The 105,400-nt window shown below is 40.7% G+C and overlaps 2 protein-coding genes across 2 annotated transcripts in view; both read right to left on the bottom strand.

The window, feature by feature from the left end:
- Positions 1-2,254: 2,254 nt before the first annotated feature.
- On the bottom strand, positions 2,255-75,721 carry MAP7D2 (MAP7 domain containing 2; the record flags this gene model as incomplete). Its single annotated transcript, XM_084302306.1, has 17 exons — positions 2,255-2,504; positions 4,116-4,302; positions 5,045-5,123; positions 5,773-5,826; positions 7,084-7,188; positions 7,315-7,519; positions 8,808-8,934; positions 9,320-9,552; positions 17,213-17,340; positions 18,400-18,548; positions 21,325-21,447; positions 22,780-22,890; positions 24,615-24,713; positions 25,617-25,731; positions 33,426-33,589; positions 36,763-36,840; positions 75,679-75,721. The coding sequence occupies 17 exons, from the start codon at positions 75,719-75,721 to the stop codon at positions 2,255-2,257; spliced, it is 2,250 nt and encodes a 749-aa protein (XP_084158432.1).
- Positions 75,722-96,014: 20,293 nt separating this feature from the next.
- The window catches only part of EIF1AX (eukaryotic translation initiation factor 1A X-linked), a 10,517-nt gene continuing 1,131 nt past the window's right edge, over positions 96,015-105,400 (bottom strand). The window contains exons 3-7 of the mRNA XM_084302167.1: positions 103,603-103,706; positions 102,043-102,093; positions 101,023-101,104; positions 100,824-100,915; positions 96,015-98,626 (exon numbers count right to left, since the gene is read on the bottom strand). Of these exons, the coding sequence (XP_084158293.1) occupies positions 98,621-98,626; positions 100,824-100,915; positions 101,023-101,104; positions 102,043-102,093; positions 103,603-103,706 (335 nt within the window). The 3' untranslated portion in view covers positions 96,015-98,620. The remainder of the gene's footprint in view (positions 98,627-100,823; positions 100,916-101,022; positions 101,105-102,042; positions 102,094-103,602; positions 103,707-105,400) is intronic.

Here is a 105,400-nt window from a genome sequence, read left to right on the forward strand (position 1 = left end):
AAATTCAGAAATGAAAATGTATTTCACCTTTATACATGCTATACATGTCATGCAAATAAAGAAATCTACAGGTTATACAATGACACCATAAAATATCATGTGACATTTGTCAAATACAATGTATCACAGCAAACCAATTGGTTTTGTTTGTTTATCGTTTAAGAAATAAATGTAGGACTAATTTGGAAGACACAGTACCATGCTACAGCTTACTGCACAGTCAAAAGAAATTATTTTTCTGAAGTACACCAACATAAATAACTGGATTGCTGTAGGTATGCTTCCTGTATACATCGCACATAATTTCATTGGTTACATCCCCACTGCTGGCTTTAAAGAGCGCAAGAATGGGTCTACAATTGAGCTCAAGCTACATTTTGAACTCCCTTGCACAAGAAAAAACAAAACAAAACAAAACAAAAAAAACAAGTTTTCACTTCTTTTCATGTTAGTTTCCAAAGAGAGATGTATTTATAATTTATTTTTATAAGGAACTGGACAAAAGCGTCCTCAAAGCAGCACAGAGTCTAGCATAAAGTTATCATAGTTTACCAACAGAAATAAAGTTAACGCTGTATGGCACGTAATGTCTACACATTATACATCTTGATGTGAATTCTTCCATACAGATGCTTACAGGATATTAAGTAGGCTAGCAGTCTTCACCGTGTGTCTCCCAGCCTTTGTATTTCTGCTGCAATGTTTGAATATTATTTTGCTGCTGACTGTACCTTGTTTTGTTGAGCCTCTAAGGAAGACAAAATGCTTCTCCACATGACAGCAAGCCTGCTGGTATTTATCAAATGTCCACATCCTCAAAGGTTAACATGTTATCTGCCCCCCGACATACTCATTTGCATCTACTACAGTTATACTATATGTATTAAAGGATTATACTAGGCATTTTGCCTATGTCGTTCACAGGTGTTACACAAGAATGTTTTTAAACACATAACTGATAGTCGCTCCAGGACTATACGTTTTGACCAACAAGTGCCACTAGTGACTAAAACTGCCAACATAACCGCAACGTGATAACTTCCACACTCCACAGTCAGTAAGAAGGCTCTTTCAATTCCAGTAATTCTGTATTTTTCAAGCCTTTTCACTTATAGATTTGAATTATACACCTGCATAAATGTTGCCAATAATTCCTTATTAAAAAGGAAACAAAAAAAGATAGGCACAAAACTAAAGTACAGTAGATTATTTCATTTCAATGCACCGTGGGCAAATTTCTTCACTATTTACAAGAAAAAGACATCTAAATATACGTATGATAAAATTAAGGAAGAATGATTTTAAAATAAAATGCACAAGTAAAAATCACAGTGAAGTGTTCAGATGGATTTTAAATTAAAAGAAATTTTAAGTGCTTTACTAGCAGCTAAAGCTCAGATTCTAATGCATAGTCTTCCCTGAAACCATCGAGGTTCTAGATCACTGTGTGCCACCAAAAGCAGACAGTTACTCAACATATTCCCTGGGAAGACGAAGTTCTATTCAGCTCCGATTATTTGAGATCCAGTGTTCAAGGACTGCAGAAGCTTTTCCAAGTGACAAGCTCATATTTTACCCTCAGTAGCATCACAGGGATATATATCCTCCACAGATCACTACCTCTGTCAATTAAGAAACAAAAGAAGAAAACCAAGTCAGCTATGCAAGTTATATGACCTCAGTTCTGTAATTTAGAACATACACTTAATAAAATTAGCTGTGGAAACGTACTTTGAAATTGCCATTAAAGCCTGCCATTTTTTTTCCCCATGTAGTTTGTCAGCTTTCCAGGATAAGTGACTCTACACCATGCTGCAAGTCTTTACAGCAGCAGAAAAAAGCAAGCAGCTACAATAACTACTATTTTCTAGGTTGGCCCCACTTTTAACTGTTTTCTTTTTGCTAATGTGCTCCGAAGACTTACAGGAAAGGTATTTTATTAATGTTGAAAACGAGCAGCTCTTTTCACACTACATTCTGAATGGAAAAAGGGAAATGTTTCAATTTACCAGATACTTTCAGTTGCTATGATACATGCAGTTTACATATGATGCCCATTTAAAAAGAGCTGCAAATGTGAAAGATTATGCTACATTTAAGTATCTCAGAGACCATATGTGAAGAGAGGAAGAAAGCTGGTGTTTACAACTGCTCTATCTTCTGGGAAGCTCATAAGTAATCACAGCAATTTATCACATCTAAGTTGTTTATCACAATACTGTACCTTTTTTTGTTCTGCTGAAAAGCGAGGTTGTCAACAGATGGAATTAAGTGTATTTTCCTGTCCTGGGCTGTTAAACCCCTCAATCAAGTTTTTGTTACAGTCATCTAGGCTAATGGTATCACTTGACGTCTTGGAGTAAGTAGCTTGGCCTGTGAAATCCAAGAGATCTTCAAGAGCCTTGGCATTACTTGTCCCGTTTTGGTCCAAAGAAACACCGGGCATGAGTTCATTCATGGGTGAATATTCAGGGATAGAGATAAGTTCTTCTTTTGAAACCGGGCTATAGAAAAGATATATGAAAAGGTGATGCAGAATAACAGCTGTGTAAATTTTCATTAAGCAACAAATTAATCTTCTGACCATCTAAAACCTACTACTAATCTTAGGGCCAGCTGCAGTAAGCCTTTACCTAGAATATGTCCCAATCCAAACAAAAAGAGATCATCCTGTTCAGGAAGAAAGGTCACACTTAATTTACACTCCTTAAAGATTAAGGTTTGTGGTACCTGTGGGACATGAACATTCATCCCTAAAAAACACATCTCTGGTAGTTTACTGAACTGAGTTTACTGACCGCTCATTACAGCACCTGCACCCTTCCATTACCTAAATATTAATCGCATCTTGCAAATTACTGTCCCGCCCCTGCAAGTATTTACCTAAAGCAATTCACAATTTAAATAAAAGGATATTTCTTAATACTTTATGACATAGGTCAGACATAGAAATGACAGAATTTAATTTAAGCAGCATTGCAATCAGCTGATGCTTTACAGAGACTACAACAGCAAATACCTTTCAGTTCAGAGAAGAAAAGGCAGAACTTCTGTGCATCAGGTTCAGTAACACCAAATCTAGGTGGTGCTCAATGATACTGGTAAGAGACTGGGTTTAACACAGCTCAAAGAATATAATTTACCTCAGAGGGACTGAGCTGTAGAATTTGCTGCCAGATGAGGTCATGGAAGCAAATATTATTAGCAGGTTGAAAAAGGAGTTAGATAAACACGAGGAACAGACCGATCTGTTGATATTAAGCATGGCAACACAGACTTCTACCCTCCAGCATCCCTAATATAATACTTCTGTGTGGTATTGGATTGCAGGAAGTGGTTTAGGCTCAGGTGCTCTCCCTAACTAGATTTTCCTATTCATACTTGCTCAGACAGAACAATGGCTTAGGTGGACTTTTGGTCTGACCCAGTAGGGCACTTATGTACTTATGCAGATTTGCTGGAAATATGTAAACTGTATGAGAGGTTAATTTACCTGGTTGGTTAATGAAATGTAGTAAAATTTTAATGTTTAAAATTCAGAGCTAGCTTTCTCATAACAACCTTAAAATTACCAACTTCCTTCTTTCCTGACTCCTTCAACCAAAATCCAACAGAATTTAATACATAGGAACTTACTTACTCATTCTGATAGGTTTGTTCCAATAAAGTACTTAAAACTCTGAATTCATAAGTTTACTTTATTCTGTTTGTATGAACAGAGAAAAGCTTGTACTATTCAGTCTTGATACAAATAAAAGAGTAATGGTGGCATCTGAATATTATTTATAGTATCCACTTTCACAGTAAAACATTCTGGGTTCTGGGATCTATCTGAAAGGTTTGGGAAAATTTGTATGGAATCCATACAACAATAGTAGAAAGGTTTTGAAGCTCCCCTACCCCCAAATATGTGAGAGTGAGATGAGGGTCAGACTCTTCTCTGAAACAACCAATTTGTATCTCGACAGAAGTGGAATATGCCACAGCAGACACCACTATCCTGATGCACTGTGGAGTAGGTGAGAAGTAAAGGAGTAAGTACTAACAAATGAAACAGGAAACTGTTTGTGTCTAATATGAATTTCACAAATTCTATTTGTAGATATGGTCTGTACCTCACGTCCATAGACTGAACCTCATCTGTTGAGTCTTCCATGCTGTTAGACTTCCCATCAACAGCTTCCAGCTGAATAAGTCCTGGAACTGACTTTAGTCCATTAGCAACTACATCTTGGGAAGGGACTACAGAGGCAGCACTTTCTAAGCTTTTATTTTTTAGGCAGGTTGCCAGTCCATTGATCTCTATAAAAGAAAGTTAGAAATTATGACAATAGCAATATATTATTATTATTATTATTATTATTATTATTTAATCAGAAATGCTTTTAAGTTACAGAGTAGAAAGGAGAACTGACAATGAAGGAGGGACTCAAGTTCATCTATGATTCACACTACACTTTCAATCCTCCTTTCCACTCTAAAATTGTGCTTTATGTTACAACTTTTAATGAAACAGGAAGAGGATGCATCATCTTTTATGCCATTTACTAAAAGCCCTTAACATAGGAAAGTAAACAAAACACAGATAAATGCCACAGCTATTTTTTTAAAAATTAATTCTTAAAAATACGTGTTGTTTTCAACAAGTCAAATTAAATCTTACTTTCATCAAGACTCTGAGCAATGCTATAAAAAGCTTGCAAGCCTGGTTGCGTGCTGAAATTTTTTATTTATTTATTTTTTATTTTTACCAACAAAACTCCAACGTAGGTTGCAGCAGCCAAACCAACTAGCAGACTGGAACTTTTCATTTACAGAAATGCTATGTCAGATACTAAATGGAGAAGAAACTTTCTTCTGCTTCTGTTTACGTGGCTAAACAAGGGTGAGTTCCCAGTCTCTAACATTTGTGACTGACATAAACCTAGCTATTCTTTTTGAGATAAAAAGAACGAACCTGTGGTAATACACAGCGTTATGTCTGAGAAAAACTCTGAAAAGAAACAGTTATTAAAAGAGGTCAGAAAAATACAGCAAGCCTCACCTGGCTGGTTGAGAACAAGGACTTTTGGTTGCTTTTCCACATTCAAAGTTGATGGTATCTCCAGTTTTGGTTCTTCCTTCTGTAATCAAGTAACAAATCAACTGTATTAGACAAAGTAGCGTAATCTTCATGGAACTGATTGTGTTCCAAACCTCTGGGAGTACCCCAGGGCCAGGGGGTGGTCAAAGTTCATCAACAGTATTAGAGAAGTTTTTTTTTTTCCTTTTAATATTGGGCTTTTTTTTTAAAAAAAAAAAAAAAAAAAACAAACTTCAAACATTCTCTGAAAGTAACTGAACAAATTATTTTCTTAGTAGAAAGTTTACATTTTAAGTGAAAACTTAACTGTTCATAACTTTCTAGCTGCACACACCTGCCTTGTTCTCAAAAACTACGTTCCTGATAGGCTTAACATGGAGAGCTTAATAACTAATTCACTGGCTGATACAAAGCAGAAGATACAACACATCAGCAAACACTACAGCTCCAGCATTCAGTACTACCTCCAAGGGATGGGTTCTTCCCACCTCACTAGGAGGTACAACACTTGCATAAAGCTGTGTCTCTGTTGCAGTGGCACAACAGTAAGTCATTCTCAATTCTAAAATGCAACTAAAATTTGGGTGTAGGGCATATCTAAGGATACTTAGTATCATAGAACAATGCTAGGGTTTAATTTTCACATGAGTTATAAACCAAAACAAATCCTGAAAAAAATAATTTCATACCTTTATTTCTGGTGTTTCACTCCTCCTTGTTCTCTTCATTATTTCATCTATTCTCTAGAAATCAAAATAAAATGGTGTATGAGAAGGCAGGCAGAATATTTAACACAAGAGACAAAGGAAGAAAAGAAGATAAAAAGTTGTGTCATTTCACGACTTCATCCCTGCCTCTCCTGAAAAAGGGAGGATAAATAAGTAAATAAAAGATAGAAAGCAGCTGGTAGCTGGCTTTCACATTCCAGAGCTCACAAAACAGGACTTTCTCACTAGATGGAATTTATAGGCAGACAGATATTTTAAATACAAGGTGTTCGTAGTTTTGAGTTATGCTCAGCTTTGGACAAAGAGATTTATTTTAAAACAACAGCTATTATTTTAATCTAGTTGCTTTTCCTATTTCCAAATAGTTGCTTTAAAAATAGTTAGGGTTTTTGGAATGGAGTAAAATGAAACATCTGAAGTTATTCTTGCCAGGAATGTGCAAGTAGCTACCCTAAAACCTCTTTTTCTTCTCTTTTCATTAAAAATAATGAAAACCCACACAACAACAACTCCCAGCAAGCCTTGTTTCTTGACACTACTGTGAAAGGAAACTATTTCAGATGTAAAGACATTTTGCTTTGGTATTCTAATCTGCAACTGCAACATGCCTCCAGCTCAGTGGTAAACTGTTAAAAATAACATATTGGAATAACATATATGGAAAGAAGGCCTTCTATAATCAGAAAGAGGCTCAGCAGCTCTGCAGCTGTTGTCTCTTGCCACAGAGCTGTAGGTAAAGCTAAGCTATGCAGTTCCAGCCTTGCTTGTGCAAAAACAGTTGCGGAAGACAGCCCTGCTGCCTCTGCATAATGTAACCAGAGACAAGCCAGGTGGGAAGAAACCTGTTTATCCTATTAGCTTTCTCAATTAAGAACACAGAGCTTTTGTTGAGTAAGTTTTAAAACAAAGTCACTCATGTTCCTCAATAGTCTGTGATGTCCTGAGCTGGGTGGCAATCAACATTTGCCTTGGCATGCCATTCCCTGTTTGTCTCAGGCATTTAATTTTGTGGGTTGAGGCTAATTCTGTGTTTGTTCACTACTTAGAGGAAAGTCATTTCTTCTAAATTGCCTTAGGCAGCTCCACTTTGTTACATATGCTGATGCAGACATTCCCCTAACCTGTAAGAAGAGAATACTAAATTAAGCATAAACACTAATCTGTAATCCCTCCCCCCCCCAGTGTTATTTCTGGATTCTACTGGATACTTCCCAGGTTATATATTTAAACAAGACCTGAAATAAGCATCTTAAACGAGACACAAATACCTACCTTCTTCCGCTCCAGTCTTTCTTGCTCAATTTGCTGCATGATTTGCTCCCTTTCAAGACGAAGCTGTTCAGCTGCCTCACGGGCTTTGATTTCCGCTTCTTCCCTCTAATCAAAATGTGCAAAACATGATAGGTCCACTATTTATTTCAGGATGATTAGTGGATAGTGTAAAATATTTTATTTCTATGTATATATAAATATATGTATACATATCTGTGTTTGAGATTATACCTGTTTCTCAATTTTGGCCTGGAGCTCTTTTTCTTGCTTTTCTTTCAGCATTTGTTCTTCCTCAGCTCTTCTCTTGGCTTCCTCTTCTGCCTTTTTTCTAGCTGCTTCTTCTTCACGTCTTCTCTCCTCCTCTTTCTTACGAGCCTCCTCCTCGAGACGAAGTCTTTCTTCTTCTGCCTTTCTTTTCTGTTCTTCTCTTTCAAGCCTGCAAATATACATGAGTACATTTAAAAGGTTTCATCTTGTTTAGCATGAATCTTGTGGCATGTATGGCGTACAGTCATCATTAGCTGTCTCTGCATTGGTGGACATCTTCTTGAAAAATACCAAGAATACAAGAAAGAGGTTGAGCACGTGCCCAGAATATCAAAGGTTTATTCCAACCTTAAATATAATAAATATATTAAATATAATGTCTCATAGAAATTATATTTCCCTTTAAAAAAAAACAAAAACCAAACAGGTTTGATCAAAGAAAAAACAAATCATTTCCATTCTAGTTTCCAATGGAATATAAAGAAATAATGTTCTGTAAGCTTCAATAATAAAAGACATCCCTCTTCCCCAGTACTTCACTTAGCTCCCAGAACACTGGTATCTATACACAAGCATGTATTTCTGTCCTTCATTTTAGCTAAAGATAAACACATTGGATCAGTAGCAGCAAACAAAATCCGCTGAACAGTGATATGCTCAAAAGAGTGGGTCTAAATATTCCACCTGTGTTGTTCACTGGCCCACTCAAGGACAGCATGTTCCTTCACCATCACAATCAAGAGCTGTTTTAAGAACTGAACAATCTTATCCCTGCATATTGGGGATATGGGAAGTATTTCCGCTGGGCCAAACTGGCAGACACTAGTGATTTTTTTCCCCAAACATTCTCAATAAGAACAGGCACAGTTGCATTTAGACATGTAGAGAGAGTTAGAGATTTAGTATTAGGGAAGGAAGGCATGATTAGTTGACATATGCAAAGAGCGTCCAGTATGGAGAACAACCCAAAAACTTGCTCCAGGAACAGAGCCAGAAATCCACTGTTTAGCCACAACAATGTTCATTGTGCCCACACTCTTAAAGCCCTCAAGTGTACTGGGCAGGGAGATGAACTTCAGGTAATTTTTTTGAATATAAGCCTTGCAGTTTAAGGCATAAACTGTTATCACATGATGATTTCTTCTACATGAACTAGCTCATTTAAAAACTGCCTCAGATGTTTTTACAAGGTACTGCACACTGCAGTGTGGACATACCTGAAGTATTTGGATGAGTGAGTTTCTTCAGGCTTCTTGAAGGGGCAAAATTGCTATTTTCTAACTTCACTAGTCATAAAGACTGCATAAAGACATAATGAATTATGGATCCAAATTTAAATAAATTAATACTTAAATGTAAGCTTCTGCCTTGACTCTAAAAACACCACAGTTTCAAGCACCTTCAGTGATACAAGTCAAATTATTAGCTAATAAATTTTCACAAATCAGCAGTGATACCTTTCCCGTTCTTCTCTTTCCTGTCTCTCCCTTTCTTCTTGTTCTTTTTGCAGTCGGGCCTGTCGTCTTTTTTCAGCTAGAATTTTTGCAGCTTCTTCTGCATCAGTTGTTCCTGCTGTGATCTTCCCTGGAAGAAGACCAAGGGTGGAAATCAAAAAGGGAACTGAGAGAGTGCCCAGTGCTTCCTCACTGGCACAGCAGCTAAAATGGGCCAGGTTCACACTGTTATGCCACCTTTGCTTTTCGAAGCACACATCAGCGTTTTCTGAAGATAGAATATGAGACAGGTAAGGGCATCCCTGTATTGCAACATTTTCACATTCGTGTTAACAGACATTTTTCATACAGGGGTAACCCTGGTGAAAACTATACATTACTGGTTCCAGCACGTACTTTTACACTTATTCATAAACCCATAGCCAAATACCTTCACAAGAACAGTTCTTCACTGCTTGAACGCCTGCCCCGTGGACCCGCAATACCTTGCAATGTGTTCTTGCAGTAAAACTCACCTTCACTGCTTTCAGTCTTCCCTGCAGAAGGCACGTGCTTTTCAGAAGCCACCTGGCCTGCCTCATCGGGGCGTGCTCCTGGGGATTTTTGATGACTGGCATTTTCTTTCTCTTTATCTGCTTTCTTTTTAGGAGTTTCCTGGTTGAGATTAGAAGTGGCACGATGCTTCACAGGAGAAGCTGGATATTGTTTGGCATTTTTAGGAGACTGAGGATAAGTCTTTGCAACTGTCCTGATGAGGAAAGACAAAAATCAAGAACTGTCCACAAATTGTGCAACTTCAAATCAAGTTCCATCTTTACACAGATCATTCTTCCTTCTTCTTGGCTCTGGTTACATAGGAGTATCAGCTGTTTTGCACAATGCTGCATAGAAATTACCTGGATGCAAGCAATCAGAACCTGAAATGCAGGGAATTGGCAAGCAAGTGCAAATGACTACAGACTCCTTTAGTGAGACCAGTAATACTGTCTGAGTTGTAGGAAAGCAACCACAGACTACCTAAAAACAATTATTTTCATAATTCCATAATCATTTTGTCAACACTACTGTATTCAAGAGCCTACCTCAACATCTAAAGTGAAGCTATGACTACTTTCTGTCTGCAGCAATGATGATGAGCCGCAACGTGCTGCTTTCCTCAGAATACAGCCTTCTCAAACACCACCTTTCACTAAGTAGTATCTTTAAAATGCTTTTTTAAATAGCACCAAATATTATTATATACCAAGGTAAAGCCAGGCAGTGCAAGAGAGACAGAACTGACCAAACCATTCCACAGCCCGTTCCACTATTTCAGCTGGTGCTTTCTTCAGCACCAAAAAGCAGGACTCAAGGCTCAAAGCCCAGACCGTGTAACCTGCTAGATGGCCACACTTGTGGAGATGGGATGGCACAGCAGCAGTGCTGCCAATGGATAGCTCATTTGGCTGCTGCATGCCTTGGATTACCTGATAACCCTGAAGTCAATTCCAGGAAAATGAAAGGGCAAGGACACGTGTTTTCAGTAAATAAGAGAAGAAATTACAAGGAAACAAAACTACACAAAAGAATCGTTCATTATTTATCTAACAGCAGTAACTAGCACTAAACACTTCTAACATTCAGAAAAGCCGGGCTGTGTGGCTAAGTGTTATGGAAGTAAGGAGATTCCAATCTTAAAAAATGATTTATGCAAGCCCCATTAGAGGAAGCACTCCTATATTAAAGCAAGCATTACAGAAGCAGTTTTAACCTTCCTTATGGATATATACAATTATGATATAAACACATTATCCCCTATCACTTTTTTTAATCTGCACAGTATACAGTTTCATATAGTACAGCCTATTTTCTGTACTATATACTCATTCTGGCAGACCACAGGCATGAAGAGCATGGGCAATGCCTTAAAATTAATGGACTAGAGTGCAAAGCTTTGTATAAACTTAACTATAGTATTGCGTGGCCAGAGACTATTACAACCGGAACAGGATTTGCATTACAGAGCAGATGATAAAAATTACAAGTCTTTCAACTCCCCCTCAATTTGTGAATTCAGGAAAAGAAATTTATGTTGCACTTGAAAAAGGCTGAGCCACCAGAACACAGGGAGCTCACTTAAAGTTGCCCAGTTTATGAGGGAAACACTGTAGAGCACTGCCTGTACACTCTTGTTCCCATGAAGAGCCACTGCAGACTGCAAAAGCCCTTGGGCTAGCGGAACAGTAGCACCCAACTAAATTTGAAGTTCAGCTCAGGTACCCTCTGCCCTCGGGCCCAGGAACTCCCTGTAAGCTCAGCTCCTTGACCTTGCTCCTCCCGTGAGCTAAGCTGCACAACTGCGCCCAGCCTCCTACCCTGATGATCCTGATGTCCTGGTTTGTCCTTAGACCTGAATAATTATTAAGGTCTTTGCTGTCCGTCACTGGACTCTTAGCTGACTGGTCACCAACACCTGACATGCCCCGGTCACCTTTTTTGGGTGCTGTGGGATGGGGCCCTGTGAGTGAGCTCCCTGACCCTCCCTGCCCTGCTGCCACCCACAGCTCCTGGATCGCTTGCCATGCAATGCAGCCCACTCCTGCTGCTGCTGGACAGAAACAGGCATTGGAAGATGCAGAGAGGCAAGTCAGCGTTTCCATCCCTTGCAATAAAGAGCAATGGAAAAAGGTGATTAACATTGGTTGGTGTTAGTCTAGTCTGTTTTTATCATTGCCTTTAGTTTTCTCTTCATGATACAAATGCAATTCCCAAAGAGATGTCAAAGTCCCTACCTACTTACGAACAGTCTCAAAGAAGTGCCTCACCATTACACCATTTCATTTCATAAAAATATAATGTGTAAGTAGAAAGCAAACAACCTTTATGTTTCTCCAGAGCACAGAGGATGCTTCTTGCCAATCAGACACTGTTTCAAAGCACAGCCCCATCTTGCTGTCTTACATTTGACTTTGCCACGTATTTCCTGCAAGGCTTTCTATTTAACTTGTTTTGACAGGAGCAGCAAAACAGTCATAACTAAGGCTGAGTCATTTTCAGTATTAGCACAGAAATAAGTAATTGTTCTCTAATAAAGACGTGACAATCAAATTAAAGAGGCTGGTAGGAAGGAGTCTACTCATGACAGCTACGTATCTTGGACTGCATAGGAATTAGTGCAAACTGACTGTACAACTTACCTGTTGGACTAGAAATGTGCCCTAAATGTATGAAGTAAAACATCTTGAACTTTAAGACCTACAAGATTTTTCCATATAACTGTTTGGCCAAAAGAACACCTATGGCTTCGCTTGTTTTAAAAGAAACTAAAAGGGAGAAGCATATAAAAGCCAGATTACTGTAAGGACAATAAGAGCGTACTGTGAGGAGTGAAAAGCTGAGAAAGCCCATCAGGAACAAAAAATCTTTTTTTTTTCCCAGAAGCTTAAGATCATTTATTTGATGCCAGAATAAATTATTAAATATAGTTTTTCCCCCTTGTATTTAAACACTGTCAAGTTAGCATTTTTAACATTTCTAAGCACAGGCAGAACTGTTAACGTGTAAAGCTTTCCTACTACTAGTATTTAGATTGATGCCACTCTTTTTTTTTTTTTCCTCCACCAGAAAGGGACAAACTGATTGTGAAGACAGAGAACAGGATCATTAAGACAAACAGATCAATGCTTGCGCTGGGGTCTGCCCGGGTTTAAAAAACGTTCACTTTTTTTTGCATTGGGAGAAAAGGAAGGGAATGGAATGAAATGCTGGTAAGACTGTGGGAGCACAGGAAGCATACCAGGTGAAGATTAATTAATTAAATAGACTCCTGAAAATCCAAGAAGTGGTAACACATCAGTTGTGTAGAAGTTAGCTTATCTAAGCCACAAGATTTTACAGGTGAATGCAAAAGCACAAGAAGCATTTTCCTGCCTCCATGAAGCCTTACCCTTCTCCTCTTGCCCCCATGTTGACGCAGGGGAAGCCATTTGCACCATGACCCCTATGTGCACTGCAAGAATCTCTACTGGGCCTGAGAACCCACTGGTGCTTATGTTACAGGGGCCCTTATTTCAGTTAAAGAGAAGTAGTAGCAGCCCGTAATGCAGAATAATGTCCCATGAACAAGTAAGCCCAGCAGAGGAGTTCTGACCTTATTCTGGCTAAGCACAGAAAACAAAGTACATGTAGCACATGAGTCAGAGGTCAAAACCAATTTTGTCCATAAGAGACATGAGAAAGAACAGCATGCTTTCTTTAAAAGCCAGGTACATGGCAGGTCATCGGTTACGGTAGTTAAGGAGGATATCTAAATCAGAGATCAGCAGAGATCAATGCCAGTGCTGCCTTTTTTTTTTTTTTTTTTTTTTCTCTCCTATCTCCCTATTAACTCAACAAAAGCTCTGCTGGAACCATACCAAGGACTTTCATGTTCTCAAACTTTTCTTCTTAGATTACTCTGATCAAACACTGTTCCTGGGTTCTGACATTTTTGCTCTATCATTTGCAATGCTTTCTCAAAAGTATTTCCTTTTTACTCTTAATTTTGATCTTTTCTAGCCACAGACAGATTTATTTCTCTTAGGTTCCTTAAAAGAGCATGAACTCAGCATAGGTCTATTAAATATTGCTGTTTGATAGCTGCATTATTACCAGTTTTCAAAACCTTCAGCTGGCCCATCCTTTAGGCTAGCTGCCGAAAAAAGAACTCCGAATAATCTCAATCCAACGTTTTAACAATTGTTTTCATCTTTGCAATGCAAACCAAAGATTGATACAAACATAGTAGGTATTAAATAAATTTAGATCTAGATTAGCGGGGTCATAGAAGCTACTTCTGTAAGGAATTCACCACAAAACAAATATCTTGCTAATGGGCCATTTTAAAAACTTTTAAAAGTCTGGGCATTTTTGTACTACCATACATTCATATTTTATCACTTTTCCGTAATTTGATTGCACAGATGTATTTCTTTAGTCACAGTGATGTCCCAGTGGCTGCAATGGGATGTCACTTACCCGAAAGAACCACCAAGTTACAGGTTCAGTTAGTGAAACTCTCAGCAAAGGGTAGTGGTACAAACAGAGCTGGAAACTAACAAGAATGACTAGCAGGGTTGCATTCCTGTTTCCCTTCCCCCTCCCCTTTTTTCTCCTTCTCACATGAGATAATGGTTTGGCATAGTGATCTAATGTAGGGGCCTGTCAGAGCTTTCCATTTTTATTTGCTATGGCTTATCTGAAGGCACTTAAAACTAAAACCTACTTCCTCGATTCAGTCAAGTCCCATTGATTTTGAAGGGACTATTTACCCAAAGACATGCGAAGGACACAAGCATTATTGCTTTGCCAATCTATAAGATGGGACACTTACCAATTCTCTGAGGGACGCTGCAAGAATAAACTGATTAATGTATAGATCTTTGAAGATGAAACAACCCGGGGGAAAAAAACACTCTAAAATCCTGGTATTATTGAACTTGTGAATAGATCTGAAGAATAGAAGCATTTTACACAATTGTGTATTCAATAGCAATTGTAAAAATTAAAGATCATTTATCTATTTTCCTAGCTCTCTAATGCATTAACTGTCATCTTTGTCAGCTGATCTACATTGGATTCAAAGCAATAGTTCTGTGTTTCTTTCTTGTGTGGCGCCTCTTAATATCTTTATTAAAGATAAATTTCTCAAATTTATTTAAAGATAAATTTGTCAAATTTCTTCATCCTTTGAAGTCCTTCCTTGCTTGTAATTATTCTTCACCATATACCTTTTTCTTTCTTTCCTCTTTTTATGTCTGTACTTGTTTACTCATTTTTTCTTGTGTATTATTTTTTGATTTCATTTTTTGCACCTTCACAAACATTTTTATTTATGCAATTACTGCAAATCCATTCTGCCAATCACTCTCTCTGTTCAAGTTACAGTTTTACTGTCTCGTTTGAGCCTATTTCAGTCACTCTACCCTGACAAAGAAAGCTGTTTAATTAATAAATAATGAAACAAGATATCAAGAAGAGAAGACAGGCAGCAACCACTCCCGAACCAAGATAACAACTGTAAAGAGCTAACAACTAGCACAATACCAAGTAAACTGGAACATCAAGTCACATGTTTTTGAGAAGAAAAATGCCTACATCTAATTATCACCTAAATCACTGGCCGTTCTTGATTCTTTACTCAATAACTTTCAAAGTTAAGGTGCTATACAGGATCACTAACTACTAATGCTGTTGAAAACATATTCTTGTTTCTTCCACATGTAGCTTTTGGCCATGTGGTGTGCTGGATGGAAAAAGATTAAATTTGTAAAAGTTTTCAACAAGAATAGTATTTGTCTACATACTTACATTAAAATTATTCTTAAGCTCCACAGTTAGCTTTAAAGGAAAAGCTAACATTATACAATCTAAAAGAAGCTTCCTATGCTTAAATCCGCTGACTAGCCAGATCATCTGGTACTTGAGTTGCATGAAGAACTGCATATCTTTATATAATACTACAATATGCTGAATGGGATACTTTGTTTTGTTTTGTTTTTTAATTTCTGAAGGGACAGTTCAAGAGCACTGAAGCACAACTGTCTTTCTGCAATCAGTAACAAACATAGATTTAAACTCTATTTGCTGCATCTCTCGTAAGGTCAAGAAGGGTGTTCAAACTGGGCCATGCTGAGATTAAACTCTCTGTAATACATCGGTAGCAGTGATCAAAATCAGATTCTCTTGAAGAAGAGAGAGAGAAAAAAAAAAAGAAAGGGTAACTATCTGGGGCTTACAATCACAGAGAAACCCACTAGAAGGCATCTTAATTCCTCCATATGGCACCTGCTTCTTCCTTTAAACAGCAGAGTCTATATTCATTATAGGAAAAAAAAATATTTTCCTATTAAAAAGTTCTCATAATTTGCATTTGCATATCTGAGGAAAAAAAATAAAACACCTTAAATCTTTGCCTAACTTTTTATGGAAGCTAGTTCTACAAATTGAGACTGGATATATTCTTTTCACGGAGAACAAAGCACCTGTTTCACAAAACCTCTTCCCCACCTCCATGTCTCTAGAACGAGCTGTACCAGCCTTTTCAGCGTCTGCCCATCACGACACACTTCACACTCAGCAACCCATTTTGTGCAAATCATTTTAACTACACATGTTTCTTGGTATGTCTTTTATACTGGTTAACCGAACTGAAAAACGCATTCTGAAGAGAAAATATCAGCAACCTCTAGAATAATATATATTTTTAGTGTGACCTTTTCTCTGTCCTTTTTTGAGTGCCAACCGCAGCATGATCTGCTCAAAATTTTATTGAAAAAGCTAATCGCCATTAGCATTTCCTATCATTACATTCTTTTAAAAAATTACGTAGTTCAGAATGTGATGATATTCTAGATACAATATTGAAAGTTTGAGCATTTGTGGCCCATAATATGAACCAAGAATTGTAATTTCACATTGCATGCAAGGGGATATCCGAAACAGAAAGAACGTCCATAGTCTGATGATTTCCTGCATTTTGTTTAACACCAGATGCACACACAAAATCTTTCCTCCATTAAATGACTGTGCACACCAAGATGAAGCAGAGAAGGAATGCTAGCTAGCTCTTGAAGCAGAAGAAATTTGTCAGAAAGATCACCAAGAGTGGTCCAGAACATAGCCAGGTTCAGATAGAAAAAATATTTCTAACCAGACCAAAGGAGATCATTTCCAACACAGGACCCATGAACAGGGTCTAGAACAGAAAAAAACAGACAACTACTGCTGACGGTTAGGCCTTAGAGACAATTTCTGCATTTGAGCCAGACTTAATATCTTGTTCAAAGAAAGCTGAAGAGACATTTGGTAAGACCTGGGAGTTGTGAGCTGTACGCACAGACTACAGTTTTGAGAGTGTGCAAAAAGCGAACTAAGAAAAGCAACTCAGTTGGCAGTAAGGCCACACATGCCATAGGCCTACAGCTCTGCATGGTGCAGGGTGGGGGAAAGAGGTATGTAAGTAAACAAAGATTAAAACTGATGGTTTAGATGACACACAGTTAAGTATATTGATGGATCCAGATGGTAATGCCAGCAATAGGAAGCATTTTAAATGCTGAAATTTCTAGTTAGTAATTGTGCTCTATGCATTTGCTCAAAATCATATAAAACAAAAAGCATTCTTAAAAACAAACGTTTAGTAAAATTTCACAGGAACTATGAATTGGACAAGGATAATTTGAAATGACTGTGAAAAGGCAGAATATCTCCAGTGACCACTAACCCAATTTTACATATATTGTATCTGCTCATCTACTTCTCTCTACATAGCAATATATATGGATAAAATTAACTGGATTATATACAATACTACAAAGGAAGTTCCTCAGGAATCTGTCTTTTTTATAGGTAAAAAGAAACTCAAAGTGTATTAGACCAGAGAGGCATACTTAGGTGTTGCAGGTGACGCAGATCTCCTGGACATGGCAGCGGGAGAATCAGACCTTCTCAGAGGAGATCCCATACCAGATGAAGAACTGGGTGTGGAGGGTCGCTTCTCTTTCTTTATTTTCTCAGTCTAGAAACACCATTCATTTTAGTTTCCATAATTATGAGCAACATTTCAAGAATGTATTTGATAGATATAGTAAAAAGATGGCATAAACAGATCTTTGTAACATACATAAGTTTTTTAAACAGCAACTCACAATTGACGTGATTTTTTTCCCCATATACAGAAAAAATAATCATGTCTTTCATGGACATAGTATTCAAGTTGCAAATACAAAAAACCATATCAGAGCATTGTATCTCCAGGAGTTCCTGAGGGTAGAGGGTCTAAACCAAAATCAGACTGCAAGCTCTCTTAGACATGGTCAGTAGTATGACCACATAAATGGTGCTGGATGTAACACTGTGACTTGCACCTAAGTCAGACTACACAAAACTTCAGCTCCCAGCTCTGGTCCCCTCACTTGCACCCAATTCAGACAGCATAAAACCCCTTCCCATTTGATATTAACTATTCCAAGACACAGGATCTTATAAAACACAAATTTACAACCCTAGCGTAAGTTTTCTAGAACGTGTCTCATGTTGTGTAAACTGAGTGAAGGAGAAGGATTTATTTGCCTTTGGTTTTCTGGAAACAAGAGTGGATCAATAATGCAACTTTTAAGCAAACAGCATCTGAAATGTCTACAAGAGCAACGTGAATAAAAGACAGGCATGGCCAATACTTCTGGCAAGTTACCAAAATATGTGAAGCTTGCTAATTAACCAGCAAGACTGGACTGACTTATAGTCAGTCATATGCAGTAGAGAGATCCTGTTTGTCATCCCCATTTTCAGAGGTTACAGGCAATTCTAGATGTATGCACTTCAGCGCCAGAAATCTCACTCCCCTGAAAATAAAGCTGTTGTTCCAAATACCATTGTTTAACATTGACTCCCAGGAAGAGGAAAACATTAAAATGTAACTAAGCAGGAATGTGAAAACAGCAATGTGAAAACATGCAAGACTTACTTTCTTACAAAAAAGGGCATCACTTTATTTTTATGAACATAAAGTAAAAGCCAACAAGCAGAAGCCACGTCAGTTTACCCAGAAGTGAAATCAAGAACGTTCTAAACCCACCTGAGTAGTTTCAGCTGCAGCCGCCCCTTTCATGGCATCCGAAGTGGATGGCGAAGTTGCCTTCTTTCTGTCTGTGCTTCGGGTGGGGGAAGGCTTGTAGGGAGATTTAAGAGGACTAGCTGGTGCTACACGAGGACAGATATGGAATACTAAAGAGTTATAGTACAATAGCAAGAGTAAAAGGGAGCACAGACAGAGGAGGCAAGGGAGAGGAGAAAACAGCATACTTCTATGTTATAATATTCAAAGGTTGTTTTAAAGTTTTTTAAAAAGCATTTACAAACATCACATTATATAACACATTCAACATAGCCCCGTATTTGCTAAAAATGCCTCAACTAAAAGTAACATTCTGTAAGACTTTTTTTAAAAAAAAAATTCTCTAACATACCACTCTCATATACTTTTTGAATCACTTTACTGTGACTGTAATTCTTTTCTCTTTTGGAAACTCTGGCTTCCTGTCAATATGATAAAAAAGTGTAATAAAGTAATTCTAGCTGGGTTACTTTTGAACAAATACTGTGAAAAAGGAAAGGGGATAGAAGTTTTTTTTTTTGTTTCTTTTTTTTTTTTTTATATTTTTAAAAAGCCTAAACGTGACCAAGGCTCCTAAACACCTCAGTTGCTCTTCAGAATAATACTTAAATTATTTAAATAAATTCTAAATAAATGCTGCTGTAGGCATTTCAGTTATTGTCATTAGTGGCAAATATGAGGTTTGAATAGGACACATGCATTGCAGCTTACAAGGCAACTCTTTCTGGATATTTTTTTTTCACCTGCAATATGAACAGGGTTTTAAAAAAAATAAGATTTTATTCTTTTTTTCATTCATATTGCTTTCTAAGATGAAGCTTTCACAGACATGTAGAACAATCAACAGACTATTAATAGGAAACACGCAAATTGTAACCATGTGACAATGTTTACAGCCTTACTTTATTCCACCGAGGTCAAGAAGGATATTGACTTTGGAAGAATGTTAATTACACACAAATTTTAAGGAGAGCACTTTTTTTTTTTTTTTTTTTTTTTCAAATATCAAGAACATTCCTATATCATCTCTTATGATGCCTTTTTGCATGCTTTCAAGTTTAACAGGGCTGTGTTTTCCTTGACTGACTTTCCAGCAACTGGACAAAACTTTGTTGGATGTTAATAAAAATGTTCAGAAACTTGATTGCTGCTTAAGGTATTCCTACTTCAACCATTAGAAAAACAAATTATTATAATCTTCCAATAAAAACTGTTTGCCTGAATATCTTGAGTTATGTTAATAATGTTTTGCCTTAAAGAAAGAGTCTTAAAAGTGAGAACCCTCATTTCTAAACTTATAGAAAATGCAGGAGCAGAGTAATTTTGACCCAAACATGATCTCAGGAGGCATGGTATCCACTATGAAAAATAAAGACCCTATTCCCTGTTCTGGAAGTTACTTCTGTTGAGAGAAGTACGCCTCAAATAAGAGATCCTCCTTCACCCTTTTTGCTGACAACTACTGTCAAAACCATCAATGGACACTGGGTATCGATGTTCTTTGCAATCTGTGCTACAGGTCGATCGCCTTGCAAAGAAATGACAAGAGGACGCTGGTTCAGAGTTATTCCCAGAATCAGCGTTCTAATTTCAGCTCAGGGAAAAGGCGATCTGCAGGCCAAATTGCATCCTTGTCAGACATGCCAGCGTGCTACTTTAAAAACTCTGTGATGACGAGGGAGATAAGGCTGAGAGTTTACAAACAAAATGACTGGAGAAGGACAAAGAAAGTCCCTATTGATTTCTTCAATATCAAACAACATAGAAAACATCCAAGCAATGGATGGTCCAAGCAATTCACCTGAAAGTTTCCAGCAGGCTATTCTGATCTAGTTTTGAGTAGGCTTTTTTTTTTTTTTTTTTTCTTCAGTCTTGGCAGTAGTTGTTCCCTGAACAGTAAGTAAACTGGGAATTTTCTCATGGGCAAAGTACTGTATGACAACATTTCTGCTCCTAGCAGGTGCTACCTTTAATTTAAAACTGAGGGAAGTAATTTCAGGGTCATTCAAAACCAACATCCTTATGCACTACAACAAGAAGTAACGCACAAAGGAAAGTACAATTACTTTGTAATTAATTTTAAAAATGTTTTGTATTAAAAAAAATCACAGATATAGGACCTGAGCCTACTGCAATTAACAACAAATGAAAATATAGAACATGAAAATGGTAATCTACTGTCTAACCAGTTTTATCCTTAAGTTTCCTTTGGCAGGCAGGTGTTTGGTTTGGTATTTTTTGTTGGTTTTTGGTTGCTTGTCTGCTTTTGAATAAAAGCATGGGAAAAGCTATTAAACCTTTTTCCTTGTTTCTGCAAACACTATGACAGCAGGCATAACTTTTTCACTAGGAATTACTCAAAGTCAGGTCCGTGCCTAAGTATTAGCAGGACTAGAAACATTAATTTTTCACGTTTGCAAAATAAGGATTTTATTAAGACCGCCATTTACACACAGGAACAGTAATTATCTTCCTTAACTTTTAGTTTCTTAAAGAGGAATATTTTCTAGAACTTACACCTTCCAAATCAATGTGTCTACGTTTTTTCCTTTAAGCAAATATAATTTACTATGTGTATTTGTATGTATATACATACAAAAATAATAGACATACACACAGAGTTAAAGACAAAAAGTGATTTAACAGCAAAGAGCTGTAATCCTGATAAAAATATTAAAGGCTCAAATGGTACACTGGGAATTTTGTTCTGCATACTATTTGGATGTAAAAGATGACAACACTACTAACAAGAACAGCTTAGTTAATAGTCTATTTTGTGCTACCATACAAATTGTCATTTGGTTCATAGTACTCCACTTTCTTTAGACAACTACTCAAATGCAACCCAAAACACACCTTAATGGTTTCAAAAATTCACATTTTTACCTGGATTATTGTACTGCTCAGAAAGCACTAATGTACTTCTGCTTCTGGCTAAAGACGACTGTGTGGGAGTCAGCAGCCGAGAAACAATAAAGTTTTCCATTGGACTAAGATGCATGCGGTGAGCTGAAGGATGGGAGCAAATAAAATAAAATTTAAAATGCAACAAAACAAAAACTATGTTAAAGTAACAGAAACAAAACAATGAAATGATCAAATGAAATGAAAGTCTTGAAGTGTTTGAGATTTTACGTATTTAAAGGTAATTCTCATTCCCTCTGAAAAGGGGATTCTTGTTTCTCCACCACTTTAAATTATTTTTCAACCTGTACAATAAATACAGTAAGGTTAAGACTATGTAGCATTTTGTTCTCACACAGAGCAGTGTTCCATTCCACAAAATGGTGGCTTTCGTGACTCAGCATGAGAAACATTTGCTTTCTTCCCCAGTAGAAAGGTGAAATAGTTGGTGTAACAGCGCAGCTACGCTCTAGTGTGCCAACCATACTGGAATGCATTTAAAATTTGCAGTCTCACTGCATTATATAAATCTTACTTATACAATATGCCTGCATTCCCTTCTACCCTCTAAATATAAGCACCAACTATATAAGAACGATATTTATAGATGTTCTTATTGCATGCATATGTAAAGCCACATATCACAATAATCTCAAAGCTATTGATGAGTTTTCACTAAGCAATTCAGAAACGAAAGCAAATTTATTTTCGCTTTTCATTCTAGAAATGAGCCTTTACTGTCTCTTATTTCAGTCAGCATTTTGTTTCTGAATTAAAAAAAGGCCAGAGAAAAGGTGGGAAGAGAAAAAAAAAGACACACAAAACAAAACAGAAAAAATCCAAACAGTTCAGAGGGATAAATCCTTCAGTCCCCTAGTCAGTGTTCAGCAACCACTAATCCTGCAAGGTGATCATCTTTTGCTGAGTGTCTCATGGATCAGGGCTTCAAACCAAATTAAAGGGCTCTGAAACTCTGGTCACCAGGCTGAGGTCTCCCAAGTGACTCATCGTAGGTACTTCTGCCAATAGTATCTATTGTCCAGCTTTGTTTGCTTTGCTTTGTTTTTCATTACTTGGCTAAAAGATTACAAGCTGTAGAGTTATGGGAAATCACTGCAGTCACAGCATGTACAATCTTGTTTGCTACAGTATCAAAAGTTGAAAAAAGAATCTGTAAACAAAAAAAGAACACCAAAAAAAGCCAAGACCACAGCATTTGTCCCTGGCCTAGGATCTCCAGCAAGGTAGCATAGTCTTGGGACAGGCTATCGAACTGTTTTATCGTATTCCATATCAATAGTTAACTTACAGCCCCCCAAGCGTTTAATGGCTTTTGAATCATAGACATAAGAGAGCTGCATAGATATATGGACAGAAAGAATTGCTTTTAAGCAGAAGGAGAGTTTATGCTGGCAGGAGACCAGCATTTTCACTTGCCTCTGTCGGGGGAATGTGTTATTGCCGCTGTGGAAGAGGAGAGGCGCTTACTGATTGGCGATTCCATTTGCTTTGGCAGGTTCATTGTAGAAGCTGAAAGTTTGTCACATGCTGCAGAGAGACGCATTGAAGATATTTGTATTCTTATCACAGCGTTGATAAACTCCCCAAATTAACCTTGCATTTGTACTCATGGCCCTTGCCACTGATCACAGCGCTGGATGACTAAGGCATGAGGTATGCTTCGTCTGACTGCCAAATGACCAGCGTCTTTTAAGACATGCTTTGGGATGCAACTTTTCTGCTTGTGAATTTAACATTTCAGGTACGTAACAGCCTGTGTTTTACAGTGCCACAGGCAAATAGCTATGTATCAGGTCTGAATGAGGGAAGCCATTCTGATACAAGACAATCAGCATCAGCACAAGCAGAAAGTTACCTAAAGAGAGGGGGGGAGAGCTTTTTGGTACTACCCCAAGTGAGTGTTGTTTTTTTTTTTTTCCTGTTATTTCTTCTCACTGCTTGACAAAGCTTGTTTGAGCACATCCCATTTCCTACCTTGCCATTTACTCAACAGAATGACGGGAAAATGCTGTTCAACAAATATTATTACCAGAGTGCACTCCTCTATGATGATCACTGCATGGTGCTCAGAAGCACAGCAAAGCACAAATGCTTTGCCCTTTAAATTTAAATAATTTCTTTCAGAAACAAAAAACTTTCAACTAAAGACATGTATGTGGCCCCAATCTGCAGCACCTAAATTACTGCATTCCCTATAACATCCCCAGAAACCCCCTCACTGGGGTCTGCAAGATTTGCCTCCCCTTATTACAGTAAACTACAATTCTCTACATTTACAAAGCAGACAATGCTTTGTAAAGCAGGCAGCACACACCAGCTGCACATTCAAATCTTTGTGCATGAGCAACAATTAGTACAAAAATTCAAATGTTTGTGCAGAAATAGTTCTGCAAGAGCATGGGCACAGCAATCAATAGGCTGCATTCTGCAGAAGGAATAGTCAAGCCTCGCTCCTCCTCCTGGGGGAGAGAAGGAACAGAGCTCTTAAAGCACTGGCTGCATTACATTTTCAAAATGTCATGCACATTTTAAATCAAAATTAGAAGTCCTATATGTAATTCGTTCTTAATCTTGGAGTGCTGTCCTTTAATGGAGGAATACTTAAAAATACTAAGATAGATAAAATTGAAAGGCACAAAAGAAAACAAAAAGTGATTGCCTAAACACAAAGTCAACTATTGGAGTTTGTTACAAATAGCAGCATGGCCAAAACCTACTTCAAGAGGCTGAAAACATAGCATGGCTGTTTATACCATGTGTGCTTTATACCATGAGTGTGCTCATTCTGAAAATACTGCAGAAAAAGGCCCTTGAGATTTGAAAAGAGGACTGCTCTGACGAAACGCTGACTCCGTAACACGTTTTCTCCTACTGATTTTTTTCAAAACAGCACCTGCACACATACATTTGAACTGTAATATATGCATATTTACATTTTCACACACACAAAAACACAGAGGACCCACAGAATTAACAGAGATGAGAATCTGGGCTGTAGAAGTCTACAGTTAGTGCGAAAATCATGAAATGCCTCTACTGTGTCGGAATGTGAGGCATGCACTGCTCCACATGAGAAAATTAAAAGGAAATTAAAAAAGACACTTGGTCCACATCACGAAGGGTAATGCTGGAGAGTATCAGACTGAAATAATAAGAAAACAGTGGTTAGGGAGGACAAGATCAGTGGATGGGTTACGGTGATTAGAACAGTTATAAACGAGACACGATGGTACTGTGATTCTCTGAAATACCATTGAAGGAATCAGCAGGAGCGGTAGAGGTCACAGGGTCTGGAGGAAGGGTGTTGGCAGCTAAACCTAGAACAGGGGGTGGGGTATTTTCTGATTCACCTACACAGCAGAAAAATCAGAGCAAAAAGAGGTGAAAGAAATTACTGAATAAGTTGGGGGAGGTGGAAGTAAGCATAAACTGCATCACAAAGACAAATCGGATTCTTTCTCAGAGTATGAAAGACTCTTTATTATCATGTATATTTAATTTCCTGGCTTTTTTGATGGCATTCCATGAAAATTAAGACATGAAACAGTTTGCCATTTTAGAGTTAATTATACTTACACACTGTTTTAAAAAAAGGTCATTGCCACGCAAACATGGATATGTTTCCCTATAACTACAATTTACTAAAACCTGGCAAATTAAAATAAATTATGATTTAAAACAGAAAACATGCATATTTTCAAAATATAAAAGCAGTACATGACTGATCATGAAAAAAAAGTATTTTTTCTGAAGTCAAATCAAAAAGAGCGACAGCAGAAGTATGCGGGAGAAAAAAAAATTGAACTGAAGATGCTGCATAGTCATCTAGAAATTCCCGTTAGGTTTTTAGAAGTACCAAACAATGACAGATCGTCTTTTGCAAGGCTTGGACAGCACTTAGTCCTTTAGTGAATATTAAATTTGCTAACTGTATGCGTGGGAAGACAATGCGGGGGAAGAAAACAAGGGAGAAAGAGCACTAATTTTGATTTTAGCATCTGTCATCCTCAAAACAGATTCTGATTACTCTATTAAAAAAGATTTGCATTCCTAAAGTTAGGAGTGACCTTTTTTCCCCAGCAAGTGTTAGAGAGAGGGAACCTGGCGAGCAATTACAAAGCATTTATTCATGCCCTGAGGCAGTAGCCCCTGCAGCACCACACTAACTATAAAACGCACCCTCCTTGCTATCTCCAGCACCTCATGCATTTTGCACTTCAGGATCTGCAATGCAGGCAGCCTGTTTCCCTTACCGTCTCTCCCTCCTGAGCCTGCAGCCAGTGCTCCTCCCCACGACCATCGCTTCTGCTTCTGTTCCAGCTGCTGGCTGCGTTCAAGGGACCGCCGCATCATGGCTTCTAAACGTTCCTGGGTACAATTGCACAAAAACAGAGAAAAACTGAAATCAGTTCTTTCAGGGCTTTTTTTTTTTTTTTTTTTTTTTAGTTCCCGTTCCAAAACCATGCTAAAAATAAGCTGTTCCTCTGATGCTCGATGGAGGATGTTTGCAGGAGCTTGTTTCCAACAGGAGAAAAAGGGCTGAATAAAGCAGGTATCAGCATGCTACCTACCTCCAGATATGTGTATCCTTTGTCTGCAAGCCACTGAGGTCACTACAGAGGCCTAAGTAAATAACACAGGTTGCATCACTGCCTAGCATCTGCTCCTGCTGGTGATGCTGCTGCTGTGCCCTGGACTTAATTTGTATAAGAATAATGCTCGACAAGCATTAACTCCTTCTTGTCTATGCAGAACTCGGGATTTCTCCCACCCCCTTTCTGAGTACAGCTAAATTGCTGCAATGCCAGTGGCTCCTCCTAGCCACGCGGATAAATGATCCCTTCAAACCCAAAGTAGGTTACTTTGCAGGATGGCCAATTTATTTATTTATTTTAGGGAACACTCCCTCTTTTCTTCCACTATCTTCTTTACAGTCTAGCTGCAGGCATTTAAAAGCTGCTTCTTTTTCCTTTTTTCTCCCGTGTATTTTTTTAGTACATGCCCAGATCACCCTGTTCTGAGCTATCTTTTTTCCATGAACCTCCATATTCCTCTCCAAGGCTTGATGAGTTAGGATTTTCAGATGGGAAAGAACAAGAAGTCTCCTTCCCTCTCCAAATCCTGCTCTACCTTTAACCAACAGCTAGGTATGGTTTTGTTTCAACTCCACCACCTCCTAACTCTCATGGACCTCTACTCAGTTTTGTTGCCACCTCCTCTCCCTACTAGATTCTCCATGACTTTTTGGGGCAACTCTCTCTGCACCTGTCTTCCTCCTTTCAAGCCCATAAAACCTGGGTCTTCCCCACCCACCCACCATTCCATCACCTACCACCTTCCTTCCTTCCTCCTCCAGGTACCTTGCTCACTTCTGGCAACCTCTTCTTTCTCCTGGTTCAGGAACACAGTCTTTACTTGTGCCTCCAGCTCCTGCCCCAATCATTTTTAACCCTTTGATGCTATTAGTAGTTCTCATCCTATTGCTTACTTACTACCTTTGCTATGTCCTTCCCATCCTGTATAAAACTCCCATTCTATTTACTTCAAGCTCTCTCTTGCAGGCTTCTCACCCCAGAAACACAGTTTCTGTGGTTACATCACAGCCCCTTCCATTTCTACCAATCCCCTGCGCCACCTCCTGCATCTTTTGATAGCTCAGCTCAACTGCACTGAAAGCCTTTCTGCATCTCTTGGCCAGATTATTTCTTCTCACTGACTCGTGACTTCGGTCTAGGTCTCCTATACCCTTCCCTGCCATATTTTAATCACAAAATCTCAGTCACTGTTCAAGCACATCTCCTTCAGTCTGTACAAAAGCCCTGTATTCTCCAACGGACCAGACATCAACACCAGGCACCTCCAGTAACTAGCGTGTTGGGAACCTTTATGTACACCATCCGTAAACTTTGTTACCTTCCTGCAATCACCTGTAGTCACTGACTTTCAGTAACAGCTGATACCCCAAAGCTGTTGGGAGTGTATCTGCAACAGCCTTTGTCTCTTCCACATGTTTGAGGAATCTCTTCTACCACCACGACTTCCAGTATTTTATTCCTGACCAGGATTTCCCACCTCAGCTAACCCCACTACCAACTACCCACTGATTCCAACAGCCAACCGCTACCTTTTCATCCTCAAGTTCTCTTAATTTTCTCACCTATCACTTACACCATAAATTCCATCACAGATTCCTCCAGACAAGGAATGAAAAGAGGCGCTCAGCTCTCTGTTACCTTTTGGCCAGTTGACCCACCCTGCTTTTACCATTTCTGGTGCCATCTCCAGGAAGACAATCTTTTGGTCCCCTGTTCTGAACTCACTTTTTTACCTTCTTTCCGTGTCTTTAGCTTATGGTGTATCAGGTAGAAAGAAAGCAGCTGCTTCCTCCTTTACACCCCCTTTTTTTCTTTCCTCCTATCCAGTCAGTGGCATCAGTGTTCAGGCAAGCAGGAATGCAAATCATTGTCCTTCCTCCCTCCCTCCCTTTTTTTTTTTTTAAACCCCCTTAAGAGAACATGCACGAAGCATCACAAAGCTCAAGCACAGACCTTTCTATAATAGCATAGTAAAAAGAAGAAGAAAACACGCATGGGTTTGAATGCTCTATCACTTCTTGTCCAGAGTTTGGACACGTAAAGAAAGTAATCTTCCAGTCTTAGAAAACCAAAGTCACTGCCCTGTAGCACAATCTTTCCTTCCTTGCTACTTAATGATTCAATTTTCACATTTAAAATGTGTGCTGGCTCACTATTTCAACTTCATATTTTCCACTTTTAACTACACACCCTTCAACATTAATTTCATTCTATTTCAGGCCCTTTTCTGTACTCTTTTCAAACCTGTTATTTCAGTACCTGTTCTCTGCAATTCACTTTTTTTCATTACTTTTTTTTCTACTATGGCTCTTACCCCAAAATACCTTTCTAGCAACAAAATAAAACAACCCTCCCACTCCTTTCCTATTAAAGCATACAATTCTACAGAATCTTCTTTCTTTCCATATCTAATTAATATCATTGCACATTAATAAAAGAGATGGTGTGAAAGCAGACAAGCTTCAATTATCTGGGTGATCTATGACCTTTTTAAATGCTGCTCGGAGCAAAGCCCAGCACTATGTTCCAGCTTGGAAACCACCGAATACACTTACACCACCTACCATGAGGGCATTGTTCTAAGAATCAAACAATGTATATGATGAAATAATATAAAGAAAATAAATGATTTTTCATTTCATACGTATATGAAAGCTCAAACCACACACATCCTGAGGTTGAAATCTTCAATTACTCAACGTGGAGAAGCCATCATTTATTCTCATTTGCAAAGAGCCTTTCATTAAAGTGCTACAGAACATAATGATTAAGCCACATGAAACCCTGCAGATATATCTTAGATAAAGAACAATATGAAGACCTTCTGCACAAAGAAAGGTCTGTTATTAAAAAGCATTAAGTTAGCACAAGGCTGAATGCTAAAATTAAGAAGCCAAACAAAGCCAAAAAGACAAAGAGAACAACCGAGATGCACAGAAGCATAGCATAAACAGCTCATACATTAATAATCTTTTTGCGACAAAAACTAAACAGCAAGACAAAGTGTTTCTTCATCAGCAAACACTGTGGAAAACCCCTCCTATGTTATAGACATGGTAACTTCTTAATGACATACCCAACTGTCTGACCCTTGTTTGGGAATTCTAATTGCTATAGATTGAGAAAAATCTCTGCACTGGGTATATAGTTAACTTCCACTAAAAAACATGTAATGTACAAGCTTCACACGTGGGTTAACTTAAGAACGAGTAAAAGCATAAAAAGAGAGCCATCTACTGCTGGTAACTAAACAAACATGTTGCTTTCCAAAGCCCATATAGTTATTCATGCGTGTTTTTCTCAGACTAAACAACAGAACAAACATTTGGGCTGCCTGAATTAAAACACAAAACAAAAAAACCTGAACTGTGAATACAAATAATTTGACTGAAGTACTTTCCTTTTACTTATGTAAAACATGACGCAGATGCGAAAACAAAGAAAAAATAATTTTACAAGTATTATGACTCATTTTGTGCAAACAATTCTAAACCAATCTCCCTTAAACCTGCAATAAAACATCTAAAAGACCCAAACGTAAGATTAGAGAGGAAAAACTCTTCCCTTTCTTTTCTGTATTCATCAGTGCCGTACGTAAGTAGCTGTCTCCTGATCTTATCAGTTGGCCTCATCTTCTATTAGAGAGGCTCCTCCACGTAACAACAAAAAAGCTATTGTTTTCTACTTAAAGAAAGGAAATATATTTTAAAAAATCATTTTTTAACTACCCCTTCTGAATATAACTCATTTCTACCCCCAGCAATTTAAAATTATGGGTGTGTATAAAGAGAAGACTTACACAGAAAAAGGGCGTGTGCATCAGAGAATAAAAGGACGGGACAAATGAAGGCTCTGCGTTACTGTACGTACGTGTGGAGCTGGAGCAGCAATAATGGCAGAGGGGGAGCACACAGCAGCAGAGAGGATGCTCATTGTTACACAGAGGACTAAATTCTCCTCATGCCCACTGCAGAGCAATCAAGAGACTGCTTGCATAGCAATCTCAACCAGCTTGCAGCAAAATTTCTGTGTTACTTGTGCAACTGAATTCCACTCGTTATATGAGCTGCTACCAGATGTTTGAAAGGTGTTTATTAATTACATATATTATAATTAGAAAAGTAAGTAATTGTCACTATACCATCCACCTTGGTTTTTCCACCTTGTGTTTAAGCACATACTTTTTTTCAAATGTAACAAGCACTGGACATATGCCAAAATAAACATCTAACTAAAAAAAATCTTCCCGGTGCTGTAGGATGTTCTTTTCCTTTTAACATTGATCTGTTTAAGTTGGCATGCTGGCCTAGATTTGATGCTGTCTAGCTTTTTACTAGTAGCTGTTCATTTAAACATTAGTATATTGGTAGGATCGGTCCAACATGTTATCAGTTCCCTTCTTAACAATATTTGATGGTTTTATTAAAAACTAATTTTGGGTGCTATATGGGTGCTCTCACTCCTATTCACACTACTACCCTTAACAAACATCACTTGTATGGGCCATGTATTGTTTCATGGACTACACGAGCAGAAGAACACTGCTTCTAAAGAGACTTCCCAATATACTACGTGTAGGAAGGCATTTATTTACAGTGTACTTCCAAAGCACATGGAAGCTTCAAGGTGGGAAAAGGGGAAAAATTAACCAAATGAGGACCAGTTTGCTTTTATTCAGCTGGCTGAACTCCAACTGGCTGCTTGCTGTTTGAAGTAAATCATTGATACCTCCAGTTGAACACCACCACTCTTCTTTCCTCAAGGCTCAGGGATTGCTTACACTAAGGAGAAGGCAGCTTTAAAAAGAACGTGGAGGGAGCAGCACTGCTACTGAATACCTCTCCAGATATGAAAGTTGCAGTAAATGTAGAGCAAGGACTTTCAGCAAGGATTTTCAGGCACATTTATTCACTTTCTGCCTGAGGAATTGGAAACACTTCCATCTTACTCTGAGGGAGCTCCAGTTGCCCTGGAGAATAACTCTGCTAGAACACCTCTCTTTCCATTAATACAAAATTGCCACCTCTTATCTGGCAGTGGAGAGGGAAAAAAAGCAAAATAAATCAAGTTTTGGTCACCTCCTCTTTGACAAGGCCTTTGCATACAAAGCAGCTGAGCATAGAAAGCTCTAATGTACAAAATGAACCAGAGCCATTCACTTCTCAAACTCTTACAGACACAACAATATTTTTAGAGTGAGATTTATATAACCTGTTCCTGTCACAGATATGCGCTGCCTTCTGCTGTGCTAAAAAGCCAAAAAAAAAAAAACCAACACCCAAGGAAGATATGAAGGATAACCAATAAGGCAGACAGCAAGGAACAAAATCTCTCTATTGGGCACTTCAGACACCTGATGGGCAGGTAACATCAGTGCTCCAGTCCCCACCCAAGTAAACCAGTCTTAAAAGAAGAAACACCAAGCACATGCTGTAGTGTGTTGGCTCACTGGCCAGGTCACAAACCCACAGGGTGTGGGAAATACAGGCTCCAAGCTCTTCCAGTAAAGACAACCTCAAATGTCCAGAATGATTCAGGTGCAGTGAGTGATTTGCAATGCCCATGGAGCTGTGACTTCATCACCGTCCTTACTCAGACCTCCACTACTACTGCATATATGGGATTAGAGGGGAGAAACCCGTGGCTCATCAGAGCTGGGGGGTGGCTTTGGCAGATCCTTTAGTAAATTTCAAGTGGAGTTTGAGAAATGAAAGAATGACAAGTAGCTGTGAAGCAATACCAGGATGTGGTGGTGTCTCCTCTTCCCGATCCCTTTCTTCCCTCAACCTCCTCTTCTCTACAGATTATTACTCCATGTACCCTTCCCTCCTTCAGAAACTCCTGGATCTTCCCATCCATCAGGGATAACCCAACCCCAAACACGCACCCACCCTCTCCTGTCCTCCTGCCCCCAGTAGCCCTTCCTCAGCTTCCTCAGCCCATGCAAGGAGTTGGACAGTTTAAGCTTGAAGGATGGGCTGAATGAGCAGATCTTTGAGCATTGGTATTCATTCAATGATCACAGACTTGGAGGCAACAACCCTTTCTTCAGTCAATAAAGAAGTCTCCCAGTATGGGAGCTCTCATGTTTCACAACCCACCCTTCCATTTCTCCAGCGTGGGTAAATCATGCAGGCAGGCAAAGCAGGCAAGTTGCTCACTTTGCCCACACCCCTCCCCTTCCCTGCCCCCCCCTCCAGTGCAGTTTTTGAGGACAGGGATTTGGAAGTGTTTGTACTTGCCACTTTCCTCTACATCCCCCATGATGGAGATCGATTTTGCTTAGCTGCAAAAGGTTATCACAGATGGAAGTACTGGGAAAGGAGAACATCAGGTCAATGATGTTACTGTGGAAGGAGATAGATCTCCTAAGCCTTTGTTTCCGTTTTTGTCATCCTTCGTAACAAAGTTTTAAGCTATTCACATGACAAAACATTTTAAAATGAATTCTCAGATAATTATGCAGAAGCCAGAAACAGTATGTTACAGCTGAAAGAGGAATGGCAGGATATAATTTACTGTAACCTGAAAAGAAAATTTAGAGAAGAATCAAACACAGGAGGAAAAAAAAATACACACTCAAAGAAGCCTGTTATTCTGATCCCACGTGGAAGTGTTTCATCTCTTTTGCAAAGACACTTGATCAAAAGGTGTGGGGGGGAAGGCTAATAACTGCAGATTTCTAGGGCATTTTTTCTACAGAAACTAAGGAAATACCTTCTCTTGCTTTTTTTTCTTTTTTTTTTTTTCCCTAAACCACTGTCCCCTTTTCCTAAAATCATTAATTCTTTATCAGTTGCAGTCGCAGTGCTGATGTTTTCTACAGAATGTGGTGAAGGCAGACACACACACACACTGCAACCAGAGATCAGCATCAGAATTTGGACTCACTGGAGCACAAAAAAAAAAAAAAAAAAAAAAAAAAAAGGACCTTAAATGATCTCAGTGGAGAGAACAGAAGAGAGGTATTATGATTATTTCTGTTCTACAAATTTAAGTCAGACTAGATTCTTCACTACTTTAAGAATTTCTCATTATATGTTACCGGGGAAAGAAAAATACTAATTTCTTTACACTGCCCATGCAACTGAAATTGCATTTATGGAAGTGTAAACAAAATCGTGCCAATTTATGGAAACACTCATCTTTAAAAGCTACCTTCCAGGATGTTGCTGCTTTACCACCTGCCAATCAGAATCCCAGATATATTACTGTAAGTAGATGACTGTTTTGTGAGATCAGACAAAAATCAAGGGACAAAAAAAGCTTGGGAAAATGTTTTCGATGTACAAGCAGTAGAAGAGTATTTATGGCTGTGGTGATGCATGGGTGCAGTTCACAAAGTAATGTCCATACGTCTCTGGGACAAGAAAAAAAGAAAGAAACCTGCTGTGCATGTCAATATTCTGCTATCTGTAATGCTAACAGATACAGTTGCTCTGTTGTATGAATCCCAGCGGACCCTACCTCCTCCTCTTTAAGCTTTTGCCTCCTCTTTTCTTCAACAGCTGCTCTCTTCTGCTCCTCTCTCTGCCTCTGTTCCTCCAGTCTTCTCCATCGTTCCTCCACATGCTTTTCATATTGAAGTTTTGCTCTCCTCTCCTTCTCCAGTATCTGCTGCTCCCTAGCAGCTTAGGCAGAAAAAAAACACGTGTTTCACTTAATGCAAATTTTCTCCTGCTTTAAAATTACTTGATAGTGTGACACAATAGAGTAAAATAACAAACACAAGTACACAGGCTCTTTTAGTGCACTAAGATCAAAAGTACAGTGCACAGAAATGCTTGAATGATTAATAAATTCAACTGATATACTATTTAATATGGAAGCCCTTTGTACATAGGTGACAGTTTGTCCCCCCACTTGTGTAAAAACAGCGTGCAGAATAGTTAACGATTCTTTTATCTATATAAATATATATAAATCCTTCTAATCCCTCTGTAGCTTAAAACCATATTTTTTTTCCAGACATAACAAATGCTCCCACTAGATTTTGAGGTGAGTCAATTTCTTATGTTGAAGCAAAAGCCCTTGGAATTTCTTTAAGACTATGTTTCTCTTTACAGGGCTACCTTCAAAATAAATACATAAAAATAGAAGCTAAACTTTCCATGAAGCTTTGAAAATACACCATTCTGCTCATAATTTGATGCTATGCTGTTATAGGCTCCAAGCAGTAAAAGAAAACATTTTTATTATTGAAAGTTTGTTTAGTTGCTTCTTTGAACTGGAGTCATAATCCTCTTGAGACATTACCTTGTTACAGAAATTCAGACTGCAACATTACACACAGGACTGTTGCTTCAGGTTTACACAGGGGGCATAAGTAACAGAAGTTAATGTGACAAATGGTGAAGAAAAACCCAGTTCTCATGCAAGTGCATTCCATAAAAGGCATGAAAGAGGTCAGTAAGCATGCCTTCATACACGCTGACCTGTAACATCATACCAACATACATACAGCCACTGTGTAAGAGAGCACAGCTGCCGGGCTAAGAACTTGAAAGTTATGGAAATCCTGAATTAGCATGATTTATACAAGAGCTGGTCCTTCATTCTGCTCCCCTGTTCAGCCCCAGTCAACTTTTTCAGTCACTGCTTCCCTGTCCAGCAAATTATCACCCTTCAAGCATTCTCACTTTTAGCTTCTTCCCATCAGTCCTAGACTCTTATTGAGCTATCTCAATTCCCTCTTCATAGATCAGCCTTTTCTCCTCAGCTCCTTGCCTCCCAGCTCTTTAACCACAGCTGTGGCCTTCAGTCCCTTCTAGTATCGCTCTGTCACCAAGCCAGAGTCCCACATAACACCAGATGCTTTCCCAACAGATGCATTTCTTCCTCTTGAATACCAGACCCTTATAAGATACTTCCTCCAGGTGTCCAACCTGCTTTACAGAATGCCTCCTGCCTTATTCCTGTTAGTATTATGGTTGGTGCTGTCTTCCCCTTTTGTCTTGGGAGAACTCACTATTTTTCTTCCACTGCAGGGCAGGTCAATGTGAGAGGGGTGTTAGTGCTGTAGGTGAGCCTGGACTCTTAAGAATGAAGGCTTGGATTTTTCAACTAGTAGTTACCTCAGAGACGGTGGAAAACAAGTGACCGGTCACTAATTATTGATGACTACTAGCCACGTTATGTAGAACACGTGAAAAGAGCATGCTGGAGTTGATAGAAAACCAAAAACAGAGTGAGATGTCTGGAGATGGTGCTAAAATTACCTTTTGATTACGTAGCTGAAACCTGGGACAGATTCTGGACAGAGAAGCAAACCATTCTGTCATCATGGACATAAAAACAATTCTTTTTTTTTCTTGATTTAGGGATACTAAGCCACTACTTAATGAATTTTGGCTTTAATGAGAAGGTTATTCTATATTTGTGCAAAGTACCTGCTGGCAGCATAAATACATGTATTTGTCCTTCTGGGGAACTCAATGTGTTTTTTTTCTGAATTTCTGAAATAAACCTGCTGCAAGACAAAGAACTACTGAGGCCAAAATCCAGAGGTCCCTAATCTAGGAATGGTCTCTCTCTCTATATATAGGTTAATATATATATATATATATATATATACACACACACACATACATACACACACACCTTTCCAGAAGGCACGTGCAGATGTACAGTGTCTGGATATAAGAACCACAACCAACACCTTTCAAATGCCCTACACCAGCCACTCCCAGATTCTCCAGTTTTCAGTTTTCCTCCCATCTTCTCTTTTGCTTTTTAATCCAAGTCCTTTCCAATCTACTACTCATATCGCTTACTCAGGAGCCAGCAAAGCAGGGATAATAAAGAAGAAAGAAGAGGTAGTTGGGACTGAATATAGCTATAGGAGATAAAACCTTAGGCTGGTGCATGCCCCATGTGGACAAGACCTCCGGGGAGATTAACTACTAAAACCTAAGTCCTCACTAAGCAGATTTGCACAGGAACTACAAAAAGAAATCTTGCTCACCAAGCTCTCTGAACTAAAAAACATCAAATCTCAGGCCTCAGGTTTTACCAAAAAATTGTCAACAGTTTAGTTACTTACTGCAAAGAAAACAGTACTTTCCTGTGATTCTTTCCACAGGTGCCCACAGTATTTCAGGTACCATTGCCTCGAAATATATAGCAAACCTAAATCTTACAAAATCAAAACACTGGCAATTAATTCCCTTTGAGAGGTAGCATCAGGTAACCTTAAGGAACAGTGCTACTGGCCTTTCTGGTTACTGCACTGAGGAATTTTTTTTTTTTTAAACCTTTATATATGCACGCACACACATTAAAAAAGTTTGAACAGTTCATTTTTCTCTCTTACAAAATTTCCCTGACATTCTCTTGGAGGTGTTAGTACATTAAAAAACACTGATGCTTTAAAACACAATGAATTGATAGATTTTTTCATTCCCTTGAAAGAAGATTAATCCTTTTAAAACTGACAGAACAATACTCAGCTTTATGCCACACTGAACAGCTCCATATCATCTTTTAATATGTCTAAAACTTAATAGACTAAAACTGAGGCTGTTTCAGCAAGTTATCCTACATATTATCATAAATACTACACAAGGATTATTTGTTTTGTTTTGTTTTTTCTTTTACAAATGAGGAATCTAACAGTTAGTATCTTGCACGTTAACCTTAGAATGGAAATCAAAGAAGGCATGGACTAGTTTTGAAGAAGTAATACAAGCAATAAAGACTAGCAATAGGCAGCGTTTAGAATTTAGAACAGGCAAAATGTCACATAAGTAACTTAAGCCTATTAGCACATATACATAAATAATACATGCACCTCCTGCCATCTTACCAAGGTATTTTTCCCTTTCTTCTCTTCTCTCCTTTGCGAGTCTTTGTCTCTCATCAGTTTTTAGAAATCCATCAATGGCTGAAATCAGAAAGAGAAGAAAACCAAAAGTGTTAATCAAATTAAAGCATACAAGAGAACTCAAAAAAAAAACCACCGAATTAAATCTAATGCATTTAACAACCCAAACAAAAACGCGATTTTGCACTTGGCAGGGGGTGAGGGGGGCAACAAACTGGGATTTGGATACATCCAGAGCAGTCTCCTACCTACTGCTGAAGTCCAAGCACGGCTCACCCGTGTAAATACCTGACTCCTCTCCTCAGAGCGGACAAGCATGCTGCTAGTGCTTGTTTAAAAGCTTGTAACTTTCTTGGGAAACACCATAAGGATGCAATTAGTATCTATTCAGCCTTGTTAATAAGCTCATTTTCCAGTTTTCGGCTAAAAGAAGAGGCGGTTCAGGCAAGCAGTAAAAGCGGTACACAGCTCTCTCATAGTTCAATGCTTTGTGGAAGTCCCAGCCTTCGTATTTATGGCTTAACCCAGGCACACAACTTCCCTGCCCACAGGAAACCACGAGCACCAGCTCACTGCAACAACCAGTAATTAGTGCTGGATGAGGCTACGGAGGCAGCTGCCCTCCTACCCCCTTCTCCAGGTAGGAAACACAGTTTCCTCCTGCAGTCGGTACCTAAAAACAGGTTACCTGCTTGGGAGGAGGTCGCCTAAGGATGTTTTGCACTGGGATGCAGACACCGCAGCTCTTTGTGCAGCCTGATCCACTGAACAGCGCGATTTAACCAGGCAGATGGAGCGAGACACACAGGGCACCCGGGAGTTACCTGCCTTCCTCCGTGCCCTGTGATGGGCAGACAGATGAACCCGTGCAGGCTCCTCCACCTGCACAGCAGCCCCTGCTTTCTGGGCAGGCTTCAGCTGCTGACTTGAGAGATGCTAGAGGATGGGAACCTTGTGCAACAGCCTACAGGGTGCAAAAACGGTGCCCTCGTTTCTCCCTCTGCGCTTTCAGGATCTCCTGGGTTCTTCGCAGGGCTGCAGCACAAACAGGCACGGGGTTTCACATCCTTAACAATCATCATTTGGGCTCCTCTGTCTCTTGTGGCCAGGGAAAATGCAGCTCTCAGCTGCTCTGCATTGGAGTAACAGCTTGCTTTTACCCACACAGCACCTTCCAGCTCCATCTCCGAGCCTCCCCTGCCGACACATGCAGACAGAGACTCCCCGATGGCAGCCAGGCCCCTGGAAAATTGCGATGACAGCTGCCGGCTGGTTAATCACACCCAAAAGTTGTGGGTCAGATAAACAGCTATTTATTACCAAAGACTCATCCACTTGTTTGTTCACTCGGTGAACATTTATGGTCAGATCAGGCAAGCAGTGGGAACAGCAAACGGCTCGGTAAAGCAGCCGTGGCAGTGCTGTGCGACTGCTTTGAAAGGTCCTGCAGGAAGGAGCTAGGAAGGAAATTCCTGTTGTCAGCACGGTTAAATTACAGCTCCCATCAATGGCAAGTTTTTCAGAGATCTGAAAGTCAAAACGGCTTGAAAGCTACAATGGGACTCTGTGATTCAGACTCGAGGTAGCAGAGGTTAAATCAAGACTGGAACAAGAGCCTGAGGAAGGAAGAGTGGGCTTGGGAGCACGCAGGGGCTTAAACAACGAAGGAAGCAAGCTGAGGCAGAAACTGAGGGCTTCTGAGGCAAGGATGGAGCTGGGATGGAGAAGTGGCACTTGTGAGATGGAAACCAGGATGGTGGTAAGCTGAAAGGATTGTAAGAGCCCCTCAATCGTGTTCACAAAACCCTGCACTGCCTTTCATCACTCTCTTGCATTTATCTCTGAAACTCACTGTCAAATATATGTCCCGCAATGATCGCCAATAAAATTAGAGTGAATTTATCTCTACCTTGACTGCTTTATGAATGCAGCTGGCAGAAGTGGATCTGCAAGCTCTGGCCTTGCTCACAGCTGCCATAGCTGTCCATAGCTGAGGTACGATGAGATGGGATGAAATTTCTGATGTTTTAGGCTGGCTTTCTCAAGACTTCAGGCGTCTCAATCTCATCCAGGTAATACAAAAAGAATACAAAGATTGTAATGCCAGATACTTCAGAAATGCGGATGTATCAGAATTGAAGCAGTCCGCGTGATCCTTGTTTCTCTTCCATCCACACACATATTAAGCATTCTTTCCTTTTATGTCCCTTATGTAGCACATCGGATGAAGCTCCTCAAGGGGTGAACCAAGTTCACAGCAAAACAACTGTGATTTATGCTTCCTGCTTCGTTTCCTTCTGAAACTGGGAAGTGGTTAGAAAGAGAAAGGTCTGTCATCTGAAGGCTGCCTTGGACAAGAGCGCTCCAGAGGTGGCTACGTCACAGGGGAAACAAGTGCATAGGATGACTGCTTATTACGTGTGCAACATTAAAAAAAAAACCTACGTGGAGGAAAATACCATGCAATCTAATTAAGTACAGACATCATAAATGCATATGCATGCAGCAGGGGTAGCATTAAAGTTGCATAGGCATCCTCAGTACCGGCATTTCTTAACTCAAACACTTGACTTCATGAATCAGCTTGCCTGCAAAAAAACAGAAATTTGCTTGCCTTCTGACAGTAAACATGGCTTTGAAGGATGGAATAACCATTCCTTGGATAACAACTTGTACTCTGTACACTAAGGCCAAAATTAGTGCATTTACTACACATCTTCATGCAGTGCACATTATAAAAGCAATGGGCGCAGCAGTAACCGGTGGTGAAAATTTTGATTAATGATAGGAATTCAAATTCTGTTTCATAAAGCAGACTACAAGCAGCAAGCCAGCACAGGCAACTCTACCATTAAAGTAACGCAACGTCATTTCTATCTCCTACTATGAACTACCGACAGAGGGCAGAACAAGGTTTGAATGAAAAAGAAAACCCCACAGTGAAAAAACAGCTTTCACTGTGACGTGGGAAGTGACCTCAGGTTAATATCTTGTACGCTCAGCTTTATCCTGAGCTTTCCTCGTATTTACAACCACACAAGGCTAAAAAGCTCTGCAGCAGTCAGTGCAACGTTTAAGAGTCAGGACATCAACACAGAGTGGTTGTGCCTTCTGCCAACCAGGGTAATAAATACAAAGAAGCACCGGCAGAGAATTCTCTTACAGTCTTTTATTCCCAGTCTTGGGGAATAAGAAAAATGCCCAATTAACAACAACAAAGATTTTATTGCAAGGAAACCACCCTCCTCGCCCTCCCAACTACTACTTACATTTCATTTCCCTGCCCTCCTCCAAAAAACCTTTTCCAAGGAGTCCCCACTCTCAGAGAAGTGAGTCTGACCGCTGGGCTAATCCCTCGAGATTGTGCCTCATTTTTTGACTGAGCAGGGCCTGCTGCTCCTCTGGGCCTCGGTTACAACAAGCACTTCCACAGAAAAAGAAGGTAACTTAAACAAGTGATAATGTCGGCAGTCCTGCAGCAGTCACCTATCACCTTATGCTGAAGGACTCCTCCGACACCTTGTTACTCTGAAATAAATACATACAGAACTGAAAGCTGGCATGTTAATCGGGGCTTTGACCCTTTTAGATGGGCAACAAAGACCTACTTTTACAGATGAAAGAGGGCCAGACCACGTGCACACGCCCTGCACCATGTACTGTTGCATAAACATCTCGGCTCCTGCTGAAGACGGAAAGGAAGGTCGCTGCGTCCTGATGAGACGCAAGGCCAGCTCTGTCTCGTGAAACCCATACCCTGCTTTGGGTTGAGAAAATGAGCACTCGAGCAGGGCAATCGGGCTACTGGAAGCTGAGAGTATGCTTTGTTAGGATCACACAGCTGCTTGAACACCTCTTCTGAAATTTGCACGTGAGTAGCTGCCAGCAGGTAGCACCTCCATCCATTTTTTTTTTTTTTCCTTATTTTGTTTTTAAACCCATGTACTCTTCTGAGCTCTGTAACATCCTGTGGTGTTTGGTTTCACAGCGTGTTTTTGTGTAGCAGATACCCAACCCTTTGACAGCAGGCATCCCAATGGAGAAGAAGAGTCAGCCGGGGCTCCAAGGCCAGCTCTACAAAACCACGTCCAACACATTCAGACCTTTGGCCAGCCTACACGGCCGCGTTCAATGCCTTCAGACCTTTGCCCACTCTGCACAACCACGGTCAACGTTATTTAGACCTTTGCCACCGTGCGTGTGCCCTAAAGTGACGTTGCTGCATTGGTGAAATTCCTGGTCCAGGTGCAGTTCTGTCAGTGGGAAAGCATTTTTCTTCCATGTTGTTTACAGTGATCAAGGAGACAACACAGCTGAACGCTCATAAAATAGACATTTGCCAGCACGGAGGTGGCGAGAAGGTCTGTAGAGAAGACCAGACAGAGGCATCACTGCACTTACCACCCACCCTTCTGCTGGCAGTCACCCTCGTTTCAAATAATATAATCCCAGTCCATAAAATCAATGTTTTACTCCCTGGAATCTGGTTTCTGTCCTTTGAGGCTGTTCTTGGAAATAATAAAGAACACACTCTTCCACCTGCCGCTGCTTCCCTCTGGGTACTGCTGAATGAAGAAATGTTATATTCTTCAAGTTTTCAGGGACTGACTACACTCTGAAGGGAAAAATGGTTTAAGACTGCATGGGACTGGACCTGGATGACTGTTTACATCAAGAAAAAGTGCTTTTCCTAAACTTTAATTACAGGGTATTGCTGAGAGGCTTTCAGGTAAAGTCAACAAGCAAACAGCAGACAGGCTTTGCAGATATATTCAATAAAATCCAGTGAATCTGCTTCGTCTTTGATAATTGCCTTTTTAGAAGTTTTCTTTAATTTATAAAAGCTTGCAGCTACTTAATTTTATTGTTATGTTTGCCAGGCTGGATGTCAAATATCACTATAAGGAAAAAAAAAAAAGGCACTTTCTATTATGCCTAATTAAGATACCAGGATAGGTATCTGTTGTTATAAAGATGTTAAGCAGATGAAGTCATTAAGGGCGGACTCAGCTGCCAGACACAGGGGCATTTCAGACACCCTGGGCTAATTGTCTAAGACGTGGCCTGGCAGATAGCAGAGAGAGCCTGCCAGGGACCTGCACGCTCCAGTTAAACAGCTGGGACACTGGGACACGCAGTGTCACAAGGTGCCAGCCTTCTGCTCCTGACCCCCACCTGAAACGTTCAAGTTACTCACATAAATCAAGAGCTCCAGCTGCATCCCATATTCACACCAAAGTGTCAGTAGCAAGGTATATCCTACTGGTATGTTTATTTAAGATAAAATGATCCCAAGGTGCTGGCCAAATAGCTTTTAAAAGATACATAAAGTAGGTTCACGTTGTTTGCTGATCATCTTCAATCTTAAAAATATCTTAATTACTGTACTGGAAAGAAAAAAAAATTGCTAGAACAGAAAAGGCAGATCTCTGCAGTTCTGCATGAGCCCACAAACACCTCATCATCACTGACCTGAGCAGCCACAGCTCTACGGCTAGCTCCAAGGCAGAGCTGCAGCTGGAGGCTTGACCATGCACTCATTCCACTTCTGCTCCCCTTGAGAATTTTATCTTTTGCACAATACCAGCAGTAGCAGTATTTTTATCAAGGTATTTCTTACAAAAATGTAAGAGTTGACTAAAAATTCTGAATTTTGCAAAGTTAGATAAAGAAAAGCAGCAAAAAAAAAAAAAAAAAAAGAGGCCTGAAGATTCTTTTTTTTTTTTTTTTTTTATAAATGCTACCAAAATGTTTAATACTTTTATACTTAATTGCAGCTCATTTTAGTTCAACATTAGCAGTAGGTCTAAGCAATTTCTGGAGCTGTTTTTATCAAAAAAGAGGACATTACACAGTATCAAAATTGCAAGCGTGAATGATTTTTAACACATCTTAAAACAACTTAAGCAGTTTGTAATTTTGTTGTTTATTTAAAACAGAACTTGCTTCTTAAAGAAATCTTTTTTTTTTTTTTTCCTTCTACTAAACGTAGAAATTTTCAGTGTAAAAGAGAATCAAACTTGAAGATGCGCTGACTGCGATGTGGGAAAATTGGTCTCTTTAAAATTAATCCAGTCACAACTTTTTCTTATGATTGAGAAGGTACCATAATTAAAATTCTCAAGAATATTAACCAAAAATGATAATGTAGCCCTTTCCCCCCTTCAGTGAGCTAACTATGCAGAAGGTCTAGAGTAAGAAGCAGAACAGAAGATGACTATAATCCCAAAGGAGTTTTTGCATTCCTGACACTACCTTGATAGCAGTTTCATTCCGTGCACACTGTGTCCAAGGAGAAGCCATCCTTCCCAAACCTGCTCCCTGGGCAACTAAATCTTAAAATTCTGTGCACAGTTACGTGCCACTCTTTCAGCACACCTGATGAATGGAAAAAAAAAAGTCCTTCTGGAAAGAAAAATATGCATTCTGGAATGGATTAAAAAGAGGGAGAAAAACATAAATACTACTTCTAATTCACAATTAATATTTTTAACATAAGCAATGGTAGAGTTCACTAAGGAATAATTGTTGGTACCAGCTGGAAATAGGCTAAAACAGCAAACCAACCCCCAAACCCAGATTCATAAATATTAAAACTGTAGCATTTTTCCCCTCTTTTATGAAGGCTTTTTTTTTTTTTCTTCCACTGCATTTCTCTTTAATTAGCAATAATCCTGGCACATATTTAGTAGTCTCAATGCATTTGCTAACTTGCACAGACAAGTTTCACTGAGCCCAGCAGAATGGCTCTGTTAGAACAGGTGGAAATACCTTGTCAGGGAGCACTCACGTACTCCACCCAAGGCTGCAAGAGGCCCCATCACTCATGTGCTGCCACAATTAATAACCTGATGAAAAAAATACAGTTACTGGAAAGAGCTTCTATAAATACCCAAATACCACTTGGCTAGTTGACTTCATCTCCCAACGTTTACAAGAAAAAACATTCTCATAGGACAGTAAGCCTATGAGTCAGAGTCATTTTCTCAAATTATCTAAGAGAAATGCTCTAGCATTATACCCAGCTGTTTATCAATCTCAGTGACTTCAGCCTAAACAGCAGCATTTCAGGAACATGCACATCAATGCAAAAGAAATTCAAGTCTCTTTCCAGAAACTTTTGTCCTTTTTTTTTTTTTTTTTTTTAAGCCAGGTATCACTCATTATTACTCACTGGAATAAAACAGAAACAAAAGCTTTGCATTTGCACTGTAGTTTAATACACTGCTACTCCTCATTAAAAGTTGGTTTCTGGACGTGTGGTACACATTTATATGCCAACACCTGCAGGTGTTATGTACTTATTATTATGCATTAGACTACCTGAGCCGAGCGAAAACCAGCATTGCACCGAGACACGCTGGTATTTTAAGCATCAGCAAAGGAGATGGAAAGGGTACGCATCCATTTCCCCCACCTCCAGTTAGCATCTAATCCCCGAGCGCACATTAAAACCCACTTCCTATTCAAGTTAATTGGCTTTCCTGGTGGGTAGCACTGAGCGGTGATCTCATGCTTTTGCTGTTTTACAGTTTTCATTGCTGTGTTGTGCTCTCAGATGACAGCTGAAGTGCATGAAGACGGCACAAGCGAAGGGAGAGCACAGACCTGCTCTTCTAGGTCCAGATACCAGGAGCTTTAGCGGTGTCCTTGCAGCCAGCGCAGTCTTGCATAGCCCCCACGTGGACAAGGAGCTGATCTGCAGCTGGAGCTCCATCCCTGCTGCTTCAGTGTGTTTTTTTTTTTTTTCCTTTGCTGACGATGACAACACTCACTCAAACCTTCACAGCAACTTCCAACGCTGTAATTTAAAACCAAGGGGTGCAGGGATCTGCAAAGATGGTTATTTGGAGAAAACTGCTAGCTTTTCCCACACGAGCACCTGGAAAAGTTACTGCATCCTGCTTCACAGCAAAGAGAAAAGGTGAGGTGATTTTCCCACCATGGCAATAGCCTGAAGCGTGGGTCAAGATGCAGGGGCAGAGCAGACTCCTGTAGCCCTTTGTAGCACAGCAAATGCTTACAGCTGGTAGGGATTAAAAAAAAAAAAAAAAAAAGTCCTATAATCTAACTCCTGATTAACCTCCATGTCAAGGTACCCACACAAAAGCTTGACACAGCAAAACCAGCTTGCTCCTAAACCAACTAAGCCAGAGGGCATCCTTCTGGAGCCTTGAGTAAAAATGACAACACAGATTTGTTTTCTCATTAGCCATCATTTAAAAAAGATAGTCACTGATGAAATGATAAAATAATGTTTTGATCTATGGACAAAGGAAAGTAGTCGCCCAGGGGAGATAGAGGCTTGGTGAATGAATATATAAGCCATGGTAATTTGTGCAGTGTAACACTGACCTTAAACAATCCACTCCACACGTATGCATTAGGATAACTCTCAAATCCTTAAACTAACATTTATTCATTTCAAGTCTAATTTTCTTGAGACTGCAACTATGGTTTGGGATTTGATGAGTTTTAGAAGAAGTGTATTTACAGAATCAAGAATATATATTTAACTTCCAACAACACTTACAAGAAGGCTGTTATCAGCATGCCTTTCATTCCCAAGATACTTTTTTTTTTTTTTTTTGCTAGACAATACAGTTCACTTCTGAATATTACCTTCATTTTTCATAATACCCTGTCCTTCATCATTAAGTCAGCAATGACTGAAGATTTGGAGAAGACTTCAGAGTCATCCTCTTCTTTTCTTTGTGGTGAGTAAAATGAATATGAAGCATTTCAAAGAAGAATCTGTTTGCCATTTGCCATTTATACATCATCCCATAAAAAAATACACAAAGTGCTGATGACTTACTAACATGGCATGCTCCCATCAATGACTAATCCACACGATTTCCACTTTCCTATGCCCCAGGCTGATGCAATGCTGAAACTTCACGTTATTCCCCACATAAGAAACTGATGTTTCCCAACAGAGAAAATATATTTTCCCCGTGATTTGGCAAAAGCTTCAAAAAAGAAGCAAAGCTGATTAATCCAGAGTGGATATTATCAAGTGAACTTTATCCTCTGGGGACTTGACTACGATTAGGAGCAGGAATTAAAGCGTTGCTTTTACTGGGCTTCACACTAATAATAATTCCCACAGATTTATTTAAGGGAAAGGAAGAGCATCCACTGATATACCACAACCAAAACAATGCATTCTAGGAACAAGCATGGCCAATACTCACAGGGAAGACAAGCTTACATGATTTGACATCTTGCTTTACCCTTTCCTCTTGCATTCTGGTAGGTGTATTTGGCCAATATACTTCACCATGGGAGATGATCAGTCTCACCCATCTTGCCTAAATCCTGCTCCATTTTTATGGAAAGACGTTACCATTTTGCAAAAACAGCCAAAAAGCATTAGATATATTCTATTATTATTTAGAAGAACGTTTTTCAAGGATAAGACACAGTATGTAGACAGCGTCACTAACACAAATAAAGGTGAAAAAAATTACGTGAACCTATTTTCTTAAATATTAATTTCAGTAGAATTTTTGCACTTGAAATAGCGTTAAAAAGATTAAGTCTACCTTGTTACCGCTGCAAAAGATAAATCTTCCTTTAATCTGTAATTTCTCAGAGGATTATTCACTGAGTTTCCGCTGTAAATCTTCTTATCTGTTTACGTAAATTCAGAACACTAGGCACATTATACATGAGCTCTTAACCTGCGGAATAAGTAAGATATTTTACCACCACAAAACTTTTCTACACAGGAGAGAGGGGCGGATTGTGCTTCCACAGAGTTTTCGAGTCTTAAAAAGAGGAAGTTTTATTTCAGGGTAAGAATTTGGAACTTTCAAGGGGATTTAAAAAGCTGTGAAACACTAAAGGATGAAACAGAAATGAAAGCTATCTGCAGAAAGTGACTTAACAAGAAGTGATTAAATTATGTGCAAAGATGAGCACGCATACACTGAATCCAGAATTCATGGCACACATGCGAACAGAAAAAAGCCAATTAAAACACAGTGGGTCCCCAAACTCTGCAGCAAGTAGCACTTAGCACAGTAACAAGGTCCTTTCAAGGTGCATTCAGCACCTTCTGTCAAAGTTCATCTCAGCCTCCAGACACCCAAGGAAAGCAGTGATATGCAGCAAAACTGCTTAGGATGGAGAGAGACCCCATGTTGGCATGTGCATCCCCTACACTCTTTAGTGATGGTTATAGGCTAAAGAGAAAGAAGTTGGGTGAGGTACCCAAATCAGTAATGTGCAATTTTCATGCTCCGCAGGCTACAGGCAGGGCACTTGCTTTTTGACTATTACACAAATTGACTTCAGAGATCTGAGACACTGGCCCAAAACATTATTTTTAAGAAAACACAAACATATCCATGAAATGCCATTCTGTATTATTTGTGTATGAATACAGGACAGAGGGTTGGACAGACAGGTGGGTGACAATTGAAATATTGAAACTGGAGCCAGACACTTAAGACCCAAATTAAAGTCCTTATTCCTTTGCACACCCTGAGAGAGTGAACAAGGACACTACACCACTCAGGGTCTTCTGCCTCCAAGGTCCCAGCTACTCACACAGGATGACCTTGGAAGAAAAGAACACCCATGACGACTTAGGAAAATCTATCATAAGTTACGCAAGTTGCTGAAAACAATAAACACCAAAACCTTTATGTTCTTTTTATATAATAAAGTTTCAGAAGAATATCGATACCTCTTCTGCACATTATTTTCTTAGTAATATATGAAATAACAGCACTGGAAAAAAAAAAAAAACAACAAAAAAACAAACTTCTATTAGCCAAAAAGAGCTGTGAAATTTAAAACAGTTTAAATATTCTAGGAAACAAACGTGTGATATTACACTGTACTGATTTTCAGAGCGTCTATTTCCCTGCCACACTGAAACTGGCAAGTTTAAAGGAAGGCAGGGGGCAACAGATGAAATGAGCACTTTGAAAGAAGTTTAATCCAGCGTCATGACATTAAATTGCCAACATAAATTGACCAACAATAATGGAAGAATAACTTCCAGTGGAAACTTTTTTGCTTATTTATTAAAAGCAGAATGAGAAACTGTTAATGCTTGCACTTTATCAAAACAGCACTGTCTGCTAAAAACTGGATGGTAACAGATGAGCTTAAATGTTTTGTGCCAAGCAAAACAAGCTCTAAATGGAAACAAAGATAATTATTTGCACAAGTAAACGGTGGCACTAACTGGCACTAAGACTGAAAAGTGAATTCACACTCATTTTTTTTTCCTGTGAGAGATGCCACACTAAATACATGGTAATCATGCAGTCATATTTCTTTTATTTTCTTTGTGTAAAGATCAGCCTAGTAGCACATGGTACGCATGTGTTTTGAAATAAAACAAAGCTCTTCAATAAAGATAAATGCATGGTGAATACAAGAAATTAAAGGTCACGCATGCTTGGCACGTGATACCTTGTTCTAATTGATTTTGGAAAAACTTGAATGGCGAGTTAGCAGTTAAAGGACCTACTTACAGCACAATGTAATTGTACATTTTGGAAGACAAACACTAGTGAGCTCAACTTCTTAGATTTTTCTCTGTAAGCCTGTGATGAGCCTCTATGTGGATTAAGAGGTATTTTCTACTTAAAATTTCCTTTGCAATTTTCTCTGGTTCATTGTTCCTCCCTCTCCCTTCTCTTCTGATGTGTCACAATTTTGGCTTTACTAAAACAATTTCTTGGCAGGAAATTCAACCTGGCTGACCCTGCAAATAAAACAAACATAGCTTTATTTGGCCCCACAGTGTAGGTGTTTGAAGTCAAAAGCTCAGGATCCACCTTGCACCAAGAAGATGGCACAATAATCCTGTTTTAAGGATAAAAAACATCTGCTGTGTCATTGTTTCCCCCTCCTCCCCAATCTCAACACTAAGTCTCAAACTAAGTTTATTTCCTACTCAATTACTTGTATGCCACCAAACCAGTAGGACAGAAAAGTCTAGTTTTATGGAGTCCTTCAGTTATGATGACACTTGTACCAATAAAACTTCCTCTCTGGTCATGCTGTAACTTAATATCTGTTTACATTTCCTTCCTTATCTATGTTAATATCTCCCTGAGGTTTCTACTGAGACAACCAGACTGTCCACCTTGCACGGGCTGCCAAGAGCTCACATTACGGCTATCGAGCAGAGACAGATACGCAACTTTTCCTGTTCCAACACTGTCAGCTATGTCGATACACAATTCCTACACTGGATCCTACAAAACTGAACAGGTTTTCACAAAAAAGCATCCTCTCAGCAATACTGCAGGCACAAACTGGCAGTCCAGCAGCCTGACAAGCACAACTGCACAACACAATTATAGAAATACCACAAAATTATCAGTGGATTTTTTCATCTTCCAACAGGCAACCAATTTCAACACATGCATAGATTCAAATCAGGATGTCTTTTCATCACCCTTCTTTTGGTTTGCTATAAAGTTATTGAGGATCAACCATATATACAAAAACACCTCCTACTGCTGGGGGGGCAAAAACTGCTATGATCTATGTCAGAGTGACTGGACTCTAACAGAAGATGGGTTTCATAGGGTTGTTTGAAATAATTTTGCATGAATTATGCAATATCAACCACATTACAAATTATAAAGAATTGCTAGAAATATTGATTGGAACCCTTAATTAAAAATTTGCCCTGTTTACAAACTGCGCAGACACAGAGCAACAGAAAGGGCTAATCCAAAGAAGGCAAAACCTAAAACACTATTTAATGACCTCAGTGTTCTCCACAGCAGCCAAGGTCCAAGCACTCATCTGCGTAGTAAAAGACCTACTGGACAGCATGAGAAGTTTTGGGCAAACAGTGAAACTACCCTGTAACCACCTGCCCTTTCTGTTTCACCAGTGAACTCGTTTATTTCAGAGCGTTTACACAGGAGACTGCCCCCTTAAAAAGACATCTCTGGCACAGCAAAGGGAGTAATGCCATACTGGTAGTTTTTTTATATTTTTTTATTTTTTTTTTGGTTTTTGATTGTTTGGTTTTTGGTAAATTTTAAGTTGAAGTATTGGGTAAGCGTAAGCTGTAACTGCTCAGCAGCCCTCCACAACTCACCGTGTATCCCTCACCATCAGCAAAGCCACCCGGAGCTGCTGGTTGCCCTGAGCAGCCTGGAAGACATTACTAATTTGTTTCACAGGAAGAACCAAAGTGCTCAGCCCTGTGTGGCTGGTTATCTGCAGCCCAGGGGCTGCTGCAGCTGTGTATGGACAGCACTACTCGTGCATTGGAACCACATCATTTACAGGGAGGCTTATAAACTGTTAAGTGCATTCGACAAAAATAAATAAATAAATAAAAATCAAGTGTTCAAAGCTGGCAGTGTTACGCTCTTCTGTTTTAGTCCTAAAAAAACACACATGCCTCACTACCCAGGTATATGATCATGCTAGGCCAAATGCTCTATACATAAAAGATGCTCACAATAAATGATTCATTTAATGTTCAGAAACAACTGCTGGTGCACAGACAACCAGAAGCCACCAAACCACCCATGTGCTGACTGCACAGAGGGCCGTCAGCTGCTCAGAGAGAGGGAGGAAAAGCTGCTCTGGAGACCCTTCCCTGGAGAAGCCAGCAGCCACCTCCTGCCCAATGAGTGACAAGCCAGGAGGAGTTAAGTGAAAGCTTAATTAGAAGTTAAATAAGGCTTTGGGGGAAAGAAAAAGATTAATACCTACACCAAAGCAATATTTGTTCCCCCGACCTCATGTTAATTAACCTTTCTTCTTCCTAAATTGTAGGATGTACTGCTAACGAACCTGTCCTCAGACCAATGGCTACAAGAACAACTAGAGTCACTAGGTATTGAGTGCTGAAATGGAAGCATTTTTGTTTTGAGACCTTAAAAAACAAGTCTTAGAAGGAAGGGCATCTGAAAAGCACACTCACTGAAGAGGAGACTCCTACTGCCTGTAATCCATCAGGGCAGTTCAACAAGGTCAGGACTATTTGCATATTTGCATATCCTGCAACTCAAAAGGACCAAGGTGAATTGTTTACTAAAGCCCCCTTAAAGAAAATTCACATAATTTAAAATAAATAAGGAGATAAGCAAGACCTCATACATACATATAGCACAACTGCAGCAAGTTCTGAAATTGATAAAAGTAGACCCGGGAGGAAAAATCACTAAGTTTCAATTTGAAAAAAGGAAGTTTTCAAGATGAAAACAACTAACTAATTTGCCTGCTGTGCCAACAGCTTTTGATTATTAATACTATCTATATCTAGACAGATAGGAGACAATATCTTGCATGGTGCAGCTGCCATCACCAGCAGTAAAATCATTCTTTTAAACTGCAATACCACAGCTAATTCCAGAAATTATTTTCAGAAAATATTCTGTAGGGTTTCTGTAGTGTTGTTTTTTTTTTTTTTTGAAATAGTGCAAAGTGCTCTATTGAACACTAGAGAAGAGAGAATAACTCCCCCCCCCTTCAGAAATATTAAAAATATAGGTAAATAGGTCATTCAATTTCACTCTCAAAATGACTCTGCCAAAGACATCTACCAGATGATGTAAGAAACTGAGCTTCCTTCCTCTCACTGGAAGAAGATCCAGGCTTTTTCTAAGGACTTTCCATCTTTTAAGGGTATAAAAAAAGTAATAGGTCTACTACTGTAGTTTATGCAAAGCTAACTTCTACAGGAAGATCAGTGCACAGAGCTCTGTTAGTACTGTCTTTTTAACACAAATACACAACACTTTACACAGTGATTACATTGTTATTTCAAGATTACATTTCTTGCTGGCAAAGAGTTCAGTTGGAAGTGTTATTTATTGTATGAACAATCAAAGATTGGATTAGTCTTTACATTTTTGCGTGTGTGTTTTGTTTAGACCATGTTAGACTGATTTGCAGGATTAAAAATGCGCAGTAAGATTTAGGAAAAAAATATATTTCTGTGTATAGATATATGCCCCCTCATAAATATATACGGCAGAATGGGGGAGGGCAGGAAATGAAAACAAGATGTAAAAATGTGTCCCAGTTTTCACAAGCAGAGTGATAAACGGTAGCACCTTTCAAAACAATGCAAGATTGTACTGCAGGCTTTATCTTTTTTGTCCTTAACATCATTCCCAAGCCATGATGCTCACCATTTTACAAGGTTATCTCACAGATCAGCAGGAAAACTGCTGCTACAGCTTCCATATGCAGGGCAGACCAGGAACGATCACATCAAAACCCGTTTCCCTAACACAGCAGTGTCCTGGCAGTTCTCACCTCAGGACCAGGATCTCTGCCCAGAGGCAGAGTTACAGCCAAGCGAACAGCTTTGCGGTGCGAAGGACAATACGCAAGTTATGCTTCACTGGTGACAGATGTTACACAATGTTGATTCTTACACTGTATTTACCAAAGAAAACAAGCTGTATTTATACATACCTGGGTAATAGGGGTGTATAGATAACACTGCCAAGATGACACGTGATGACAGTGTGATTAGGCTAATTACCTGTTTCTACCTTAGCAGACTACTGCTACAGAGAGGATCAGTACCTCAGGCTCCATTTCTCCTGATCTCATGCAGTTTTCCTCACTCAATTTATTTAAAGGAGAACAAATGCTTATGGGAACCTTCCCTGCTTTTTTTCTGGAATAATTCAGCTTACACCTAAAATGAAGCCCTGCTGTTGGGCCCTGCCTGTGCATGCATGCCCTTCTTTGGCCCGCCCTACAGGTCCTCACCTGCCTTCCCACTTCTTGGACTTGATCCACATGAACTCTTTTCCCTCAAAACCTCACAGCTGAAAATAAAACCGTTTTGGTCACATCCCACGTGCCTTGCTGCCACAGCCCCAAGGCTTCCAGTACAAGCACCCTGCGCCCCACCGCTATGCCCACTTCCCCAGTGTGTGTGATCAGCCAGAGGAGGCTCCTGAGTTGCCACAGGGCTCTCCGGCAGGACACACAGACAAGTTTTACTTATGCAACCATGTTACGTCTCAGCCCCAAAAATTTCTCTGGGCTGAACAAACAGATAGACAGCACCACAACAGGCGGGGATGAGCTCAAGTGAGAGGCAAGCCTCGGCTGCCTCACAACATGGCGGCACAGGCCTGCAGCACGCCAGGCACAACCACCCAGAGAGCCACATTACCTGAGGCGAGGCTGCGAATTACAGGGAGCCCAGACTGCTCACATTTTCATTTTTCAGTCATTAAGGTAGGACAGACTTAAAACCACCATAAAGAAGAACATTTGTTGCCTTGCTGTAGCTGACTGGTATTTTTCTTCTCATGAACTATTTAGAAGAGTTGCAAGGTCATAAAGCAGCACTTACTGCAGTACACCTTACAGTAAAAGTTCCTCTCACTTCCAGTAGTAGTAAAAAAGAGAATCAATGCAAATCAAACGGGTTACTAAAATAGAAATATTTCAAAGTTGACATCTTCTTTTATAGAACTTTACCTAGGGGCTCTCTGACAAAAAAAAAAAAAAAAAAAAATGCTTTGTATTCAATTTACTGTTGAAACAGGTCTACTCCATCTCTTTTTTCAAGGAATTTTGTCCAGAAATATCTGAAATATTTGATGAAAAATGACATTGTAGTTCTTAATCAGTATCAATATACTGCCAATATACCACTTTCAGAACAACTTTAATAACACAATAGTAATAGCACAACTTTAATTAGAGATGGAATATGAAACCTCAAGTGATCTGTTCCTCTTACAAGGAGTTTAAAAGTTGTTCAACTTTCCCCTTTCTTTCCTCTGAATTATCTGAATAGTGTTTGGCATATACGAGTATCCTTGCAAGTGACCTGACCCAAACTAAACAAGGTCAGCGGGGTTTTTATCTGAAAGGATTCAAGGATCCAAGTGCGAGATTCAGTGCGTCCACACTGATATGGCTGATACATGCAATGACAGTGCATAGGGCATCTTTGTTGTTATGTCTAAAGTTAGCTTAACTTGTGCTAATACTCTGAAAGCTCAATTTTTGGTGCATTTTCTGTAAGAGGTGGAAAGGTGCAGAGACAGATCTGGTTTAAAAGAAATGTAACATCACTTAGAGTTGGATCCTCCCAAGTTTGCTTGCCCCCACCCATGACAGAAGGATACTCAGCTTATTTTTAGCTACACAATCAGCATTATCAATATCTTTTTATGACACATTTTTCTATTACAAAAAATACACAATCACTGACAAAAATTCCTAGTGTAAACAGTTAAGTATGGCAGATTCAGAAATATTCAAGCAAGGACAAACCATTAAGTCTGTAACAAAGAAACACTGAAAAATCTCATCCTTAGCTAAAATTTTGGCCCAGCAGCCTCAGAACATCCTGTAAGGAACATTTCTTCCATTTCCATCCCCACAAATACCTGTCTACAAAGATGTAGATTTCTGCAGAACTACCATTTCTGAATCCTCAGACAAATCTCTCTGCTTTAAAGACTTATTTGCCACATTTTAAATAACAGCATCTTGTCACACTACTCAGATGAAGCAATCGCAATTTGTTTGATATACCACTTCTCAAAATAAGTCTTTGGGTTCCACAGACACTTCAATGCGACGCTCAGAAACTGAGGGCAAAGGTCTGAGTGCAAAAGCACTGTATAGATGTAAAAAAACTTCAAGTGATGACAAATAGGGAAGGGTGAAGGTGATGGCTCAGTCTTCAAGGGCAGGCTGGGAGCACTATAGGCTTTTCTTGTCAGCTGTGGGAATTCAGTGAGCAGAACAATTTTGGAAGCTTGTTACTGGTTCAGTGAGCAAAGGAAGCTAACAAACACTTAGCACAGCCCCATGTTACCAGCCAATTAAAAGCTTTACGTTATCGCACCACCTCACTGAAAGCAATAGGCAGGAACATCATCAGCTTCACAGATCTGCTCCCTCTTTATAAAAAAGACCAGACAAAGAAAAAAAAAATACACAAGAGTCTATGCAGTCATTCTTCCTGCAGCTATCATTGCAGCACAAACGGAGGCATGTCCCCGAGCAGCTGTACTCAAAACATAGGCTGTTTTTATTTGGTGAATACTGTGATTACCTTAATATAACTAATTTGGGGTGAGCCTGTACACAATTCTTTAAAAAGAAAATTGCCTCTTTGCTAAGTAATGTTTTCATACCACTAAGTAGCCAATTTCCACACAACCTCCGTTTTGCAGAGAGTAGTACTATGCTCTCATCTATTATACATAATTATAGCAGAGAAGATCACTTGGATACTAGCACTTCTATACTATAACAGCTCTGAATTCAGTGACAAAAATAGCTGCCTAAAATACTCAGGGCATTATTTTCCCATGGTAATAATGCAATTAAAGCCAAGCACATTTAAGTATTAATAATCAACACAGCCATATATGCGGTTAGCATCATAGCTGGGTGAGTAGCAGTTGCATCGTGATCATTTCTTGAGAATCCAAGCAGGGGGAGATGAACTGGGCCAGCTTACAACAGCTGAACAAGGTTGTATTTTTGATAACTGCCTTCTGGTGCTGCAGAATCTAATTTCCATACAGGAAAAAAAAAAAAAAGTTTTTTGGCAAATGGAAAATATCTCTAATTTTCTACATACGCCTCAGTCAATGGGCTTGAGGACGTGTGGATCACACCTGTTGTTTCATGAGCTGTGGAGCACTGATTTAGGCATGAGGAGCCTGCCTTGTTCTTCCACCCCCAATCAAACAAACAAAAAACATGAAATCTCCTCCAATTCTTCCATTATTCATTACATCAGAAATAAGCAGCTTGACACAAATTCCCTAACAGCTTGAATGCCTTATTTGTAAATGGCAAACAAATCTCTGTCTCAGTATAACAGCTTTTCCTGGGGAGTCAGTTTATTTTAAAAATAAATTCAGACATTATCATACCAAGACATAATTACGGGATTTCATGTCTGAAGTACCAAAGCTGTGCAATTAGACTTCTGTAGCAAAAAAAAAAAAAAAAAAAAATCAATAAATTAACAGTTACATTGGAGGCCCTATCAGATTTGCTTCTAGGAGTGGAGGAATCCTTATACTGCACTGCTGTACACCTTGATCCTGCTATGGATACGTACACCTACATTCCCCATACCAATAGCTTATACCAGTGGCTGTGTCCACGTGCAGAAATCCATCAGTGGCCACCAGCACAGCTGTGTCTTGGAGAAGACAGGCTTTTTGAGGCAGCACAGCTAGAAGTACCTCTACGTTGCTGCAACGATGCTCCCATTAAGATTGCCCTCGTGAAGGCATCGTTCGATGAATTCACCCATTTGATCTAGGGTTTCAGCATTATGCACACACACTATTGGCACCACAGAAATGAGGAACAGCATGAGGCATCGCAGTCTCCAAGGACAAAGTCCACATATCTAAGACTACCTATGACCGAGTGCTTTGGTGCCAAGGCGATGGATGTTATACAGAGACCTGATGGAGATTACTCACCCAGCAAGTCTCTCACACACTCAAGTGGGGTATTTGAAAACACGATTTTTTGTTTCCTAATTACTTTTTAAGGCTTATCAAGGAAATTTCATCCTACTCACTATACCAAAATAACAAGAAGTAACACCAGAAGATGCCTAACCAAAACATCTCCAACCTCCAGGCAGCAGATTACATTTGGGGATTTCTGTTCCAACGCGCACACGAGCACAGCACATCTCTCACCTTTTCCACCTACCCAGCACATGAGACCATGCACTGGGTTGCAAGGGTGTAGGGGGACCACTCCATGCAGTGGGAAAACAGGGATAGCAGGGGAATGCTTTGAAGGCAGGACACCCAGCTCCACCACAGCTTGGCACCATCACCTCTCCCACGCCACGACTGCTGAATAAAACGTGGGGAGTCTGGCAGAGTGCAGCTTGAGCAGGCAGCTACGTCTGGCAGGTGGGAGGGAGGTGACAGCACAGCTCTTTAAAGCTAGTGGCAGGTGCTGACCTGCCTGAACGAGGGAATTTCATGCTTTATCTGCACAACCTGATGGGTCTGACTTTGGATTTTGACTAGCACTTGAGTTTTTTCCAAAATACAGTACTGTGTCTGAGCATGACAACCAGCTTCTTTCAAAGTATTCTGACTGTAGCTATCTAAATACACACTTGCTTACAAAGGTCATTAGGTGAATCAAAATCAAGGGCTTGCATGACACCACAAGGCAAGAAAGAAGGGATTTCATTTGAGATCCACTTTATTTTACACGCTTATCTTTTTTGTAAAGATAATCCAGGCAATGTTTGAGGACATGGGGGAGCATGATAATACAACATACAGAAGCATCCTCTGACATCTGCGCACACAAAAGCAGACCAAGCTAAATATTTTGACATAGGGAACCCAGGGAAGAAACAGCATCACTTTGATAGTCTCCAGAGGCAAAAAAAGCTTTTAAAAAGGAAAACAGCCGCAAATAGTCTGTGTGGGAAGATTGAGTTAAGGCATTACGAAGGTTTAACTACAGGCTCTTAAAATTTTTGTTTTTATTCTCTGCAATCGCTCAAGCCCTGGTTCAGAATATTTTACCAAGCAAGTCAATCTTTCAGAGCAGTACAGTGAAAATTCCCTTAATGTGCACATCTCAGAGCCCTGAAGGGCTTCAGAGAGCTGTGACCCTGCTTAAGGGTGAAAACTTCACTTCTTTTACATGGCTACACTCTTAAATGTGTTTTTAACAGTGATTCTTTGGTAGCTTAAAAAAAAAAAAAAAGTTCAAGAAATAGTCTGCAGTATCATAAAAGAAGCCTGATTTAGCCAAGGAGAAAGCACACAGCTCCAGACTACTAGGATCAGTCCAAACTCAGGCCAGGGCTGGGCAGGCGGCTTTCTCAGGGCTGCAAAGTGAGACAAATGGGATACCCCACAAGGAGGGTGTGAAAGGTGGCCGTCTGAGACGTGGCAAAGCAGGGAAGGGATCCCCCTTGCTCCTCATCTTGCCTGAGCAGACGTTCCCAAACCAAACAAGGAACACCACCAGGGACCCTTGCACTTCAGGCTATGTTTTCCAGCCCTATCCGACGGACAGACCTGCTAGAAGGTAACTTCTGTACATCACGGGGATATCGGAAGGAAAAACAGGAGCTTGGTCTAATGTATGTAAACATGAGATTTCACTAAGAAATCACCTCGTGAAACAAAGGTCAGAATTTAAAGAGGGCAATACATTTGCAACACAGCGTGCTCCTGGTTTAAACTGGAAACCAACAGAGCCAAGCTTGGACGTTGTAGGTGTACATTGGTCTCCTTTGCAGGCACCAGTTCTGAACAACTAGGTCATATTAAAACAGCATAGAGAGGAGATAAAGATGTGGATATTTTTGAAAAAGATGGAAAACAAGCAACTGCAATAATGCCAATGCATTCCTGAAGGCGTTATCTCATAATCTTAAAGATAAAAAAAAATCATATTAGGACATGATGATCTTGAGGTCTCTTCCAACCTAGAAATTCTGTGATTCTGTGATGTCTGTGAGTTTACATACAGCAAACATGGTAAGATCCGCAATGAAAAACTAGAACGCTTTTGGTGGTGTTACATTTTCAATCGACTTACCCTGGAACTTGGTAAGAAGTGGACCATTTACAATAAAACCCATGATATTTGAACCCCATCAGAAACACTGCTTGCCTTATTTGATTTATAAAGGCAACATAGTAAGAATAAATGGCCTTCCGAGATGAAAGCAGGAGCCAAGAACTCTGAATTTGCTTTGGGAGCTGACTGTTGCTGTGTTCACGCACACAACAAGGCCCACTGCTGAACTAGAGGACAAATGTCATGCTTATCTGCTCAGGAGCATCAGACAACGTTATGTTTCAGAAACAGCATTACCATAGGTGCTTTGAGATAAGACTATTAATAGGAACAACAGCAACATCCTCAAAATCAAACAATTTCCTAGCTTCTGAGTACTTTCTAACTTCATATCCTTATCTTGATTAAACCACTCTAGGATTTTAAAGGACAACCTATGAAGTTCCTTTGATCAAAAGACAACAGTAAGTAATGATTTTGCTGTGGAGGACGACGTGTATCTGATTAAAATGTAAAGCTCAGAGCAAGGAATAAGACAGCAGTCTCTATACAACTAAATTTTCATTCTGAAGATTACTGCTAGTTTTCATGGAGAACTGAAAAATCTCCTCAAGTCTACATTATGGTTATGTACTTATGAAACTGGATGATTAACCTCAAACAGGAAAAAAAGCACAAAAATACACAGCAGTCTTGTAGATTTTACAAAGGCAGTAGAGTTGGCAACGTTTTCCTTGCTGCATATTTTCTGCAGAAAGTTCAGTTTCAAACAGAATTGGGACTTCACAGTGCAAATATCTGATAATGGCATTGAGAAACAGCAGCTCATTCCACATATACCAAATTGTGGACAGCACTGAAGTTTCTTAAAATATTTGAAATTATCATTAATACTTCTAACATGAACTATACTTATTTTCCACATACTACACATAATTTAATAGACAAACCGCAAGTAGCCAGCCTCTGAATGACCATTAAGATGGCCAATCAATTAGAAAAAAAGACTGCAGACAGCAACATGGCCCTCTGAAGGGCACAAGGGGCACGGGGCTGCTTGCTTAGCCCACCCTGGCCAGAGCCAGCAGCTTAGGGGCGTCCTGCACAGACATCCCTAATAAGAAAATACCCCCCCACCCCATTAGACATGCCATACGGGTCCATACTCTACAAACTGTCACTCTTACACTTTCAACATCAACAAGACCACGTGACTGTAAATTCTACAATTTTCCTTATAATGCCTTCTGGAAAGGCATTTTTTTTTTCGTTTTTATATCACGCCTCCTGCCTGATTTTTCTTTCTGTGGCACTTTCCAGTTCTTGTCTAGTAAGACCCACTGAAGAATGGTGCCCCAAACCATTGCCCACATTCATACCCCTGACTTTTAAGTTTGCTCATTAGTCAAGCTGTAAATCAAACCCATTTTATCTGCACCCTGTGGCTTTTTATTTCACCTTTCTGGATGCTGACTAGAAGTGCACATACAATTTCCCAGGTCATGTACAAAGCACATGCTTTGCAACAGAACAATGTCCTTCCCAAATCTTACTTAATGATGCAGCTCACTTCTCTTGACCACTGATGTTTGAGTACACCTTGCAACCCAAAGACTACCTTCCTTTATGCTAACAGCGAACCCCAAACACCTCCCTGCTTACGCTTGCCTCCTGCAGACATCATTCCCCACAGACATTTGCACCTAATGAGGATGTAATTCTGTCTGCCTTTCTATTGCTCAATTACTCAGTATAATTTTTCTAATAAACTTCAGTAAATGACAACTCTGCCTGACTGTTCTTAGCACCTTATCAACACAAACCACCATTGCTGTATTCACACTTTTCCCACGTCATTTATGAATTCAGCAGGTAGTGCAGGGCTTTCTTTATGTTTAGCATCTGACGAAGAATACTGCTACCACCTTTTAGAAAATCCAAGTATACCTCTTCATCTGGACCACTTCATGTATCTGATGACCTCCCATGAAAAGGCCAATTACTATAAGATATGCAGGTAGAATATATATAACTTTTCCATAGACTTTTTCCAGTATATGTTGTCTATTAAGTTTTATGCTTGAAAACTTAGATTTGCCACTCTTCAGTTCTCTGCATCACTTTGAAGTCTTTGTATGGAGGATAATTTCCTCTGGCATCAAAAATAATTTCAGGAATAGATTAAACTATATTCCACCGCAAGAAAAACTTCGATAAGAAACATCCCTTAAGCTCTTCCACAATGAACACTGATTCAAATAACTAAACTTGAATGGTACAGCCTTATGTTTCTCGACTGTTCCCTTCACACATGCACCATTTAGCCACCTGCCACAAAGTCTGGCAGGCTTGGTGTGATGGGGGGGGGGCAGAGAGGGGGCTACGTTCACAGTCCTTTTTATGTCTTTATTGGTTTGCTCCTCAAAAACATCCGTCTTGTAATGCTATCCTTTTAACTTCCCAAAGATCATGCTTTCTTCCATATTCTCATTTGGGTATATTTTCCCTCCTGTACTTTTATTTCCAGCATCTTCCTTCCTTTATTCTGCTGCTTAACCATGCTTTGTGTGTCCATGGAGAAAGAATGAACTATTTTTAGGTGCATAGAGTGGCTGTCCCATGCCTAGACAGGCCATCTCCTGCCACACAGGACAGCCGTCAGCACAGTGAGGAAGATGAGAGCTGAAAGCAAACTGCCACTGCTCTAACAAGTCTTGTTGGCTTCATGAGGGCAGCTACGGTGCCTCTAACTTGCCAGGGAGGTCGAGACCCATCTGAACTTCAGTGGTCCTATTTAGACACCTACCTCTGGGTAGTGGCTCTTGGCTTCTCTCTTACCCACCTTCTGGAGAGAGCAAGGTGCTTTTGGGAGCAGCCACCTCCTCCTGAGGCAGGAAGCATTTAATGGTGACTTCCCAGCTAGGGATCAAAGGCTCCTAACAGAACATGCTGAACTTGGCGTTTCCAAGAGATTAGACGAGAGCTCATATTTTTCAATTTCATTACATAAAACCACATCCTACATCATCAGCCTCTGCAGTCTTGAACCAAGGCTGCATTTCTTCACTGCAAGAGAAACAGACCTTGAGGCAAAGACGGTATCAAAGCTTTGAAAAGAATGGAAGAAAAGCCAGTTAAAGCATCCCAGCTTAAGGAGGAACTAAAATATTAGGCACTTAATTTCATAATTATCTCCTTGGACTGGCAAAGAGATAAAAACATTGCCTCAAAACCAATTTCAGCAAAACTGAAGCATTTAAGAAAGCAGGATGCCCAAAACAGATGAAGAGAACCTAGCTCTTGATGTAATGTTGACAAGTCCACATTTGATGACATTTCCCCCTGGCAAACCTGTGTAAATGCTCATTAGAAGGTATCATTTCCCAGGAAAGTGTCTCTTAACAAGAAATTAGCACAACAGTACCAGCCTTTCACTATATAGTTTCAGGTTCAGGACATGCTCAAGCTGAATGCTCAGAGCAGCATGAAATAGAGAGCACAAGCGCTCTGTTAACTTCAGAGATAAGAAATAAACCCAAGGAGACCTCAGAGTTTTCACAGTTAAATGAAAGCACAGCAAGAATGATTACTGAAAAAGGTCACTGGGAAACAACAGCAGTGCAGTGATGCTAACGTAAAATAAGACCTTTATTTAATCTTAATCCCATTAGCCTTTTTCTCCATCACAGAAATAAATCCCACTCACAGCAAAAGGGATGCATGGCATGCTTTTTTCTTCCTGTGACTGGCTATAAAAGAACTTGAAGGAAAGCACAGGTTGCTTCCAAAGATGACTTACAAAATATGTATGTATCTGATGCACAAAATCTGCAATAATTAAGTCCATTATAAGAGAATGAAAAAGAATAAACAGTAAGAATAAAGCAATAACCTCACTGAACTGCATTTTTCTTTCTATTTATATGCAGGATGACAGATTTTAAAATCAACATATCTAGCAGATGTTCCGGTACACAGCCTCACACATTGATTTCCTTGCAGGGTCATCCATCAGGAGCAAGATGCTCCTTAAAAAAAAGTCTTTAATCAGATCTCTTCTTTTGTGAAAGAAATCAATGCACAAAACCCTTACCTGTTTCCACATTTATAAATGCATGTGTAACAGGACCATGAGGAAAATCAATGTGTTCCTCTCTAATGTAATGATGTTTCTTCACAGAATACAAATATAGGGAGACTATTTATTCTTTAATTAGCTTGTCATTCTTTCTTAAGCCTGTTTTTACTCTGTTTTAGCCAAGTGTCTAGAACGCAATATCCAATTCTGTAAAAGAAAAATATTAACAACAATAGTGTTGATATCTTCTGCTAAGAAACGCATTAGAAAAAGCAGAAAGAGAGGGGAAAAAAAGCAATTTTGTCAGAGGAAGAGAATTCCCACGTTCTGTACTATTCATCAGAGTTATGTATGTCCATGCCCAAGTGCTTCCAAGATGAATTTCTTTGTTCTACGTGGAAGGCTGCATTCTGTCTTCATAATAAACTAAATGGTAGGAAGAACAAACTGTAGAAAACAAAAGAACTTGTAGAAAGAAACATTGTGAGGGCAGATTTCACTGCAGATCTTTTGTCGCTGACCTGAAAAACAGGGAACAGGAACACCTTCTCTCCATCTTCCCTTCGGTCTTCAGCTCACACGTGACATAGATGAAGTGAAACGTATTGATCAAAGTTATCTTCCTCAACATTTTTCCCATGCCAACTACAGCTAAACCTTGAAAGAAATTCAATCCTTCTGACAGCAAAGGAGGCAAACTTCTGAGACCGGAAGAAATTGTATTAGTTTCTCCAAATGAACAACCTACGTGCTTTATATTGTACTCAGTCTTTTAAAAGCACTATAAAATTGATAATTTCAACTTGAGAAACTGGTTTTGCAACAGTTGAGGGAAGAAAGGAGGAAAGATGCAGAAACGGCACAGAGGTGAGATTAACGTTTGAGAAATTCAGGCTTATACTGCCATGTTTCACCCCTGATATCACACTATCTTAACAAGATAGCTATGCGCAGATGTATATTCTTAATTCGGGTGCAAGAAGCATGGCAGATAAGCACTATGAAATGTTAACGCTTTCACTGCTTATGCATTCCTCCACAATTTTGCAGAGCTTGGACATTGAAAATTATGAGCTTCATTCTCACTTTTTAATCAACAACTTAAAAACAGATAAATCCATCTACTCTCCAAATCCTTCCCCCGCTGCTTACTTATGTATTTTAATTCAAGCTATTTGAAAATCTTGTATTTCTGTCCTTCTACGGGAGTCAAGTCATGGTCACTGATTAACAAATACATCTTCTTTGCAAAACGCAAGCCTCACTAAGTAACCTAAGCGGTAACACCAGTACCAGAACATCAGAGCAAATGCTATGAGTCAGTGACTTCCAATAGTAATGAACTTTCACAGTACTCAAGCTGGGTGAAAAAATGTCAGTGTACCGTAGGAAGCTCTAAGGAAAGCAATGCAATTGCTCATTACTGGTAATACAAATGACTAAAGCCATGTCCTAGTAGCATCAGCTAAATAAAAGAAAATACTGATGCAAATAAGCGTTACAGTGTGCGCAGTTTCACACAAAACCCAGCAGCGTGAGCTTCCTACCACCTTCATTCACTGCCACTGCTCCTCAGGGAACATGCAGCTGTACAGAAAAAAAAAATGAATTGCTAAACGATCTACCAGAACTTGTCCATCCATATCTGAAGCACAGACTTCGTTGCTTGTTTTCAGGACCTAAAAGCTCCTACAGAAGAAAGCAGAACAAATGGATTTCTTCCTCACTTCTGAACTTGAAGCTGCCAGTGCTATGCATGTTGCATGTTGGCTCATCCGTGGCATGCATGAAGTTAAAATAGCGTTAACACTGGCATACGGAGAAGTACCACTCACGTGTAATATGAAATAGCTCAAATACAGAGAAAGCTTTTAAAGATACCAGTTTTCCATGAGCTGCCTCCCTGAAGCCAGGCCCACTGCAATATAAGTGGGTGATGCTCTACATCCCAGCCCTGAACTGCGGCTAGTCCACCTCATCACCTCCCTGAAGTCAAGCCTAAAATGTGCCTTTGATACAGCTAAACTGTCTCCATTTATCTCCTTCCATGAGCAATCAGGACTCTGAGGGAGATGTCAACTGCCTTCAGCTTTAGGATCCTTCCAGAGGAAGGGGAAAAAAAAAGTATAGTTTGCTATTACTACCTTTTATACCTATACCTAGCTACTATACCTATTATTTCAACCTCCTCTAAAATAAAGCAGACTGCTTTCACTGTCCTTGTCAATATACACCTCTTTGGTGTAACTTTTGGTCCATCCCTGCCTCTACACACACATACATGGTCACAATTTAAAAGACTTCTGCAGACCTCTCCCCCCTGCCCACTTTTCTCTGCTACCGTTACCAACTTACAAGACATGAAAGCAGTAAGGGAAGTGTCCACCTTTCTCAGCAGCTTACCCTGTCCTCCTGGATCAGCTTCCCACCTCCTCCACGTGTCTGTGCTGCACACAAGCCTTCTCGCTCCTCCTGGCTGCGATTTACTGTTCTGCCAAACATTTTTAAAAAGCACATGCCCTCACGCTGCAAGCATGGTGCTAAGAGAGCTGCTACTTCTCTAGACCTAGCAAGCAATCTGTGTAGGAGATGAAAACACACACCACTTTCAAAGGCAAAAAGCTTTGAAGGATATCCTACACAACATTCATGGCAGGATCTTAACTTTCTATTTTTAATTTTCACTCACCTGAGCTTTTTGTCACTAGGAACAAAGCAAGGCTAAAATGAAGAACAATCTTATAATAACTTGGAAAGCTCTTAAATCCGAAACTAAGCAGTTGTACACGGCCTCATATATTCACTTCTCTTCAAGTGAAGTGGAAAAAAAAATCACCCTCAGGCACCTAAGGTTTTGACAGTGGGTCCCAGTTACAGCTCCTGATGAGAAGCACAGCTCGGCTAAATAAGAGAGAAGGTGGCATTCCAGCTAACTGTGCAGGTCCCTAATATCTTAACAACTGGAGCCCTTAAACACTGAAGGACAGCACATAGGCATGAGGGACAGAGCTGGTGTTTGGCACGAGGGAGAGCCCCGGTGTTTGGTGATGCTGTAGCTGGCAGCAGGATCTCTTCTGCTCTCTCCTAACCCTAACCCCTTCCATAAAAGCCTTATGGAGAACCAGCAAAGCTCCTGCTGAACTCCTTGCTGCTAAATGAGGGTCCAAAGCCTGTGCTGGCTGAACCCCTGGGCACACCTGCAGCACGGGGACTACCACAGCCCTGACAAAAAATACAAAAACAAAAAAAACAACAGCACTATGGATGATGTTTTTGCCAGCCAACACACACCTGACATTTATTCCTTGACAAAGGGAGCTGCCTAAGCAAGGCAAGTGGAGGCTGTGTCATGCTTTCCATGGAAGCTCTCCAGCAGCGTCATTTGTCTCTTCACGCACTGCACAGTGCAAAGAGGTGAAAACCCGAGGTAACAAACTACCTGCAGGACACAAAACATGAGCCCTACCTGCTTAAATACACTTAATGGATTTAGAAATTGGTAAATATTTAGCAGTCAGTGCAAGAGAGGAAATATGCTCGCTGCAGCATTATTTACAACAAGAATCCGAAAAAACGCATGCATGCATGCAGCAATGGTGCAAGTCAGTGCTTCTCTTGTTTCCACTACCCTACCAAAAAAAATAAATCACAAAAATGTGTCCTGGACAAGAAGGGTATGTCAAAAACCTATGTTTACACCAGTTCTACTTTCCTTTGCTAATCTAGAATTGCACCAATTAAAGTGTAGTTAACAAACCTACTAATCAGGGTTGCTACAGCAGGCAGAAGTGAACAAGAGCGGCGGTAGTTTGGGCGTAAGCACAAAAGAAGAAAAACAAAACAAAAAACACAACAACAAACATCTCGGGTAATAGCAGAGCAGCAGCAGCTGCTTATGCCACACTTTGATCTGCACCCCCAGGGGCTTGGCTTGGCTTCCCCTCGCTGCTACCTCGTGAAGCGTAATGGCAACACCCGCCCTGCAAATCCGGAACGCCTTCCAAAATAAATGTCACACCTCAACTCCAACTCCCTCCCCCTCGATTAGCTCTTACCTGCAGCCTGCCCTGAGCTGGGCATGGCCGCCCTGCCGCAGCACAGCCCCGTGCAAAAGCCTGGGGCACGGCATCCCGTGCCTTGGCGGGGAGCCTCGAGGCTCCTGCACCCACCTGCTCTGTGATTTTGGCCTCCGGACGCTCCCATGTGCCACGAACCGGGATGCAGTTGCTCCTTTTCCAGGGGAGGAAGCTGCTTGTTTATGCTACAATTCACGGGTGCAATAAAACGAGAGCGCCTGCCCCACCGGCTGTGCCTCGCTGGAAAGGCAGGCTCAGCAAAGCAGAGGAAGGAGCAGCCTTGGCAGAGGGCAGCTGCCTCGCCAGGAGCAATTAGGCTCAGGTGAGGACATTCAGAGCAAAGTTCAGGACGCACCTGCACACGGAGAGGCTGCCGTGCGCTCGTGCCAACAGGACGGGGCTCTGCCCAACGCAGCACCATGCACTGAGCTCACGGGGGGGACCCGCACGTGCTCCTCCAGCAACGCAGGAGGATGTCCCTTCCGCACGCCCAAACTGGCAGCAGCAAGAGGGACCGGTCTGTCTGGGGCAGCAGGTGAGGCGACAAGAAGGCAGAGGCAGGTAAGACACACAGGCGACCATTTGGACCTCCTCCGCCTCTCTAGGGTTGGTGCCACCAAAGAGTTAGCAGCAAAACTCAGCACCCAAGCTTGTTACACGGGAACGTAACAGCCAGACTCGATGGTCTTTGAGGTCTTTGCCAACCTAAAAACTAAGTGTTTGAAGACTCGGGGCAAACTCCTTCAGCACAACGTGCACGGCCAAACCTGGAACCAGGAGCCCAGTCCCACACCACCCTGTGTACGCTGTGCTGGCTGACACACACCAGGAAAGGTTTTTGCTCTGCAAAGCTGACACGATGAGCCCTTACAAGCTTCCTTAAGCTACGCCAAACCCAGCTCCCAAAGACTGCAGGCTGCATGCTAAATGGCAGCCCTTCAAATCCACCTACATATTCTGCTCTACCCCAACCTCTACCTACACAGAAGAAGGATAAATTGGGTTTATTCTGGCAAGACATAAAATAACGGAGTAGATTATCTAGCTGGAAACAAAAGACTGGAGTTGAGCGCATTCAAATCTAGTTGGAAGTAGAGCTGGCTTTTGGCGGCTGAACAGTGAGCTCTTCCCGATTCCTTCAAAGGTTTTCTTTCTTGGGACCTTTTCAGCTGCCTGATTTTATGAAGGACTGCACAATACAATCTGCCTGAAACGCTGCTGCTTCGAACCAGCTCCAGCAGCTCTCGGCCAGCAGGGCTGGAGGCCAAAATCTACGAATTACGTCTTCCACGAGCTACGCCGCCCGTAGTAGTTTTGACTGGAGCTCCTCGAGAAGCGTGCATCACCAGGAGCTATCTGGATGAATTTCAGTGCCAAATTGCCATTCAAATACCGTGTGGAGGACTCCTCCCTCTCCTCCTCCCAGCCTCTAACTCCAGGAGACACCTCATACCGCAACTTTGGGTAGCTGACAGCTGCTCTGAAGGCTAGGGAAACATTCCTCAGCCTGCATGCTGTTTGTTACCTTTGATTTTCAAAGGGTTCTTTGATATGGTGATTCTCCATTTTTGAGCTGTGATGCCTGGAGCAGGGGGTTAGATAGCAAGGAATGTGATTTCTTTCCCTTTCTGCCCAGCCTCCTCGCCTCCCCTGCAGCTGCCACAAGTCAAAATGAAGAGCGACTTCAGCCCTGTGGGCTCCTGCTGCTGAAAGGCAGGTGGGCTGGCGAGAGGTCAGCTCCTACCAGAGGCCACCCGATGGGCTCAGCCTCCTCCTCGGCCTCACACTTACTGCTCCCAAGGCTGGGTGGCGTGGAGTCAGCTCCACGGTAGCACGAGAATGAATTAATGCGCTGGGTACAGCTATGGAGCCAGAGAGAGGAGCAGGACAGAGGATGGGAATGTATCCAAGTCCTCTGGATACGTCTCCAGCTCCAGGGCTGCAATCTGTGGGACACTAGGAAGCATATTGCTGCGATCTTACCCTCTGCCCTCAGCGTCATCTTCTGGCCACCAGGGAAGAGAGCAGTGAGGGAGACACCTGCTCTAAGCCTGTCCGTCCTTACAACCCTGTAGGCAGGGGTGAATGGATCAGAATGGGGAAGGAAGCAAGGACCATTAAATAGAGAAGAAAAAGAGCCATCCTACAAGAAGCTCAGGAGTTAACCCAGTAGGATGTCAGTTTATCAATAGCATGGGTGCACCAGCACCTACCTTGGCAGCAGAAGATTCGAATGCTGCAGAGGTTTTACCTAAACGGAGAGCTCTTCTGAGTTGCTACAGGGCCTGGGAGCCTGTCAGCATGCTTCAGGGAGCACCCATCTCGAGGGGCGCTGGCTGCACGGAGACTTTCCTTACACTCTTCGGTTTGTCTTCAGTGACAAAAATTGGATTTGAAAGTGGATGTGCTCATACTGCGTAACGTGACTTTCAGCTCCACTCACACATCATTTAGGCAACTTCATCACAGGCTAAATGTATTAGGATTCACAGACAGGCTGCTTATTCTTTCTGAGACACCCTTCAGAAATGTGAGACTTAAAGGGGATAGTCAGCGACTGTGGTGTAAGAAAAAAAAAAAAAAAAAAAAAAAAGAGTACTTTTGGGCGGGGGGGATCATGATACAGGGAAAACATACCACAAGGGGCAATGCAAACCTGCCCTTTGATTCCAAAAGGTACCATGAAAAAACAAACCCTTCCTTTTATTTGTAAATAACTGCAGAGATCACATGAGGCATTTCTGTTTCCCTTTCGTTCAGTTCTATAACTTGTCAGTGTCCTAAAATCTGTCCTCCCTGCAAAATGCCTTCTCTAAACAGCATCTCCCCCGTGCATCGCTCAGGCATTTTCACTCAGTGCCATAACCTGGCCTCTGAGAGCCGCAGCCCTGAGACCCTGCAGCCCGGTGCCCTCTTCCACAACCATCCCCTTCAGTCACGGGAAGGTCACCCCTTTATTCACTGCACCATTAAACCGCTTCCCATGGCTGCTGAAAATTGCCCTGTTTACGTGTAACCACAGCACTTAGTGTTACTAAACCCGGGAAGCATAATGGAAATACTTCCATCTATGAATAGGCCATTAAGGGTAAGGGAAAAGATGCCCGCTGGCTGGAGCACAATACTTAAAGTCAAGGAACTAAGAATAAAAGTCAGGCCCGACTCCCACTCCCCTTTAGGACGGGGAAAGGAGAACCGGTCCATCTACCATTTATTTTGGAAACAGTAATTGGCCTATCTTTTTGATCAAGATCTCAAGAACCCCAGCAACACGTCTCCAGCCCTCTCCCCGAGGTTGCTGCCTGCACGCACGCAGAGGCGAGTGCCAGGCTCCACACAAACAAGGGCGAGAGCAACGCGGGCCTCCAGGAGGGAGGGAGAAGGAGGGGACCGCAGGAAGGGAAATGAAAAGCCCTTGCTCCAAGTAGGTAGAAATCACAGCAGTGATTTATTCCAATTAAATAACTGAGGCAAGCCTACTGACACTGGTGCGTGCTTGGTTATCTGCTGCAGCCACGAGGCAGCGGTGCTCTCCCTGCCTGTGCAGGGGAAGACCACTTGGGCGCTCCCTCTGTAGCCAGCAAACCCAGGCTTGCTGCACAGCCATCAGCAACATTTGTCTCTCTCTTTCACGATCAAAGCCACATGACGAAGTGCAGTCCTCCACCACGCCTGCAACCCAAATTAATTGCAAACCAGAAACATTTCAATGAGCGCTTTGCTGAAATAAAGAATAGCTCTGCGAGCTTCTGCTCGGCATGAGACGAGTAATTTGATAATTCGCAGGGATTGAACCAAGCAAGGCATACTTCCAGGTCCTACCTAATTGAAACATAACCACAACATGCCCTCCAGCATCTGGCAGTACAACAGACAAAACAATCAGGTATGCTAATGTTACTATCATTTTCCTGAAGATTTCTAAGGTGCTTTTGCAGAGGTATCCACAGACTGATACACGCTTCCCAGATATTTTTGTTCAACACTTCCTATCCCATCCCATCAAGGCCTCAGGTATTAATGATTAATAAATAAAATGGGGTTCTAGAGTGTAGGTCGATGTAAGGAAAGAGGAATTTGCAGAAGAAACCTTTCAACAAACAAAGGTAAGCAGATTCATGAAAGTGCCTCAGACTAAGGAGCCCATCATACAAAACCAAGTTAACACGTATTTGCCTCTTGGAAGGCAAATGCAAACACAAGGGATGACTGTACAAAACGCAGAATTATTAGTAAAGGGGCTGACTTCAAAGGTTTGACCGGTTTCATCTATTTCCGTACTCTGTGCACAGAGAAAAGGGCATTTACAGGTTTCCAGCACACTGAAAAAACAAAAAAAGATCTGATTGCCTAGGACAGCTCCAAACATGTGGTTACACTTGTAATAGAAAAAAAAGTTCAAAAAAGGTAAATACTGTGCTGCAGAAGAAACGATCTCTTCTGTTGAATCATTACAAGAAATTTGGCTCGACACTACAGCTTTTAAATGATCCCAACTGGTAGAAGCACGTATGCATAACACTGGAGTACAAAAAGCTGCACTTCCCATATCGTAAAGGAATTAATTTAACCCAAGCAAAGACATCAGTAGGAGATGTTTGCTAGTGGCACCCTATTTACACCAACAAAACAACCTGCAAGCAGTGAAAGGAGAAAATTTGGCACACGGAGAAGCGCTCGCGTTGCTCTCGCCGAGAGAGCGTGACACAGAGGTGAGCCCGCCCCTTGTGCAACCAAAGCTCAAGCAAAGGTCACGGGAAGGCTTTATCGATCGCCACGAAGCCAACGTTTGGCTGCGGCACCGTAACTGCACGAGGCGGATCAGCGTCCTGCTGGGCAGGGAAGAGCCAACACGTACTCACGAGGAAGCCTCCAGGTGCTCGGGGGCAAACCAGAAACCCACGTCCCAGCGTTTGGTCCAAACACTTCCACACGGGTTGATCTCGGCGTTCAGTGAGCACACGTGGCACATGCAAACAGTGCGGTAAGTGAAACCAAGCACCTGCTTCACAAGATTTCGTATCACAGAGGGGATAAATCGTTTGGGAGAAGTGGATCGTTCATTTAAGACAAGAACTGTGTATTATTTGAATGACAGGCACGAAGTCTGTCAGGTGTTACAGTATTTTAACTAGTAAAACAGCAATCCTGATTTTCCTTTTTTTTTTTTTCAGCTTAATGGTAAGATAGATTCCCACTGTGTGAAAACCACTTGCCTCCTGTCTATACACCCCCACACATCAGCATTGCTCATCATCATTAAGGAAATAAAGCACAGCAAAAGGTATTTGCACATCTCCCATCTACAGTCAGTCCCAGGTAATACTGCGTGGTAAAATAAATCTTCCATTAGTCCAGATTTCATGTCACCTTCTCCATCAATTTGATAAGCAGACCACTACACGACCTACGCAGCACTAATTCACCAGCTAAGCTGTCTGAACACCAGTAGGAAATAAAACACACGACATACTCTTACACGCACTGCTTTCAATCAGAGGAAATACAGGGGTAATATAACAAGTTGTGACAGAAATACCAAACAAGCCAATTACAGCAAAATAACGCAGAAACTACCTACACCTCATAAACTATGTAGGTTTAAAAAAAAAAAATAATCCACTGCAGTACTGCAAGGACTTTTTTTTATGACTGCAATAACCTTAACTAGTTACAGCATTATTTAGAAGTGCTACTCATATTTTTCTCCCAGCCACTACGAGAGATTCACAGCAAAACTAAGCTTGGGTGTGCAACACAAACAAGTGTATTTACGAGACTTACTGGCCCACGTCACGGTACCACAGGACACAAGAGATGAATTGCAAAAGGTCCCAGCATTAAACAAGACCTAGAAGATGCATAAACCTCCCAAAACCTGAGGTTACCAGGTGACAACAACTGAGAGAGCCAACTAAAGGAGGAAGATGGTAAAAACAGGGAGGAGGTGACTCGAGTAGGTCATTACTCAATGCAGTTCGCATTCCCACAATTTGCATTAGTTTCCTGATCAGCTGTGTTCCTTTCCCCATGTTGTAACATCCATTTATTTATAGAAGTCCCATGCAAACAACTTTTTTTTTTTATTGTCTGAACCCTATTAGAACAATTCAGAATTAAAAGACTTGCTCTTATTTTTTTGTAGCCTTAAAATGCATGAGGCAATGAATGACAGATAAGAGTAAGATATTAAAAGCATTTCCCCTGCTGGTTTTTCTCCACACACATTAAAAGACTAATAACTAAGAAAGTTATAATTGTATTTTATTTATTCATGAGAGGCAAGAAGGCTTTACTTCATAAATCTTCATACAATACCAACACGCAGGATGTGTAGTTTCATTTACATGAAATATGTATACACTCCCTCAATTAGCATACCTAGAAATGATTACTTCATACAAAAAAAGCATCCCTGATGCATTTCCACCAGCCACCAAAGCACAGGGAGGTATGTGGCACTACACAACAGCATCTTGCAAGCACTCTGAAATTTTTGGGAGTTTCACCTTCCTACCACGCATGTTTCAAGGCATCGATATGCCTTCCCTTTAACTCTCCAGTCTTGTAATTCCAAGGGAAGTTGTTTTTTCTCTTACAATTTAACAAAAATTAGTTGGAGAAGGCTCTGACCTTTTTTTTTTTTTTTGAAACAGAGGCAAAGCCTGCAAGAAAGATGCTGTTTAAAAAATTAAATAATACCTTGAAAGCATGCAGAGTATTCAACTCCTTTGAACTAAAACCAATACTTGCAAATAGTAACATCACACAGAGAGCAGCACAGCAATTAAACCTGAGGGTAAACAACCTTAAACATCCAAACGTGAGAAAAAATGATGTAATACAACAGGAATATACTAATGACTTAGAGAAATCAGTTGGAAAAACACTGCTAAGAAGAAGAAAAACACACAGTATTTTGAAAGAAATACGTTTGTTTTTTGTTTTTGTTTTTGTTTTTTTTTTCCTGATATGCAGTCTAGGTTGATTTAACATGCAATTTTTTCTTAAACCCTCTTGGTCTGAAATCCAGAGTGTTCAATATTTCAGTCTCTCAGAACATACATTAAGCCAATTTAACTAGGTATCAAACAGGAAGATGAGTGATCCAATACTGAGCAGCTTGTCCTTCAAATGCTATTTAGTCATTACTGTTACTACAGATGGTAGCAGCAATAACGCCTACATTTTGGTCACCCAGCGCTTTCCCTTACAAAAAAGATTCCTGCAACATCTCAGGTTGCAGCATCTCTGTTTGTTTGCTGCATGGGCTTAGGTTTTCAGCAAAGAAAAACAGCTGAGCTCCGCAACTATTTATTGCTTGAGCCCCAGGATTTTGCTCCTTTTTGCAGCATTATATACCACTGGTCTCTTCCCTAGCAGCCAAGAGATGCAAACAGCCTCCCGTTCTGCAGGCTTGTTTGTTCAGCTCGATCTTGGCAGAGCCTGAAGTGATGGACGGCTAAATCTGGCGCCTCACTTTCGCTTCCATCCCAGCAGCATCCTCAGCACTGGAGGGGCCTAGGGAGCAAGACTTGGATGCTGCCAGAGCACCTCCCAGTTTGGGAAGGAGGACCAGGCTGCCGCCACCACCTGTGACAGGACAGCACCCCGCTGGGAACAGCTCCCGGGAGCAGCATTTTGCTTTGGGATACAGAGGCAGGACCCTCCCCGTCCCTGTGAACTGGAGGAGGACTCCAGGAGCTGACGTACACACAAACGTGTGAATTAAGAGAGGATGAGCTCTGTGCTCCCTCCCAGCGATTTGTGTGAGTAGCTGTTCCCACTGCCACAGAATTGGTTGAGTCCCAGAGAAGTGTCTTGTTCTCTGCTGCAACAGATGCAAGCCCCATCCACGCTGCTGTCTGTAAAACACATCATGCACACATCCACAACCTCCTCCCAGCACACTGTGTTATTTTCTACCAGTTTACTCAAACAAAACAACGCATTTGGCTGAGAGCACTCCACACTGCGGTGCTCAGGCACTGGTGCTCAAATGCCAGCGCCTGGCCACTCATGGTGACGCCTGCCCGTGCCTGTCCTGCATGTGCCCCATTTAATACTATCTGTAATTACACCACATGCTGCATTTTCTATTGATTCTCAGTCTCACGAAAAATGGTGAAGCTCTTTTGCAACGTTCATCTCTGAAGTTAAAGGGTAGAAAACAGGAAAACGCCAGAAGAAAAAACTCCGTTAACAGGGCACATGAATATCGGGCAGACTTTCTTCGGTTTCAGAGCGGGGGAAGAAATCAGAAATATGAATTCTCAGCATTAGTTGTTTTTCTCCCATGTGAGACATGGGGAATTGGAGACCCAAGAACCAGAAGTGCACGACTGCTCGGCTGCAACATATTACAGCAGGAGCTGTGGCTGCCGAGCACAGGAGAGCGAGGGGCAGAACACAGACGCTCCTGGCTCCGTCCCTGGCTGCTGACACGGTGTGACCCTGGGGTGAATCCAAAGGCTTGGATTCACCTTCCCACTCCCCAAGTTTGGGAGAATAACACATATCCCCCAGAGCAACTGTAAAGCTACTTTCAGAAGTTACAGCAGCCTAGGACAAAAAGGAAATCAGCTCTTCTAATGCCTGGGCTGCGGACGGATTGCTCGCCACAATGCCAAGGCCCCGTATCAGGCGGTGCAGGTAAAAGTACAACGAGGAGCTCGTTCCTCAGTCCCCACTCACCTCAGGCGTCGGACAGGGGAAGAGGTCGGGCGAGGCGCGAGCAGAGCCACGGTGGCCACCAGCCAAGCGCGAAGGCGGTGACCCCACCACCGACACCCCGCGCTGCCGGGGGTCCCTGCCCCACATTTTCGAGGGGAGCGCTGCGGAGGCACCCACCCCACCCCCAGGAAGGCTCGGCACCAGCTCAACCAGTTCGCCTGGCAGCGCAGGCAGGCCCGGGCAGGGCACGGCACAGACCCAGGCTCACCCACAGCCCCGCTCCACCGCAGGGCAGCCCCGAGCTGCCTCCCTGCCTCCCTCCCTCTCTCCCTGCCTGCCGGCACCGCCGCCGGCCGCGGATTTCGCCGCAGCCCCGAGATGGCGGCGGGCACCTGCCGGGCGGGCAGCGACCCTCACCGGGGGGCGAGGCGGGACGGGGACGGGACGGCTGCTGCTGGAGGCTGTGGCACCGCCATCCCGTCTCATTTCATCCCGTCCCGTCCCGTCTCGTTTCATCCCGTCCCGTCCCGTCCCGGCTCCCACCTGCCGCCCTCGGGGAGCCGCGCGCAGCCCCCGGCTCCGCCATCTTCTCGCTCTCGCCGCCGCCGCCGGTTCTCCGCCAGCCCGGCCCTGCCCTACCCGGCCCCGCTCCGCTCCGCTCCCCTCCGCTCCTGGGCGGCCGCACAGGCGCACTGCCCGCCCCGCGGCACCTGACGCCGGGCGGGGAGGAGCGGGGCCGCGGATACCGGCAGCCCCCAGCGGCTCCCGGCCCGCCAGGTGCTGCCGCCCCGCTCCGCCCCGCCCCGCCCCGCCGGCACCGGCTCTGAGGGGCAGCCGGGTGTCCTTTGTTTGGGGCTGGGGGAGACGGGGAAGCGAGGAGACGCCAGCTTGCTGTCCCTTAAATGTCTGCATGCTAAGCACAAAACGGAACAATGCAACTTATGGCACGCGTTTTGGTCCTCCCCATCCCGTTTCGGCAGGGTCTGGGTGGTGTGGGGGTGCCTGTCCGCATGTGGCGATGTGAGGGGCCTCGGGCACGGAGCTCCGCTTGCTCCCACTCCACCGCCCCAAAGCCTCGGTAGAACTGATGCTACAGCCACAGACCGCCTCACCTCCCATCCCACTTCACCAAAACTGGCGTGTAAGACCTATTCAGTCCTCCTAGTTTCCATTCCTGGTCTTTCTGTTCTGTTCTTTTTGCCTGGCAATGTTGTCCACATTACATTCTCTCATTAGCTGAAAATTCAGACCAAAATCAATGCAAGGTGGTGGAGAAATAACCTTCCCTTCCCTTCCCTTCCCTTCCCTTCCCTTCCCTTCCCTTCCCTTCCCTTCCCTTCCCTTCCCTTCCCTTCCCTTCCCTTCCCTTCCCTTCCCTTCCCTTCCCTTCCCTTCCCTTCCCTTCCCTTCCCTTCCCTTCCCTTCCCTTCCCTTCCCTTCCCTTCCCTTCCCTTCCCTTCCCTTCCCTTCCCTTCCCTTCCCTTCCCTTCCCTTCCCTTCCCTTCCCCTCCCCATTGGTTTTCCTTCTGCGTCTCCCAAGCAAATTGAAGTTTCTTACTACTTGCAAATTACACTGTCGGGAGGCTCGCTGGTCAACAATTTGCCTTTCATCTGTACATTCAAATGCTGTCCTCGTGTTTGGGTTTGCACACCGCGATAGAATGTTTAACGAGGCAGATTGAGTTTTTGTTGGTGCATAAAGCACTGACTATTCCTAATGCCGCCTTATCGGTTTCAGACTTTATTGATGTTCATAACTCTGCCAAATTTAAGCAATTTCAACTGACATTTTCACACCAGCTGTTTCTCAGGCTAGACTTTTATCCAGGGGTTTCCCTTACTGTGATTCTACCCATCTAGGGATGACATTGTACTGTTGTGTTCATGTTACAAAACAAATTTCTTACGTGTCTTATTGTAGCAGTGCCTCCTACTTTCCAGGGGCTCCTTTGGCAATGCCACCAGAAGAAAGAAGACTCTCCGGTAATCTCAGTTTGTCTCCACCCTACTGGTGTCTGACAATCACACAGGAGGAAATATCTGGTCTCAGTGTGAGTTACATGGGCTTGAGAGAGAGGAACCAGAGGGTCTGGAACTGGGAGAACAGGGCATGGATAAGGAGGATACAAAGGCACGGGAAAAGATGGGGGAGTGTAGCCAGAAGCTGGAAACAGGGATATGAAGGTGATATGATATTTGGGCAGGAGCTGGGGACTGGGTGGAAAAGGACAGACAGGACCACAGGAGAATGTCTCCTGGGGAGCGTGAGCCAGCTCGTGCTGGATCCCAAGTGGCTGTGAAGTCCTTCAGCATAGTACATCCCATGGAAAAATAACTACTCTCCTACCACTGTAATATCCTGTGAGAGATGGCTCACAACCTGACTAGTATTCAGCCTGGGAGTCATGCGATGAAAATAGTTTTTAAACTAAATGTAAGGAAACTGTACTGAAAACACTAAGGATCCAAAGACAAAAAGCTCCCCTTTGGTACTGTATGTAGCATGTAATATGATTCCATCTTTAAATCACTTTCAGAGTATTTTTTCTGCAAGACTCCTGCCTCATTCAATGCAAAGGATAGTGTTTAATTAATGTATAGTTCTTCAATGTTTGTCTTCATTTTCATCATGTAAAGTGGAACCTTTCATGTCATATTTACCGTACATTCTTCAAACCCTGCCTTGAAGACAGGTTAATTAATTTCCATGATGGCTTTTCCGTGATACTTTCATTGTACCATCTTAACTCCTTCAAACATTAATAAATTTAACTTTATAACATCCTTCTAAGTTGAAGTAGTACTATTATCATATTTTATGCATGTGGAAGAAATTAGAGAAGGTAATGGATCTGGGGTTGCCAGTAGATGCTTGTTAAATCCTTTACGTACTAAAGGCTGACAGGTTGTTTTAAAGCAGGGAATTTAACACAGCAAGCACTTAGCAGCACCTAAAAGACAAGACCATAAACATCCCCACTCAGGTTTTACTTTGAATACTTTACAGATCTTTAAGTACCAAACCTAGGGCAAATTACAACTTACAAGCTTTGGTATGTATTGAACACCCAGGAGCTGGTTTCAGATGCATTTGTGTATCCCTCTTTATGACAGGTAGAGGAACCCTGGGGAATTTTTTGATCTTGAACTTTTAAAAAGGAAATTATGAACTGTTAAATTTTGCCCGTACTTTACAGAACAAGATGATTTTATTCACCGTAGCAGCCAAACTGCTGGCTCCTCCAGCTGTGCCAGGACTACAGTCGGTGCTTGCAAGCACCAAGCTGGGGGTGTCACCTCACTAGAGCACCATGTCCCTCTCAAACTCTTCGTACCCCACCTAGGTCTAGTCTCTCTTCACATCACACTGAAAAAAAAAGCATCCTAGAGGAGGCACGTCACCAGTTGCAATGCAAGGCTCTGCTTCTGTCTGAGAGGAGAAGGACTACATCACTCCACAGCCGCCGGGGAGCTGAGGGATGGGATCAGGAAGCTTCTCCTTGTCCCAAGGGTCAGAAGCTAAGTGACCACAGCACTGCCAGTGAGGGCAGAGAGATGGACAGAGAGGAGCTGTGTGTGTACCAGTCTGCAGCCAGCCTCTTGCTATCAGCTCTCAAGCAGTGCAGGAACTGTCCCTAGCACGGTTTCGTCTACCCCAGGGACACTATGTTGGGCCCTCTGACTGGAAGAGGCTCTTTGCAGGTAGTTTGGGTATTCTGCTTTCGTAGTCTGATGCCCAGTTTGTCTTTCCATGACTGAAATTCTGGTAACACTTGTTCCAGATCATTGTATTTTAAAGCATTTTTTTTTTTTTTTTTTTTAATGTTATATCATGTTCTTTCCATTAAAATCAATAACATGTTGGGTTTCTTTTCTGGAATACATTTTTGCCTCTTACCACAAGTTTTCAGCAGGTGCTGTTAATGGGCTTGTCCGGATATTCATACATGAGCTGCAATGAGTATAGATCAATGTAGGGCTGGGAAAATCTCAGAGGTAAATCTGCAGAGAGGTAGTGGAAAAGTCCTAAAGTCTGCTCAGGATGTAGGCAGGAAGAAGCTGGCAGGACTGCCAATTTTGCCATGTTAACAGACTTTAAAGTAAAAATTGTCAAAAGCATAAACTAGTTTTGAAAAGCTTGGCTTGGCTTTTCAGTGGTTTTTTTTTTTTTTTTTTTTTTTTGGATCCTACGGTTGTATCTATGCAACAAAAGCCATCAATCTATTCCTGGGAGTGCTGCTAAGGGGACACAGAATCACCAGCCCTGAGCAAAACAGCCACATCTATTACACAATGCGTCTCCTGAGTTCCTGCTCTGTTCTGCCATTTTGAATAAAGTGGCCTAGCATCATTCAAACACTGCATGTCAGACACGTAAAATCCATTTTTCTAAAGCAGTCCTTGCCTGCTCTAGCTTCAAAATTATCCTTTCCTTTCTAACACTCCTGGAAGTCCAATGCCTCATTTGTAACGCTTTGTGCCTTATAACTTCTGAATAAAATTGAGTGTTTGCAACAAAGTGTTATTGCAGACAATATAAATTCACTTGAAGACAATCACTTCTCTTCATTGGATAAGTTAGTGTCCTCTGAGAGACAAAACATGACTGGGAAGCTAAAAAGAGTGTTGTAACACTTACATCAAAAACTGAAGAAAGGTGGCAGGTATAGCTAATTATAGTTATCCCTGACTGTTGAATGATTAATTAACTTAGATGCAGTATGATAATAGAGAAAAACTTTTTTTTTTTTTTCAGTTGCTTGAAATCTTTCTATAAAATGTGCTGATTGTGTCAGTCTTGAAGCTACATATCAACAGGAAAATAGCATTCTGTTTCAAAAATGGCTTTGAAATCAAAAGTCATAGTGGTATTTCTAAAGGACCTTTACCTTTTAGTTGTGAATATTAAAAACCAAACCAAAACAAAAACAGTCATATATGCCCTGGTGAAATGGCTTCTAATTATATTTGTCTCTCATTGCCTGAGAAACCAAGGGCAGAATATCTGCAGGAATTAAACTATCTTTTAAGTTCCCTTGGTTGAAGAGCAGGACCAGGGTGTAATTCAGTCTGGTGAAGACTGAACTGCATCTGCCTGCTTTATTTTTAAGTACTTACATAGCTAGGAAGTGCCATTCAATGAATAATATCAGCCTAATGTTAAAATAATTTTTAGGATGAATCATAATAGATTGCTTTTGTATTTGGCATGCAAAAAGTATATTAGTTCTTCTCCACATAAAAATACATATTTGAAAGACTACATTATGCTAATCACGGATCTTCTATCCTAATATCCTATGCCATGTGTGATTTTTCTTTATGCTCCCGGAATGCCTCATCCTAGGGGCAAGTTCTCACACATTTATGGTACCTTTTGAAGTTCAGTTGAAGCTATTTGACTTGGATCAGGCTGACACTACTGGTGTTGTCTTCACAAAAATAAGTGAAAGCACAGAGAAAGAGACAACTTCCCTCATCACCTCGTCCTGCGTTATTTACTGTTGGCACAGGCATTTTAAGTCATGTACAAACACAGAACTGCCTACACACCCTGCTTTCCTGAGCTCAGCAGTGGGAGAAACAGTGGTGGAATGCAGCACAAACCTATTTCACACCTGATTTAAACTGAATATTTTTTCATCAATGTTTCATTAAAAGGGTGATATATGTTATTCCTCCAGTTCTCCCATAAACAAGCCCATCCTTATTTACCACCAAACACGTGTTCTTCTCCTCCAGATTCAAAACCTTGTGAGCCATGAATTACAAGAGCTCTGTTATTTATTGTTTTGCATATTACTGGCCAGAAATCACTTGGGGGAGGAAAGGGGGGTGAACAAGTGAGATTTTGATGAATTTTGGATTACTTTTGATTGTGGGATTAAACTAAAGGTTATTAACTGCACTATTAGGCAAAGAAAAGGCAAAAGCTCTGTTTGCTTTTCATGCTTTAACAGGATGTGACACAGTCATCGCATTTGCTGGGAGAGGCAAGAGTAGATAAGACTTGCCGAGGAAGGAAAGAATGTCTGCCCTGCAGCCATAGAAACGCTTTTTATTTTTTACATTTCTCTTCACCACCTGCCGAAGTGATTGATCTTTGCCTGTAGTTATTTGTAGTATTTTTGTTTAACTGCACCAGTGTACTTTGCCAGGAATAGGAGCACTCTGTCCCCAGCTGTACATCTATTCATTTAGAGGAAGACTGTGCATGGACAAGAACAGATCTTCTCCAGTTTGACATGTTCTCAAGGTTATGGAATACCAAATCCTACGATACTTCAGCTCTGATTGAATGCCCAAAATAGCATTAAACTAATTAAGTTTTGTTATCATTGAATAATAATTATACTGCATTGAATGGCAGTCAGTAGAGAATTCATTTTTGTTTGACTTTTTTGATTAAACTAGCATCCTGTCTAAGAGAAAGTAAATCATCTTGGAGGGAAGTCATGGCTACAGTGGGGACGCAAACCTCTCAGACATAGACCAGGTATGTCCATGAGATAAATTCATGAGCTGTACAGCATGTGCAGGGAGAGCTCTGCCTTGCACCCACAGTGAGACCATCTGCATGCTCCAGGGGAACTTCTCTGCATACAGCAAGTAAGTCTAGTATCTTGTCCTTTCTGAGAAGTGTCAATAAGGTATAGATATAATAAAAAGAGGAGAGAAGTCAGAATAGTTTAGGTACGCTTTCAGAACTATGGAATTTTTACCATACGAGTCTATGACAGAGCCAGATGCATTGAGAGAAAGATCAGTGACTTGCAGATACACATGCACAGCGTAGGGAAACAGAATTTGAATTCTGAGTGCTTTTGCTGGAAGACAGGGAAAGAACATTGCAAAATATGAGGATTTCATTTACTTTCATGATCAATTCTCATTCTTCCTTAACTTCCACAGACCAGGATGTTTATTCATCCACGTGACTTGGTGCACTCAAACATAAAGACCACGACACTGGTCACGGTGCTTCTGCGGTTGCTTCAAAGCACGATAAATCAGGATATGCCTATAGATACAGTCTAAAGGTCTCCTGATGATTAAAATGAGATCAGTAATTTTGAAGCAAGCAGTGTTTGAAAAAAGGTAGCTGAGCCTCAAATCAATGGGTGTGAAATATTATAGAGAACATTTTAACACAAAAGGGGGAGGTTTCTATTGACAAAACTTGTTCATCAGGAATGAAATAGATCCTCAGGCTGAGCTCCACTAACTTCAGCCTGGTTACAACAAATTACACAATCCACCTCTGAACAGAAAACTCAGGTACTTTGTTTTATAATGTATAAACGATCAACAAAGAAATCTGAAATATATATGCTAAAAAAAGTCTAATAATTTTACATGCTTCACAGAAATGTATTTAGGTAGTTGTACATCTCAAAATTTGAGTAAACATCAGAGGTTAATCAAACATTAACTTAACTCCACAGGTGAAAGATCACTCTCATATACAATTAGGCATCGTATACAATCCTTGCTGAAAAGCAGCAATTCATGGAACATGTCACTTCCACTAGCTTTGAATTATATAGGAGTTATAGCTAAGCAAACATAGCGAATGCAGTGTGTAAATGTTTATGAACACAATTCAAGACCTCTCTAGCTAACATAAAAGAGATCAAAATATAAAAAGATCTGGTAATTTGTACCGAGTTAAAATAGGTATTACAGATTCTGTGTAAATAATGCAAAGAACTCTATACCAAATCCATAATGTTTTATTTTGCAGTAACTTAGTATATTTTCTGAATTCTAGATCTTGGATAATTTAGTGTTTTTTGTTTGTTTGTTTTTGTCTTGAACTTGTATTGTCATTAAATGAGCCTTTCCCAGCTTTGCTCCCTACTTGTAATTTTAAGCTCTTATCAAATTAGCCTTAATCCCAGTCCAGAACTCAAACTATTTGTTGCATGATCCTCTTCCCCAAATGGCAGACCAACCCAATACCTTCATGTAGGATGATCTGTTGGATCTTCATTGTCCAGTTGCATTTTTCCTCTAATTTGTCAAAGTCCAGGTGAATTTCATTCCATTTTTATTGATATTTTTATTAATCACAGTTAAATTGTGTTGTAATTAGACATCTTTTTCGTGTCTTCCTACTGGCACACAATTGCTTCTGCAATTGGAGAAATTTGTCCATGTTCATTCATGAGTTCTGTTCAGATGCCCCGTAAAAGTGGGCAATAGTTAGAAAGACTATCTACTATGCAATTTAGATAATCAAAAGTAGATAAAACTATTGTATTATCTTAAGTAAACCACTATGACTTGACAGACATCACTTAAATAGGCAGAAATAGAAGAACGAGGAAGAATTTTGGCTAAGGCACATGTATTGTATCAGGAACTGCATCCCCTTCATGAGAAGTAGCAAGAGAGCAGGCAATGGATACAGGCAACACCATACTGAAATATACATTTCTGATAACAATTTGTAAAGGGTATTGGATTGTTTTTTCCATTTTTCTTTAGTCAGCAGAAGTTACATGAAGTAGAAACTTTTGCCTCTAAAAATCTTGTTCCTTTTAATGATTCTTACACTACAGGGACCGCTTTTTGTAGTAAGCCTCTCTGAAAACTACTGTCACTGAGGAAAGATAAAAGAGTATGCGTGCAGAAGAGGGAGTGAAGCTGCACAGCATAGTCATAATTTATTACCTCTGAAGACTCACAGTGAATTCCAGCTACAGACATATTTTAAAAGTTTTCTCCAGAAGCTAAAAATATAATGAACTCAGTTTACAGCTTTCTCACCCTCATGTGAAACTTGAAACTATATATCCATACTTCCAGTCAAAACTAGAAAGTGCATTCCTTCTATTTATTGCTTTAAAAGCTCCTTACCCATTGTAAGTACAAAGAAGGCTCTCAGCTGAAGGTGATGTGTCTGCGAAGATGTGCCAGAGGCTGGGGTTGAAAGGAAGGGCTGGAAGGTGAGCAGCAGAGTGGGGACCCTGGGCTTTGGAGAAGCAAACGGGGCCTTGCTCACGCATTGCAAGGCAGGATCCCCCGTGGAGCTGCTGTGAAGGGGAATGATGCCCAAGGGAGTTTCCAGGGAGAGATTTACTGAGAGCCTGGTAATGAACCATCTAGTAATGCATGAAGCCTGGGCACTTCAGGAGAAGGCCTGCATGGCTGCAAGGGGAGTTTCTTGGAGAACTGGCACAAAAGAGGGAGTGGAGAAGAGTCAAAACCAAGAACAGGCAGCAAACAGGAGTATAAAAGCAGTGCTAGGTACTTTGTGTCAAAATCAAGAAGGACAAAGCCCAGCTGGAGCTGGGACTGCCCAGGGGCACTGATGAGAACAAGACAGAATCTGTAGGCACGCTATTTAGAAAAGCAAGTTCAAGGAAAACAGGGCTCTGCTTCTTTTTCCTGCTGCCTTCACAACTATAAGCTTGCTCCCATACTGCCTGTATGAGCACAGCTGGGAAGGGAAAAGGGCAACCAGCAATGGAGGACCAAGTTAGAGGCTAAGTAGAGAAACCGAGTCTATTAAGACCCATTAGGTTTCCTTTACAAACTGCTGGAAGGTCTTCCTTGTCTTGTGGGCATGACTGTGAGGCCATTATCAATCTTTAAAAAAGTCCAGGAGGATGACTCAGGGAACTCTGCAGCAGTCAACTTCACCTCTATCAATACAAAGGTCACGGAGCACAACCAGTCATAGTCAGCCCAGCACAGCAAATCATGTGTGACCTGCTTGGTATGATAGAGTGACTGGCTTTGTGGGCAAGGGCAGAGCTGAGGGCGTAATACACCTTGATTAGAGCATGGCTGTTGACAGAACCTCCAACGTCCTCCAGCCTTCCCCTCTGAAAACTGAAGAAGGATGGACTGGACAAATAGACTGTAAGAGGGACTGAAAACCGTCCAGACCATCAGGTTGTAAGGGGAGTGGTCAATAACTCAAAATTTGGCTGATAAACAGCAGAACATCCTGGGGTCAGTATTGGCACCCATGCTCACTGCCTTCATCAACAATGTGGCTGCTACACAGAATTAATTCTCAGCAGATCTGCAGATAATGCTCAATTAGGGGAAGTGGCTGATGGTTCAACCCAGAAGGACCCTGAGAAACTTAAGGACTGGTCACAGGCCTCATGATCTCTATGAAGTTCCGCACCTGGGACAGCTGGAATAACCCCCTTGGATGGGTAGAGGCTGGGAAGAGACTGACTGGGTTACGGTGGTCCTGAGGGGACCGGTGCACCCTGGGTTGAATGTGAATGTGCAGCATTTTCTCGTAAAAGAAGCTGCATACTGGGTTAGGTTAGAAGCGTGGCCAACACATCCAGAGAGCTTTGCTGATAATCTCTACTTGGTACTGGTGAGGCCACACCTGTAATACCAGTACTGTGCTCAGGTTTGGATACCTCTGGTCGAGAGGGACATGGAGAAATTGGAGAGAGTTCAGTGAAGGACTTGTAAGAAGGCTATGGAGGAGAGGCTGAAGGAGACAGACTTAATTAGTTTGCTAAAAGGGAAGCTAAGAAACGATATAACATCAGTTTACAACTGTTTGAAGGATTATTATGGAAGCAACAGGGCCAAATTCTTCTTTCAGCTAGCTAATCTAAGAAAGCAATTGCCACAATTTACAGCTCAGGGGGTTCAGGCTGGATATCAGAAAACAAAATCAACATGAGAGTAGCTGGGCACTAGAACGGAGAGGTGGAGGAACCTCTGTCACTGGGCCTTTTCAAGATTCAGACAAAGCCACGAGGAACATAATCCGGTGTTGAGCTAGTCCAATTCAAAGATATCCTCCAGAGGTGCCTTCCAACAAACATTTTTATGATCTTGCAGCAGGCCTTAGGTCTTCACAATGCCTTATTATTAAAACCCTATTATTAAAATAATCTGTTTATTAACTTGTTTGGTTTCATGAATGCTGGTAGAAGATTGTCACCTAGCCTGTTTGCAGAGAGATGATTTTACAGAAGGGAAACACCTTGGTGAGTTATGTAACTGAGACAACACCTCTCATCAACCCACTTTATGGAGATGGTAGAAGCGTAGTCAGAAACTTCAGCTAAGGAACAGCATTAAATCCACATCCCTCACTCCCTTGCCACGGCACCCATTCATCTTTCTGGCTTAGTCCCATACTTCATTAAAATGTGAATCTAGACTCAGTCATTCCTTCTGTCATGTCTGAAGCATAACCTAAATTACTAATTAGTCTGGCCTTCTGTTTGCAAAGCATTATCCCCCTTCTTTGCTGTGTGGGAAATGCTTTGGTATAAATAGACACATTTTTCTGTGAACTATATTGATTCTATAACATTTCAGCCCCATAATTTCCCATGCTGCATGATACAGAAAACAAGTCTCTCAACTGCATTATATTTTTCTTGCTCTGTAAGGAAATATTGAAGATTATAATTTGCCTGTAAATCCGTGGACTGTCATAGCCTTTATCACTTAGGAATGAGGTACATAGGAACGACAATCCCTCCTGAATAAAATACAATTTTTCCATATTTTTCAATACAGCTTGACACGATGGAGCAGATGAAATCGGAACAGTGCATTTGATGCTTAAATCTCAACAAAATAACATTTAAAAAAAAAAGATTCTATCCTCATTAAACTGGAGTTATAGATCATCCTCTGAAGCAGAGGAAATTGAAGCAACTAGACCTATGACAGATGACAGAATCCTGGTCCTACCACTATGACACTCTAAGAGGCTGCAGACTTTGTTCTAGCAATGCCGGATGGTGCAGAAGAGAAAGCTGGACCTGCATACTTTGGATCTACAAAGTGGACTTAATACTTGCAAGAAGCAAGTTGCCATGCTAATGAGAGTCCACGTGATTTCTATAATCTTAGGCAAGTGACAATAAGGTCATTTATACTCAACAGGATTTTCATGTGTCACCTTTTCAGGTGTCACAGGTAGAACTTGTTTTACCATATTCAGGGGAACACTGTAATTTGCTAGTCTCTTGACTAGAGGTGTGGGGTGGTTGGTTTTTTCTTACCAAAAAAAATAAATCTCCAGAGAGGGTAATATATATGCATATATCCTACACATATAAATTCTTCCTTTGGTTTTGGCTTTAGATCCAGTATTCTAGGTTTCCATGGAGAAATGGTAGGGCATAGCATGTCCCTAGGAGAGGAGCAGAGCAGCCATGCTAGGAGAAATTAGAACCAGAAGACACATGATGAGATGCACCTTATACACTCCCAAGTTCTGAGGCACCTGGCTGATGTCATTGTGAGGCCACTCTTGTTAATCTCTGAAGGATGACAGCAACCATGGCAGGTTCCTGAGGAGTGGGAAAAAGCAAATGTCATTCCTATTGTCAAGAAAGGCAAAAAGGAAGATTCAACAAACTACAGGGCAGGTGGCCTCACCTCAGTCCCTGGGAAGGTGGTATTGGAAATCATTTCTAGGAGGATTTGCAAACATAAGAATGAGAAAGTGTTTGGGAGTAGTCAGAACCGGTGTACAAAGTGGAGATCCTGCCTCCCCTATGACAAGGTGATATGAGCAGCTTGGTGGAGAGCAGTAGGTGTGGTTTATGTTGACTTGAACAAGACTTTCAGTGCTGTCTCTCATAACATCCTCAGACAAGATGACGAAATATAGACTACATAAATGGACAGTAGTGTGGACTGCAAACCAACTGAGCTGCCAGGCTCAAAGGGTTGTGATCAGTGCCATGAGGTCCAGCTGGAGGCCAGTCACTAGTGGTGTACAGAAGTCAATATCGCTCAACATCTTCACCAGTGACCTGGATAATGTGACAGAGTGTACTCTGAGCAAGTTTGCAAGATGACAAAACTGGGAGGAGTAGACACCTCAGATGGGTGTGCTGCCATTAAAAGGGACCTTCATAAGCTGGAGAAATGGGTCAACAGAATCCTCATGAAGGTCAGCAGGGGGAAACGCCAAGCACTGCATCTGGGGAGTAATAAACCCATGCACCAGTACAGGTGTTGGGGCTTGACCTGGCAGGCAGCTAAGCACCACATGATCTTACAGAATGAACACTCGAACTGATTATATACTTAAGAATAATGCTCTCTATAAACACGAACTTAAAACTAATTCCAAACAAACCTCAAACAAGTGTAAGTGTACCTGTGAAGGCCATTCTGGTATGAGAACTCTTTCCTACCCTCTGTACTTTTACTTTTAGTCTTACTTTTCTCAGCTGGGATTCAGTAGATTCCAAACTGATCATTGAATCTTACCCCGAGTTAACAAACCAAAATCACTGAAGTAACAGATAAAAGTCTTTCCACATTCATGCTATGCAGCCAATCCCTTTTGGCAAGCATGTAGTTCTGAAAGAAAACAAAATGAAAAACAAACAAAAAACACTTTAATAGATTGAGCTGAACCTTGACAACTTAAAGTTGAAAAAATCTTAGAAGCATAGCCTCGAGACAAAATAACTTGAATTTAACAAAAGTCCCAATCTAAGCTCAAGACATGGGTGCATCTAAGAACTGTCTTCTTGTGGAACATGTACTTGTTTCAGAAATCCACAGTGACAGTCTGAATCTCATTTATTCTCCCAAGTCAATGGCTATTAACAAAACCAGCTTTAAGAGCACACAATTGAAAACTTTTTCACAAATAATTCACAGGGAATCATTGAAACATGAGAATTGTTTTATTTTCCCAAAGGTTTTCAGGTCTATGTGACTGTGGATATGAGAGTAACCAATACTGCAGTCTGTGGTGCACTTTTCACCAAAGATAGAGGCACATCTGGTGGCACCAAAGATGAAAGGTAGCCTCAAAAAAAAAAAAAAGTGAATCTATACACTTATTCTGCAGTATCTACCAATCATATTTTTTTTCACTTCACACAACTCCTCCGCTGAGACAGAGTCCCTCAGTTACCTTCTCTAACAGGGAGGTCAGTCAGGAGTTCTCTTATTCTTGGAGTCAAGTTTATGTCCTGTGTTTCAGAGCCAGCAAGCACTCCAAGGGCTCAACAGTGGACAAGCCTTCCAGGGAAACCTGAGACTTGACTCCTGAACATAAAGGCAATCTGTACAGAAGAATGAGCAAGCTAGAGAACAGTGAATGCTTTAGAAACTTCAGGCACTGGTAACGCTTAGCCAATACAAATGCAGCTGACTGAAGTTATACTCCCTTTGGTAAAACAAAGTATTAGATTGATAATAAGCTTCAAAGAAACATATTCATTTTCAAATGAAGTTATTGTTAGCCAGAGTAAATATGGAGCAATGCTGCAGGGAGCAGAGCAGAAAGCTAGTTGCCTACTAGATCAGCAGGCAGATGGAAATGAACGTAGCGTTCAGTGCATCTGAACGTGAGACTGATGAGTCCTGCCAGTACTTCTGGTTTTGTGAGAGCCACAGGTCTTCTGAAGCAAGACAAGAAAAGAAAGTACCATACAGTATGATATTACAATTAAAGGGAGAATAATTACCAGCACGCTTTAAAATCATACACCAGATGCTTGTTTCAGACTGCAGTGAAGAATGTTGTTACGCTGAAACTGCATCTAAAACACCACGTCCGTTTTTGGGCACACAAACACCCGCTTCATAAAGTGCCCAATATTCAACTCTATACTAATCAATGGAAAAGTGGCCTTCAGCACCATTAAGGGAATAGTTTCACAGTAGAACTACAGTGGGGGAAGTTTAGTTGAAAAGACTCCTGTGCCAACACTAATTCAGCTCAGCTCAAGAAAGAACAAAGTTTCTGTAGCTTCTGACTTCTTATTGTATAATTTAATAATATTGTCTGAAGAAATGGCATGGATATAATACTTCAGTTAAGTAAGCAACGTGCATTATTATTACTGTGAAAAGTAATAATAAAAATATAATAATAAAAAACAAGAGGTTCAGAGAATCCCCATGCAGCTCCACCACCACCACAGGAAGCGATTCTGTCCATGGCAGCAGGCTGCTAGCTAGTGAAGCAGACACCACTGTACCTTTATGGAGAGAACAAAGATGTGAAGTCTTTTCAGATGGGGTGGGGAGTGCCCATCAGGGGCCTGGAGAGAGTCTGGATTTAGATCTGAAAGTCTAGCACTTTCCTAGTAGGTGATGAAAATAACTGACCCAAAGTTTTTCTCAGCCCTGAAAGAGGAATCTATTTTTCCCTTTGTAACCTACTCTTTAAATATTCTGCTAGTACATACAGTGCTCTCAGTGATTTGCAGCTGTTTGTAACAGAAGAACAGATTCCAAGGGGAAATCACTTTTTCACCAAAAAAAAAACAAATCTTGAGCTGCTGTCCTGAAGCGATGCCACTGAAATATGTATTTCTGCGTACTCGAAGACTATGACCTGAAGTTCAAGGGGAATGCCCAGCACAGATTCCTGATACAGCCCCAGAGCACACATGCAACCCTGGTCACTTATAGAATCAAAAATCTGTTCCCGGTCTTCTTCTGAACAACTCCCTTCCTTGCTCCCCATTTTCCTATCTGAGAAGGGAAGGCTGTGACATGACAAAGTGAGCTCCAGCTGGGGAATCCCCAAACTGGTAAGTGTTGGCAGTGGGAAGCTACAGAATAAGAAAGACTTTATTGCATACCACCTGTTTCCTACATTCTTCTCTACCTGCTTTTGGTAATCACAAACAGGATGACAGGGCCTAGACTACCCTTTCAATCGGACACAGACTGGCTAATTCTCCATGTTTATGAAATACTTTGTTGATATTCCGAAGCTGAAACATTCCAAGATACTGCAAGAGATGCAATGCGTTTTACTTAGAGACCTGTTACTTAAGATTCAAATGGGACTAATGGGGAAGTGCAATAAAATGTGGTGGAGACAGGAGGTGGAACATTACTCTGTCTGCCACCTCTGGATTTCTGAATGCAGAGGTTGGACTTTAATGGAAACAGCTACATAGTGGTGTGGGTGGAAAATCCATGCTCAGTGCATTCCAAATCTACTTACTGCGCTGGTGATTTCCCTTGGGCACTCCATCTCTTATCACATATAAGCAACAGACTGCTGCTAGAAGAAAGATTTCAGTCTAACAGAACAGTAGCTGTAGACTTCAGCAAATTGTGTCAAGATAAGATACCTCTAACTGAATTATGGTTAGTGAGTTATGTACACTCTTTGATGTAGTTGCCATACAAATCAGTTCTGAAAATATTTCTGAATAATATTAAATTGCCTGTGGCTTGACAAAACATTTAGCTACAGTATGCACACCAAGTTATTTTGAAACAGACAATTAGCTATGGCTTATGGTTAACAAACAGTCCTTGATCCTTTGAAATTTCTGGAAGAAGACAGGAGATCAGCTAAACACCTTTGCTTTGTATGCCTAAGATCAAGTTACACATGAATGCACTCCAGTTGAGGAAAGTATAGTTTTGGGAGAGAGAAAAAATAAAACTTGCTTAGATAGCTATTGGAAGGACCATTAAGCATCATCCATTGTAACGATGTCATTAGGAAAACCGGTAACTGAGTTCCTACCAAGGTCACCCATGGTGCGTTGAGGTAAAAATCAAAAGAATATTTTTAAAGGGAGGACACAGGAAGGTAAATTACTAAGGCATATTAAGCTATTAGGAACAATGCTGTGTCCCCATGATGACAATACTTCTCATGATAAAGATACGTGGAAAAGTCCCTCATGAAATCTCAACGATAAACAGTATGAAACAACCAGTCTGTAAAGTGTGGATAGCAAAAATATATGAATCAAAAGAAATGCATGCACAGAAAGAGGATGTAAATAGTCTTACAAGTCTTCTGATCTGAATAAACATTTGTGTATCAGGAGAACATGGTTTCTGCCAATTTCCCTTGCAAGAGTTGGGAAGAAATAAGGCCTCAGTGAAGATTTTTCCCTGTTTTAGCATATTCAGACCTAGAGAAAGCTATAACAAGACACCTTTTGAAGAACACAGTAGTCCCAGCTGGACTAGCAGTAGCACTGAGGGAATGTTGGCAGAGCCTCCTAGTGGGGATGTGGCATAGAGACAGAAGACTGCTGACCCAGGACCATGTAATGGAAGAGTGGTCTCCAACTTTCATTACCAGCACAGCTATCCCTGTAGGAAGATTTTGCTATGACACCTAACTAGGCCACCAGACATTATGTGGGAAAAATTACAAGTTCAAGAACTTCAAGCCAGAAGAAACAGGTTTTCACAGGAAAACGAACACAGATTTACTTAGCCTTATTGTGCAAAATGAAGAATATGAGACTGCAAAATAACATTTATATGCTACCATATGTATAACTGATTATAAAAGTTCAGAAAAAAAGGGAATGAAAATTCCTCTTGAAACAAGCATAAAGATCATTTTGAAGGCTGAAAAACTAAAGATTAAGTCAGAAGACGTCAATCTACAGAAAATGATCAGAAATAGTCATATCTTCTTCTCAATCTAAATCAAGTTATTCGATACTTGGCACTCAAGCTGTTTCTTCTAACTGTTCCCCCATGCCCTAAATCAGACTTACATTTTCAGTGTTTCTTTTCCCCTCGATTCTCTAACATTGCATAGGTAAGGCTGCCTATAACACCTATATATTCAGTTACTGGCTATATTCTTTTCTTTCATAATCGTGTAGTATTTAGTGTATGATAATACGGGAAATACTACAGTTAATGTTGACTTTCACAAGTTTACAGCAGTTTCAGTCAAAATACTGTTTTTCCTCTCACAAATCAATCCAACTTATCAGCAAAGCAACAGATTAGATCAAAACCTAAAGCAACATTTTATGAAGCATGAGATCACTCTTCCCACCTTTGTAGACGAAAAGTATGTCTAGCAAGACAATGGCATCAACTCAAATTGGGGAGAGGAAGGAAAGAGGAGGCAGTCTGTTGAGGTTTACAGCTTAAATAGAGGAGCACCAGCTGTTCTTGTTACCCCTCTTCCCACTGTCCAGTTCTTTCATAGTTGATAGTTGTATACCAATACACTCGTACCAGCATTTTTTCCACTTACAGGTGGCATACTAACCTTTTTAGTGAGTGTTGGATAATATGAAAGGGTTCTGTGCTGAGTGGTCAAGCACCGGCACAGGTTCCCCAGGGAAGTGGTCATGGCATCCTAACCTGTTCACATATCCAGGATTGCCCCATCCCAGGTACAGAATTTGCTTGTTAAATCTCATAGTTGGTGATTGCTCAACCCTCCAAATTGTCAAGATCTTTCTGGAAGGTTACTCTACCTTCAAGGGCATCAACAGCTCCTCCTAATTTAGTGTCATCCACAAACTTATTTAGTATGAAGTCCTGCATCCAGATCTTTTATAAAAGCATAGATGCTTTTATATTTATTTTTATATTTATAAAAGCACTGATGCTTTGACTGCCCCTAAAATGGAGCCCTGAGGGGAAACCCAGTGGTGACTGGCCGCCAGTCTGATGTAACCCCATTTACTATAACCCTGTGAGCCTGACCCATCAGCCCGTTGTTCACCCATCATGTTATGTATTTGTCTAGTTGTATGCTGGACATCTTGTCCAGAAGGATACTGTGAGAAAAAGCATCTAAAGCTTTGCTGAAATCCAAAAAGATTACATCAACTGGCTTCCCTTGGCCTAGCACTCTGCAGGCACTACACTTCCCTTCTTTGCAGATTTCATGCAGCAACTGTAAAGACTCCTGTCACTAGCTCAAGGGTTGTCACAAAATTGAGCCCTCTCTGGAGGAACTGCGTACAACCCACGCAGGCCCGGGTGCTGCAGGGGAATCCTCTTGTCTCTGCTGATCTTCACTGCACCTACTACAAATAGGGGCAGCAGCATCCATCAAGCGTTGCTGCCAGTGACAGGTTTGCATCCTTAGCCCATGCCTGTGTGCTTCCATCAGCTCATTCTTTAGGAAGAAGGCAAACTACTTCAAGGGTCTGGAAGAAAAAAAAATCTCAATTCCTGGCAGTAGTTATTAAAGACACGAGGCACCTCAGAGTCCCCAAACCCTGTGATGGAAAATCCTAAGAATTTGAAGCAATCCAGTCACTGCAACATGCCAAGTTTTGGTCGTTGTTGTTATTGTTGTTGATGGTTTTTGGGTAGCTCATCTGCTCCCTCCACAGACTGAACATGTAAGGGTATTTTGCCAATGATCATCTTCAAGCTGGAATAAAATTAACCAACCATAAAGAAGAGTATGGCTGATAAAGTAGTATAGATGCTACTGACAACAGAAAAGATTCCTAACAACGTAACAGCCTAGACACACAATTAACAGGCACTGGACTTGAGCTACCCACTGTTACAATCAGGAAGAGTGAATGTGGAAGAATACCCAGTAAAAGCATTTCAAAAAAAGGATTTACTGTTAGGCACGTGATGCAGTTAATAGGTCCCTCAGCTGTTACCGAGTCTCTTTCGGCTTCTGATTAAACTTCCTCTTCTTGAGCTGACAGCCTGAATATAAACCAAATTGCTCTGCAACTGTCCTTTCCGTCTACACGTTTAATAAAATGAAGAAAATCTAATTCATGGGACAGAAAATACAAAGTGCTAGAGGCAAGGCCTACCACAGCAGCACTGAAGAAAACATGCAAACTACTAGAACCGTTGTCTGTTTTGACAACCTATACATTATATATGCAGTTGAAAAGAAAAAAAATCTGGTCACTCAACTTGTCTCTATCTTAGCTATAAACGTTTTAAAGTATTGAAAGGAAAAGCCCCCCCCCAAATACATTTAGCATAATTAAAACATATGGATCCCAAACGCAGCCCAGGAGCAAACAAGCACTTGAAAGGAGAAACACATTTTTAGACACTTCTAGTGGTACCCTGCTGTTAATACCTACCTTCCTAGATGAAGTTTTTGAAAGTACTCATTGTTTTCAGCTAGTTTCTCTATTTGGTTGAGACTGATTATAAAAGTTGATCTTCAACACTAAATTTGATGGGCAAGATACAGCACAAGCAACCTGAATTAGTCAATAGGAATGCTGACTCATGCTTGGTGTGATGAGTGTGTGTGTATCCTTCCTGGCATCCTCCCTGCTCATCTCTTCTCCCACCTTTCCCAAAGGGCACGAACATCGACAGAAATAAATTAAGCTTCGTTTTGCTTTGTGTCAGAATGAGAAAGCATTGCCAACAATGACCTTCACAAAAGCAAGAGGCATCAAATTTAAAGGTACAAATGAAATGGCAATCAGACTACTCCATTATTTCAGACAGTACTTGCCTCTTCCCACAGCTCTTCCAAAACGCTGTGCTTATTTTAATTTTCAAGTCCTAATTTCTAATATTCACTCATAGTGTTCACAGGCAAAAAACTAGGCTTGAGCTACTGAGCCAGTAGAGACTCAGGTCCCATGACATTCGTGTTCAGTAATAGCAAATGATTATGGTTTAGGTTGACTGCTCCTGTTATTGAGCAAGCTTCAGCAACCCATCTCACCTGAAAACGAGACTTACCTCATAGCCATGGGGAGAAGCAGTGGTTCACAACTTACACAGCCCACAAGTCCAATCAGTTTGTCACGAAGAACCTGGTTAGGAGCACTGCCAGGTACCACACTGAGCAAACCGTCACCCTTAGATAGTCATCAGTGTATTTTCATTGATGGCCACAGCATGCAGTACCACATACAGGCACAGTAGCACATACATCACAGTCATATGTTATACATAACCTATCAGTAGTAACAAGTAAATGGCACACAGCCAAGCAATCATGGGTCACCAGTTCCTCCTCCTCCTTTTGAGGAAGGAAAGGATAATTTATTTCTTTTAAAAACATATATTTTTTTTTAGAACTTTGTGTCTGGACTATACCTGCAAAGAATTAGGGTGGAAAAGCATTAGGGCTGTCCAAAGAAGCATGCAGCTGCCACCATTATGAGGGATAGAGACAAAGAAGATAAAATCTGGAACAATGAACAAAAATCGTGTTTCAAAGTTTTAATCACAAAATGATCTTAAAATGTGAAACATCCTGGAGAACACAAAGTTTACACTTCAGTAGCAGAAAATTCATCTTTGAATCTCTACTTTCAATTTTACACTACAGGTGAAAAGCCAGCATCAGTTCCCAATACTGAAAGCCTTATTTAAAAGTTATTTTGAAAATACTGTTACAGATGGAGCACCTTTCATGGTTTTAGTCAGTAATCTTGTAATCCTCCACCTGGCAGCTACTGTTTTACCTCCTTCTTCGCACGGAGACACTGAAAAGGGAGCTACTTGTACAAGCTGTTTCGCCACCCCAAAAGACAGTATAAAGCTGCCCAGATTGCTCTGTGAAAGAAGCTCTAGCTGAGAATGAGGGAATGTATCGACAAAGACAATGCAGCCTAGCATGAAAACATCAATGAGGTGGTGTTGAGACAGAGCACTAATAAATAGGAAATTTCCTTAAAAGCTCTGAAGAGTTTTGGGTGAGCCAGACACAAGCCTATCACCGCCAAGGACTGGAACCAATTCTGCCAGAATTTAGAATTTCATCTTTTTTTTCAGCTCCAGAGCTGAAGTATCTATGATACCAGAGAACTCTGGTACATAGAAAGAAGTTCCTTACAACAGCAGTGTATTTATCTGTATTTCTCCTTAGCACTGACCACGTACTTTACATTTTTCCCCTATGTACAATACTGTTTTTGGCAAGATAAATCCCATAGTATTTTTATCTTCAGTAACATTCACTGGATTTTAATCATTAACCTTTCTGCTAGCACAACTGAACAGAAATCTTCTGCACTTGGACCTCAAGCCCAGTTTTGAGAGCTTTTAACCATTTTCAGATCTGCTCAATAGTCTGAGGACACCAGTAAGCTAGGGAATGGTTTATAAAACTTATCCTGAAACTCTACCGTTTTTATGTTGATTCACAATTGAACTCTATAGACATAGAAAGACCTTATACACTTTAACAACAGGGAACTAAGAATGCTGTGTCAATAGCACCTTTTCCCAATATTTAGCAAGTTTTACAATGATTATTTTAAACCCATGAAACATTTGGCAAAACTACTCAATACTAAGAAATAATCATCCCTAGAATAAGATCAGATCCAATAAAGGATAGAGATGCTATGAAGAAGGAAAGATATAAGAGAGAGGACATGATCTTAAAAGCTCTGGAAGCTCTAGCACAGAACTTCTCCTCAAAAATCATGTAAAGCAATGAGGCCACTCGATATTTAAAGCCATTTTGTTTTTATCTATTGGGGGTAGTCACTTTACATCATACCAAAAAGACTGTAAAACGAATACAAGTGTCAAGAATCAGATTTTTATGGCACAAAAGGAAGTTTTGCATTAACCTGCTTTCAGAGTTGTTAAATACATAATTGAAGACAAACTAAGGCTACCACAAAATAATATTTGCATGATGATATTAGTCTTTATTCAGCTTTTTGACTGACTCCTCCAGTCCAAAGGTGGAGAAGAATCTTTCCATTAATTTGTTTCAGTGATTCATCCTGGATGAAAAGATTCTTTTCCTACGTTTGACACAAGTGTGATTTCTCTTTTACGTCGTTATTCAAGGTTCACATAAACTTTAATGTTGTGCCTTACACTGCATGGAGTTTAAGATTAAAATAAAACTCTACTCTTAACATAACCCTTTTCTATAATGTAAAAATATTCTACATGTTTAACATATCAATAATGTTAAGCATTCACTTTGGGGAAAAAACTGCTTTACGTATTTTTCAGTACAAACCCAACTGCTAATGTTTTGTATCAGGGTATCCCTGTTAAGTTGGTTGCCACCCAGTGTTCATCTTCTGCAACTACAGCTTAACTACTGTACTTAAAATACAGAAGAGCTATGCATACAAGACAGTTTTTAACAACTGCAAATTTGAGATGCTGCTTACTTTTCTTTGTTACTTCCCTCTACCTCTCCACTATGGCAAATTTACATCTTCATAATAATGAGTGTTTTTAATTATCAAAATCAGTATAAAAATAGCAGCATGCTAGTAGACATGAAAAGCAGATTCACGCATTATGAATTTAAATGCAGCTTTCTGCCTTCCCTTTGTATTATCAAAATCTTTTAAAAGTTAACGTCAAGGAAAGGGGTATAAGGACAGACACTGCATAGTATGTTTTGATACTAATCTGAACTGGGTATTTAATCAAAATCCATGATAATTACAGGGTAAACAATTTTTATTTCAAAATACAAGATTAACTGCATTGTAGTGATGAAAGCAGAAGAGGGGAAAATGCAGTCTTTTACAGCCCATGTCATTGTATTTCACTTACATCCAGAGGTAAAAGCTCTAATTGGTGAAGAGACAAAATATTTGTGGCAATTCATTTAGCCTTTGTGATAATCCAGCATTATCCATCTCTAAAGAAATATAAATACTTTAAAACAAACATTGAAAATAAATCCTTTTGATGTAACAAACTACACTCTTTACCGAGAATTTTCAGTCTTCTTAAAAGAAAGGGACTTCACCCAAAAAATAATCGAAATATCAATGTAGAACAATCCTTGGAGGAAGGAAGTTGGAATGTAAACCTCTGTTCCAAATTAGATCTGAAAAATAAATTAAAAAAATCATTTTCTTCACATGATTTTTAATCGATCAGTTCTGTCTTTAAGCTATTTTTTTTAATAGTCAAAACAGGAAACTTCCTGAACTCACCACAATAATGTTTTTACCTCATCTTGTATCCCACTTTCTCAATAAGCAAGCATCCACTTTCCTCTTACGTCCCCACCACTGATGTTATGCTACTACTGTTATATAAGGGAGCAATTATGCCAATATGCTTACATATAAACAGTACAGACATAAATAAGCGCTCAATTCTCAAGAACAAAAGCCAAAACTGAGTTTAAGGGTAAGGTTCCTAAGTATTGACTATCAAAAGAAGTTTAGTGGCAAAACAGTTTTCTAACCATTCTTCTGACATGAGCAGCCAAGCAAAGGCTCCACCACATTAACTCTGACTTTCAAAGCCACACTTCATTCTAAGTGGGCTGCAATGATCCTCAGAGATTACTCATATTTTGTTACTTACACTTGCTCCTTTCTTAAAGAATATTGTAATATTGCATAGCTGAATAAAATTAAAAACAATCCTAGCTGCTCACATTAATATATTATCATCCCACACAAAGATGGATGTTTGGAAATTTTATTCTTGCAATATTCATACAGCAATTTAGCACTTTCAGTAGCTTCGTTATTAAAAGCATGCAGTACTAGAAAGCATTTCTAGCTAAACATTCAGTAAGCTCAACCACTGACAGATCTAAAGGGCAATTTTTCAAGTCTGAAGAAAATTTACCAAGATTTTGATACTTTGAAAATGTGTGATCGAAATTGAGAGCCTCAATGAGGTCAAAATAATACAAGCATTTAAAGAGAATTAGCCGTATCACCAACTCAGAGAAACGACTAAAAAGATGATGAGTTAAAGCATCAGGAGATAATTACAACAGTCTATCCAATTAAGTTAACTCACAGGCTCAGTAAGTTACTACTTATCCTCTGAGCCTGCTGTGTACACATTCATCTCTCTACTGCAAGATAAAGTAAATCATAGAAAAGATTTCACAGCAGATTCTAATTTGAATTATAATACATTTTACTACCGTAAGAATGTGCACAGTCAGTTACTACGGGTTAGTGATAAGCAGTAACACAGCTGAATGTGACAATCTGCAAATTCGCAATTACGATTAGCACGACTAAGGTGAAGCTTTTCATGATCTTATGGAATTCACAGCATGCAACAAAAACTGAGATTTAAGGTATTAAACAAAAACAAAATAAAAAAAATCCTTCAACTGTTTCTGTACTTAGTATTAGATGGTGAGATTTTTAAAGCTACAGAGAAACTAGGAAGTTGAAACCTACATGGTTATGTAAGTCCTCAAAACATCTGCGTAACCTGTGACCTATTCCAGCAATTGGTGTCCAATATAATTTGGGTCAACATTGTCTATGGCTCATCTTGATTCAAATGAACTGGCCAAATCTGCCCCACATGGCATAGGAACTGACCCACAGGTCTTTGTGCAGGCTCCCTGAGTGGTATTTCCAGACTACTTTGCAGGAGATGCCAGGAAATCCTACTAGTCTGCTAGACCTTCCTGTATCATCTACTTTGCTTTCCAACATGAGCCCCTTGTAAGGAGCTTACAGGAGCAGTATTTAGGGAGATGTTCCACTCCTTCAGAATCCAGCTACATCCAAGGATCTAACTGGTGAATTTTGTAACTGCAATTCCTCCCCCATGTGTGCACACACACACAATCACTCAAATAGACACTGCAACATAAATATGAGTCTTTGGGGTAAATCTACTTTGATTTTGAGCATCTTAAAGTTAATGAGAAGACTGCTCTTCATTAAAGTTTTAATAGTATGACACTAAGCATACGTGCTTTGCACAGAGGTGAACTAGAAGAGGACTGTAGGACAGAAAAGAGAACGGAACCCTTTTCTGAAGCAGTAATCTCAAACAACTATGAGGATTGTCTGAGGTAAAGCTTTATTCTGAAAAGAACTCCAGGAGCTGATGAAGTGAAACAACAGGTCCTCGAAGCAGTGCAAACTGAGAATGTGAATACACTATCATAAAATTATTTTAAGAATAAAATCCTTGACAAGGTAAGCTATTCTGAACATTAATGTATTGTTTTACTTGTTCTAAAAAACACTGAAAAACAGCTTATTGCTAAAGATGACAAACGTGATACAAAATACATGTCTACTACTTACATCATCAATATCTTCATCATCATCTCCAATATCATCAAACTGGATTTCATCATCATCTCCGGGACCAAATGTGTCTGTTTCATTGATTTTAGCTAAAAAAGCATTTAGAGAAGTTCAGGAATGCAATTATACCAAGTCAAGACACACTACATATTCTTATCCAATATGAACTTTGAATTTAAACTGAGAAGATTCTTACCATGTTCTGGAAGCTCCCCATATGCTTTCAGACTTCTGGCTTCATCTGCATTGTACTTTAGAATAACATCAGCCTTGTTATCCTAAATAAAGATTTATTAGACTTTATTAGTCATCTATAAAGGAAAAAAAAAAACCTCCCTACTAACTACAGTTACTAGTTAACACCTATATTGTTTATGGAATAGCAGTATCTTGTTCCTCTATTTTCTTTAATTCTGAGCTTTAAAAAAAAACTAATTTATAAAATATCTTCATCTCTGGTGGGATATTTAATTTTGTCCTATTCTAAGCCACGTGAGAAGTTCAGTTCCATGCCTTTAAAATTAATCTTTCTTCAGAAAATACGCATAGTGAGGTGTTTGGTGGTCGCTGCGAAAGTTTTAAGCAATTCAATATATGCAGTAAACGACAACACCTTAAATAATTTACAATTTTATAACGTACGTTTCAGAAGCAGAATCTATCTTTGACTAAATTATGACAATACTGGAATTCATGAAAAAACATTTACCTAATGAAAGTTTGACAGTTGTTTTCCATTAGCCTTTACATTAGGTAAAGTTAAATTACTCTTTCCAGAAATTTAAGTAGAAACTATTCAGCAATTAATTGGTCTCTTAAGGTAAAAAGCCTAAACACCAAGGATCCAAAATTCTGATTACCATAATAAAGAGTTTGGTGCTTGGCTCCATCCTCCTTATATCACAAGACCCAAGCATCAAACAGCTACACCTGGAAAAAATAAAAGTTCAGGTGTGATGTCATTAAGGCCAGTGAGATGCCAACAAAGTCACAGGGTGCAATTAAATTTGGAAGAACAAGTTGTACTGGGTATTTGTCATCTAGTCATGACAATCCTTCTGTAATACAAGGAAAGTAAAAATCATGATTTAGAATAACTACACGCAAATTCAAAAAAAATTAGATGGGAATTCACTCAGTATACCTGCTGCAACTTAACATTAAATAAAGCGGCCTGTAAGTTATTTTTCAGTAGCTAATTACAGGGAATTTTTACCTGGTAGTCTCGTAAGCCAACCAGTATGATATCTGATGTATTAATCCAAACCTGAAAGAGTAAGCATGTGTTGTATTTATTTATATATACACACACGTACATACACACACACTGAAAGACATTAAAATTACACTACAGTTACCGTTTCTACCTTCTGACTAATTAACTGGAAATATCCAATGTCATATTTTAACAGCAGAATCAAGCTTATAAATATCGGTAGATTTATTAGTAATAGCTCCATAATATGCTAAACAAGGTAAATCAAACTTCCTTGAATGGCTTCTAGCCACCAGGGTGGTTATTAGGTCATAGCTTTTGCAGAACAACAGAAATACTGTACCAAGCCACCTTTGTGAACTGAGCTCCAGAACAGCAAAAAAAAATTAAGGAAGAGCTGGTGAAGGGGGTGATGGACAAGCACAGTGATGATCCCAAGGAAAAGAATGGAGCTGCTTCTAGTAACTGACTATGCTCATCAGTCAAACCAAAGCCAGAAGCCTGCAGAACAGGACACGCGAACATAAATGCACCCGACAGTTCTAGCCCACACTAGCTTGGTTGTTGTAGAAGGAGCCTACTTCAGTTAAGACTTCATTTTGACACCAGGAGTAGTGAAGTGATGCTTTCCGTAGTGAGAAATTAATTCTGCAGTGCCTAGCTTTTATCTGTGAGCCTTCTTCATTACCCTCAACAGTTCAAGTAACAAATGTATTGCTGGCAGCTAGTGGGGCTCACAATGACACCAAGATACATGCGTTTACTGGTCTCCAAAAACTAACAGGTAGAGAATCCACAATGAGCACATTGTGGACCATCTGTTTTTATTGAAACCCTTCAGTACCATGCACCATAAAGGACAGAAAGTTGTAACATCTGAAAAGGGTAAGAGATGACACCATCCAAAGATGGCAGTTATGATAGCAAATGTAACTTCCCTGAAGGTACAAAGTTTTGCAGATCAGCTCTGCATTTCATCTTTCTAGGAACTGATGAAGTGGACAACGAAGTGATGGCATTTGGGGTGCCTGCAGGAAGCTGTACAATTTTCCTCAATTGCCCTACCAGAACTATTCCCAGGTAAGTCACCAGTGAGAAGATGAAAATACATAGCCAGTTCCTCCCAAGTTCAAACGATAAACTAAGAAGGGTACCAAAACATGATTCTTAATGGTTTTAGGAAATAGCATATAAAAAAATGGCTTCAGACAACCCTTTTACACTTCCATTTTTCTCTGCTGGATGTCACTCATATAAAGAGAAGTTATCCTGCTAAGCTAAGAACTGATCTAGTCTCAGATACTGCATGCTGATCATGTTCCCTAGCCTCATCCCCTATTAGACACCCCCCACCAGACCAGGCTGCCCAAAGCCCCATCCAGCCTGGCCTTGAACACCTCCAGGGATGGGGCAGCCACAGCTTCTCTGGGCAGCCTGTGCCAGTTAGAAATACTAACTGTATTTTGTAAAGAGCTACACACAGATTTTTATTTTTATTTTTTTTACAACTGCTTATCATGCATAATGCCACTCTTTTCTATTGCAATGCTTCCAAATTACCTTTTTTCTTAGTTTCCCTCTGATATGACATAACCTCTTCACACCATCGAAACACAATGCCTCCAGTCTTCCATTGCCTAACATCTTGATCACCTGGGCATATTCTGAAAGAGACAGGAAGTTTGAGCAAAGCTACAATAAAAAAACAGCTTCATAAAACAAGTGTTAACTTTTGTCCCTGTAACCAAAATCTGCTGTAACAATTCAGCAAACACGAACTCCTGAGAGGACAATTATTCAGCCACACGGGCTGATGGAATTTCGTTGTTGACATTAATGTTTGCAAACACTGGTCCTTCTTGGTTGTATCCATGCTTTTGCTTTCATTACATGCTTACTGAAGATGATTCTTACAGTTACCAGGTTATGCTCAGAGTTTAAGTTAATTATAGCGACACAGTTCCCGTCCTTACAAAATCATGTGTTACTACCAAGGGAAGAGGAGGAAGTGGCACTTTCTGTGTACCCCGCCAACACTCTGAATCCCATCTACAGAAAACAAAACAAAACAAAACAAAACAAAACAAAAAAAAAAAACACATTCTGCTTTTAAGGGCAATTTCTGATAATGTCAGGAACTGTCTGAAAGGCACCCCCGTACTTACCAGGCTTCAGCTGTGGAAGCTTCTCTCCAGCATCCCTCCCATCCTTGCCATCTCTCACATTATTTTTAATCTCCTTCCCTCACTCAGATGCAGAAATCACTACTGAAGTTCTTTACTCATAGTATTAAAGTTTGCAGTGTAACATATCACCACTTAACTGAAAGGAATATGGCTTGTGAGAATGATAACATTCTCTGACCACCCACACTTGCCAGGAAAAGAAATTTTCTTAATTAGCCAGAGCTGTATTTCAATATTCTACAACCTTGCCATAGCACAAGCTAGACAGTGCAACAAACCTCATCATAATATTAAAAATTGAGTGGATTTCATTAAACAGATTTTGCTTGGGAGTTGAAACAGACTTTGAGTTTTATAGGTGCATCAAAATCAACTTGTTTTTACTTACAACTTTCCCAGAATTTCAGCAAAAGATTAAAAAAAATGCATTAAGATGGTGCTGTCTTTACAGCCATTTAAGGTCAGCACTCTGCCAGTATTTCTAACAAGCCTTAGTTTATTTGCTCTTCTTGCTCAGCTTGGGAAGCACTCACATATATGCAAGCCACTACAAGAGTGTGACACGCAGGCCAGGGTAAACCAAAAGGCAGGTGAGATCACTGTCACCAGAAGGCAGAGGACAGGGGAACCCCAGCCACCACCCTCCAGCTGAATACCCCTGTTGCTTGTTTTGCCTGAACCTGTCCAAGTAAGGACCTTGTGATAATTCCCATTTTAATACCTGTTGGGCATCCCGCCCCCAACCCAGCAGGCAATTCATCTAAGCCAAGAGGGGAAGTGGAAGAACGCTGAGGTTACTTTCCAGCCAGACTTCAGAGGTCTCAGAGAAGGACCCAGGAAACGCTGCAGTTGGTATAAAACGGAGCAGGACCACGCATCCAAGGGACAGCCAGCAACTGCTTGAAAGAGCAGCTAGGCTAGGTGCTTACAGCCCCTCACGCAGAGCAGCCCAAGGGATCCCCAGAGAACATTTACATGCATGCTGTATTACACATCAAATAATGTCAGGGAGGGGCAAGCTTCATTCTTAAGTGGTGAAGCTATTTAACATTTCCCTTTTCCTAACGTCACCGTTCTACTCTCAATCTGTAATTTAGAGTTCAAATACAACCCCAGTGAGAATCCCTTTTTTTTCTTCCAGAATAACTTTGTATTTCTCAGACATCCAGATG

This window comes from Netta rufina, assembly GCF_964035555.1.
Source record: "Netta rufina genome assembly, chromosome: 1".
NCBI classification, from domain to species: Eukaryota; Metazoa; Chordata; class Aves; order Anseriformes; family Anatidae; genus Netta; species Netta rufina.